Here is a 144,179-nt window from a genome sequence, read left to right on the forward strand (position 1 = left end):
ATAGCAAAAGAATAAAAAAATACACAAATGGCCTGATTATAAAATAGGCAAAGAACTTGAATAGACATTTCTGCAAAGAAGATAGACAAATGGCCAACATGGATACGAAAAGATGTTCAACATCACTAATAATCAAGGAAATGCAAATCAAAACCACAATTAGATATCACCTCACACCTGTTAGGATAGCCATTACCAAAAAGAAATAATAAAAAATACCAAGTATTGACAAATATATGCAGAAGTTGGAATCCTTCTGCACTGTTTGTGGGAATGTAAAATGGTGTGTCTACTGTTGAAAACAGTAAGGAAATTCCCCCCAAAATTAAATATTGAATTACGATATGGTGCAGCAATTACTACTCTAGGTATCCATCCGGAAGAACTGAAATCACTGTCTCAAAGAGATATCTGCAGTCCTATGTTCTTTGCAGCATTATTTACAATAGCTAAAGTGTGGAGGCAACCTAAATGTCCATTGACAGAGGAATGGATAAAGAAAATGTGGGGTATACAAACAATGGAATATTATTCAACATAAAAAAAGAAGAAAACTTGTCACATTCTACAACGTGGAAGAAACTTGAGGACACTATGCTAAGGGAAATAAACCAGTCTTAGAAGGAAAAGTACTGCATGATTCCACTTATATAAGGTGTCTTAAGGAATCAAACTCCTAGAAGCAGAAGGTAGAGTGATGGATGCCAGGAGCAGGAGGGAGGATACAATCGAAGTTGCTATTCAAGAAGTATGAAGTTTCAGTTATGCAACATGAACAAGTTCTAGAGATCTCTTGTACAACATTGACTTATAGTTAACAATACTGTATAGTGCACTTAAAAATCTTTTTTTTCCACAATTTAAAAAAAAAAAAAAAAAAGGAAAATCTAAGTATACCTACTATGCCTGTAGCAGATAGCAGTGTTAAGTAAACTTTTGACAAACTCCAAAGAAACAATCCCAGGATTTTGGAGAAAACTATAACCTATTTTCCTGACATCTCTTCCCTTTAAAAAAAACAGCCCCTGGGTTGTTATTGAACTCTGGTTGAGAGTGAATACCTGACCATGGGCACCAAGTGCTATGCTATTTCTGATGTCTGTCATGTTGTGATAACAAAAATATAACTGAACATTAACAACAACATTCTATAATTAAATAGATATAGTGTATATTAGAGCAGGTCAGAGCAGGTGCAGAAAAATAAGTACATAAATTGTCTTTGCAGGTGGCTTAGACTCTCGTGGAACCTACTAATGTTTGTATATAAATCTCAGTCAATCCCCACCTTCAGACTCATGGTGAAATTCCCAATTGAAAGCAGGAAAAAAATTCTCAGGGCCGATTTATGTATGAGTATGCAAGATATTTTTGCAGCACCATGAAGTAGCCATTGTTGAAGCCTCACTCAAAGGTGTTTCTGAAAGATGGTGAAACAAAACCTTCTCAGTGGGTACAACATCAAGCAGTATATCTGGATAACTCCTTTTTATGGGGGAAATAATAGCCTGCTTTACAGATCTACAGATTCATGTGCAGTAACTAACAGATTGATTGGTTGGTCAAAGACTTGTGAAGAATCAGAGGGAAAATTAAAGGCAAGAAGATCTGAGGTAGAATTATGTGGATGTAACTCTTGGAATTTGCATAGATTTTGAAGATACTCATATTCCATGGGAATTCCCTCCAGAATTGAAGTGCTGCTGACAACTGTCTCAATAATAAGGTGTTCTGCATTAGCAATCCTGTAAATGTCTGCGTCTTTTTCCAGACCCTACAGAGTTTTATCTTAAAGCTTATATACAGAGGAGCAATAGGGAATGGGATGAAAACTATACATAAATGTACAGCATAGACTTCACCTTACCAAGGCTATCTGGCTACTCCAGTTGTTATATGGTCAATCTGTTAATAGAGGATATCTCCCCACCTGCTTCCCAATATGGTACCACTCCCTAGGATTTTAGCCAGGCAAAAGGCAGAAGATTGCATTGGTTACCTTCTATCCTAGAGGATGCGTTCATTTTCCTTCATAGAAGTAATTCTAATTTCCAAATAACAGATTTCCTCCTGCCACCCTCTCTGTACTATTTCTGTCAGCATCACAAACCAAGGACATGAAGTCTTAGTAAAAATCACAGTATTGATAACATTGTGTATGACCAGGAAACATATTTACAGCTAAGGAAGTGCAACAAAGTCTAACATCCACGGAATTTCCTGATTTTACCAAACTCATCATTAGCTATTGAAAGCTTTTTAGGGTTTTAGCTGGGAGATAATACCCTCCGTATTTTAAGTGCTGTCTTAAAAGATGCAGTATATGTTTAAAATCATGGCCTAATATATGATGCCTTCTATATTTTAGTTTGAATATACGGGTTCAGATCCCAAGGAATTTAAAGTATGAATGGGTCCTCTAACAAGTATGTTTCACTATTTCCCTTAGACAAGTTTGTTTTTCATTATTACAACTTGGAGTCAAGCAGTTTGGAGGTTGTATTTCTCAAGAGAAGAATATTTCCACCCAGGGATATGGCCATAATTTACTTATATTGGAAGCTGTGCACGCTTCTTGATTATTTTGAGCTCCTCTGCTTCAACATTCAGTCAGTGAATGTGTTACTCTCCTGGCTGTGATAAATAGTCCAAAATACCAAAAATAACCTATGTTACTGACACATGATAAGTATAGGCAAAATTATGTCTAGTATCTAGTAGATTATCAGGACTCATCTTAATACTCTAACGTCAAACAGTAAAAGTCAGTGGAAAGCTGTGACAAATCATTCAGACAGGACATATTATCACATTGATTTGAAGTGGGTGAAGATTTGATCATTCTACCAGGTAAAGAACCATGACCAGAGGAGATGCTGCCAAAGGATAAGGGGCACATGGAATGTTTATAAACAAAATAGGTAAAAGTGTTAAGGTCAGCCTCCTGAGCGTCTCTAAGGTCTGAGAATGTAAGACCTGTGCAAAAATACTCTGGCTGATGGGACTTGATTTCTGCTTTTTAGGGATGAGAGTTTCCTCATCTGAACTGTTCTATGAATAACTGCTAAGGAAAGTCCATTGTCAGCCTATTTTTTTTAAATCTAAGTATGTGTTGCAGTTACACTAACTAATTCTGTCGATATCATCCAGAAATTTTTGCCAGCTGGCTTCTGATTATATTCAGGCAAAGGAAGAAACCTGTAGAAAATCAGAGAGCAGTAAGGGAGAAATCAGGTGAACAGTGGCTATTAAGCAGAAGCAAGTCTAGTAGGAAAAGGGTGTCCAGTTTCAGAACCTAAATGGCTGCTGGAACGTAGGTAAGTAGTGTTCTGTGCCAGGGATGGCCAGCCCACCTCTCATCAGATCTTCGCCATTTGCTGCATTCTAATTGTAGAAACTGGGCATAGAGCAAACATAAATGACTCTTCCCAAAACAAAATAAAATAATAAAAGCCAGAATACATCAATATGAATCACATTTTAAAAATGTTAACATTTAACAAATACATTTTCAGCCTTCACAAAAAAATTTGTAGAATTTATTTGCATTTTCAGTAATATACATAGTCAAAGAAAATACTTATGTGCTCCCATTATACAGTTAAATTGGAAGTAATTTTCAATATATCATAGTGAAACGAACAAGAATTTCAAAATTTTCAGTAAACCAATGGATGTCATTTATTGCCTCAATTATATATCAAATACTGAAATTAAAACTTTAGTTAGACATATTAAGTTTGTAAATAATAAAGTACAATCTTTAATCTATTTTTAATTAGTTAAATTAATACAAAGCTGATTCATATATGAACATTTGCCTTTAATTATTGGTTTGCATTGATAAATACTTACTATCGTATATCCTTGGTTGAGCAGGTCTGCTAATATCTTATATCATTACCATAACAATTAATAGATGAATTTAAATTTGTAGAAGATAGAAACTGAAAAATAATATAATGATCTTATATTTCAAGTAAATATTTGTTTGTTGACAGAAAACTACATATTTGATTTTAAATAGTGATCATGGATTATGAGCATTAATGATTTTTAAATATAATGAATTGATATTTAAATTTAAGATTATCAATTGTACTGTTAACTAAAAATTTCATAAAATTACTAAAAAAATTTTCTATATTTTTTCTTATTTTTATTTCCTCTAAAAATGACCTCTTCACCTTTAATATAATGCTGACATTCTCTTTTCCTGAGAAAAAACTATGACTCAATCAATCTCTTTTGTTTGAAGGCAGGGCCTAGACTCTTGTACTACAGGGCACACAAAAATACTCGTTGACTAAAGGCAGGAATGTAGGTCACGATTATATATGAGTTCAATGGAAATTTGGAAACCTTTCCTAGTGTAATGTGCCATCACAACTATTATCAATTCATGCTCTGACCCCAGTAACATTAGGCAAGCAGGAGGGCCTATTTTTACGAAAAATGACGTCATTACTCTTATAACATACTAGTCTCCTATGATGGTTTCGTGATTTATATGTTCTAGGGGAACTTGTGAATTTTATTCTTCTGTGTTCCCTACATCCATCAACCTCAGCTCATATTTTGTGTGTTCCCCAAGATTCAGCATATCATCAGTCAGCATATCACTTAAAACTGAAAGAAAAAATTGATATTATGAATAGAATGTACATGAAATTTTTAGTGTACCTGTGTCAGGAAAGTTTGAGGAAGAGGGTAAAGCCACCTGGGAAACAAGAAAGGAAGAAAAGAATGTGCTCTCTAGTTAATGACATTGTTGAATTCTCAGCTTATCTCTAGGCTAAGGTAGAGGAATGGGAATTTTGAAAACAGGATGGAGATGACGTGTTTTCGTTCAGGTTTCATTAAGGCAGTTACAATGAATAGAATTGTCCACTCAAGGCATTGCCAAACTTGAAAATATCTATTCACTCTTTTTCTTATTTCCTGTTTTACCTAATTTTCGAAAAGAAAACAAAAAGCATTTTGTGACCAAGAATATAACAGTTGCTGCACAGGCCAGCAGAAACCCAATCACATCCAAAGAGTGGTACTGGAACCAGGTGAGGTCATGGGCAGCTGGCCGCAGGTGTTTTGCTCCTTTATGGCGCATGACAAACTCGATCCAGAAGACTGCTCGGTCCAGGGGCTTTACAGGTTGATCGTGGTGAATTCTTGATAACCTCATAGCATTCTCTTTATAACTGGTTGACAAAAGCATAGACAGAAATTAGAGCTTTTGTTTTCATTGAAGGTTAAGTATGTGATACACATTAAAGGTTACATAAGCCAAAGTCCACAGATATGTTGAGGAAAAATTTAATTCTTGTTGTGACATGAACTTAGCTGGTTGCACAGCATTTTGAGAGATGTAAAGAGGAGTATATGGAAGAAATATATTCTTAACAGAATGTGGTCAAATGCAAACCAAAAAAAAATTAAATAAGCCTAATTTTTCCAAGAAGAAATTTTGATATTGTGTGAAGTATAATTTCCAGGATTGTTCCAACATCAAGATTGTGACTTACCCAATGTTGTGCGAAAATATCCATTAAAAAGTCCATAAGCATGGACTCTAATGTCTGGCTAGTTAATGATAACGGGCAAGGGAAAATGGTAGCCAACATTGGCGAGTCATTTTTGCAGTGTTTGAGATCTTGGCACTGTGATAATTCCTCCACTGCACACACTTGTACGTTTGTGATGTAAAAGACATTGTCTGTATTGGCAATGTCAAACTCAGTTGGAGATACTAGGGTAATTTTAGAAATGGCAAGGAGATAAACTTTGAGTTTTTAAGGTAAATGGAAATAACTTGATAGAAGTAGAGTCCCTAATCAATGTGCCATCATAGTAGCAATAGTTAGAGAGTTAATAGCTCTAATGGTCTCTCAAACAACAATGAGTACAGGTACGTATTTGAAATGTTATGTCTTCACTTGACATTTTTGATGGCTGAACCAGAATTAGTATGTTTCCCTTTGGTTCTGTGTTAAATAAAATTTCCAACCTGGAAATACGAAGATGACAGAAGGTAAGTGGTTTGTGAAGAGATGTTCTAGTGTGAGCAGGACATTGTTGGAATTAGGAAAGGAGAAATGTGGCCATGATTCACCAGTGAATGTGGTACACGAGATCGAACAGGAGGGAGTAATTTACTTGTGTTCTTTTTTGTACACAGGGTAAAAGAATAATCATATACTCTTTAAATTTGATTAAAATATAGGTAAAGTCAAAACAGTAATTTCACCTGATTAATCCTACTACATTTTAGGCAAACTACAGTGGTGATAAAAGCCTACCTCTGCAAATCACATTTTTGTTCAAGGTTTCCTCCATTTATAGAGATTTAAAATTTGAAATACATATATACTTGATAGATAAACTTATTCATGTGAATCCAAATAAAAATAAAGTATACTTTCCTATAGATGAGATAGGAAAAGAAAGGGCTATGTTCAAATTTAAAATGATTATTTAATATTTTATTCTATACTAATATTTTATGACTATCTTAAAATATTATGAATAATTGAAATTACTATGGTTTATGTATTTGACTGTAATTTTTTGTGTTCTTTAGTTCCTTTAAGAAATAAGAAAATGGAATACAAGTACATCCACAAGTACAATCTACACTAGACTCCTTTGTTTCTGGACTATTTCAGAGTTAGTGTTAGGATTAGGGTTAATGTTAAGGTATCTTAAAACAAATAATTTTAGGTATTTTCCTGGAAAATTCTGAGTATTTATGATTCTGTCTTTTGGGTCAATAGTTTTCAAATCAACAATAAAATTTAATGAGCATTCTATGAAGTAGAGTTATAAAAAAATTACAGAACTTAACTATTCTGATATTTAGTAAAATGAAGCAAACCAGCAGCAAATAACAACCTGATAATAATCTAATAGATTAGACATCAAAGCCATTATGTATGAGAAACAAGATCATAGTAAGCCTTGCTGAGTCCTAACCCCTTACCCAGATCCTGAATTAATGATATTTATAATCTGAAAATTATGACAAACAGGCATATTAATAAAATTGGTTTGGGATGTGGATGGGAAGGAAAAATAGACAACCAGAGCTGACTTTTTAGGATGGATTCAAGACAAATATTGAATGTCTCCCTTCCGGAATTTGATACACTGACCCCTTTGTCTGGAAAACCCTAGTACTAGGGCTTTGAACAGATGGTTTTACATAGACTAGTTCCACTAAAAAAAGCTGCACAAAATTCCATCTGAGTTTACCTTCTCCCCTACCTCCTAAATTTCAGATTTCAGTACTACAAATGGAATGTTATAACTAGCCTTCAAGTTTTGCCTCTGAATGAAAATAATTGAGTCTGAGATAACCTGGAAGCAAGTTTCAATATCAGGCACATATACAGATTCAGAGCAAATACTGAGAGCAAGATGAAGAACATGCCTTGATTAAAACTTACATAATACTGGGGAAAAACAACATAAAATGATTAACTTAGACTGTAATTAGGCATAGTACATAATTAAAAAAAGGAGAGATTTAAGTATAATAAGAATGTGAGGATTATGAATAAAATAACAAATCAGGTTATAAAACAAGAAAAGATGATAAAAGATAAAGGTGAGCTGTTGAAATAAATTGCTAAAAATAGCACTTTAAAGGATTAATAAAAGAATTAGAAACAGCAAGCAACGTTCATGGCAAAAAAGTGAATTTACTAATTTATGAACTATTTGAGGCAATCTCAGTGAATTAAGAAAAGTAAAAATTGATTAGAACAATTAGAAAATAATAGAAAAGGAAAACAAATGAAAGTATTTTGACAGACAGAACGTTGAAATCTGATGTCCCTGAAATAGAGAAAAAAAATGGCACTAAGAGACAAAAAATTAATTTCTGAAAAGAAAAATAGAATAATTTTTATCCTAGATTAACAGTGTTTAAAGGATACACTATAACCCAGGGATAATGTAGGAAATGATTTCTAAAGATACATCATAGTTAAGTTTCTGAATTAAAAAAAAGTAATAATTTTTTTCCAAACTGCAAAAGAAACACTTGAAAAAATGATCAGATAGCCCTCAAAATCCTACAGCAGCATTTATTTTATTTTATTATTTTTTTTAATTTAATTTTATTTATTTTTTCCCCCAAAGCCCCAGTAGATAGTTGTATGTCATAGCTGCACATCCTTCTGGTTGTACAGCAGCATTTAAAGCTAGAAGACCATGAGTAGTATTTACATAGTTCTGAAGAGAAGAAAGTGAGAGCTAAGTATATTATGTTCAGATAGGTATCATTCTCTTATCAGGGCAATGAGCAAATATTGTTAAACATGATCTCAGGGAATTCAATATCCATGAGTCTTTATTGAAAGAAAATTCCATATTATATATTCAGTTGTGAATGAATCTAAAGTATTTTGGAATAAAAAACCTCTGATTCAATGGTGATTATTGATTCTCTTAAAATATAGCAAAAAGTCTAAATAAATGTGAGGAAAGTAAGTGCCATAAATAGTGACAAATTAAAATTTTAAGTAATACATCTTGGAGATCAGATTATTCCCATAGCATGAGTTCAACTGTTAGTGACTGAAATTAAAACACAACACATAGTTAAAAATAAACACTCCAAACTATATATACATATTTTGTATTAATTCTTAACCTTGGTGAGATCTTTCAGAGATAACAATTAAGACATAATAATATATAGTATCTAAAGTTCAATGTAGTTTATAAATTCATTTCAATTTATCTTAAGCTAAATCAAATGAAATTTAGTCTAAATATCCACACATAGTACCAATCTATATTTATAAAATTATTAACTATTCCAATGTGTCTTCCCTGTATATATGCATATACTGATGTATGGTATACACTCAGCTTTAACGATGGTTATTTTTGAAAGATTAATATTGGGCAAGTTATCCTTTCCATTTTTGTACTTACTGAGTGGTTATAATATTTAAATAAGTGTGTGTGTGTGTGTGTGTGTGTATACATATATATTTATAAAAACAAGCAGATTATCCAGAAGAAGATCTGAAAATTTATGTAATCATTAACATTATTTATTTTGAAAAACAATGATAGAATATTTGAAATCCTAGAGATCTATTCCAATTTTAGCAAATCACTTCAGCAATTTGGGAAACAAAATAATAAAGTAGTTTTTGTATTGGCCATATTATGGTTGTTATTTGAAAACACACCAATTACAAATGCATGAAACCTTGGACATTTTCAACTATGATAGGTAACATAATCAATGGTAAACCTTTAAAAGTAGTAGTACTTACGAAGGATCATTAATGACTGTTCTCAAGGCGTTGAGCAAATCTGCGCTTGTCATTGTGTTTATGTTCACCTCCACAGCTGTTCCTTTGGCCTTCATGTGAGCAATGTTATCAGGCTGGTCAGCAAACATGGGAACTCCCACCAGAGGGACTCCATGATAAATAGCTTCATAGATCCCATTGGTTCCACCATGAGTGATAAAAGCTTTTGCTTTGGGGTGACCTAGTTTGGGGATTGGGTGAGAAGTGGGTAAGGATATCATTATAATACATTAAAAGAATTTCGGAGAGAGATTGGGCAAAAACTACGGGATAACTCAAAGAAGACAGTGTTTTCTACAGAAGCTGAGCACATTCGGTATCGCTATCTCAGAAAACTGTGATCCCAGGAAAAGGCAGAATTACTTCTCTCTGCATTGTCTGGAAAAACTTTACTGAGGAGGTCATATCTGAACTGAGATTGAAACTTGGAGAGTGATGACAGTCTTAACTGGAGATACTCTTTTGTCAACCAGAGGAAGCGTGAATCTATAAAATTAACGGCCAGTTCTTAAATTATATCTGCTTTAAAACTAGAAGTAAAATGTGAAAATTTTAAATTATTAAATATTTATTAAATTTATTTGCTGTTAAACAGTTACTCAACTTATCCATCATTCAACTATACAGATTTTTTTCCTGTCAGTCTTACCAAGAAGATCATTCTGGGGTAACCAATCATAGAGCCGAGTATTGGCTCCTAATGTGGCTGGTTTCTTTCCATTGTATCTCCATAAAACCTGTGGAAGACAGTGCTTTAATATTGCAAGTAAAAACACACAATTAAGGCATTTTAAGGCTTTAGAGTTATTCAGAAATCATGTCACCCACTCTACTTTATTTGATAATTGAGAAGAATATAAAAAAGGAGTAGTTTGCAATCATTGAAAGACATAGTAGGACTATTTACATCCACTTTTTTTGAAATAATTTGTACTAATAGTCTACTGAATATAGGATTATCACTTAAAAGCAATATTTATCACTTAAAAGCTTTGGGGAGTGAGATTGTAAGTGAAGAAATAGAAAATAAACAGGACTAGTTTAGTCAATCAGAGTAGGGGAGTTAAAAAGCATTAAAACAAAAATGAATACTGTATAAATTTTTCATGAGGCCATCCTAGCTCTCAAGTTTCAAATGTAATGTTTTCCAGAAATATAATTAGCTTTAGCTTTTTATCACCTAGTTTTTAGATAATTGATTGTCTTTATTTTCTCCTACCCTCCCTCCTTTCTCTCTCTCTCTCTCTTTCTTTATTTTTTTGTAGTTTCTGGGGGGGATGAGATAAGAAGTTTGCTTATGTTCCATTATTTAATGAAGTATCTTGTTAGGATGTTAACCTTTTGTTACATACTTTTTTCTTTTGGGGAACTCTACAAAACAAATTTCACATTAAATACTGATAAGTGGCAAAACCTGTAACAGAAAAGTTTAGAAATGAAAGTCCAAAGTTTTAACAGGCCTAATTAGTACACTTGCCATTACAGACTTTTATGTACTTTAACTAATATACAAATATAGAATCCTAGGATATTTCATGAATAGGAGTATATAAAGAGTAGAAATCTAGAATTGAAATGATAACAAAATTAATTTAGTATCATAAATTAGAAAATATACACTGTTTGACAATAATAGGATTTTTAATTGTTTTTAACTGTAGAAAACTCAACTAAGAAAGGTTAGGCTTCTACTTCTAAACCAGCTACACTTTGATAGAGTTCTAATAAAACCTAGAGATCTGAAGTATATTCTTGAGCACGATTCCTCTCTACTTTAAGTGTAACCTCTCTCTTTACCTGGACTAGGGAAGTAACACACTTGAGAAGTTTTGGGAGTAGTCAGCAAAGGTCATCAGATTTTGAATAGTAAAAAGTTATTAGGATCTTAACATTTTCATCTCTATTTCATTGAAAATAAATGATTTCATAAAAAGATGTATTTTCACAGTAATGCAAAGGCTCAGCAGGCAAATGGTAAAGATGCCCAAATACAACATTTTAATGTTTTGAGCAACTTTTACTTAAAGTGGTGCCAGTTAGCTCAGCGTATAATGAGTTTTAACTTTCATCTGGAAAGAGTACTATTAGTCCCACTCTCTCTCCAATTGACAAAGTGGCTACTCATTAGGATTGGAGGTTGTACTGACCTTCTGTGGAATCTGGGCGAGGGCTGAGGCAATGAGATTGGCTTTTTCTTCTGTGAGATTTTTGACCATTGACCCCAGAGAAAACACCACAACACCATCTTCACCTGAACTTTGGACAAATTCTTCCATTTCCTTCAGAGATAAAATTCTTTCTATTAAAAATGTTCAGGGGGAAAAAATGCACCTACGCTTCTAAATAAGCAAAGTCAAGAGAAGTCTCAGAGACACTGTTAGACTGGTTCTGCTTTTTGCCACATAGAATCATCTAGAATCATCTAGAATCTCTTTAACAGGAAATATGTTTCTAAAAACTATGGCTTAAGTATATAATGAGTGATTACAAATTAAGTCATGGAACCAAACTAATATACAAAATGAATAAGTGATAGAGGCAGCTCTTCTCATCGTACATGGAACTATTACTCCCAAGGCTTAATTTTATGAGCCCACGAGTTGTTTTATGAGTTTGCAAACTCATAAAAATATTCCTTGGAAGGAAGCCCCAAAATGGTCCTGAACTAGGCTTTTAAAATTTTTGGCATGCCAATTTACAGCCAATAAATTATTAATAAATTGACCTAAATTCCTGTTAGGCATTCAAGATATTTTTCTCATGTTTACTCTTTTCCTGATTAATAGAGCTAAAAAGGAATTTTTTTAGAAATGAGATATATAATAATATGTTTAAAAGGTGATAACACAAACTCCTGCTATAATCATGATAATGATTAAGAGACAGTGCTTCTCTTCCTTCTCACGCTAGTTGGATGCCCTTAATTTGAGCCTTAGTGCAGATGTAAAACATAAATTTCTCTGCAAATAAAATTCTCTTGCTCATCAATAACAGTTATACAAGTTGGGCGCTGCAAAGTTTGGGACTGGGGTCTTTCACATCATAATCAATGTGAAGGTCACCCTCTAGAGATGTGTCAGGCATTCACTTTGTAACTATTTGTGGTTGCCCTGCAAATCACTGTTTCTTAATTTAAGTCTAGTAAAATTACTAGGGGAAGGATGATGCTATAAATAAAAGTAGATTTCTATTTTTAGCTTAGTTAATGTTAGGAGATTGTCTCTGAAGTCCTAGGAATTGCTGTTTTACGATTTTAATTCATTTCCCTAAACAGATGGTTATTGAATAAAAAATATATATATATACCTACACATATGCACACACACACACACACACATATATATTAAGACTTACACACCTACCTGTTTGATTTAGATTCTTGATTTGACTGTTTCTCATTGTTTTTTTATTCTACGTATCCAGTGACTGGCATAATTCTCTCATCAGAGATATAAGCCCTTATTGGTATCCATATTTCCCAAATGTCTATATTAAAATTTGAGTTTGAAATGGCATAATTTTATCCCTCTTGTAAAACATGTCTGAGTCATTTTTGTGAAACTGTGTATGTGTGAAAAGTGGGGGTGGGAGAATAAACATAGTGTGGCAAGATATTATCTAGTGAGCCATGAAATGTGCCATGTCTCTTTCTGTACCTTTGTTTAGATATTGGTTTATCGTCTCCTGTAATAGCACTCAATAGAGCCTGCCTGAAGCAATAACTTTACTGGTATAAAAAAGTATATTCAGAATCCTGAAACGAAATTTTAAACTTAAATATGCATCTTACCCTAAACAGAAATCAAGAACTCTCCTGGGAATGCCATTTAACCTGCAATCTTCTACAGCGATTATGCTCGTTTACCTAAAACCCAAACAAATGAGCAACTGTCTCCTCACTCCTTGTTAATAAGATAGTTAAATACAGTATCCTTACTATGTTTACCCATTGTTCTTTTTTGCTTCTCAATATTGTTTTCTTCCAACATTTCTAGTGGTCCACATTTGTTCTTTTTTAACTTTAGAATGTGACATACAATTTTCTTTTTCATTCCAAAAAAAAAACTAACATCATAGTTGTAAAAAACATTTCAACATTTGAGTCTCTCAATTCTATGACTTCTACTTTACGTTGATTCCCAATCCATTTCTGATGGTCTCTGCTGAGACTGTGACTTTGTATTACCCAAATCATTCCTAGAAATCTCCACCTAAAAAATTCCTTTGGCTGAATTTAAACTTGAACTCATCTTCCTATCTCAGTAAAGATCACTGCTATCCAAGAAGCCCTATCTGATTCTATGTCTTCAGTCAACACTTACTTCTTTTTACTGACCAAAGCCTGTGGAATCTACCCCTGAGTTCTCATGAAAGCATCTTTTTCTCTCAAACAATTATAGTAAGTGTCCTTGTTCATAACTCCATCGTGCTTCTTAGGAAGACTACAGCAGTCTCTTTAGTGATTTTCAAGGTAAGGTTCTAACTTCCTGTCCCTGCAATCAAGTACTCACACTATAGGCACAATGATATTTTTAACATGCCACTTAAATCACTTAATTCTTCAGCTTGAATATCAAAGTAAAGTCCAAAATAAAGTAATATCACTCATAAGAGACCCCTATGACTTGGAAGACAGATTTGGAGCAGCAAACTGAAGATATCCAGCAGCACATCTCTGTCATTGAGGCTGTAAATTTTAAAGGAAAATCAGGATTTTATTATAAGGTATAAAAGCATCCTCTACTGTATTAGACCTACCTTAGGTAATGGTTTGGCAGGTTTACAATGCAATCCTCCTACAAACTCAAAATTAGGTAAGTATGGACGAGGAAATTCAAAGTCCCAATATGTCCGTATTAGCCAAATTTCTGCTTTCCCCATAGTCTCACATAACGTAGTGGATCTTCCTAGAGAAAGAGAATCAAGTTGGGTGGAGGTTATTAGCATATATGTTTGCTGGGGAAAAAATGTACCAATAATATTCTGATGTGCTATTAAGGAAAAAATAAATCTAGGTCCTCTAGATTACTTATCATGTCTAAGTTTAAAAGAAATGAGGAATTTAAAGGAAGGAATTTAAGGAAGGAAGGAGGGAGATAAGGAAAAAATGAAGGTAGGATGGAAGAAAAGGAGGAAAAAAGAGAGGTGGGAAGGAGGGAGGGAGAGAGAATGGGTCTGAAAGGACGGTAATGTGTAAAACAAAAATAAATTCAATAAAATAAATTCAATAAAAATAAATTCGCAAAAATATATTCTTTCAACAAATAAATTCTTTCACAAAAATTCAATGAATAATTTAACCACAATCCCAAGTACTGATGAATTTCATACTCATTGTTTCTCTCCAATTAAATGGCAGATGGTAGATTAGCCCCACCATATTAGCACCAAATCACATCTCAATGGTTTTCTAATTTCCATTCTGGAATGTATTTCTACCTTCCAGCTTGTTACAGTTTCTGGTTCACTCATATTGTTGAACCCCACCAATATCAGTTTTCTTATCTTCCTAAGTTAAATCCCATCAATTCAATTGATTTGCCCCTATTTTCTTGGTAGGAATTCCCTGAGTAATTCATACCCAATACAACCCCCTTTGGAAGATGAAGTACACATATACACCTTGCAAATATCACACACTTATTTTAGTATTACTTTTAAATGATGTTTTTTGGAAGGGACAAATTCTAAGTATTAATATTAGGAGACTTGTAGAGAAGAACAAGCATTTGCAAATGACCAAGTCAACTATTTTTACATGCAGAGAACATGTTTTACATCAAAGTAAAATAAAACTCAGATGAGAATCCTCCTTTCTTAAGGATTCTAATCAAAATTGGTGATCATATATACCCCAAGTTGGATAGCCTCTTTTTAGAGTCATTACAATGTAGGATTTGAGTATGTGTCTGAGGTTATATAGTCAAATGCATTAATTTGATAATGAAGAAACATTTCCTAAGGACACTCAGCTTGAAGTTGCCAGAGATTGGATGAGAACATCACCTCACAGCTTCTATGCCAGTACGTTTACATCCTTTAGATGTCTTGTTCCATGCGTGTGACTTCCTGCCTTGATTACCAATTCGCTAGATGAAATTATTGTTCATAACCTGTAGACCATGTTTTAAGAAAGATCTAGCTTAAAGTATTCACTAAAATTCTATATTTGAAGCAGTGATGCATAGTATCAAATATAAAGCCAATCAAAAGTGAAGAGAATGAAATTGAGCAAAAGTTACTTATCAATAATTTCATAAGACATTTTAAATCTTATACTGAGGAATTATGAAATAAAAATATGGAATTAAAATTTACCACCAACCTTTTTCCTGTAATTGTATTATCACACAATATGTCATGAACACAGTTGATAAATAATATGTAATTAATAAATAGGCTATTAAATTTGAGCTTCCATGTACATATTGTTATTGTTTAGATCTATTATTTTAATCCTACATGATAAGTCTACTAAGATGGCTTTTAATTTCAAAGATTTCTTAGAGGTAGCCTGAATTTACAGCAAAATGCCTTAATGTAAGTGAGATAGACAGGAAGGAATTTCAGTGGGGAACGTTACCAATCTCTCAGAAGTAAGTCTTGTTAGCTGGTTTGATAACTAGAGACAACTTTTGTAGGGTCCCTAGCTTATTAATTTCTTTCCCAAAGCATGTGGGAAACTAATATGTACAATTTCTGAGTCATTTTTAAAAAATTAATACTTTAATTTTTTAGAGCAACTTTTAGATCACAACAAAGTTGTTGGGGAGGTGGAGATATTTCCCATGTACCCTTGTTCTCACACACATATAGACTCCCCTGTTATCAACATCCCCCCATAGAGTGGTACATTTGTTACAAGTGATGAGCCTACATTGAAACATCATAATCACCCGAAGTCCATAGTTTACATTATAATTAATTCATGGTATTGTAAATTCTGTGGGTTTGGTATAAAGACATGTATCCATCATTATCATATCATAAAGAATATTTTTGATGACCTAAAAATCCTCTGTGCTCTGCCTATTCATCCCTCCCCCCACCCCACTCTGGCAACCACTGATTTTTTGTTGTCTCCATAGTTTTGCCTTTTCCAGAATTTCATATAGTCAATGTCGTACAGTATGTAGCCTTTTCAGATTGAATTCTTTCACTTAGTAATATGCATTTAAGGTTCTTTTATGTCTTTTCATGGCTTCATAACTCATTTCTTTTTAGCACTAAATAATATTCCTTTGTCTGGATGTACCACAGTTTATCTATTCCCCTCCTGAAGGGCATCTTGGCTGCTTACAAGTTTTGGCAATTATGAATAAAGCTGCTATAAACATCCATGTGCAAGTTTTTGTGTGAACATAGCTATTTAACTCCTTTGAGTAAATACTGAGGAGTCCAATAGTATGGTAAGAGTATGTTTAGTTTTGTAAGAAACCACCAGTGTCTTCCAAAGTGGCTGTACCATTTTGCATTCCCACTAGCAATAAATGAGAATTCCTGTTCCACAGCTCACCAGCATTTGTCATTATCAGTGTTCCACATTTTGGCCATTCTAGTAGATGTGTAGTGGCATCTCATTGTTGTAATTTGTATTTCCCTCTCGACAGATGATGTGGAGCATCTTTTTGTATGCTTATTTGCCATCTGTATATCTTCTTTGGTGAGGTGTCTGTTAATATCTTTGGCCCATTTTTTAATCAGGTTTCATATTTTCTTATTGTTGACTTTTAAGAGTTCTTTAAATATTTTGGATAACAGGCCTTTATCAGACATGTCTTTTGCAAATATTGTCTCCCATTCTGTGTCTTGTCTTTTTATTCTCTTGACATTGTCTTTCACAGAGCAGAAGTTTCTAATTTTAACAAAGTCCAGCCTATCCATCACGTCTTTCATGGATTGTGCCTTTGGTATTTTATCTAAAAGTCATTGTCATACCCAAGGTCATCTAGGTTTTCTCCTATGTTATCTTCTAGGAGTTTTATAGTTTTGCATTTAGATCAATGATACATTTTGAGTTAAATTTTGTGAAGGGTGTAAGGTCTGGTCTAGATTCACTTTTTGGCATGTGGATGTTCAGTTGTTCCAGCACCATCTGTTGGAAAGACTATCTTATCCATTGTCTTGCCTTTGTTTCTTTGTCAAAGATTAGTTAACTATATTGTGTGAGTCTATTTATGGGCTCTCTATTCTGTTCCATTGACCTACGTGTCTATTCTTTTGCTAATACCACACTGTGTTGATTACTGTAGCTTCATAGTATGTATATCTTGAAGTCAGATAGTGTCAGTCCTCCAACTCTGTTCTTCTCCTTAAATATTGTGCTGGCTATTTTGAATTTTTTGCCTCTCCATGTAAAGTTTAGAACCAGTTTGTCAGTATCCATCTTGCAGTCCAGCTTGTGGGGATTTTGATTGGGATTGCACTGAATCTTGGATCAAATTGGGAAGAACTGACATCTTGACTATATTGACTCTTCCTATCCATGTACATGGAATATTTGTCCATTTATTTAGTTCTTTGATTTTGCTTATCAGAGTTTTGTAGTTTTCCTTATACAGAGTTTTTATTTATTTTGTTAGATTTATACCTAAGTATTTCATGTTTGGGGGTGCTAATATAAAGGATATTTTGTTTTTATTTTCAAATTCCACTTGTTCATTACTGGTATATAGGAAAGTGATTGACTTTTCTATACTATTCTTATATATTGTAATCTTGTTATGATTGCTTATTAGTTCCAGGAGGGTTTTTTTGTTGATTCTTTTAGATTTTCTACATCAATGATCATGTCATCTGCAAAGACTGTTTTATTTCTTCTTTTCCAATATGTACACATTTTATTTCCTTTCCCTATCTTATTCCATTAGCTAGAACTTTCAGTACAATGAAGAAAAGATCTGATGAGAGAGGGCATTGTTGCCTTATACCTGATCTTAGAGGGAAAGCTTTGAGTTCTGCACTATTGAAGATGATATTAGCTGTAGGGTTTTTGTAGATATTCTATATCTAGTTGAGGAAGTTCCCTTCTATTCATAGTTTACTGAGAGATTTTAACATGAATAGGAGTTGGATTTTGTCAAATGCTTTTTCTGTATCTATTGATATGAACGTGATTTTTCTTTTTTAGCCTCCTGATATGATGGATTACATTAATTGATTTTTGAATATTGAATCAACTAGGATAAATTCTACTTGTTTGAGGTGCATAATACCTTTTATACATTGCTGTATTCAATTTTCTAAAATTTTGTTGAGGATTTTTGCATTTATGTTTATGAGAAATATTGATGTGTAGCTTTCTTTGCTTGTAATCTCTTTGTCTGGTTTTGATATCTGGGTAGTGCTGGCCTCATAGAATGAATTAGGAAATATTCTCTCGGCTTCTATCCTTTCTTAGGCTTTCATCTCTTTGCTTACACAGCCCATCTGTCCTTGCATGCTGCCTACTTTATCCATCAGAGCCCTTAGCATATTAATCGGAGTTGTTTTAAACTCTTGGTTTGATAATTCCAACATCTTTGCCATCTCTGGTTCTGATGATTGTTCTGTCTCTTCAAATTGTGTTTTTGCCTTTTGGTATGCTTGTAATTTTTTCTTGATAGCCAGACATGATGCACGGGGTAAAAGGATCTATTGTAAATGTGGCTCATTAGTGTGGTGGTGAGTTATGGGGGGAAGGGAAGAATTCTACAGTCTTAGTAGTCGGTCTTAGTATTTTATTTAGTTATGCCTCTGGCCTGTGAACTTCACAACTGTTTCTCAGTTTCTTTCTTCCCCACCTTACACAGGGCATGATGGTCTGGAGTCGGGTATATCCCTTTGCCCATGCGGTAGTCTAGAGGGGGCTGGAGTTGGGTATTTCCCTTCCCCCAGGTCAGTTAGGCTCTGATCATACCCTAGCACGTTATGCTCTGGTTAACTAGTTTCCCCTGAGGGCTGACCTTGTTAAGAAGAACAGAGTGCCCTGGTGTATTTTAAAATTTCTTTTCCCCGTCCCCAGCTGGAAGCAGGGGATTTTTCTTTGATATTTACTGTGGAAAATTGATCAAGCTCCTGGAATTAAAACATTAGTAAAATATTATGGGGACACCCCTATGACTGGGTCCTCCTGGAGTTTTTAACTCGCAGACTTGTCCACGCTGAACTTCCAGCAATTAGTCAATTGCAATTCAGATTTTCTTACCCAGTCACTGGTTCTTGCAGCAATTTCCACTTCTGAGTCTCTGCTCCTGAGTGTCTGCCCAGGTAAGCTGAGACTCCCTGTATATTCATCATTAGAATGAATATGAGAGTTTAATAATTTTGATAGCCAAAAAACAATATAACTAGCAACTGCAATTTCTGGGCATAAACAAAAGAAAATATAATTAAAATGTATGCTTCAACTTAAAAATTTTTGAATAATTTTATGAGTTGTATAAACTATTTATGATTAGAATCATAAAATATTATTGAAATCCATTATAGAAAAATAAATAGAGCTATTATATTCATGAATAGGAAGATGAAAATTCATAAAGATGTCCATTCTCCCCAAATCAATCTATGGATTCATTGTAATTCTTACTAAAATCTCAAAATCCCAAGTTTCATGACACTCAGCAATTTTTGTAGAATTTTACATGTGATTTTAAAATCTATATAGAAGAGCAAAGAGCTAAGAATAATTAAGGTACTCTAGAAGAAGAGATACAAAGAGAGAGGTTATTATCCTTCCAGATATCAAGAACTAATCATTAGCAAGGTGACCTAATAAGATGTCCCTTGTATTCCCCCTTAACAACAATAATTTGACATCTTCCATAGACAAATGCGCCTGTGTGGGAGCTTTAGGATCAAGGTAGGAGGTTGTGAAACCCTGGTGCAGTCCAAGACTATGAAGGCAGGCTTGCGACCAGGTAGTTGACTCACAGACTGTGGCCTGGCTACAGACTTGGAAACAGATCTAAGAACTCACATACAGCCCTTTTCACTTTGGTTCCATCACCAGCACCACACACAAAGGGACCCAGGAGGAGTTGTATCCACCTGTGTGTCTGCTATAGACATACAGACCTTGGTCCTGACTATGAACCCTGAAGTGGCCAATGAACTGGCTCCAGCCCGTCTTAGCCAGGTCTGAGAGCCCTCAAAAGCAGGCCTGCCAAACTCAGTCAGACTGTAGATTCTGAAAGGGCCCTACACCTGGGCTCTAGCCCGTCTCAGCCACAGTCCTTAAGCAGGTGTGCTGGTACAGAGATGAGGCAGGAGACACTCTTGACTGCACCCCAGGAGATCTTGAAAGATCCCTGTACATAGCTCCAAGCCCATCACAGCTACAGTCTTCCAGCAGACCTGCCTGCCCGGAGACCAAGTAGGAGACGCTCCTGTCTATGCTGTCTGAGATCCTAAAAGGGCCCTATATTCAGCTCCTGCCCCTCCTAGCTACAGTCCGTGAGTAGTACTTCTGGAGAAATGGGTAAAACACACAGCCACACACACATATGTATACATACACGTATACAATGGAATATTATTATTCAACCACATGAAAAAAGGAAATCTTGCCACTTGCAATGTAATGAATGAATCTTGAGTGACTTGTACTAAGTGAAATAAGTCAGACAGAGAAAAACAAATATTGTATTATCTCATTGGTACGTAGAATCTAAATAAAAGACAAACTCATAGAAACAGAGAGTAGAATGTTGGTTACCAGTGTCTGGGGGTGGGGGAAATAGGAAGATGATGGTCAAAGGGTACAAACTTCCAGTTAAAAGATGAATAAGTTCTGGGGATTTAATGGAAAGCATGGATACTGTAGTTAACAATATTGTATTACATACTTGAAAGCTGTTAATGTAGTAGATATTAAATATTCTAACCACAGAAAAAAAGTAATTATGTGAGGTGACTGCTGTATTAACTAACGTTATTGTGGCAACCACTTCACTATATATATATGTGTGTATCAAGTCACCCTGTTGCACACTTTAAACTTACACAATGTTACATGTCAATTATTTCTCAATAAAGCTAGAAAAAAAGAACCAATATAGAAGAAAACAAGTAAGGTAAGGAATAGAAGCAAAACTACTTAGGTAATAAAATTTCTGAATGGCAAAGCAAACGTTGCAGATCTGTAGAGAAAAGAAGGCACCTTGAATAAATGGTGATGGTACAACTCCTTATCACTGTCCAAGAGTAGGAAGAAAGAAAGGAGAAGAGAGAATAGAGAGAGAAGGAGGCAAGGAAGAAGGAGGAATAGTAAAAGAAGAAAAGTAAAAAGAAAACTAATTGACCCCAATCTACAAAACACACAAAAATAAAATACTAAGTAGATTAAAACCTTCAAGGGAAAAGCAAAACCACAGCTCTTTGAAGACAATATAAAAGAAAACCTTTATGCTTTCATAGTAAGAAAGGATTTCCTCAGGTGCATAAAGGAAATGGTTAATTAACTCCATTACATTTAAAACATGAAAGTCATCATATGATATTTAAGAGAATGAGAAACATATTATAAACTGCTAGAAGATATCTGTAATACATAAAACGGACAAAGGCTGATCTAGAATATATAAAGAATTTATTGAGTCAATAATGAAAACAAAAGCAAACTCATTAGAAAAAAATGAACAAAAGCCATGAGCAGGATATTCACTGAAAAAGAAATGGAAATGGCCCTTAAAATATGAAAAGTTACTCAATCTCGGTGATAATCAAAGAAATCTAAATGAAACATAAGATATAATTTCAGACCAATCAGATTGACAAAACAAAAATATCATTCATTTCTTTTTGGGATTATAAAATTAGAACATGGTCACAGTTGCAGATATTTGTAAATATGCTTCATGTTGTACACTTAAAATGTGTGAATTTTATCGTATGTTAATTTAATCTCAACGCAACCGTTAATGAAAGTCATTCAATGATACACTGAGTAAGGATGTGGAGCAACGGGGGCTAAAATGCCCTGTTGGTTAAAGTTTAAATTTGTATATCTTGGTTAAGTATAAATTTTTGAGAAAAGTCTGAAATTACCTAGTAGGGGAAAAAATATAAGTAGTTTATACTTTATTGATACTATTGCTCTTACACAATAGGACACATACACAAGAAGGTTCATACATTATACAAAAAACTGTTAACAGCCAGTTGTCCATCCGCATAATGTCATGGTGTAGTCACACAATGGAATGCTACCTATAGAGCTTAAAAAAAAAGAAAATACATGATTGCATCTCCAAAAGAGTATTGAGCATAAGTAACAAATCTATGCTTTTATTTGTATAATATTCACAAAAGTAAACAATAAAGTGATGAGGGAATCATATATAGATGGCAGACATAAAATTTCTAAGACAATGTTCACCAAAGTCAGGCCTGTGGTTTCCATTGAAAGAAGGGCATTTATAAGATACCGGCAACAATCTATTTCTTAATTTGGTTATAGGGCATACAGAAGTTTGTTTTTTTTTTCTTTCAACTGTACACTTACATTTTATACACTTTTTTATTGGTAAGATATTTTCTAAAATTTGAAAGTACATGCATAATATTTTAAAATATATAAAAAGAGGCAGACCCTGTGGCCTAAAGGTTAAGTTTGGCACACTCTTCTTTGGCAGCCCGGGTTTGGTTCCCCAGCATGGACCTATACCACTTGTCAGTGGCCATGCTGTAATGGTGACCCACATACAAAATAGAGGAAGACTGCACAGATGTTAGCTCAGGGTGATTCTTCCTCAGCAATAAGTAGATAAATAAAATATTTAAAAAATATTTTTATATCCATATAAATTAGTTTAAAATCCTTAAGTCAATTGAAGGGCTTAAAAATATATTTGTGAAGCATATTATAGAAAAAAAGCTTAAATTCCCTAAAATGCCAGAACAGTTATAGGTCAATAAGATACAGAGCCCAAATGAAAATGGAATAATTGCTACCTACCTTAGAAAATGTCTGAGGATAAAGGCTACATGGTTCAACAATTTTAGAGGATATTTTGGCATAGATATAAGTACAATAAGTTTAGGGCAAAGTTTTTTGTAATACCAGAACTGGAACAACCCAAGTAGCTCTTAGCACAAGATTAGTTCAATGATTTGTTACCTCCATTCAAATGAATATTGTTAAGTCAATATAAAGAATAATATAGATTTTAAAATGTTGTGTGGAAATATGTAAAATCTACATTAGGTGGAAAAAAAAGGCAAAAATGAATATTTAGTAATTGCTCCTATTGGTAAAAAGAGAAAAAATATATATATGAATACTCATGTTTGATAATGCATAGACAGTATATTGATGTAAAGACAAGTAAAATTAATAGTGTTTACATAAGAGAACTATGAAATCAATTATCATTCATTATATATACATTTGTTCCATCTAAATTTTTTAACCATTTGCTTTAGTTATTTTTATTATGACATCAAAAATGAAATTATAGAGATTTAGGTGACATCAGCAACATGGCGGAGTGAGCTCTTCCCTTTGTCTCTCTGCCTTTAGAACTACAATTAAATAGACATTTATTGACCAACAGAAGAAGCCTACACAGCACAACAGGATGCCTGAGAGACACATGCAGCTATACATCTGAGGGTGGATGGACTGACCAACTGGAAAGTGGTGGAGATAGGTGAGTACTTCCTACCCCCACCCCACAGCCCTGTGGACACACAGTACTGCTTTCCAGCCTGGTGCAAGTGCCCCAAAAGTGGGAATGGAATATGTCCCGGAGAGACTTTAGAAAGAGACAGTGGCAGCCCTTAGCCCACTGGTGATTGCTTTGCTGGAAGGGGTGGAGAGCCCACCGTGTACCTGTGGCCCCAAAGAGTGGGCCTGGCTGGGTCACCACAAGATGCCCCACCCACAAAGCAAAGTCTGCACAAGTAATTGAATGCTCTTCAGGCCAGTGCAAGTGCCCACAGTACCCACACAACTTCCAGCAGACAGAGTGGGACCAAAAATTCTGCTCCTGTTCCCCTTAGAAGTAGCAGGTGGAATCTGTGACCTAATACTACCACAAATGCCCTGACAAAAGATTAGTTCGTAAAACACCATGAGAAACTGCAGTAACAGTTCAGACCAGAAGGAAAATGGCAATTCACCAGAAACTAACCCTGAAGGCACAGAAATTTACAATCTAGATGACAGAGAATTCAAAATAGCTGTCATAAAGAAACTCAACAAGTTACAAGAGAACACAGAAAAACAGTGCAGTAGGCTCAGGAATAAAATGAACTTTTTCAACCAAGAGACTGAAACTATAAAAAAAAAAAAAACAAGCATAAATTTGGGATACAAAAAACGTAATCAATGAAAAAACAATCTAGAACCCTTAAAGAATAGAACTGATGTTATGGAGGAAAGAATTAGTGATTTAGAGGAACAAAGTATAGAAAAGATGCTACAGTGGATGAGACAGAAATAAGATTTAAAAAAAATAAAGGAATTCTTTGAAAAATATCCAACTCAACTAGGAAAAACAACATAAGGATTATAGATATTCCAGAGGGAGAAGAGAGGGTGAAAGGAGCAGAGAGCTTGTTCAAAGAAATAATAGCCGAGAACTTCCAAAACCGGGAGAAGGAACCAGATTTACAAATACACAAAGCCAATAAAATGCCTAATTACATTAACGCTAAAAGACCTTCCCCAAGGCATATAATAGTAAAAGTGGCAAAAGTCAATGACAAAGAAAAAATATTAAGGTCAGCTAGACAAAAGAAAATAACATACAAATGAACTCCAGCAGGCTTTCAGTGGATTTCTCTGCAGAAACTCTACAGGCTAGGAGAGAATGGAACCATATATTCAAAATACTAAAAGACAAAACCTTTCAGCCAAGAATACTCTATCCAGCAAAACTTTCATTCAGATACAATGGAGAAATAAAAGGTTTCCCAGATAAACAAAAGCTGAGGGAGTTCATTGCCACTAGACCTCTCCCATGAGAAATAATTAAAGATCTGCTCACACCACAAACAAAAAAGCAAAAGCCTACAAAGCTTTGAGCAAGGAGATAATTAGACAGACAAAATCAGAAAACTGCTGTTCCCTATCAGGACAGGGAAACAAATACTCAGTTATAACCTAAAGACAAAATGAAGGAAAGCATCAAAAATAACTATAAACACTTCAACTTAGTCACAAACTCACAGCATTAAAAACAGAATAATTTGTAACAATAATTCAGAAGGGGAAGAGGTAGCGGATGGAACCAGCTTAGGCTAATGGGGATAACAGGCTATGAGAAAATGGACTATTTCATCTATAAGATATTTCATACAAACTTCACCATAACCACTAAACAAAAAATCAGAGCAGAGCCACAGTTCACAAAAAGAGAGCAAACTGAGAAAACCTCCTCGGAAAACTACCAAAATGAAATGGCAGTCAGAAATACAAAGGTAGAGGAACAATGGAAACATAGATCAACCAGAAAACAAGAGATAAAATGGAAGTATTAAGCCCTCATATATCAATAATCACTCTAAATGTAAATGAATTGAATTCTCCAATCAACAGGCACAGAGTAGCTGGATGGATTAAGAAACAAGATCCAAAGATCCAACAATATGCTGCATCCAGGAAGCACATCTCAGCTCTAAAGACAGACACAGGCTCAGAGTGAAGGGATGGAAGATGATTCTCCAAGCTAATGGCAAACAAAAGAAAGCAAGTGTTGCTATACTTATATCAGACAAAACAGATTTCAAGTTAAAAAAGACAATGAGAGACCAAGAGGGGCAGTATATAGTGATAGAAGGGACATTCCACCAAGAGGACATAACACATTAATATATATGTACCTAACACAGGGGCACCAAAATACATAAAGCAACTATTAACAGAACTAAAGAGAGAAATTAACAACAACACAATAATAGCAGGGGACCTCAACACCCCACTTACGTCAATAGATCATCCAGACAAAAAATCAACAAGGAAATAGTGTATTTAAATGAATCATTTGATCAGATCGATTTAATAGATATATACAGAACATTCCATCCAAAAACAGCAGAATACACATTATTCTCAAGTGCACATGCATCATTCTCAAAGATAGACGATATGTTGGGAAACAAGGCAAACCTCAATACATTTAAGAAGATTGAAATCATCCAAGCCTCTTTTCTGACTACAGTGCTATGAAACTAGAAACTAATTATAAGAAAAAAACTGGGAAATTCAGAAATATGCAGAGACTAAACAACATGCTACTGAATAACCATTGGATCAATGAAGAAATCAAAGGAGAAATTAAAGAATACCTAGAGACAAACAAAAAATGAAAATATAACATAGCAACTCCTATGGGATAAAGCAAAAGTGGTCTCAAGAGGGAAATTCATAGCAATACAGGCCCACCTCAACAAACAAGAAAAATCTCAAATAAGTAACCTTAAACTATGCCTAACAGAACTAGAAAAAGAAGAACAAAGAAAGCCTGAAGTCAGCAGAAGGAGGGAAATAATAAAAATCAGGGGGAAATAAATGAAATAGAGACTAAAAAAACAGTAGAAAGGATTAATGAAAATAAAAGCTTGTTCTTTGAGAAGATAAACAAAATTGACAAGCCCTTAGCTAGACCCACCAAGAAAAGAAGAGAGAAGGCTCAAATAAATAAAATTAGAAATGAAAGAGGAGAAATTACAACACATTCTGCAGAAATACAAATGATTATAAGACAATGAAAAATTATACACCAACAAATTGGATAACCTAGAAGAAATGGATAAATTCTTAGACTTAGACAACCTCCCAAAACTGAATCAAGAAAAAGTAGAGAATATGAACAGACCAATCACAAGTAAAGAGATTGAAATAGTAATCAAAAAGCTCCCAAAAAACATGTGTCCGGGACCAGATGGCTTCTCTGGAGAATTTTATCAAACATTCATAGATTTAATACCTATCCTTCTCAAACTATTCCAAAAAATCAAAGAAGATGGAGCACTTCCTAACTCATTCTATGAGGCCAACATTATCCTGATACCAAAACCAGACAAGGACAATACAAGGAAAATTACAAGCCAATATCACTAATGAACATAGTTGTTAAAATCTTCAGCAAAATATTGGCCAACTGAATACAGAAATTCATTAAAAGGATCATACACCATGGTCAAGTGGGATTTATCCTGGGGGTGCAGGGATGGTTCAACATTCATAAATGAATCAATCTGATACACCACATTAACAAAATGATGAATAAGAACCACATGATCATCTCTATAGATGTAGAGAAAGCATTTGACAAGATCCAACATCCAATTATGATAAAATCTGTCAATAAAATGCCTATAGAAGGTAAGTACCACAATATAATAAAGGCCATACGTGAGAAACCCACAGCCAACATCACACTTAATGGTGAAAAACTGAAAACCATCCCTTTGAGAATAGGAAAAAGACAAGGGTGTCCATTCTCACCACTCCTATTCAACATAGTATTGGAGGTTTTGGTCAGAGCAATTAGGGAAGAAAAAGAAATAAAAAGAATCCAAATTGGAAAGGAAGAAATGAAACTCTCACTGTTTGTAGGTGACATGATCCTATATATAGAAAAATCCTAAATAATCCATCAGAAACTATTAGAAATAATCAACGACTACAGGGAAGTTGCAGGGTACAAAATCAACTTACAAAAATCAGTTGCATTTCTATACACTAACAATGAACTAGCAGAAAGAGAAATCAAGGGTACAGTCCCATTTACAATTGCAACAAAAAGAATAAAGTATTTAGGAATAAACTTAACCAAAGAGATGAAAGACCTATACATGGAAAACTATAAGACATTATTGAAAGAAACTGAAGAAGACACAAATAAATGGAAAAATATTCCATGCTCATGGGTCAGAAGAATCAACATAGTTAAAGTGTCCATACTACCTAGAGCAATCTGCACATCCCAATTAGAATCCCAATGACACTCGTCACAGAAATTGAACAAAGAATCCTAAAATTTATGTGGAACAACAAAAGACCCAAAATAGCCAAAGGAATCCTGAGAAAAAGAACAAAGCTGCAGGCATCACAATCTCTGACTTCAAAATATACTACAAAGCTATAGTCAACATGCCAGCTTGTATATATAGTGCCAGCTTGGCACTGGCACAAAAACAGACTCACAATTCAATGAAAAAGAATTGAAATCCCAGAAATAAAACCACACATCTATGGACAGTTAATCTTTGACAAAGGAGTGAAGAACATATAATGGAGAAAGGACAATCTCTTCAATAAATGGTGCTCAGTAAACTGGGCAGCCGCATGTGAAAGAATGAAATTAGACCATTACCTTATACCATACACAAAAATTAACTCAAAATGTACTAAAGACTTGAATGTAAGACCTGAAACTATAAAACTCCTTGAAGACAATATAGTCAGTACACTATTTGACATTGATCTTAGCAGCATCTTTTCAAATAACATGTCTGATAGGGCAAGGGAAACGAAAAAATTAACAAATGGGACTACATCACGCTAAAAAGCTTCTGCAAAGCAAAGGAAACCATGAACAAAACAAAAAGAGAACCCACCAGCTGGGAGAAAATATTTGCAAGTCACCTATCCTACAAGGGGTTGATCTCCAAAATATATAAAGAACTCATTCAACTCAACAACAAAAAATCAAACAACCCAATCAAAAAATAGGCAGAGGATATGAACAAGCACTTTTTCCAAAGAAGATAGACAGATGGCCAACAGACACATGAAACGATGTTCAACATCACTAATTAATGGGGAAATGCAAATCAAAACAACCATGAGATATCACCTTACACTGGTCAGAATGGCTATAATTACAAAATAAAAAAACAACAAATATTGGAGAGGATGTGGAGAAAAGGGAACACTCATACACTGCCAGTGGGAATGCAAACTGGTACAGCCACTATGGAAAACAGTATGGAGATTTCTCAAAAAATTAAAAATAGAAGTACCATATGATCCAGCTATCTCACTAGTGGGTATGTATCCAAAGAACTTCAAATCAACAATTCGAAGAGACTTATGCACTCCTATGTTCATTTCAGCATTATTCACTAAAGCCAAGACATGGAAGCAACCCAAGTGCCCATCAACTGATGACTGGATAAAGAAGATGTGGTGTATATACACAATGGAATACTATTCAGCCACAAAAAAAGACAAAATCGTCCCATTTGCAACAACATGGAGCTTGAGTGTATGCTGTTAGGTGAAATAAGCCAGGCAGAGAAAGACAAACACGGCATGATTTCACTCATATGTGGAATATAACAAATGCATGGATAAAGAAAACAGATTTTCTTTATCCACGACGAAGTCTACTCAGAAATTGATAAACAATAATATACACCCAGAATTTCACAATGTTATTAGCCATTATGATCTCAATAAAGTTACTGGAATAAAAATGAAATTATACTCATAGTGCATTCAAAATTACCTAAGGAACATGAGAGAATACAAGAACATATGTAAATGAAGGTACAGCTAAAGAAAAGTCTGTTAAAGATGATAGAGTTAAAAATTTGCCATTGTTTCTAAGGACTCCATTTATTCCACAATATTTACACATAAAGAATTCTATACCTTTTCTCTATTTATGCATAATATGACAAATGTCTGAGAAAGTTATTGATTGAAACCAGGGAAACATCCCTAATTATCAAAATATATTTAGAGTTCTATGTCTTGCATTTATTTCTGAGAGTAGTATTGAGGCTAAGACCCTGGTCTTATTTACTTTAAATCTATAAAGCCTAACACACTGGCTACATCCAGGTAGTGCTTACAGGTTGTTAAATTATTTACTGTGAAATCAATTCAGTATAAATTCAAAGTGTGTATAACATTAAGGATTTTTAAAGTGCATTCCTTTGAACATTAGTTCTGTGAAACAATATCTATTGGAAAATCAGTGCTATAGACTAAATTGTGTTTGTCTCACATTCATATGTTGAAGTCTGACTGTATTTGGAGATAGGGCCCTTAAAGAAGTAGTTAAGGTTAAATGAGGTCATAAGCATGGGCCCTCATTCAATATGACTGGCCTCCTTATAAGAAGAGGAAGAGACACTAGATATGTGCATACACAGAGGAAAGACCATGAGAGGACATAGTGAGAAGATGGATAACTACAAGCTAGGGAGACAGGCCTCAAGAGAAACCAGCCTTGATGACACCTTTCTCTTCAACTTCAAGCTTCCAGAACTGTGAGAAAATAAATTTCTGTTGTTTATGCCACCCAGTCTGTGGTATTTAGTTATGGCAGATCTAGCAAACTAATATAATCAGGGATTTAAATTAGTTAATATTTCTAATACCCAATATGATCTTTTGTTTGGTAGTTCATGTTTCTTAATGATTCTCAGATATAGTTGAAGTAAAAGCTGCCTCAGTTGATGAAATCAGATGAGACCTATATATGTGAAACTTGCAAAGTAAAATAATTTCTTATTAGAAAAAGCAATTAAAAATAGAGTATATAAGAGATGGTGTCAAGATAGTGGTGTAGAAGGACTCTGAACTCACCTCCTCACATGACACAACAAATTTACAACTACTCTTTAATAATTACCCATGAGAGAGAACTGAAAAGTGGATAAAAAGAACACCTGCAATAAGGGACAATGCTGACTGAGGTGGAAGAGGCAGAAATTCCTCTCTGGAGAGAAAAAAAGCCACCCTGGTGAGCCACAGCACTTCACGGCTGGCTGGAAACAATCCTAAGGTATGAACAAGGTCATCCCTGGAGGAGTGGGGGATCTGAGAAGGGGAACTTTACCACAATAAGCAGCTTTTGGACTCAGCACAACAAAGATGAGTGTCATAATATCACAACAAAGATGAATGTCATAATATCTGGCTTTGCTGGCTATTAACAACAACAGGGAATACCCCTAGAAAAGCTATCTGAAATAAGAGGAAAAAACGCTGCTCTTCAAGGGCCCATGCACAAATTCACCTGTTTCATAAAGCAACCTAAAATCACCAGAAAGAAAGGTGCACAGACTTTTGGTGAAGAGAGACTCACTTTCTAGGTTCTGGGTGCATCTCGGTGAGGGGTGAGACCTCTCCAGGGACTGACACATTGGCAGCAGTCATTATTGTGCCTAGTACAGGCACACTGACATAGACACTGGCAGATGACATTGGAGTTCTTCCCCTGGCCTGTAAGCATAGGGGTCTGACCCACCTACTAGAGCACTGATTTAATCCAGCTCAGCCAGGGCAGGCAGACCACCCTAGGGACTGGTCCCACCCAACAGCAAGCCCTCAGACAACTTGTGGGTCCACATATGTGGGGTGCCTGGAACCACTACAGTTGGGTGAGTGGGTCTGCCTCTCTGGGGCATGGCATGCACTAGGAGCAGGTGGAGTGTGTGGGGCATTGGTAGGAGTGTGTGGGAACTCAACAGTGGGGCGACTGGGTCTGCTTCAGTGGGTCAGTGTGCACACATGCAACACTGTGTTGAAGGGGTATGTGGCCCTGTGGGAAGTGGGGCTTGTCAGCTGCAGCAGACTTGTGCTTCTCAAACAGCCAAATAGGGGATCAGCCCCACCTTCCAAAGCCTCAAACCATTGGGTGCTCCCATACCTTGAGCCAGCTCCACTCGGATGCAATCCCAAGAGGGCTGACAACAGCCTTGCAAGCAGGAAGCCTACAGCAATTGTAAGCCTCTGAACCTAGCAACCAACCATGCTAGGGGCTGTCTTGACATGAGTACAGCCATGTTTGGCCGCTCCATTGACCTATAGCCACCAGCACACAAAGAAATGCAAAGCTTCTTTCTGTGTGGTGGGAACTGGCCTTTCTCCCACAGAGGAAGTTGCAAGTTGTAACAGTTCAAGGCTCTTGGAGCGTCGTAGCACGGGATGGACTGGCCATCTGTGCCAGGCTAAGACGATAACCAAAAAAAACAATGCACGTACACAACCACTGGGCTGGGACGTTAGCCAAGGGGCTCAGTGCACGTACGCCACTGATAACTGTTTTGTGCATGGGAACACTAGATGCTTGCTCTGTAAACTCTGTAACTGCTTATATAAACTGCTGGAAGCTGAGACCTGGTGAGAGTTCCACCTGTGGAAGGGACACCTTGCCCAGGATGTGTGATCCTTGCCCAGCCGCGTCGATTGACAGGGCTCTCCCGGCAGTGGGGCGTGGATGTTGTGAGTAATTGATTTACTGTGAAGTAACTGATTTGATGTGTTCTCTTTTCGGTCAACCTGGTGTTTCTCTTTCCGGTGATTTGTGTCATTTCCCTGCAGTCGATCTTTCCGATCGATCTGATATTTTTCCCTCTTATTATATGACCTATTCGGATCTGTTGCTATCTCAGCCGATGTGGATGTTTTCCCTTTCCAGTCGAGCTGGTGTTTTTTCCCTCTTATTATTTGACCTATTCGGATCTGTTTGCGGACTATCGCCTTTACTATCCTCTATATAATAAAATATACCTTCAGTCCATTTGTTTGGAGTGGAAAGTGTCTTTTACACCTCCGATCGAATCCCCAAACCTCTCATAACAGGGGCCTACTCACTTAACAGAAAAACTGCAATAGGAACACGCTATCAGACCTTGCAACCAACTGTGCTGGGGCTCACCAGGCCTGATACACTGACAGAAGGGTCCATAGCAGCCACACACAGCTGAGCATTACAACCAGCCAGCTACGGAGACAGCTTAGCCTCTCTGGGCACCTGCAACAAGAGCAAACCTGTCAAAAGAGAAAGACACACATAGCTCACATGAGGGACACTTTTGGAACATTTGGAACTGGTGACTAGAGAGAAGCACAGTGTTGGGCCTCATAAGGCATCACTTACATAAGGCCACCTCTCCAAGATCAGGAGGTGTAGCTGACCTACCTAATACATAGATCTAAGCACAGAGAAAGAGGCAAAGGGAGGAGACAAAGGACTACGTTCCAAGTAAGAAAACAGGACAAAACCTCAGAAAAAGAACTAAATTGAACAGAAATAATCTATCTGATAAAGAGTTCAAACAAAAAGTCATAAGGATGCTCACTGATCTTGGTAGAAGAATGTATGAACCCAGTGAAAACTTCAATCAAAAAATTGGAAACTATAAAAAAGAACCAATCAAATGAAGAATAAAATACTGGAAATGAAAAATTCACTAGAGGGACTCAATGGCAGAGCAGATGACACAGAAGAACAGATCAACAAGGTGGATGAAGGACTAGAGGAAATCACCCAAGCTGAACAGATAAAAGAAAAAAGAATTAAAAAGAATGACGACAGTCTTTGGGAGCTCAGGGACAATATCAAGTGCACTAACATCCATATCATAGGTGTCCCAGAAGGAGAAGAGAGAGACAAAGGTGCAAAGAATATCTTTGAAGAAATAATAGCTGAAAACTTTCCTAACCTAAGGAAGGAAACAGACATCCAGGTACAGAAAGCAGAGAGCACCAAACAAGATACACCCAAAGAGGCCCACATCAAGACATGTTATAATTAAAATGTCAAGAATCAAAGATAAAGAGATAAACCTAAAAGCCGTAAGAGAAAGGCAACAAGTTATATACAAGGAAACCCCATAAGGCTATCAGCTGACTTCTCAGCAGAAACCTGACAGGATAGAAAGGAGTGGTATGATATATTTAATATGCTGAAAGGAAAAGACCTACAGCCAAGAATATTCTACCTGGTAAAGTTATCATTCAGAATTGAAGGAGACATAAAGAATTTCCCAGACAAGCAAAAACTAAATGAGCTTATCACCAAGAAACTAGCATTACGAGATACGCTAATGGGACTTATTTAAGTGGGAAACAAAAGACACAAATAGGAATAAGAAAATTATCAAAAAAAAAAGCAATAAAATCATTGATAAAAGGCAAATAAACAGTAATGGTAGCAGACCAACCACCTATGAAGCTAATATGAAGGTCAGAAGACAAAAGTAGTAAAATTATCTATTTACAGGACATGGGGGTAATGGACACATACACAGAAAAGAAGATGTTAGAAATGATATCAAAAACATAAAATGTGGGAGGATGGGAGTAAAAGTGTAAAGCCATTAGCAAGAGGTCAAACTAAAGAGATCATCAACTTAATACAGATTGCTATATACAAAGGTCATTATATATTAACTTCATGGTAATCACAAACCAGAAACCTATAATAAATAAACATAAAATTAAGAGGATGGAACCCAAACATAATACTAAAGAAAGCCATCAAACCACAAGGAAAGAGAAGAAAGGAACAGAGAAGAACTACTAAAACACCCGGAAGAAAAGTAACAAAATGGCAATAAGTGCATACTTATAATTACATACTTTAAATGTCAATGGACTAAACGCTCCAATAAAAATACACAGAGTGGCTGATTGGATGAAAAAACAAGAACCATATATATGCTGCATATAAGATACACAGTTCACACCTAAAAACACTCACAAACTGAAAGTGAAGGGATGGAAAAAGATACTCCATGCAAATGGCAATGAAAAGAAAGCTGGAGTAGCAATGCTTATACCAAACAAAATAGACTTTAAAATAAAAACTGTAATAAGAGACAAAGAAGGGTACTACATAATGATCAAGGGAACAATCCAACAAGAGGACATAATATTTGTAAATATTTATGCATCCAACACAGGAACACCTAAATATATAAAGTAATTGTCAACAGACATAAAAGGAGAAATAGACAGTAAAACAATAATAGTAGGAGACTTTGACACTCCACTTACACCAATGGATAGACCATCCAAACAGAAGATGAATAAGGAAACGTTGGCCTTAAATAACACATTACACCAGATGGATTTAGTAGATATATACAGAACATTCCACCCAGAAACTTCTGAGTACACATTCTTTTCAAATGCACATGGAACATTCTCTGGGATAGATCACATGTTAGGCTATAAAACAAGTCTCGATAAATTTAAGAATATTGAAATAATACGAAGCATCTTTTCTGAACACAGTGGTGTGAAACTAGAAATCAACAATGGGAATAAAATCAGAAAAGCCACTTATACATGGAGCTTAAACAAAATGGTGCTGAATAATGACTGGGTCAACAAAGAAATCAAGGAGAAAACAAAAAATCCATGGAGACAAAGAAAAGTGAAAATACAACATGCCAAAATTTATGGGATACAGCAAAAGTGGTTCTAAGAGGGAAGTTTACAGCAATACAGGTATACCTCAACAAACAAGAAAAATCTCAAATGAACAATCTAATAGTGCACCTAAAGGAACTGGAAAGAGAACAAACAAAGCCAAAGTCAGTAGAAGGAAAGAAATAATATAAATCAGATCAGAAACAAATGAAATAGAGACTAAAAAGACAATAGAAAAGGGGCCGGCCCAGTGGCGCAAATGGTTAAGTGAGCACACTCTGCTGTGGCAGCCTGGGGTTCGCCGGTTCGGATCCCAGGTACGCACAGAGGCAGTGCTTGTCAAGCCATGCTGTGGCGGCGTCCCATATAAAGTGGAGGAAGAAAGGCATGGATGTTAGCCCAAGGCCAGTCTTCCTCAGCAAAAAGAAGAGAATTGGCAGATGTTAGCTCAGGGCCAATCGTCCAAAAAAAAGAAAAAATAAAAAAAATCAATGAAATGAAGAGCTAGTTCTTTGAAAAGATAAACAAAATCAACAAACCTTTAGCTAGACTCACCAACAAAAAGACAGAGGGCTCAAGTAAATAAAGCCAGAAGTGAAAGAAGAAATTACAACAGGCACCTTAGAAATACAAAAGATTATGACAGAATATTACAAAAAGCTATATGCCAACAAATTGGATAATCTAGATAAATGGATAAATTCTTAGAACCATACAATCTTCTAAAACTGAATTAAGAAGAAATAGAGAATTTTAATAGACCAATAATCAGTAAAGAAATTGAAACAGCAATCAAAGACTACCCAAAAAATAAAAGTCCAGGACCAGATGGCTTCCCTGGTGAATTATACCAAATATTCAAAGAAGACTTAATGGCTATCCTTTTCAAACGCTTCCAAAAAATTGAATAGGAGGGGAAGCTTCCTAACTCATTCGAGGAAGCTAAAATTACCCTGATACCAAAACCAGACAAGGGCAACACAGAAAAAGAAAATTATAGGTCAATATCACTGATGAATATTTATGAAAAAATCCTCAACAAAATACTAGCAAATCGAAACAACAGCGCATTAAAAAGATCATACACCATGATCAAGTGGGATTTACTCTTGGGGATCCAGGATGGTTCAACATCTGCAAATCAATCAACATGATACACCACATTAAGAAAATGAAGAAAAAAATATCACATGATAATATCAATAGAGGCATAGAAACTATTTGACAAGCCACAGGATCCATTTATGATAAAAATCTCTGAATAAAATGGGTAAAGAAGGAAAGTACCTCAACATAATAAAGGCCATAACTGACAAAGCCACAGCTAATATCATCCTCAATGGAGAAAAACTGAAAGCCATCCTTCTAAGAACAGGAACGAGAAAAGAATGCCCACTTTCACCACTCTTATTTAACATAGTATTGGAAGTCCCAGCCAGAGCAATCAGGCAAGAAAAAGAAAGAAAAGTGATCCAAATTGAGAAGGAAGAGTGAAACTGTCACTATGTCCATATAACATGATTTTATAGAAAGAAAACTCTAAAGAATCCACCAAAAAAACTTTTAGAAATAATAAATGAATATGGCAAAGTTGCAGGATACAAAATCAATACACAAAAATCAGTTGACTTTCTATACGCTAATAATGCAGTAGCAGAAAGAGAAATTAAGAATACAATGCAATTTACAAATACAATGCAACAAAAAGAATAAAATACCCAGAAATAAACTTAACCACAGAGGTGAAAAATCTGTACACTGAAAACTGTAAAACATTACTGAAAGAAATTGAAGACGACGCAAAGCATTGGAAAGATATTCCATGCTCTTGGATTGGAAGAATTAAATGTCCATACTTCCTAAAGCAATCTACAGATTCAATACAATCCCTATCAAAGTTCCAACAAAATTTTTCACAGAAATAGAACAAAGAATCCTAAAATTTATATGGAACCACAAAAGACCCTGAATAGCAAAAGAAATCCTGAGAAAAAAGAACAAAGCTGGATGTATCACATTCTCTGATTTAAAAATATACTCCACTGTTGGGTATTTATCCAAAGAACTTGAAAACACCAATTTGCAAAGGTACATGCACCCCTGTGTTCATTGCAGCCTTATTCACAATAGCCAAGACTTGGAAGCAACCTAAGTGCCCATCAAGGGACGAATGGATAAAAAAGCTGTGGTATATATACACAATGGAATACTACTCAGCCATAAGAAACGATGAAATCCAGCCATTTGTGACAACATGGATGGACATTGAGGGCATGATGCAAAGTGAAATAAGTCAGAGGGAGAAGGTCAAATACAGTATGATCTCACTCATTAAGTAGTAGATAATAACAACAACAACAAACACATAGAGACAGAGATTGGATTGGTGGTTACCAGAGGGGAAGGGGGGAGGGAGGAGGGTGAAGGGGATAATTGGGTACATGTGTGTGGTGATGGGTTGTAATTGGTATTTTGGTGGTGAACATGATGTAATCTATGCAGAAATAGAAGTACAATGATGTACACCTGAAATTTTTACAATGTTATAAACCAATGTTACTGCAATAAACAAAAAATTAAAAAAAAAAAAAAATATATACTACAAAGCTACAGTAATCAAAACAGCATGGTACTGGCACAAAAACAGACACACAGATCAATGGAACAGAATGGAGGGCACAGAAATAAACCCACACACATATGGTCCACTAATTTCAACAAGGGAGCCAGGAACATACAACGGAGAAAGGAAAGTCTCTTCAATAAATGGTGCTGGGAAAACTGGAAAGCCACATGCAAAAGAATGAAAGTAGACCATTGTCTTACATCATGCACAAAAATTAACTCAAAATGGATCAAAGACTTGAAGGTAAGACTTGAAGCTGTGAAACTCCTAGAATAAAACATAGGCAGTACGCTCTTTGACCTGAGTCTTAGCAGCATATTTTCAAGTACCATGTCTGTCCAGGAAAGGGAAACAATAGAAGAAATACACAAATGGGACTACATCAAAAAACTTCGGCACAGCAAGGAAACCATCAACAAAATGAAAAGACAATCTAGCAATTGGGAGAAGATATTTGCAAACCATATATCTGATAAGGGGTTAATATCCAAAATATATAAAGAACTGATACATCTCAACAACAACAAAATCACAACCCAATTAAAAAATGAACAAAATATCTGAACAGACATTTTTCCAAAGAAGATATACAGATGGCCAACAGGTACCTGAAATGATTCTCAACATCACTAACTATCAGGGAAACACAAATCAAAACTACAATGAGTTATCACCTTCCTCCTGTCAGAATGGCAATAATTAAGAATACAGGAAACAACAAGTTTTGGAGAGGGTGTGGAGGGCTGGGAACTTTCATATACTGCTGGTGGGAGTGCAAAGTGGTGCAGGCACTACGGAAAATAGAATGGAGATTTGTCATTAAATTAAGAGTAGAACTACCGTACGTTCCAGCTATTCCACTGCTGGGCATCCAAAGAACATGAAAACACGAATATGTAAAGATATATGCGCCCCTATGTTCATTGTGGCATTATTCACAATAGCCAAAACTTGGAAGTAACCTAGGTTACTGCCAATCAAGGGATGAATGGATAAAGAAGATGTGGTATATATACACAACAGAATACTTCTCAGCCATAAAAAACAATGAAATCTGGCCATTTGTGACAACATGGATGGACCTTGACAGTATTATGCTCAGCGAAATAAGTCAGAGGGAGAAAGTCAAATACCATATGATCTCAATCATAAACAGAAGATAAAAACAACAATAAACAATCACATAGAGACATAGATTGGATTAGTGGTCACCAGAGGGGAAGGGTAGAAGGAGCCGGGGGGAAGCGGTGATTAGCTACATGTGTTTGGTGAGGTATTGTAATTAGTCTTTGGGTGGTGAACATGATGTAGTCTACACAGAAATTGAAAGATAATGATGTACACCTGAAATTTATATAATGTTATAAACCAATGTTACTGAAATAAAAAAATATAGTATATCTAATTAGTGAAGTAAAAAAAAATATGCTATCTTTCAAGACTCCAAGCTATAAACCTTTCTAGGGTTTTCTATTTAATTTTTCGGGTTTCTGTATAATGCTGCAAGTATAATGCATCCTAGGAAACTTCTAAGTATGACCAGCCCTGATGAAATAGTTCACATAGGACTTACTGAGGTTTGATTCCAATTTTATGAGAGAGATAAGAATGGCAGGTACTCTGGTCCAACAGGAGAATGGTATAAATTTGGAATGTAATAATCCATGATTCTGCAAATTTGTGGAGCGAAATTCAGACAAAAGTAAATTATATACCAAATTTAACCCCTTGTTAATATAGCTCAGGTTTCAGTTTATTCGTGGAATCAGGCGAGGAGATTATCTTATTCTTACAACAAACATTACATTCTCTCTATCAATAAGAAGTCAAACCTCCTTCACTATGAAAAGTCCGTGTACTAGACTCGTTTGTGATATTCTATGTCTGACAAAAAATATATCTTACATTAGGTCAACATTTATTAGTGTGTTTTATGTTTCGATAACAATTTATTAAGTATCAAGATATCTTACAAAATGGTTAGATGACCCTAAAGGAAGAGTAAATATGACAAGATATTTCTTGCCTCGCCTTCCCACTTAATGATAACAGTTCATTGCTATCGCTTGTAGAGTTTTATGTGGATGTGGAAGTTTTAAACATATTTTCCTAAACTTTTCTTAAGCTTCCTAAGTTTGTTTTAAAAACTACTTTAGAATAAAAAGCAGAGTCTCTTACCTAACGCTTCACTGTATAACTGGTCCCAAAGCTGAAAGTCATATTGCTGGAGCCAGAAGTCAAAGAAAATAGAAAGCATTAAATTTTTTACCCTTTCCAGAAAGGTCATTTTGTCTGCTAGTTCTGCCATGGCAACAGGCACGTAAGAAGGTGGAGCTGGAAGTTTCCCACAATATTTCTCAATAATGCCACCTATAGAGTTCCTTAGCGTGTACACGAAAGGAACTTCTAGCAACTCAACAATCAGCTCTCCACAGGGCATCACAGGATCTATAACCATTACATCGTAGTTGGTTTCCTGGAGTTTCTTCATCATTATTTGGTTGTAGACTACACTCTCACACAGAAGTTTTAAAATTTCAGTTATTTGATGGAAGAATTCTTGCAGTTGTATTGCAGACTGCCAGGGTGACAGTGTTGGCATGACATTAACGGCCATGTCTAAAAAGCCATTTAGCGCATTTGCAGCACTATTTCTGTCAGGTGGCATAGGAATCACCTCGAAGTTCAGTGTGGAAGGCTTGCTGTAGTCAATAGTGAAAGTCTGTGGAGAAACCAACACAGTCACCTCGTGGCCCCTTTCGGTGAGTTTCTCCAGAATAGCCTTCATATTGAGCCAATGGCTCACATCACAGGGCCACACCAGGACCTTCCCACAGAATGCACAGCCAGTGAAGCAGACATGCAGCAGCAGAACTGACAAAATCCATTTCTCAGAAGTCATGACAGCAGCTCCCTCATACACTGCTTGGCAGAGGTTGAATACTTGCTGGGCACAGAAATGAAGTGGAAATTTAGACATAGATCAAGTTAAAAATTAATTTTTCCAGTTAAGGGATGACACACATGCAAAGAACATTGTCAATGTTGTTGCTTAGTGCAGTACTATATGATAGTTTTTTCAGGAGTAGATATGAAATATTTAAATATTTTGGAGGAAATGGTTGCAGCATTCTAGAAGTTTGGATGAAATATTTTAAAATAAAAACATATTTTTAATTGACAATTTTTAAATATGACAGAAAAATCCATTTAAATAAGTCTAGTAAATAATATGATGTATCTTATGGAGCACGGTGATTGATAATTTGGGGAAACATGAAAATGTAGGTCTTGTCATAAGACTGGTTTCATGTTAATATGTGGATACGACACATATATCACATAATAACAGGAGGAGTATACTGAATATTATACAAAGGTACAACATTTCAGGGACCCAGAAGATGCCACTCACTCTGTAGTGAAGAAAATCAAACGAAGCTTCAGGATAGAGAAGGCATTTCAGCTGAGCCCAGAAACAAAGCTGACAGAAGGAAAATTCTCAAGGTGAATGGAAGAAATAGAGAAAAAGAAGGATGATATGGAAATCATGGCCATTTAAGTATGCAGTTATCAGTTCATATTATGTACAGAGCAGAGGCTAACACAGAATAGTGCAGAAAAGGAAAATATTCCTTAAAAGAGGACATTTTGGAGAGCCTTAATCTCCATAAAAAGATGTCTACTCAAATTTTCAAATCAGGGTCAGAAAATGGTCATATGTGTCCTTTAATGAGTCAGAGGGAGAAGGTCAAATACCATATGATCTCACTCATTAAGTAGTAGATAATAACAACAACAAGCAAACACATAGAGACAGAGATTGGATTGGTGATTATCAGAGGGGAAGGGAGGAGGGAGGAGGGCAAAAGGGATAATTAGGCACATGTGTGTGGTGATGGGTTGTAATTAGTATTTGGGTGGTGAACATAATGTAATCTATGCAGAAATAGAAGTATAATGTAGTACACCTGAAATTTATGCAATGTTATAAACCAATGTTACTGCAATAAACAAAAAAACAAAACAAAACAAAACAAAAAACCTGTTCTGGCATCTAACAATATTACCTCAATGCTATGAATAACTGGCATCTGCTCTCTATATAGGATGCCTCCCCTCTCTAGATATAGATGAACATTGAAATAACTTTCTCTACTGTTCCCTTTCGAAAGAATATATTGGTATTTTCCTGTTCTGAAAAAGAAAATCAGTGTTACCTGATTCAATATCAAATGATTTTTTGTCTTCCCATTGAATTCTTTTTGTAAAAACCGGGAGCTAAGGCTTGAGTTAATCCTAGAACCACAGGGATCTTTATAAAGTTATTTAGTGAAATTAGTAGAGTGGACCTTAGAGTTAAATAGACCTACATTCATATATTGCACAAAATGGTGTTTGTGAATTGGAAAGTTACTTAATTTTTCTCAACTTTTTTTTCATTGGCCATAAAAATGGAGTTAATGATAAGACTTTGTTAGTATGTTGTGAAAAATCATAATAATAATCCAAATGTTTAGAAAAATGCTTTAGTGGAGAGTTAAGTCACCATAGATCTTCATACTTAACTGAAGGTTGTGCCACAAGAAAGTAAGCCATCCACAGATTAATCACATAGACATCAATATTGAGAAATAAGTTAGTGACATTTCCACATTCCAAAATACAACAGAATTTATAATATTATCTTGAACAATAGTATTAATATAATCTTAAGATCAACAAAAACTGATAGACAAGAAAAATATAATGCTTAGTATAGAAAATTGAAATTAAGAATAAAAGTCAAATGTTGATTTTTATTTAGCTGGCTGAGTTTGGAAAGATGTTTAGTAAATATCCAGAGGAATACACAAAGAAGTGAAGTTTAAAAGGTGCAATAAATATAAGATGATTTTTTTAAATGAAAATTCTCTTTATTCCATGAGTGTCTGAGGTTGTACTGGATGAAGTGAAGCTAGAGAGAATAGGCATTGTAAAAAGACAAGTGGTTTTTGAATCAGAAAGGTATATTTTCAAAAAATATGCAAGAAATAAGGGCGAAACAGTTTTCTGTGAATAAGAATAATGCTTTGTTTCTTATAGGGTAGTTTAAAAGAATAAAATTGATTATGATAATACATGTTGAATATACATGATGGCACCAGGCAGTTAGAAGAGACACAAGATATTGTGTAAAGAGACTGATTGAGAGAGATTTAGAAAACAAGACTCTCATTACAAAACCATGAAGGTGTTACAAGGCATGAGTAAAAGCTTCCTAGGAAATCCAGAGAATTTTATGAGGTGAAGGGCCATAACACAAAATTAGTCACTTTGGTGTGTGTTCCAACCCAACAAACATGGGAAGGAAAAGGGTCTGAATGTGGGCTGGATATGGATATTGATTGATGCCCACTAATTCTCCCAGGTGGCCATACTGAAGGTATTACATATTGAGGACTTGTAAAGAAGGGTAACTGTAGCCATTGCCCCAGGAAGTTTGGAGGGGTTTAAAGAGTGTTGACGTACTATGAGGCTTATACTGCTGCTGGGATAAAAGTAGTGGATGAAACAATAATTGAATCCAAATGAAGATTTGTTAAATTCAATTCCTAATCCAAGATAAGAATATCATTCCCATTTTTAAAAAGGCTTTGTTGTTTCAAAGCAATTTTAAGTTCATAGCATTGAGAGGAAGGTAAAGAGATTTCTCATACACCCCCTGCCTCCACACATACATAGCCTCCCCAATTAGCAACATCTTCCACCAGAGTGCTACATTTGTTACAGCTGATGAACCTACATTGCACACCATAATCACTGAAAGTCCGGAGTTTATCTTAGGGTTTACTCTTGATGTTGTACATTCTATGAGTTTGGACAAATGTATCCGTCATTATAGTATCATACAGGGTATTTTCACTGCTCTAATAACTATCTATGCTCCATCTATTGATTCATTCACCCACTTCCAACTCCTGGCAGCCACTGATCTTTTTACTGTTTCCATAGTTTTGCATGTTCCATAACGTCTTATAATTGAATCATACCGTATGTAAACTTTTCAGATTGGATTCTTTCACTTAATAATATGCATTTAAAGTTCCTCCACATCTTTTCACAGTTTGGTAGCTCATTTCTTTTTGGCACTGAATAACATTCCACTGTCTGGATCTGCCACAGTGTATCTATCCATTCACTTACTGAAGGGCATCTTGGTTGCTTCCAAGTTTTGGCAATTACTCATAAAGTTGCTATAAACATCCATATGCAGGTTTTTGTGGGGATGTACGTTTTAAACTCCCTTGGGGAAATACCAAGGAGTACAATTGCTGGATCATATGGTAAGAGTATGTTTAGTTTTGTAAGAAACTGCCTAAGTGTCTTCCAAAGTGGCTGTACCATTTTGGATTCCCACTGACCTGTTGCTCCATATCTTCACGAGGATTTGGTGTTGTCAGTGTTCCAGATTTTGGCCATTCTAATATGTGTGTAGTAGTGTCTCATTGTTGTATTAATTTGCATTTCCCTGACAACAAATGATGTAGACCATCTTTTCATATGCTTATTTGCCATCATTGTATCGTCTTTGGTTAAGGTATCTGTTAATGTCTTTGGCCCGTATTTTAATTTGGTTGTATATTTTCTAATTGTTGAGTTTCAAGAGTTCTTTTTATATTTTGGATAACGGTCCTTTATTAAACATGTCTTTTGCAAATATTTTCTCTCAGTCAGTGGCTTGTCTTCTCATTCTGATCACATTGTCTTTCACAGAGCTGAAGTTTTTAACTTTAATGAAGTCCAACTTAAAAATTATTTCTTTCGTGGATGGTGTCCAAAAGAGAAGAGATAGCATAATTTTACAAAGTTGAAAAAAACTAAGTTTGTCTGTTTAATGAAGCATGTTCATTTAATGTATAGTAACATTTTTTCCAGAACTGGAAGAAATTCCTTTCTAATCTATAAACAGCATCATTCTAATGGTGCACCATTAAATTAACATGTGGATCAAAATATGTTTTTAAATTTCTGTTTGGAATATTACTTTTATGAAATACAGAGCATGGCCAAGTATCTAACTTCTATTATCTTTACTTAGCATTAGAAACATATGAAGCATCATGGATCCAGTATTTCTTTAGAGGCCCTATTGTCAAATGTTAATAAAAAGCATGCTAGCCTTCATGTTCCCCATTTTTGATGGTGTCCAAATGGTCTGCATTTTCAGGTTTAGTGTCCATGGACATTATCAGTGAAATATATAAGCAGCAAAAGGCATGTGGCATGCAGAACCGTTGTTCTGATTCAAAAAACTAAATCCTAAAGGGAATTACTAATCTTTAAACAAAAGAAATTAAGAATATTAGATGAGATAAACAATGGTCACTTCTCTTCCTATAGATATCCAGTGCATTGTAGACATTTTATCTAAATTTCAAATATTGTGTTGCAGCGTTCAAGATCCGTCAATTGTTGAAGTAGTTCTTTTTGTGTGTGTGTGAGGAAGATCAGCCCTGAGCTAACATCTGATGCCAATCCTCCTCTTTTTGCTGAGGAAGATTGTCCCTGGGCTAACATCTGTGCCTATCTTCCTCTACTTTATATGGGAGGCCACCACAGCTTGGCTTGACAAGCCATGCATCGGTGTGCACCTGGGAACCGAACCTGTGAACCCCGGGCCGCCGCAGTGGAGTGCGCACACTTAAACACTACACCACCGGGCCAGCCCCGTTGAAGTAGTTCTTTATTGAAGTGTTGTTACATTACATATTTTTTCCTAGAAGGTAATCTTTTAAAAAGCATTTTGGAAGATGTTGAGAAAGAATAGATATTCTACCCATTTTGTCTTTCAGAAATATTACAAAATCAACAATTTTCCTGAAGAGTGAAAAGTGATGTATAATGAAAATGTATACATTCATAATATACATGTGGAGATAGAGAATGCTGTAACTATAAAAATGAATGACAGAGGAAGGCATTTATTATTCTCCAAGATTTCTTATGAGGAATACCTTTGTCTAAGAAAAAGAAGTTTCTGCATTGCTAAGCAAAGAATTTTTATATGCTTTGTATTTGTTATATGAAAAAAATGTTTAGGCCTACTATCTATAGGCCCAGATATTAGACTTCAGCAAGTATCGGGGAGAACAACATTATTCTGTACAATAAAACTTGTGTTCATGGACTTTGGGCATATAAATGAATCAAGGCTAGTGTCACAAATGGACCTGCCAGAAGTTATATGGACCTAGCTATCACAGGCTCATAAGAGTTAATTGTTAACGTTTAGGAGTTTTTCCAAGCTTGTTGTTATATTACCAGTAAGTTGCACTTAGTCAAGGTGGGAGGATTTACACCACAGCTACTGGTAAATGATACAAACATGTTTTTTTCTTTTTTCTTTTCTTTTACCACAGAAAGCCAGTTGTTAAACATTTATAGAATATCATTGGACATTGAACTGCAGAAAAGAGAGTGCATATGTAGAGTGAAAACAAAATAGAGTTCTAGGATTTAACAAATAGAACAATGCAAAGGTAGAAGACTTTTTATTAGTTTTCCATTATTAGATGACAAACTATCCAAAGCTTTAGTGTCTTACAACAGTAACTTTCTATTTAGCTCAGGAATCTGATCACAATTCTGATCTAGGCTAGGCAAAGCTGTTCTGGGTTGGTCTTGTTGATGCTTATGTGAATATGGGTTAGCAGAGGCTAACTGATCCTAGAGGCCTTCACTTGCATGTTTTGCAGTTGTCTGGCTTATATCTTTGTAGGTCAATATCCTGGGGCTATGTGTCCCTCATCATTCAGCATGCTAGATAGGTTAAATCACAACATAAGAGGTTCACAGAGCAGTGAGAGCAAGTTTGAATTTTATGAGGCCACTTGTATTACACTCATTAAAGTTACAGTGGCAGGGCCAGCCCCGTGGCTTAGCAGTTAAGTGCGCACGCTCCGCTATTGGCGGCCCGGGTTCGTATCCCGGGCGCGCACCGACGTACCGCTTCTCCGGCCACGCTGAGGCCGCGTCCCACATACAGCAGCTAGAAGGATGTGCAACTGTGACATACAACTATCTACTGGGGCTTTGGGGGAAAAAAAGGAGGAGGATTGGCAATAGATGTTAGCTCAGAGCTGGTCTTCCTCAGCAAAAAGAGGAAGATTAGTATGGATGTTAGCTCAGGGCTGATCTTCCTTACAAAAATAAAATAAAATAAAATAAAGTTACCATGGCAAAATAAACAGCTAAAACTAACGTCAGTGTGGAAGATGACTGCATATGGAAATGGATATAGGGGAAGCAGAAAAATTCATAATAAATGGGAATTTTAAAAAATGTAAAGAGAGTGAATATTAAGAAGACACTTAAAAAACTAGTTCCAAAAATTCTAAGAAAATACATTTGACAACTTAGATAAAGATAAATAAAATCGTATAGCCTATCTATCTATCTATCTATCTATCTATCTATCTATCTATCTGTCTATCTATTCTATCTAATATTAACCAAAATTGATGCAAAAGAAAGCTTGTAAATTTTAGGAAGTTTAGAGAACGCTAAAGACTCCTCTGCAATGATGTCCCCAGCCCAAGATGTTTTATAGAAAATTATGCCAACTAATTTTACCAGTTAACATCATACTCAATGGTGAAAGGTTGAAAGCTTTCCCTGTAAGATCAGGAAAAACAAAAGAGTGCCCATTCTCACCACTGCTATCCAACATAGTACTGGAAGTCCTAGTCAGAGCAATCAGGCAAGAAAAAGAAATAAAAGGTAATCTGAATCAGAAAGGAAGAAGTGACATTGTCTCTGCAGGTGACATGATCTTATATGTGGAAAATCCTAAAGACTCTCCCCAAAAACTGATAGAACAAGTAAGTGAATTTTGTAAAGTTGCAGGATACAAAATCAAATAAAAATATCAGTTGCATTTCTATACTCTAAAAATGAAACAGCTGATGGGCCAGCCCCGTGGTTTAGCGGTTAAGTGCGCACACTCCACTACTGGTGGCCCGGGTTTGGATCCCGGGCGCGCACCAATGCACCGCTTCTCCGGCCATGCTGAGGCCGCATCCCACAGACAGCAACTAGAAGGATGTGCTACTGGGGCTTTGGGGAAAAAAAGGGAGGAGGATTGGTAATAGATGTTAGCTCAGAGCCGGTCTTCCTCAGCAAAAAGAGGAGGATTAGCATGGATGTTAGCTCATGTCTGATCTTCCTCACAAAAAAAAAAAAAAAAAGAAACAGCTGAAAATAAATTTTGAAAATTTATTTATTCTTCCATTTACAATAGTACCAAAAGAGATAAAATACTTAGGAATACATTTAAGCAAAGAAGTGAAAGATTTGTAATTTGTACATGGAAAACCTTAAAATATTGATGAAAGAAATTGAAGAAGACACAAATAAATGGAAAGCTATCCTGTGTTCATGGATCATAAGAATTAATATTGTTAAAGTGTTCATACTCCCCAAAGCAATCTATAGCCTCAACGCAATCCTTATCAAGATTCCAACGGCACTTTTTACAAAAATAGAAACAACAACCCTAAAATTTGTATGGAACCACAAACCCTGAATAACCCAAGCAATCCTGAGAAAGAAGATCAAAACTGGAGACATCATATTTCTTGATTTCAAGCTATATTACAAAGCTGTAGTAATCAAAAATATGATACCGGCATACAAACAGACAGATAGAACCAATGGGACAGGATTGAGATCCCAGAAAGAAACCCATCCGTCTATGATCAACTAATATTAGACGACAGTGCCAAAAATACACAATAAAGAAAAGAGAATGTCTTCAATAAATGGTGCTGGGAAAACAGGATATTCACATGCAAAAGAATGAAATCAGACTCCTATCCAACACTACTCACAAAAATTAACTTGAAAAGTAGGTCAAGATGGCAGCATAGGCAGACTCTGAACTCATCTCCTCACAAGGACACAACAAATTTACAACTACTCTTGAACAATTACCCATGAGAGAGAACTGAAAACTGGGTAAAAAGAACCCCCAAAACAAGGGACAGTGTTGATTGAGATGAAAGAGGCAGAACTTCCTTTCCAGAGAGAAAAAAGCCACCTTCTAGCTACAGCATTTCATGGCTGGCTGGGAGAAATCTGAAGGTACAAAGTCTTCCCTGGAAGAGTGGGGGATCTGAGTAGGGGAGCATTACCACAATAAACAGCTTTTGGACTCAGCACAACCAAGAAAAGTGTCATAATGTCTTTCTCTGCTGGCTAGTAACAACAATGGAGGACACCCCCAGAAAAACTATCAGACATAAGGGGAAAAAAATGCCTGTTCTTAAAGGGCCCATGCAGAAATTCACTCATTTCTGAAAGCAATCTAAAATCACCAGAAAGAAAGGTTGTACAGTCCTTTTGTGAAAAGAGGCTCACTTGATAGTCTCATGGTGTATCTTGGAGAGAAGTGAGATGTCCCCAGGCTGGGACCACCTCCCCGGGGACTGACATTGGTGGCAGGAATTATTGTGATGTAGTACAGGAGTGCTGACATAGATGATGGCAGATGCCGTTGAAGTTATTCCCCTGCCCAGTTAGCCTACGGTCTGACCCACCACTAGATCATGGATTTAATCCAGCTCAGACAGGGAAGTCAGCCCACACTAGTCACCAGCCCCACCCAACAGCATATCCTCAGAAAACTTGTGGGCCAGCATAGGCAGGGTGCTGGAAACCTCTGCAGCCTGACGAGTTGGCCTGCCTCTGTGGCGCAAAGGGTTGGCGAAGGGTGGGCCTGCGTTAGTGGAGTGTTTGGGGCCTCTGCAGTGGGGTGACTGGGTCTGCTTCAGTGGGTTGTGGTCTGTACATGGAGCAGAACTGTGTTGACTGAGTGTGTGGCCCTGTGGGTTGTGGGGCTTTTCAGCTGCAGCAGACTTGTGCTTCTCAAACAGCTACATAGGGGATCGACCCCACCTTCCAAAGCCTGAAACAATTGGGTGCTCTCACGCCTGGGGCCGACCTCACTCAGCAGCAATCCTCAGAGAGCTGATAACAGCCTTGCAGACCAGAGGCCTAGAGCAACTGTAAGCCCCTGAGCCTAGCAACTACACATGCCAGGGGCCTACTCACTTAACAGAAAAACTGTAATAGGAACATGCTATTACACCCTGCAGCCAACTGTGCTGGGACCCCCACACCCAATAAAGTGACTGAAGGGACCATAGTAGCCACATGCAGCTGGGCATTACAACCAGCCAGCTAGGGGGACAGCCTAGACTCCATGGGCACCTGTAGCAAGAGCAACCATGCCAGAAAAGAGGAACACATGTAGCCCACACAGGGGTCACTCCTGGAACATTTGGAACTGGTGCCTAGAGAGAAGTACATTGCTGGGCCTCCTAAGGCATCTCTTATGTAAGGCCACCTCTCCAACATCAGGAGACGTAGCTGACCTACCTAGTACGTAGATATAAGCACAGAGAAAAAGGCAAAAGGAGGAGACAAAGGGTTATGTTCCAAGTAGGAAAGCAGGACAAAACTTAAGAAAAAGAAATAAATGAAAGAGAGACAAACAGTCTACCCAACAAAGAGTATAAACTTGGAGGCTTAAGGATGCTCACAGATCTTGGGAGAAGAATGGATGAACTCAGTGATAACTTCAATCAAAGAATTGGAAAATATAGAAAAGAACCAATCAAATGAAGATTACAATACTGAAAATGAAAAATTCACTAGAAGGACTCAATAGCAGAGTAGATGATACAGAAGAATGGATCAGTGAGCTAGGATGAAAGACTAGAGGAAATCACCCAAGCTGAACAGATAAAAGAAAAAATAATTAAAAAGAACAAGGACAGTCTAAGGGACCTTTGGGACAACATCAAGCACATTAACATCTACATTATTGGTGTCCCAAGGGGAAGAGACAGACAAAGGGGCAGAGAATCTATTTGAAGAAATAATAACTGAAAACATTCCTAACCTAAAGAAGGAAACAGACATCCAGATATAGGAAGTACAGAGAGCAGCAAATAAGATAAACCCAAAGAGGCCCACATCAGGACACATTATAATTAAAATGTCAAGAATTAAAGATAAAGAGAGAATCCTAAAAGCTGCAAGAGAAAGGCAACAAGTTACATACAAAGTAAACCCCATAAGGCTATCAGCTGACTTCTCAGCAGAAACCTTACAGGTTAGAAGGGAGTGAAACAATATATTTAAAGTGCAGAAAGGAAAAAACCTACAGCCATGAATACTCTACCCTGCAAGGATATCATTCAGAATGGAAGGAGAGAGAGGGTTTCCCAGATAGGCAAAAACTTAAGTTTATCACCAAGAAACTAGCCTTACAAGAAAAGCTAAAACAATTTATTGAAGTCTAAAAGAGAAGACCACAAATAGGAATAAGAAAGTTATCAAAATAAAAAGCAATAAAATCACTGGCAAAGGCAAATAAACATTAAAGGTAGCAGATCAACCACCTACGAAGGTAACATGATGGTCAAAAGACAAAAGTACTAAAACTATCTATTTCCGTGATAAGAAGGTAATGGATAAACATGAACAAAAAAAGAGGTTTGATATAATATCAAAAACATAAAATATGGGGGCAGGGGAGTAAAAAAGTAGAGCTTTTAGCAAGAGGTCAAACTAAAGAGCCCATCAACATAATACAGATTGCTATATACGTAGGTTATTACACATGAACCTCTTGGTAATCACAAACTAGAAACCTATATCAAATGTACAAAAAATCAAAAGAAAGGAACCCAAATGTAATATTAAAAAAAGCCAACAAACCACAAGGGAAGAGAGCAAATAAGAAGACAGAAACAGAGAAAAACTGCTAAAACACCCAGAAAAAAGTAACAAAATGGCAATAACTGCATTCTTATCAATAGTTACTTTAAATGTCAATGAACTAAATGCTCCGGTCAAAAGGCATGGGGTGGCTGATTGGATAAAAAAACATGACCTATTTATATGTTGCGTACAACAGACCCATTTCAGACCTAAAGACACTCACAAATGGAAAGTGAAGGGATGGAAAAAGATACTCCATGCAAATGGCAATGAAAAGAATGCTGGGGTAACAATACTTATATCAGACAAAATAGACTTTAAAACAAGAACTGTTACACGAGACAAAGAAAGGCATTGCATAATAATAAAGCGGAAAATCCCACAAGAGGATATAACACTTGCAAATATCTATGCACCCAACATATGAACACCTAAAAATATAAAGCAATTATTAACAGACATAAAAGGAGACTTACACAGCAACACAATAATAATAGGGGATTTTAACACTCTACTTACACTAATGGATATGTCATCCAAACAAAAGATCAATACAGAAGCATTGGCTTAAATGACACATTATACCAGATCGACTTAGTAGATATATACAGAACATTCCATCCAAAAATTTCTGAATACATATTCCTTTCAAATGCACATGGAATATTCTCCAGGATAGATCATATATTAGGCCATAAAATATGTCTCCATAAATTTCAGAATATTGAAATAATACCAAGCATGTTTTGTCACCAAAATGGTATGAAACTGGAAATCAACTGCGGGAAGATAATCAGAAAAGTCACAAATATGTGGAAATTAAACAAAATGCTACCAAACAACCATTGAGTCAAAGAAGAAATCAAAGATAACAAATACGCAGAGAAAAAAGAAAATAAAAATACAACATGCCAAAACTTATGGGATACAGCAAAGGTGGTTATAAGAGGGAAATTTATACAATACAGGCCAAACTCAACAAAAGAGAAAAATCTCAAATAAACAACCTAACAGTACACCTAAAAGAACTGGAAAAAGAAGAACAAAGCCCAAAATTAGTAGAAGGAAGGAAAAAATAAAAATCAGAGCAGAAACAAATGAAATAGAGACTAAAAAAAATAGAAAAAATCAATGAAATGAAGAGCTTGTTCTTTGAAAAGATAAACAAAATTGACAAACATTTAGCTAGACTCACAAAAAAGAAAAGAGAGAATGTTCAAGTAAATAATATCAGAAACGAAAGGGAAGAAATTACAACAGACACTTCAGAAGTACAAAAGATTATAAGTGAATACTACGAAGAGCTATCTGCCAAAAAATTGGATCATCTAGATAAATGGATAAATTCTTAGAATCATACAGCCTTCCAAAACTGAATCAAGTAGAAATAGAGAATTGGAATAGACTAACCATCAGTAAGGAAATCGAAACAGTAATCAAAAACGTCCCAAAAAATAAAAGTCTAGGACCAAACCGCCTCTCTGGTGAATTATACCAAACACTCAAAGAAGACTTAATGCCTATCCTTCTCAAACTCTTCCAAAATATTGAAGAAAAGGGGAAGCTTCCTAGCTCATTCTAGGAAGCAAACATTACCCTGATACCAAAACCAGACAAGGACAACATAAAAAAAGAAAATTACAAGCCAACTTCACTGATGAACATCTATGCAAAAATCCTCAAAGAAATACTAGCAAATCAACTACACCATGATCAAGTGGGATTAATTCCAAGGATGCAGGGATGGTTCAACATCTGCAAATCAATCAGTGTGTTACAACACATTAACAAAATGAAGAAAAAAAATCACATACTTATATTAATAGATGCAGAGAAAGCATTTGACAAGATACGGCATCCATTTATGATAAAAACTATGAATAAAATGGGTATACAAGGAAAGTACCTCAACATAATAAAGGCCATGTATGACAAACCCACAACTAATATCATCCTCAATAGAGAAAAACTGAAAGCTATCCCTCTAAGAACAGGAACCAGAGAAAGATGCCCACTTTAACCACTTCTACTTAACATAGTATTGGAAGTCCTAGCCAGGCAATCAGGCAAGCAAAAGAAATAAAAGAGATCCAAATCGGAAAGGAAGAAGTGAAACTGTCACTATTTGCAGATGACATGATTTTATAGATACAAGACCCTAAAGAATCCACCAAAAAATCTTTTAGAAATAATAAATGAATATGGCATAGTTGCAGGATACAAAATCAACATACAAAAATCAGTTGTGTTTCTATACACTAACAATGAAGTACTAGAAAGAGAAATTAAGAATACAATGCAATTTACAATTGCAACAAAGAGAATAAAATACCTAGGAATAAACTTAACCAAAGAGGTGAAAGTCCTGTACAATGAAAACTATAAAACATTGTTGAAAGAAATCGAAGAAGACACAAAGAAATGGAAAGATATTCCATGCTCTTAGATTGGAAGAATTAACACAGTTAAGATGTCCATACTTCCTAAAGCCCTCTACAGATTCAATGCAATCCCTAACAATGTTCCAACAACATTTTTCACAGAAATAGAACAAAGAATCCTAAAATTTACATGGAACAACAAAAGACCACGAACAGACAAAAGAATCCTGAGAAAAAAGAACAAAGCTGGACATATCACACTCCCTGATTTCAAAATACACTACAAAGCTATAGTAATCAAACAGCATGGTACTGGCACAAAAACAAACACATAGATCAGTGGAACAGAATCGAGAGCCCAGAAATAAACCCCACATATATGGTCAGCTAATTTTCAACAAGGGAGCCAGGAACATACAATGGAGAAAGGAAAGTCTCTTCAACAAATGGTGTGGGAAAAACTGGACAGCCACATGCAAAAGAATGAAAGTAGACCATTATCTTGCACCATACACAGCAATTAACTCAAAATGGCTTAAAGATTTGAATCTAAGACTTGAAACCGTGAAACTTCTAGAATAAAACAGAGGCAGTACGCTCTTCAATATCCGTCTTAGCGGCATATTTTCAAGTACCATGTTTGACTAGGCAAGGGAAACACTAGAAAAAATAAATAGGAATACATCAAACTAAAAAGCTTCTTCACTGCAAAGGAAACCATCAACAAAATGAAAAGACAACCCAACAATTGGGAGAAGATATTTTCACACCATATATCTAATAAGGGGTTAATATCCAAAATATATAAGTAACTCATGCATATCAACAACAAAAAGAATCACAACCCAATTAAAAAACGGGCAAAAGATCTGAACAAAGATTCCTCAAAGAAGATATACAGATGACCAACAGGCACATGAAAAAATGTTCAACATCACTAATTATCAGGGAAATGCAAATCAAAACTACAATGAGATATCATCTCACACCTGTTATAATGGCTATAATTAAGAAGACAGGAAACAAGTGTTGGAGAGGATGTGGAAAAAAGGGAACTCTCATACAGTGCTGGTGACAGTGCACACTGGTGCAGCCATTATGATAAACAGTATGGAGATTCCTCAAAAAATTAAGAATAGAACTACCATACCATCCAACTATTCCACTGCTGAGTATTTATCCAAAGAATATGAAACCACAAAGTGTAAAGATATATGCAGCCCTATGTTCATTGCAATAGCCAAGACTTGGAAGCAACCTAGGTGCCCATCAAAGGAAGAATGGATAAACAAGTTGTGATACACACACACACACACACACACACACAATGGAATACTACTCAGCTGTAAAAAAAGGATGAAATCTTGCCATTTGTGATGACATGGATGGGCCTTAACGCTATTATGTTAAGTGAAATAAGTCAGAGGGAGAAAGTTAAATACCTTATAATCTCACTCATAAATAGAAGATAAAAAACAACAACAGACAAACACATAGAGAGAGAGATTGGATTGCTGGTTACCTGAGGGGAAGAGGGGAGGGAGAAGTGTGAAAGGGGTGACTGGCACATGTGTATGATGATTGTAATCAGTCTTTGGGTGGTGAACATGATGTAATCTACACAGAAATTAAAATATAATGAAGTACACTTGAAATTTATATAATGCTATAAATCATTGTTACTGCAATAAAAAAAATTAACTCAAAATAGATTGAAGACAAATATAAGACCTGAAATTATAAAACTAGAAGAAAACATGGGGAAAAACTCCTCAATATTGGTCTTGGCAATGATTTTATGGATATGACACCTAAAGCACAAACAACAAAAGCAAAAATAAATATGTGGGACCAAATCAAACTGAAAAGCTTCCACACAGCAAAAGAAATAACTAGCAAAAGGAAAAGGCAACGTACCAATGGGAGAAAATATTTCAAAACCACATATCTAAGTGGTCAATATTCAAAATGCATAAAGAACTCATATAACTCTATAGCCAAAAACAAATAATCCTATTAAAAAATGGGCAGAGAACCTGAATAGATATTTTTCCAAAAAAGATACACCGATGGCCAACAGGTACATGAAAAGGTGCTCAGCATCACTAATCATCAAGGAAATTGCAAATCAAAACCACAATGAGATATCACCTCACATCTATTAGAATAGTTATTATTAAAAAGACAAGATAAAAATGTTGGCAAGAATGTGGAGAAAAGGGAACCCTTGTACACTGTTGGTAGTAATGTAAATTGGTGCAGTCACTATGGAAAAAAGTATGGTGTTTCCTCAAAAAATTAAAAGTACAACTAACAGATGATCTAGCAATCTTACTCCTGAGTATATATCCAAAGGGTGAAATCACCATCTCAAAGAGATATCTGCACTTCCATGTTCATTGGAGCAGTATTCATAGTAGCCAAGACATGGAAACAACCTAAGTGTCCACTGACAGATGAATGCATAAAGAAGATGTGATGTACACACACACACACACACACACACACACACAATGGGATATAAATCAGCCATGAAAAAGAAGGAAAATCTGCCATTTGCAACCACATACATGAAACTTGAGGGCATTATGCTAAGTGAAATAAGTGAAAGAGAGAAAGACAAATAATGTAGGATCTCACTTATATGTTGAATCTAAAAAAAGGCCAAACTCATAGAAACAAAGAGTAGAATGGTGGTTGCCAGGGGCTGGAGGGGGGAATAGGGAGATGCTGGTCAAAGAGTACAAGCTTCCAGTTATAAAATGAATAAGTTTGGGAGATCTAATATTCAGCATGGTGACTGTGGTTAACAATACTGTACAGTATATTTAAAAGGTGCTAAAAGAATAGTTTTGAAATGTCCTCACCACATACAGACACACTAAATTATAACTACATGGGATGATAGATGTATAACTAACTTTATTGTGGTAATCATTTCACTATGTATTCATATATTAATTCATTACTTTGTATATCTTAAACTTGCACAATATTATATGTCCACTATATCTCAATAAATCTGGAGAAAAAAAGAAAATTATACTAAACCTTAAAATATCAGATAATAACAAAGCTTTAAAAGTGTTACATGCATGGGAAAAGAAGGAAAACAAAGATTATTTTCATGAAGCGTCTATGATGTGGTTCCAGAAACCTTAAAGAGATTGCACAAAAGGGAAATTTTTTTTCTATTTCTATCTAATCCGTCATCCATCAATACAAATATATTCAGTAAAATATTTGCAATATATACAAAAATGATTGTAAAATCATTCCAGGAATAATTTAGTAATGGGAAATCCATTTATATAATTCATCTATTAACTTAACTAGAAAATTATATAACTCTTTCTATAGATGGAAAAAGAAAGTGACAAAATGTGACACAATTCTGATTTACAAAAGAAAACGTTAAATAGGAATGAATTGATATTTTCTTAACAGGACTCATAAATAAGCAAGTTAATTAATGAGTAAAATTTAGAGTCATTTCAACTAAATTTAAAAATAAAATATAAAGGCAACTCTCATTATTAAATAAGTCTTTGAATTTATCAGAAATAAAATTAGACAAGAGAAGTGACAAGAATTAGAAAAAGAGATGCAATCTATTTCTAGTAGCAGTTTATATGAATATGTGTCTGGAGAACTACTGCAAAGCACAAGAAAATATAGATAAATGTCAGGATATGAAATTAAAATTAAGTAATAATTAGGATTTATGTGTTACAAACGATGACCGGCAAAAGAGAAGATGAAGAGAAAACCCATTTATAATGCCAAAAACAACAAAATAAGTTAAATAATTTGGCTAAAATTTAACAACAAATATGCAAAATGTGAAAGAGAAACATGGGAAAACACTCTAGAAGACACAAAAGATGATTTTTAAAAGTTAAAAGAAATAATATATTCTTGAAATGGAGACAATAAAAATGTTACTTTAAACCTAATAATTGCACTTGTTTTAAATTTCAGTTTAAACTAAATATTTGCACTTAACGGTAGTAAAAGTAACAATAGTTCTTTTCCTCCTCAGGAGCTAGTTAAGAGTATTTCTAAATTCCTATGGCAATGTTAACAAGCAAGAGAGGCCAAGGGCACTGGGGCCTTGCATGCTCTTCCCCGAGAATGCAGCCTTGTACAAGGCAGAGCGAAGTTCTGCAAACTCAGAACCATACACTCCTCTACGACAGCACAGAGAGTTTGTACCAAAATATTCAAAAGGTTTTTAACTTGCAAAAAAACTGTGTCAAGTTAAACGGATGTCATAGCAGTGTCTTCAGGTAAGTTGGATGAGAGAATGCTCATAGGAAACACCAAATCACCAAGCAAAGAGTGGGAGGGAGTTGGGCTGACTTGTCTTTCTCTTCCCTATATGTGACTTCTAAAATTAAAATTCTGAAGTTATGGAGTGGTTTATTCCTGGGAACCATGCATTCATTTATATAGTAGATTAAACAGACTTAGGATCTTATCTGGTTCAGTTACATATTTTGTGAACTTAGCAAAGCTACTTAATCTCTCTCAGTCTTGATGCCTCATGTGTAAAAGATAATGATCATTCTTGCCTGGCTTTTTTTGTGTGTGGATTAGCAATAATTTCTGCAATGCACCTATCAAATCTCTCGGTACCAAGTAGGTGTTTAATAAGAGTAGCTATTTATTTAGTTAATGATAAAGATGGTACAGTTAGCAAAGGCATTAGCTACAGAATCACTGAGTAGAGAACCAGACCAGAGATGCTTGATGCACCGCAAATTGAACATGAGTGACAACATAATCATGGTACTTTTATGGTTAAAATGATTAGAAGATGCATTAAAAGGCCCATAAAAGAAAAATGGAAGTGAATCGGGAAGAAGAATGAAAACTAAGTGATAGGATTTACTAACTCTAAGCATCTGAAAAGATCTTGGAGAGCAGCTTTGTTAGAAAGAGATCCCAGAGACTGATTGATGTGTTGGTTACAAAGGTATATACATTTCACAAAACAAACCACACTGTATATTTCATGTATTTTTTGTACCACATATAAATTAGCCCTTAAAAATATATATAATGGAATAACAGTACACATCAACAGCATTGTTACAATTTAAAAAAAAAGTGTTGGTAAGCATGGAGAACAATTAGAATCCTAGTAAATGGCTGATGGGATTATTAATGGGCACAAGCACTTGAGAAACTAGATTTTAGCAGTATCTACTGAAGCTAAACATATGCATACCCTATGACCTAACAATTCCAAACTTATGTATATACCCAACAGTACAGCACACGTATATTCACCAATAGACATGCACAAGAATATTCATAGCAATGTTTATCATAAATAACCCAAATCAAGATAGTCTGCATGTCCATCAACAGCAGAATGGATAAGTAATATGCGGTTAATTGATTCTTTTTTTTTTTTTAATTTTTTGTTTATTGCAGTAACGTTGGTTTATAACATTGTAAAAATTTCAGGTGTACATCATTGTACTTCTATTTCTGCATAGATTACATCATGTTCACCACCAAAATACTAATTACAACCCATCACCACACACATGTACCAAATTATCCCTTTCACCCTCCTCCCTCCCCCCTTCCCCTCTGGTAACCACCAATCCAATCTCTGTCCCTATGTGTTTGTTTATTGTTGTTATTATCTACTACTTAATGAAGGAAATCATACGGTATTTGACCTTCTCCCTCTGACTTATTTCACTTTGCATTATACCCTCAATGTCCACCCATGTTGTCACAAATGGCTGGATTTCATCGTTTCTTATGGCTGAGTAGTATTCCATTGTGTATATATACCACATCTTCTTTATCCATTCGTCCCTTGATGGGCACTTAGGTTGCTTCCAAGTCTTGGCTATTGTGAATAATGCTGCAATGAACACAGGGGTGCATGTACCTTTACAAATTGATTCTATAGAATCTATATAGCTACAAGAATGAACAAACTACATCTACATACAACAACTCGGATGAATATAAAAAAAAAATGTTAAGAAAAGCAGCAAAATACAAAAGAGTACATAATGTGTGGTTCATGTATACAAAGTTTAAAATCAGCCAAAATTAACCTATGGCATTGGAAGCCAAGAAAGTGGTTACCCTTAGATGGGAGTTGCAGGGATTGATATGGGAAAGGAGGAGGAGTTACTGGTATAACAATGTTTGTTTCTTGATTTGGGTGCTGGTTGCGTGGGTGGGATTACATTGTGAACCTTCGATGAACTGTGAAATTTACGGTTTACGTTTTACTTCAAAGGAAAGGTTGCACAGAATTTTAAAAACCCCACAACACTGACAATAGGAAAGCCGCATGTGAGAAGGAACTAGAAGGCTTATATGAAGGAAGATTAACAGAGAGATCCAGGTTTTCCAGGGAAAGGATGGGAGGTTGGCAATGAGGATTAGAATCGGAATGGGATACAAAAAAACAAACAAACAGAACACTGGGCTCAGAAAGGGACCCAGAGATTAAATATACAAAATGTTGTGATTATCTAGCCCAGTTCCAGGCAAGTAGGGTAGAAGTGAAATGCTGAGGCTTGTTTGTTTTTTTTCAAGGGGTGGGGAGAGGTAGCATTAGTTCTAGGGAGTCCATCTAAAATTTAGCAGCAGGAAAAGAGGGACCAATATGGAACCTACATGGTACTGACAGGTAAAAGCAGGCTACACCGGCCAAGTGGTGTATAGATTAGTACTGAGCTGTCTGCTCTCTTGATTTGCAGTGCACTTGGAAAGATGGAGGCAGAACAGGAAACCAAAAGACACAGACAAAATGGGAACACCCAGTTGCCTTACTTGTTTAACTATTTTCACTATAGAATTCAAGCCCTCAGCCTTCTCAAAGCTGCATCAAAGACTAGTCCCAAATCCTACCCACATGAAAACTACCTATGTGCTGTACAACAGATCTCTCAGAGGTTAGGAGACAGATCAGTTTAAGTGCAATTTCAAGGTGTTCTGCAGAACACTTGGCCTGGGCAAGATTTGTTAATAGATTCACTCCTGGATGTGAATAGCAATGATTGTCATATTCCCAGATATATCTGTTCCATTAAGTGTGTGGATTAGCAATAATTAAAATTTAAAATTGAAGCATATTTAAAATTGAATTGATACTCATTTTTATTTGCTTAATCCATAAGATTTAAGATCTCCATACTGATAAATAAAACAGGAGTTTTAATCAATGCAGTTAGATATTTCCTTGTTACTTATTTCTATTTCCTTCAATATAGATATATCAGGGGTTTTTTTACCACAGTTAAACATGCTGTTTTTCTAGTTTATTTTTCCCACAGAACTGAAGAACAGCCATTGAAATGGACACTTCACAGAAACTTGACATATTATTAAATCTCCTGTGTTCTCCTGTGTTTGATAATATCATATATGAGGTACCTGCCCTAGTTCAGTATCAGTTTACAGTTATCAGGTATCCTTAAGACTTTAAGAATGTAATTGCAAACAAAGACAAATTAGATTTTACCAATTCTTCTTGACAGTGTACTTCAATTTGAAACAAAATATTCAAGGTAGTTATTTGTTGTTTAAATATGTTTAGTAACATGAGGAGCATAAAGTTTTTGGGTAAACAAGACATCCAATTTTTCAAAATGTCGGATTTCTGAAACTAGATTATCCTGTGAAAATGAGAAGTCAAGAATGTTCTATTTTACAAAGACTTTTTCATACATTAAACAATTTGTCATGGCTTCCTTTGAGAAGGAAGATTTAGTCACCCCAGAGGCCATTTGTTTTCTTCAGAGGTTTATTGCATATGTATAGAACCCTATGGTCGTGTAATTAGGGCTTTGTCATTACAGAGTTCTTGTGTAGTTGGTGTAAGTAATATTCAACATAAGCATAATTCTTTATAATTGACATAGCATATCCAAACATATGGTGTCATATGATCATCCTCAAGAGTACAGTGAAATAATTACTTCATTTTAAAGAGGAGGAAGCACTGTCACTCAGAGTTTAAGTTACTTTCCTGAGATCACACAGTCAGCAACTGGATTTGAACCCAGAACCTCATGTGTTTTCCAAGACCCTTAACCATCTTACTTTTTCAATCCCCTTATTTAAGGACTGTAGACTCTCTTATTCAAAACCTGCAGTAGTCAGTATGTGAAACACATCTGGGCAGAGAGTGTTATAGAATGCGTTTCAAATATCCTGGGAAATAATCACATAAATAATATCTAAATTTAAAGCAAAATATATGTTTGAGGCATATGAAATTTGGAATCCAGAGAAAAAGGAAACATGGTTAAGTCGCATTACAACGAATATAAAAACACAGAATTTTACTTTCAAAATTCTACTTACCATATCTTCAAAAGTATACACAAATTTTAATTACCTTGTATATATTTTATTTATATGTGTGATATGTTCAATACCTTCTCTCTAGACCAATTTTATAAAGAAGTTCAAAAGTTTAAGTGATGGAAAATTAAATGAAGAATATTCCAAAATTCAGGAAAAAAATTATACAAATTCTACTTGCGAAAGGTAGGATTAATGTCAAGTTATAGAAAGATATCGCTGCATCTATGACTTGCCACAGATCTTTGCACTTGTTCTTATCTATGCCTGAAATGCTTTGCCTCCAGGGGTCCTATTGGCTTTCACCCTCACTCCCCTGCCACCCTATTTAAAAGTGTAACCCTACTCCCAGAATTATCTATTCTTCTTATGTAACTATATAGCATATATCGCAGTCTGACATCCTATATATTTTACTTATTGTCTGTGTCCTCTTACTAGAATGTAAGCTTCAAAGGAGTAGGATAGATTATGATCTGTTTTGCTAACTGTTGTATTCCTAGTACCTAGAAAAGTGGCAGGTACTGGATTGGTGTTCAACAGTTTATTACACAAAGAAAGCAAGAAATAAGAAAGGAATGAAGGATGAAAGGAAGGATGGAAGGGAGGGAGGAAGGAAAATAAATGAAAGGAGGAAGAGAGGAAGGCTGAAAGATGTGTAAAAAGACTATTTTGCATATTACCTTTGTAAGAAAGTAGTTAATTAGTTAATTAGTTCTACTGATAGATCTAAAGAAAAAACATTCCGGAGAGAAGAAAATAGACAAAGAAATGAAGGAGGGCTCATGAAGGTCAGAAAGAAAAGTAATATAACCAACCACCCAGAAGTGGCCTTGACAGTTTGCATTATTGTGTTTGATCCTCATAAGGAATCTGCAAGGCAAGGAAACTTGAGGATTGCCAAAGGATACTGAGAAATTAAGACGGAGACAGTGCTAGCCCAAACACCCAGAAAACCCTAAGGATGGAGACATAGTGAGAGGCACAGGAGAGTATAAAGTCAGGTTTCTGATTCCCAATCCTAGGATTTGGGAAGTTTTCTGCAGACAAAGAAAAGAATGAGGAATGCAGGAGGGAAAGTAAATCCTGTATCACTTCAAAATGTTTGCCAGGGTATTTTTTGGCAGTGTTGTAATTTATTCTTGTAAAGGTACTTTCATTTATCTTTGAAGATTTATTTACACATTGATAAGCTATTACCTAAATAGACACAAGAGTATTTGCATTGAAACAATAGCATACATAGTAATATTGCCATTTCATTTTTTAGGAATTTTTCCAAAGAGAATGATCAAGGACTTTATGAAGTGTATTTACTTCAGCTTGGCATATGCAGTGGGATGGAAACCTTTTGCTATATTACCAATACGAATAAATAAGATATCTGGAGTTATTAATAAGAGATTATTTTAGTGACTTACCTAGAACTTCGCTGTAGTACGAATTCCATTCTCCCCAGTAGGATTGAAATATATAGTCTTGCAGAGAATAAGATATGGTATTTTTAACCCTTTCACCAAAGGTCATCTGATCTGTGAGCTCTGACAAGGCTGCAGGTACATAGGAGGCAGGAGCTGGGATTTTCCCACAGTGTCTCTCCACTGTAGAGGCTGGAGAGAACCTCAACGTGTACATAAACGGAATTCCTAATTTCAGAGCAACCAGGTCCCCACAGATTGTTACTGGATCTGCTACCAACACATCATAACCACCTTTCTGAAGTCTTGCCATTAACTTGGGGTTGTTTAATACTCCATCACAGATTTGTATATTAATTCGAAAAAAAGTATCTAGCAGTTTTCCTAGTTCTTTGTAGAAAGTCCAGAGTGTGAGAGGAGTTGGTCTATGGTCTATCCACAGCATTATCATATGTTCAATTAAGGAATCTATATTGCTCTTCTTGTAGGAAACAGGTATCACCTCAAAATGCACAGGAGAATCAGGATTGGATTTGATGAATAGAGTTGCTGATGAAGCCAGTACAGTCACATCGTGATTTCTTTGAATCAACTCTTCTAGAATGATCTTAATATTTAACCAATGACTGCCATCTGTTGGCCAAATTAGCACATTCCCACTTAGAACAATTTCAGTCAGCGTGAAATTAAAAACCAGCAGCTGGACAAACTTCTTAGGCATGGTGATATCCTTTATGGAAACCATCCTATTGTAGATCTTTTAAGATGAAAAGAAACTTTCAAAGTATATTTAGGTAGATTTTTCTCAAATGAAATAATATTTAATATGATGGCTACACATTCCTAGGTCAATTGATCTATCGATTAAAAAGAAAACAATGTAATTCAAATTTATATATGCATTAATACGATTATTCTAACAACAAAAATGAAATCTGGTCCTATTTTAAAGAATAAGAAGCAAGTAGGTTATAAGCTTGGTATCCAGGTACTCTGTGATAATAATTAAGATGAATAAAATGTGTCTTCAATTTAATATATCTTTCCCAAAATTAAGTTAAGAAAACAATAGTTCTTATTGCTAAAGCCACTTTCTCAAAACTTATAGTAACTTCAAGTTGGATATCTTTATTCTAATGCATTTTTACATGCATTGTCTAATTCAGTCTTCTTCACAATCTTGTGTGGCAGACGTTATTTACTCCAGTGCATGGATGATGAACTTAATGTTGAGTCGCAAACCCAAAAACAAATGACAATGTAGTACAATTGGAAATACAATCACGACATTTTTTGATTCATTGCTGGGTTTTTACAGATTTATGCCTCAACTTTGTTAGCTTTAGGAACTTTGGCAATGCACAAAGACCAGCATTATTATCACTTTCCCAACTATATAATGCTGCTATTTTAAAAGTTAAAATAATTTGAGGTTGCCATTAAAAAGAGAAAATAAGAATAAATAAAGAGATTAAAAGGATAGAAATCAGGAAATGAGAATGGAATTAAATGGTGGGTTGTTTTATTTTTTTTCACATTCTGTTGCCTTTGAATTGTGTAACTTCAGGCCCTCAAGTAACAAAAGGACCAGGAAGGCAGAGAAAGGAAAAAACTGGAGAGAAGCTTTTACACTAATTGTATCTGTGTCCTTTTAAGAGTCAGCCTCAATTTGGATCTAGTGGCAGTACCTTTAAAATTAATTAGATTTTGAAACTAAACAACAAGAGGATGAATAATCTTGATGGCAATTAAAACTAGTGAAAAGAATTTGAAATATCTTCATAAAGAAATCTGTTGTTGTCATGGCCTTCCCCTAAAAAGGAGACAAAACACAATAATATACAAGGCATAACCAAAAGTCTATCTATAAAATACTAAGATTTGTCCATTTATTGAGGTCCATTTAAGTAGACTATAATAATTAATTAGCAACTACACACTAGTGATAGCTAGGATAGCACTTAAAAGCTTATTGAAATATATCCTAGAATCTCAAATACATGTGAACAATCCTAAACTACCCTGAATAAAAGCAAAATTGAAGAGTTTGTCAAAATTGACCATAGTGGAGCCGTTTTAAAATGGAGTCAGAGCTGCCTTTCTGGAGAAACTATCTTGCTGTCTTGAACTTTGGACTGGGCCGAACCTTTGGACTAAGCCAAAACAGCAGTCGTTTTACGCAATTGTTTGAGAAGTTCACAAAAGAATGGCCATCCTCATCACAAAGACTGGTGATTGTGGATTTTCTGAAGCTAGAATCAATAATCAATCAATGTTTAGCCAAGATTAGCTCTCTGCCTCCAACTCCAATTAAAATTTTTTGTAATACAACCTCCCTTCTTTGCCTTTAAAAGCCCCTGACTTTTACTCCCTAGTGGGACACTTTTTGGGTTTCTACCTGAATCTGCGCTCCCTGAATTGCAGTTCTTGGATCCCAAATAAACACTTTGCCTCTTAAACTGATTTCAGTTTTGGCAGATTGATAAATTCAAGGAGTCAAGTTGCCACTGTTAGGTGGTTTCTTCAGGACAATAAAATAATTGTCTAATTTAGTGAAGAACGATAAGAGACAATAGAATTAATAGCTGATATAGATTTTTTTTGTTTTAAAATTATACTTAGATTTTGAAGTGTTTAGTCTCACTGGCATCAATGAAAGTGTCTGTTATATTTTTTCTCTGGTTTCTTGTATGCCTAACATATTTCATAATTGCAAATTCAAAAAATTATAAAAAGATAAAAAATAAATTATGTTTGGGAATATATGTAAATATAACCTTAGATTTAAATTTGTGTCAATGGAAAAAGTAATAACTCTTACCAAATATGCCTGATTTCATGACAAAACTGAATTTCAGTAATTTAAAATGATCACATTTTATTTTATTTTATGAGTTTGCTTTATGGGTTCATTTACAGCTATTCTGAATAAAGGTTGAATAACAGTATAGTCAGATTGTCATTCTGGAGATAACATGGGCTCAGCTTGTTCAATTCCATCATTTCATAAGTAAGAAAATAGATCAAAGGAAGTTTAAATAATCGCAAAGTTACAATGCTAGTAAGCAGCAGATTAGACAAATGCATAAGTACTCTGGTTCCCAGTCCCATATTCTCTCTTTTATATTCTACTTTTTAAATATAATAGTTGAGATACATTTTAAAACACGAAAAGTTGGAAAAAATTTACGTTTCACAATTGTGAATATTTTATAATATAACATCTTAAACATAACTAAAGAGCCCAGAAAATAATATTAAAAAATGCCTATGAAACATCAATAAATGACTACCACGAATGAAAAATGTCAACCATAGATTTGCACCAATTAGAATATTTATGTTGAGATACTTTCTTTCTATACCCATTTTATTGAGAATTTTTAATCATAAATGGATGCTGAATCTTGTCAAATGCTTTCATTGCATCTATTTAGATGATCATGTGATTTTTATTCTTCATTTTGTTAATGTGGTATATTACATTGATTGATATGTGGATATTGAACCATTCGTTCACCCCTGGAACAATCCCACTTGATTATGGTGTATGATCCCTTTAATGTATTGTTGTATTTAATTTGCAATATTTGATTGAGGATTTTTGCATCTATGTGCATCAGCGATATTGGTCTGTAATTATCCTTTTCTGTGTATGTTGTCCTTGTCTAGTTTTGGTATTAAGGTAATGTTGGCCTTATAAAATGAGTTAGGAACTGAAAACTCTAAAGAATCCACCAAAAAATGATTAGAAATAATTAACAAATACAGTAAAGTTGCAGGGAAAAAAAATCAGCCATACAAAAATCAGTTGTGATCCTGTACACTAACAACAAACTAGCAGAAAGAGAAATCAAGAATATAATCCCATTTACAATCACAACAAAAAAGATAAAATACCTAGGAATAAATTTAGCCAAGGAGGTGAAGGACCTATACACTGAAAACTGTAAGATGTTGAAAAAAATTGAAGAAGACATAAAGTAATAGAAAAATATTTCATGTTCATGTATTAGAAGAACTAACATAGTTAAAATGTCCATATTACTCAAAGCAATCTACAAATTCAATGCAACCCTTATCAGAATCTCAATGACATTTTTCATGGAAATAGAACAAAGAATCCTAAAATTTATATGGAACGACAAAATACCCCAAATATCCAAGGGAATCCTGAGAAAAAAGAACGAAACTGGAGGTATCACACTCCCTGATTTCAGCATGGTACTGGCAGAAAAACAGACACGCAGATCAACGGAACCCAACTGAGAGCCCAGAAATAAAACCACACATCTATGGACACCTGATTTTCAACAAAGGAGCCAAAACACACAATGGAGAAAGAAAAGTCTCTTCAATAAATAGTGTTGGGAAAACTAGACAGCCACATGCAAAACAATGAAAGTAGACCATCATCTTACACCATACAGAAAAATTAACTCAAAATAGGTTAAAGACTTGAATGTAAGTCTCTTAGAAGAAAACATAGGCAGTACACTCTTTGCCATCTTACACCTTAGCTGTAAGTATCTTTTGAATATGTCTCCTCAGGCAAGGGAAACAAAATAAAAAATAAACAAATGAGACTACATCAAACTGAAAAAGCTTCTGCATGGCAAAAGAAACCATCAACAAAATGAAAAAACAACCTACCAATTAGGAGAAGATAATTGCAAACCATAGATCTCATAAGATATTAATATCCAAAATATATAAAGAACACATACAACTCAACAACAAGAAAACAAACAACCCAATTAAAAACCAGGCAAAGGATCTGAACAGACATTTCTCCAAAGAAGATATACAGATGGCCAACAGGTGCATGAAAAGATGTTCACCATCTTTTTTGTTAGGGAAAGGCAAATCAAAACTACAATGAGATATTACCTTACCCTTGTCTGAATGGCTATTATTTAAAAGACAAGAAATAAGTGTTGGAGAGGATGTGGAGTAAAGGGAACCCTCATACCCTGCCGGTGAGAATGTAAATTGGTGCAACCAATATAGGAAACAGTATGGAGATTCCTCCAAAACTTAAAAATAGAAATACCATATGATCCAGGTATTCTACTTTTGGGTATTTATCCAAAGAGCAGAAAAACACTAATTCAAAAAGAAATGCACCTCTGTGTTCAATGCAGCATTATTCACAATATTTAAGACTTGGAAGCAACCTAAATGCCCATCAACAGATGAATGGATAAGGATGTGGTACATGTGTACAATGGAATACTACTCAGCCATAAAAAGAGATGAAATTTTGCCGTTTCCGACAACACGGATGGACCTTGAGAGTATTATGCTAAGCAAAATAAGTCAGAAAGAGAAAGACAATTACCACATGATTTCAGTCATATGTGGAAGATAAACAAACAAACAAACACATAGATACAGAGATTAGATTGGTGGTTACCAGTGGGGAAAGTAGTGAAGGGAGGGCAAAAGGGGTAAAGGGGTACATGTGTGTGGTGACTGATGGCAACTATACTTTTGGTGGTGAACACAATGTAGTCTATACAGAAGTCAAAATATAATGATATACATCTGAAATTTATATAATGTTATAAACCAAAGTTACCTGGAAACAATAGGGGAGAATAGTGGTGCCTATTTCCTATAGTTGTGAGGACTGAATGAAAAAAAATGCATGTAAGTAATTCATAACAGCATCTGTGCTTTTTTTATTGTAGGGGGAGAATCTTACTTTAAAAATGACCAGTGTAACCAGATCTCATCACCTAGACCCACCTCCTCTCTTCCGCTCCTCAAACAATGGCCATCTGGGGCATCTGAGCTTTGGCACAGATGTCCGCAAACACTGCAAGTCCCTTCACACGTGTCAGTCATGTTCAGTCTTGAGGCACATCACAAATGATCTGCTATTAACAATGTGTTCAGTACCGAAGTTCATAAATGACTTATGAAATACACAGATCTAAAACTCAAGATTATACCCATAAAAATTATAACTTTCATTCTCTTTCATTGAATAGGAGCAAAAAAGAGTGATAGCTCTCTGTGAATTGTGCATGCCCCACAACAAATTCTGTCTCCGATGTCATGCCTATGGCTATCATTTGGCTCATGGGTCATTGTGGAAAAGGGAATGCTACCAGAGGTCATTTGAAAGATTCTAATCAATTAAGATTAATTTATACTAAAAAAAATAGAGGAAGAAAGGAAGGAAGGAGAGAGTGAAGCAATAGAAAGACTAGGAAGAACGAGCAAAAAAGAAAAAAACAAAACCCAAATTTAAGTATTACCCTTCAGGGAAAGGACTCCAATACATTTTTTTCTTCTATACAAAGACTACTGGAAATTAAACACTATGAAGATATACATAGATATATATATATTCAAAATTGTTTCATTTCTAGCTCTTTATTTTACATTTATTATCTGTGCTCTGTGAATAACTAGTTCATGTAAAGATATGAATATTATAGTCATAATTTTCTTTGAAGATGTGTTGTTTTTCCTGTTTAATTTACATGTAAGATAGTCTATTGTTATTATAGATGGCATTAGTTATTAGAGATTATTCACCTAATTATTCATATATAATAATAGTATTATATATTTATGTAAATCTAATGTATAAAGATTATTCACCCACACAAAAAAGCTATTTGTTTTTATAGTGGCCGAAGGGTAAAACTGTTGGTAGCAATACGTAATGTTTATGGATTATAAATACTTTTACTGACATTAAAATGCTATCTTATTCTTTTCTTAAATGTTTTCCCAATTTTGGTGCCTTTTCTGCTGTTAATATGAACAGAAAAATAAAATTTACCTGGTTCAACTTTTAACAAATATATTTGAAATCTGCAGAAGGCTTTTCTTTCAAGCAAGTTAAGGGTTGCTTATGAAGCTCTTAGGACTGGAAAGCTATCCTCAAGCATATCATCCCAGGCAACAGTCACATGAAGACCTATGCCTAAAGGAATAGCAAGTTACCTAGTGATAACATGGCCCAATTAAACTCCATTCAGCAAATTAAAAATAGGTGAGAAATATAATAGATTTCAAAAGTTAAATCGATTGGAAGAAAGAAAAAAAGTTTAAAATATTCTGAATAATTGATGGATTTGCAACTGAAATCTTAAAGGGGAAACATTGTTCTAGAAGCTTTGGTGTCAGAAAGACTTTAGTTTGAAAACTACTTTCCCAAACTATTAACTATATGATTTCATTTTAACATGCTTGATATTTCCAAGCCTCAGTATTCTCATCTGTGATGGATTTTCTTCACAAATTCATTGCAAGGATTAAGAGATATAATACACGAGAAGCACTTATCACAGGGTCTAGTGCATAAGAAGAGATAAACAAATGTTAACTGGTATTACTATAATGGTATCCATGAATTTGAACCAAATACCCATGACCTGAAATAAAAAGAAGTCATTTTGACGTTATAATATCCAATTCCTGGCAATTAACAGAGATTAAGGACTCACTTTGAGATTCTTGGCGCATTCCACTACAGACAAGTAATCTTACAGAAAGTTGTCCTATTTATTTACTCAGTTGTAACAATTTGAGACTTGAACAGATACGGATTCATTGCAGTGACTTAAGAGCACTCACGCTAAAGTAAAAGATACATTGAAATTACACATTGGAAAGAAGTTATTTTTACAAGTCAGTTCAGTCTATCATTCTCATTTATCATTGAACACATATAAAATCTTGCACAAAAATGAATTACTCTCTCACGTCAGTACTTCAACTTCTTACCTGGTTTTTTGAATATTAGTGTTCGTGTCCCTGGACATCAATAAGAATATCACATTTTAGTAAAAACAAACATAAATAGTCATTGTAAGTCAGAAGAGTGTAATTTGATTAGAAATATGATATTATCAAAAAGGAGGGTAAAAACGTTTTTAGAAATCTTCATTACATTCTCATGAATAAATTGTTAAGAAAGATTAGTCTCATGTTTTAAGACCAGGAGAATAGTGTGGTTTTGGTATCAGCATTAACTTACAAGCAAAATACAATGGAGCTTGTGATTCTGAGACTGCCAGCATGAGAAAGTTTATCCGGGGATAATCTCACCAACACGAATAAGGAGCATCATAATCATCATAATTATTATTCCAAGGTTGAGAATGAGTAGGTGATAAAAACATAAGTGATAAGATAAAAATGCAAACATATATTGTGACCAAGGAACTCTCCATGTGTATCCCTCTATTGCATAACCGAGATGCACATATTTAGTGTCACTATTAGTTTACTACATGCATGAGGAGATTAATGAGTTTTTGCAGATCTTGATAGCCTCATCGCCTCATAAAATTGCCATTTCTTTATCCTCTTTCTTCATTTTGAAGATCCACTTTTTGCCCTGCAATGTTGACCATTCACTTCTGTCTTCATGGGATAGTTTATAATCATCGCAGTAGCTATGCTTATTCTCTCTGAATGACAGAACAACTAAGTCTTTGTTTACATTTGAGAAGATAAACATCTATTTTTGAATTTGGAAGCAGGTATTTAACATACCCAGAGGAGACGATGATTTTGCTGATTATCAGTGTTAGTCATAATTGGCTCACCAGCTTTTGGTCATACTCATCCATGTTTAGTAACTCACTCTCATCCTACACTAACCTATGCATAGCCATTTTGATTGCTATAGATCAATTTTACAACTATTTTAGAATAGAGGTTTGTAGAAAAGAAGTCAGTGTGTCAATAGCTATCACTACAGAGGAACCTCAGATTTTCCCTTTTCATGCAACCCACTGTTTTTCACATTGGACTTTGTCATCTTTAAACAATTTTAATACCCTTTAGGATTTTCATTCATCAGCTGGTAAACATCTCTAGACCTCACAAATTCTGCTTAGCAGACAACATTGCAATTTCTGCAATATATGCACAACAATGTTCAATTCTTTGAATGTTCTTTGAATTATGGCTTTATTATTATGCTAAAAAAGTGAAAGCATAAAAATTAATTTGTTGATGTTAATGATGAGAAGTTAAAGCCTCAACACTTAATAACAATCAGAGAAATACAGGTTGTCAAAACTGGGAAACATTCTACCTCTATCTGAGTACCATTAGGGTTAAATGCTTGTGAGGTTTATCATAAAAGCAAAGTAAAATATTGAATATTTAACATCTAAGTACAAAATATGAGTGTAATTATGTATTGTGAAATGATTTTAGCTTCCTGGGAAGATAATAATATTTACAACCTGTTAAGTCCATTGCCTAATTTTAAATCATTTGATTTTTTACAGTTTTAGAAATATGTTATGTATGAATGTCCCGCATGTAAGAGGAAAGCAGAGAATGTGGAAATGAGGTTAATGTCAGAGAGACAAAATTATATACATACCATCTTTATGTAGATGACACTTAAATCTCTAACCCATGATACTCCCTCTAAGATCTCATCTCATATATCCTACTGCTTACTGGACTTCACCAGATATTCCCCAAAGCACCTCATACACAACATTTATTCCAACTCCCAAATCTGCTTTCTCCCATGTTCACTATCTCAGTTTACTGTGCCATTTATCATTTACTGAAGTCAGAAATCTTGAAACCATTTTAATCTCTTTTCACCCCCCTTAACATTCCTCACCAATAAACCCCAGCATATATGGTCAATTAATTTACAGCAAGGAACCAAGAACATGCAATGGAGAAAGGACAGTATCTTCAATAAATGGTGTTGGGAAAACTGGACAGCCACATGCAAAAGAACGAAACTGGACCCCTATCTTACACCATACACAAAAGTTAACTTAAAATGGATTAAAGACTTGAACGTAAGACCTGAAGCCATAGAACTCATAGAAGAAAACATAGGCAGTAAGTTCCTTGACATCTCTCTTGGCCATGATTTTTTGGATTTGACACCAAAACCAAAGGCAACAAAGTAAAAATAAACAAGCAGGACTACATCAAAATGAAATGATTCTGCACAGCAAAGGAAACCATCAACAAAATGAAAAGGCAACCTACAGAATGAGAGAAAATATTTGCACATCACATGCCTAAGTGGTTAATATCCAAAATATACAAAGAACTCAGCAATTCAATATCAAAAAAAACAATTCATTTTTTAATTTTTATTTTTCATAATACCACTCTCTCCTGTCACATTCATACTGCCTATTTTCTTTATGACATCTCTGTACTTTATACATATTCCCATTACTCACATCATTCATATTACAAGTTCCATTTTATGTCTGACTTCTTTGCTTGTCTGTGAAATCCTTAAAGCCAGGAACTTCATCTTAGTTTTTATTGTAACCTCTCTATCTAAGGGAGTGCCCAATAAACAATAGGAAATCTATGAGCAATGATCAAAGATTATCCATTTACATAATGTTTCTAAACATACACATACAAATGTCTGTATTAATGATGAGCTGCTAGAAAGCTTAATCTCTCTCAGCTTTCCCCACAAACCACTAAAGTTTCTAGGCAATTTCTATTTCAAAGCAATATCTAAATGAGAATCCAGCCCTAGTTTTAAACTAAGGTATTTGTCACTATATCTTGTCCATAAAAAAACTTAATTGGTATCTTCAAATCTATAAAATTAGAAAACAACACATTGTAGTTCCAAAGCATATTGTCTTTTATCTTCTTTCCTACTCTCATATGATAGTAATAGATCGTGATCAATATGTAGAACTGAAAAAGAATAACCATAGGGAAATAAACAAGAGGTGATACAAAGCTCTGTTTTTTTAATTTCAAATAATAATAAAAAATTTGTTACATACCCAAAGCTTTACTATAGTAGGAATCCCATGATTTCCAAAGAGTATCAAACATGTAGTCTTGTAGATGGTAAGAGATGAAATTTCTTATTCTGTCAATGAAAGACATCTGGTCCGTGAGTTCTGATAAAATAGCAGGAACATAGGAAGGAGGGTATGGTACCTTCCCACAATGCTTTTCTACTGTTGAGGCTGGAGAAAACCTCAAAGAGTACACAAATGGAATTCCCAGTTTTAAAGCTATTATATCACCGCAAGGAATTACTGGATCTGATACCAAGACCTCAAATTTGCTTTTCCTTAGCTTTTCCATCAGCTTTTGGTTTTTGAGAACACCATCACAGATTTCTTGACACACCATGTGGAAGTCCTTGAGCACTTTGGCTATCTCTTGATAGAATCTCCAAATGGTTGAAGGAGATGGTCTATTTTCCATCCATGTCAAAATAAAATCCTTGATCACTCTTTCTATTACTTCTTTGCCAAAGGCCACCTTATACACTTCAAATGTTAGAGATGAGTTTGAGGTTGGCATGATGAAAAGTGCACCAGAGGCAACTAGGATAGTCACATTATGCTCTTTTTTAATCAGCTCATCAATAATTACTTTAGCATTTAGCCAATGACTGCCTTCCATTGGCCAAATCAGAACATTCCCACCAAGAGTGGTTCCTAGGAAACTTATCTGAAGAGACAACAGCAGAATGTTCTTGTTTAACATGATGTAGCTTGATGTAGAAGACTTGATGAGATGTGCCACAAATGAATTTCTCTGCTTTTCAAGTAAAAAGGAAAGATAAATTATTTCTCAATTTAGTTTCAAACCATTGATACCCTTAAGAGCCTTCTCTTTACCAAAGGACATAAGTCATGATAGCTCCATATTTTATCATAATTATAGAGTTAGGGGTTTTCCTGTGTTTTACCTCTCAACCTGTTGCTTAATCTTTGGTTATAATTCTTGCTCTCTTATACTTTTCTTGAACTTGATCTTTCAACTCTTTCTTTGCATCTCATAATTGTTAAATTCTTATTATTAAATTGCTTGAAGCCACTGCATATCTCAACTCTAAACTCAGACCTGGATACTGAAACCTCAGATAGGATCAGAACTCACTCAGAAATGTAGATATGCTAATACTATAGGTTTTCCAATACGTAACACATTTTATATAACATCATTAGCAACAATTAAACATTATTATACTAGTTGCTAATTGTTAATAGATAAGATTATCGCAAAGAATACTTACAAAAAATGAAGTACAAACAAATAGAGCAAACATAATATTTACTACTACTTTAAGAATATGTTTAGGAAAATACTTTATGTTAATGAATCACTGAGAAAAAATTACAAGTAAATGAATAAACTATGTACAAGTAATATATGCAAGAAATTGCAGATAATGTTACTAGAATAGGAGCTATTTGAAGAGAATTGCTAATTTAAGCATGCTTCTATGGAAAGTGCTGCTCAAAATCTAGCTAGCCTGTGGGAATAAGGACTACTTTACGTCTAGACTCAGCCTTTAATAATTGCTAGCCCTTATTAAGTACTTGCTATGTGTCAGACATTGTGCAAAGTGTTTTACATATGTTAATCTCATTTGTTTCTCACTAAAATAAGATCCAGTGAGGTAGGTACTATAATTATTCCTACATCAAAGAAAGGAATTGTCAAGTTCATAGCACAAAATAAGAAAGGAACTGGTGGTTACAGCCTTAATGTTCTTTGGTTCCCAGAGTCTATTGTTATTTACCATTAGGATACATTGCTCTCTCAGTGCATCACATCCCCTTATCAACTAAAAGGTACCATTTACATGAGCCATAAACTTCTCAAAACATGCTGACACCATATAAAATGCACCATATAAATTTGTGTAACACATATGATAAAGTAGGATTCAGTCATCCAAGTAAAATGGCCTCTAAGAAAAATGTGCATGTGTGTGCATGTGTCTGTGAATAAGCTGAGATGACTCTTTTTGTGTTAATAACTGTTGAAATTAGAAATGCTCTACTTTTTAATAATGTCTCCTCTGAGCTCCCCATTACCAAAGATGACGCTGTGAAATATTGACTGCTTCATTAAAACTAACTTTTACAAAGTACTAGTCAAAGCTTAGCAGAGGAATCATGAGGTTAGTTCACAAGGTGGATTTCAATTCAAAGCTCTGTATAGTAAGATCTTATGGCATGCGCAAAATTTCTGCCTGCTGGTGTCAGCCTGGTCCGTAGTTACTTGCCAGGAGACTTTAAAATAGCAGTCATGATCCACTAGAATGAACAACTGGTCACAGTTCACTGTCATTTTGGTCATTTTATTTACTAGTAGGGAATCAGATCCAGTTTTAAACAATTAAAACATAGTTTATTCAGTTTATATCTGTTTATTGGGCAACTGTTAGGCACAAAACTCCCTACTAGGTGAAAGATGAATCAAAGAGATACTTCTCATATCTGTTTTACAGTCTATCAATGGAAGACAAGAAAATTTCGTGTATAACTGTAGCAAAAATCAGCATAGTATATTAGAGTCAGCATGATGTTATGAAAAGAATTTATATTTTAGAACCATTTAGGCCAAAGAATCCTAGATTAACTTTATACTTAACATTTCTGAGATTCAGTTTTCTCATCTGTGAAATGGAAATTAAAAACAATTTAAGAGGCTTATTTTTTATTTTATGTCTGCCTAATGAAGGAACAAACAAAGGCTCCAGTAATAGGAACTAGAGGGAAGAGATGAACTTTTAAAGCAGACAATGAGCTGACACTTAAATAAAACTCTCAGTTTACTGCTTTATAATACAGTTCTCTCAATATCTATAAAATTATTCTGAAACGTAAAATCTGGGGGAAAAGAAACCCAAATTATTTCAAAATAGAACTGAAAACTTTTTCAAAGGGAAATAATGAAACACACCAAATGTAAAATAAGTCCAAATGTACATTATACATTGCTTATATATTGCTTGTTATGAGGTTTTTAAATTTCTTACCTGAAGTTTCTAGCTGGAACTTTAATAGTGCTCATTTGCCATTAAGAGGTTGAACTTAAATAAATCCCAGTTAGGTAAGTGTAATATGATGAGAAACATGATCTAACATGGAGAAAAGATTACATAGATTTGTTCACTCTTGGCATTCCCTACTCATTACATTACTAAGCAGATTAACCTCTTGTTAAAAGTTTATCCTTCTATTGGTTCCCTAGCAACTATTTGCACTGAATATTGCCTTTCCTATCATGGTCTTCACTGCCCCCACCACCTGTGAACAAAGTATGTCTGGACATATTCTTAGCAGAGTCAGCTCTACTCAATCTGTCTGAAGTATCCAGTCAAGAGAGGAAAATAAAATTTCACACTGTCCCCTCCTTTCCAAATCCAGACCTGTTTGTTATTGACCCTTTGCCACCCAGGAACAGCAGATACCTTCTTATTTGTCTTGTTTTGTGTCCTGAGAACTTGGCTTGGCTTTCTGCCTGCCTGGGGCAGGAAGGTTATGGTTTCCTGTGTATACAGGCAGCTCAATCATCAGGTTGTGGGTGCAAAAATATGACCAAGCAGAAATGTGGGCTGCACCCCATTTGTGGCTAGATAAGGCTGGACAGAAATATGGGTTGCACACCATTTACAGCTGGTGTCTTACCATTTGCCAGCTGTCAGGGCAATTATCTAAGTCCTCCTTTTTTTTGGCTATCTTTTGGCAGTGGTTCTAGATCTTGGGAGGGTGGTATCATTTGGGGATGCCTCTTTCATCTGTTGAATAAATGACAAGCAATAGGGTATATTGGAGTATATGAGGAAGCCATTTGGGTTAAAACTAATTTGGCCTGACCTTGTTTTTCCAAAAAGACCTGATGTGGCCTGTTGAGAATGCATTATATATCTGTTTGAGACATATACTATGCCCCAAAGATAAGAATGATGCCCCTAAAGATAGAGATGTAGCCTTCCCCACATCAGCATTTCCTTTAGGATAAGTATCTCTCCCTAAAAACTAAGGATTAATTACTGACCTACCATGCTTACCTTGTGACCACTCACCTTGTGACCACTGACCTGCTGACCACTGATTTGCTGTGCCATCTCATTACAATTATAGAAGGGACATTCTTATCATATGTGATGTATGCTCTTTGTTAAAAGACAGTATACAACTACTCTATACACCCATTTCTTTGTGTCTTTCCTTCCTTGGGGAAGGAAGGCCCCAGGCTAGTCCTCAGATCTGGCTCACAGTAAACTCATTCTAATTTTGATTTATAGATTGATTATGGATTATTTGCATTGACATTTCTTGGTGTAGTTGTGGCAGGATTTCAGAGAAACCCACTGGAGAGCACCTGGAATCTATACTGAACTGGTGTTCAGTATCAACAGGGGACCACTGAGCACCCGCCACCCTAGGTCACTGCATTCTTCAGGTGACCCCAATGGTCAGAGTTTATAAGGGCTGTTTCAAGCCTTAAGACTAGATGTCTTAAGGGGTTACTGGTACATATCCTAGGTAAGAGAAACCTAGGGGAATTTCCTAGGCCAGAGGAGCCTAAGGGGAAATTTAGAGTGAATGGGGCAGGCTGACCTTTTTAATTTGCCTTTAAATTGGAAAGAATTGTGTTTATAAAGTCTGAATGAACTGCTTGATAGAGAAATGAGAGTCTGAACTCATTCAGCTCCGAAGAAAATGGAAACCAGCTCCTTCCAGCCATAAGGCATTCTCAGGTGACTGAGGACTTAGCGGGAGTGTTTGAGGTTGGGCCTCGAGAGGCATAGTAGTCCCATAGGGAATTCCATCATGATCTTTCACTTTAAATAATTGACAACTTGTCTAAGGACCCACATATGAGGATTGGTCGCTCACTTGCTCCAAGCCCCCAAGGTAGTTTTAGACTGCCAGTATGAGAAACTGAGGCATGTAAGAGAGTGTTTATGACCTTTTTCTAGGGAATAATACTCACAAGCAGTACATTTTTGACCCACTACACTGTCCCTAGAAATTGTTCAGACTTTATTGTAAAATAAAACTAAAAGAACAAGGAGAAATTGAGCTTCCAAATGCCAACCAGTTCCTGAATGGGAAGCCCCCCTCAGAACTCCAGCTGGCTTCATGCTGAAACTTGCAAGTGCTTAACAAAATGGGGGTAGCTGTAAACAGCTGGTAAGATAACCTGGGATAATCTAAAATTACAGTGGCCACTGTGGGGCTCCTTGTTAAGAGCCAGGTAATAGAGAAATATTTAAAGAGGTGGGCTCACCAATTTCCAGCACAATTGCTCAAACTAAAGGTCTGGAAGCTGTAAATATTTACAAGAAAAAGCAAAAATAAATCTCACCAAGCTTATTTCACACCCTGAGGGCTTGGCTTAATAATCATTAGGTTGGGGGCCCAAAATATGGTCAGACAAAAATGTGGTTGCACCTCATTTTGTGGTCAGAGATAGTCAGACAGAAATGTAGGTTGCACTCCATTCACAGCTAGGAGCCTATCAAACTGCTACCAGCCTTAGGGGAATTACATTGGCCTTCAGAAGGAACATTCCCATTAGATAAGATCACTTAAGAAGTGCACTTAAAAGCAAAGACTTCAAAATTCCAAGATAACCTTATTGAAACTTTTGTTGGAAAAATCTAATAAAAATTAAATTGCAAGAAGTAACTGAATGAAAATATATTAAGCTATAGCTTTACAGACACCCCCAGTAATCTACTCCCAGAGTTAATGAGACTCTGAGAGATTTTCTAGGAAACTGCTATGTTAAAGATTACGAGAATTGTTCAATACCACCAGGTAGTTACTGTTTTCCAGCTGAAACCTGAAAAAATATTTGAAAGGATTTAGCAACTTACCATCAGAAATTCAGCCAAACTAGAAGCTGGTATTCAGAGTTTGTTAAGAATTTTTTAGGCCTTCTTCCCTAAGTTAAAATAAAACTAAGAACCCAGGGGGAAAGAAGCAAGTTAGGAATGATGTAGTTGGACAGGTAGATCAACCTATAGTATCATTTAAGTTACAACACAAATTTCCGAGAGCAACTATCTTCAACTTACAAACCCTTGCAAAATGGAAAAACAGTTCTAGAGGCAGTTCGGAAACAATCCCTCTCCTTTATCTCAAAAAAGCTTATCATCTCACCTCTCTGGGAACTGTAATCTAGCCCATAACCAATTTCCAAGACTGAAGAAAAAAAAAGGAAAAAAGGTAAGAAAAACAGCCATAAGAGTGCCCTCACCAAAAATCTAGCATCTTGAGTGTCTTCTCCACAACGTGTCATCAGAATTATCAGCATTGGATATGTTACAGACATCCAGCCTTTATTCTACGCTCATTGGTCAAATAAGCTGATATCTCTATTACAAAACTTGTTAACAAAAATAATAACATAAAATGATAGCTAATTTTTGACTAATATCTCATGAAGTTTTATAGGCAATCTAAATAATTATCAGGAATGAGTAAACTAAACGTGAAAAAGATAAAAGTGTTGGTTGATCTTTTAAAAATAATTATGTGTTATGGCATGTATATTTAAGATAACTTCTAAAATCTCTCTGGTGACTTGAAACTTCGAAGTTTTGCTAGGTGAAATTAAATGACAAAAAATTCACTGATTATCTGGGTCATTTTCAAATAAAATAAAATACTGAAATATTATCACTAAACATGTATAAGTTTGTCAACATCTGGCTTCTTATTACAAAGAAACTGTAATTCCAAGATGGTACATGTGCAATCATTCAAACTGAATGCTGTGTTTTTATACCTGATGAATTTTCCAGTGTGTTATCTCTACTAAAGCAAATAAAAAAAATAGGTGAATGCCTTAAGCGATTCTCCACACTGTCTTGATTTGTTTGGTTGGCCCCCTTCAGATATTGGTTCCCTTATTTGATATGCAAAGAACTCACTTTAAAATTAATCTTTTCAAACACTGAATTGTCATCATTGTTACTGTACCCATTCTATAATTGCAAACAATGTGAGCATGGAAAAGCACATATACAATGTTTGTGCAACTACCTGAAATTAATTGAAAAATTTTATAACCTATGAAATGCTTCCTCTGTTAATATATACCTCTATGCTTGTCCTACTATTTCCCCCCAATGTGAATAACTGGGCAAATAAATGATATAAAAGCCTAGCATGGAGGGACATGATGGACCCAGGGCAGGCAGCAGCCACCCTTGTGCTGAGGGACAGTATTTTGTTTGCAATGAAGATCAGCCCTGAGCTAGCATCTGTCATCAATCCTCCTCTTTTTGCTGAGGAAGACTGGCCTGGGCTAACATCCATGACCATCTTCCTCTACTTTATAAGGGACACCGCCACAGCACGGCTCGACAAGCGGTACATCGGTGTGTGCCCTGGATCCGAACCCCAGGAAGCCAAAGCAGAGTGTGCGCACTTAATTGCTACATGACCAGGCTGGCCCCTGAGGGAAAATATTTTGATCATCAATGATATATCTATCAAAAGATTATAGATAAAAAGTGGGAAAATGATGAATAAATGACAAGCACTCACCTTGTGATCACTGACCTGCTGACCACTGATTTGCTCTGCCAGCTAAGCATCTTATGACAATTGTAAAAGGGACACTCCTATCATATTTGTTGTATGCTCTTGGTTCCAAGGTGGTATATAACCACTCTGTACACCCCACTTCTTTGGTACCCTTCCTTTCTTGGGGAAGGAGGGCCCTGGGCTAGTCCTCAGATCTGGCTCATAATAAACTCACCCCAATTTTGATTTATACATTGATTATGGATTATTTGCATTGACACATCCAAAGGGGCATTTTTCAACACTTCCAGGAATATTTACTGTTTGTTGTGCATGAAACTTGACAAAATATTTGAAAGGATTTTTTTCAAATTAGCTCTGTTGTTAGAAGTTGGAAGTCAAATTGGAAGCTGCTATTCAGAGCCTGATAGGAACTTTTTTTAGGTCTTCTCCTCTAAGGTAAACATACATAGAGGGTAAGAAAAACATTCCAAAGACAAAGTTCTAAATCTAGAATGTAGATATCTTTTGATTTCCATCTTAGTTGAAGATCTTCTCCCTGATCTAAAGAAGCAAATTGAAGATATAGGGGAGAAAAAATTTTTCTTCTACCCTTCTAGTTTTCTTTGCCAGGTCTATTAGTTAAATTGACTATAAGATAGATTACCAGGATTTAAAAAAATTTAATTTTATATGTGTGGGAGCCTTACATAGATATGAAATGTTTAAAGACAGCCAGGCAATTGAGGCTTATATACCATACTGAGCTAAGGAGAAGGAGGTAGGTGTCTGAGACTCCAAAGGGAAAGAAGACATTCCATAGGAAGATGGGAAGAGCAAATGTATAATAAATAAATGTTTGTCATGCCGTGCAGAGACAATGGGACACAGAGAGTAATTTGAACAAACAGACCTTGTTAAGCTCCCCCCAGTTTACCACACGTAGTCCGTAGTATTTGTAGTTATGTCTGGTGACAGCTCTCTTCCTTGACCATGCCTTTTGTTTGATTCTTTTAGGCAGTTAAAGGGGTCGGTAAAAAGCTCTTCCTGAGTCTTTTGGGCCTTTATGGTCTTCAGCTCAAAATAACCTGCATGCCAAAGTGGTACATTCTGAGGACACTTGTTTTAAACCCCTTGAGTTCCCTCATCTGAAACTTACCTGGAGGTTCCACATATTAAAGGCTGAGCTGGTGTCTACAGAGAGAAGAATCGGGTTAGTAGCTGCGTAGTAAGCGATCCGCAAAGGCAGAAAAGAATACAGATTAGAATGAGGATGAACAAACAGAAAAGAACAAGAAGTCAAAACACATTTCCCTACAACCTATTAAACCAGTCTCCCTATCCTGGGAATAGATCAGCTCAGTGAAATGGTTGTGCTTCATTTAGCTGATGGAAAGTCTTAGTCTTCTCTCTTAATAGACGTAAGTTAAACACTTTTTCTCCTGTTTGCTTTACATAGAATTAACATTTTTTACCAATGATTGCACAAACTTCTCCTTACTGGGCATTCAGTGTATATAGAGTACAACGATTTTGGAGTACAACAGATGCTAAGCTGTCAACTTTTGACAGGAGTATTTCCAAAGTTTGAAAAGTAGTGTTGAACTCTTGTTCTATTACCACAGAAAGATTTAAGATCACCTTTTCCAATTCATAAGTTCCAAAACTTGAGAATAAGTTCCTCAACACTGAAAAGAACTTGGAGTGACGATACACAAGCAGATTTTCTGTGACTTCTTATCCAATACATTTATGTAACATTACTTTATGAACAAAGCAGCCCAAGTTTGTAATTTGGCTGGCATTTAAGGTGGGGCATGTATTGACAGAATGAGCCAGCTATTCGGGTTCACATAATCCTGAGCATTTAAGTGGGAACCCTTTGTATACCTTGTCAACACTTAAGACAAAAACTCCTGTGTGATTCAAAGATAAAGTCAAAGCGCAATGTATAATTTCCTAGATCTAGGACATTCCGTGATCTTTGCTACTAGTACTGTTAACGTCTGTACATCTCTACTTTCCATGTAATCCTGTTAGTGTGTAAGAGCAAAACAGATTGCAAAATATCTGATATAGGAGGCCTGCAGTCTAGTTTTGCAGCTATGAAGCTTGGTTTTGACACCTGGTCAAGTTAGTACAGATTTTTGGTCCACCAATACATAGTTTGGGGTACTGGGCAGTTTAATTAGAGGAACAGCTGAGATACCTCAAGTCATACAAGAATAGCCTGTGAACCATACAAAATTTTTGGTGATTTCGCAAACATCTGTGCCATAGAAGGTACTGCTAGAGTCACTTTTTCCCTTGACAGGTTTGAAGATGACATTTATGGAATCCAACCACAAAGTTTGATTGCAATATTGTCCTGGTATATCACCCAGGAAACATCTAGTAGCATGTCTGTTTTCAATACAAAGAGAAAAATTTTTACCTATTGTTTTTATCTGGGCAAAGGACAGTCCTTGAGCTTCTGTAGAGGTTTTCCTGGACCCAAATAATCTACCAGAAGAAGAGGCAGAGTAATATTTTTCTAGTCATGGTTACCATACCCAGTCATTCCTCCATCTTTCATACTTAGTCCACCAGATATTCACATTGGCGGGAATGAAAACTAGTTCAGGTTCTTTTGTACTATCTACATGTCTATATAACCAATAGTCAGATTGATTAGTTAACATGGTCAAGGTTTGGAAAACCGGCATAGAGAGGTGTTTGGTCTATGTTCAACTTGTTGAAAAAGTAGAAGATAATAAGAGCAAGACACAGATTGAAAGAGAGCCCATAGTGGAAACTCTCAGCGGGAAAGTAGGGTAGATAGAGACCAGCACTCTCCAGTCAATCTTCCAATAAGTGATTAATAAATGGGGGAGAAAATATTCATTAATAGGAGAAGGTGTTTTTTCTAGTTTTGTTTTTTGTTTGTGTGTATGTGTGTGTATGTATAGGGTGTCTTAAAAAGGGGAGAGTGGGATAGGTGAAAGTGAGGTTTCTTGATCCATGATCTTGGAAATGCTGTCTGCTTCATGATACCAGCTACTTCTGGGGCCTGGGATTGTCCCTGGGAATGCTTAATTTAAGGTCATCTATAGGAATTGTCTCCCAATTGTCTTGAGAGTGATGCTCTGGGTCTATTTTGGCATGGCTTGCTTGAATCCAGGAGGATTTTTCTTTTATTTTGATGACAATGTAGGTGACTGACTAGAAGTACTATATAAGGTCCTTCCCATTGAGATGACAGTGCATGCTTTCTTCTAAAGACCTTGATGTACACCCAGTCTCCTGGTCAAAAAGGATAGCAAGGCTTGTTAGTGGGTGGAGGCCACACCTCTTTTACCTGTTGGTGATATGCTTCAAATATGCTAGTCAGTCTTTGTATATAATTAGTCATAGCATCAAACTGTTCACTTAAGTTCTCTTAATGCTCACTTAACCCAAGAATGGAAGGTTTAGAGATGCCAGTAGGCATTGGATGACCAAACACTATTTCAAAAGGGGTCAATCTGTGTCTCCTATTTGGAGTATTCTGAATCTTTGTAAGCCAAGGATAATGCTTCTGGTCATTTAAGTCCAGTTTATTGACAGATATTGCCTAAAGTCCTTTTCATGTCTAGATTTTTATGTCTCACTTGCCTTGTTGATGGAGGATGATATGCAGTATAAAATTTTATTGAGTATCCCAGAGTTTTTCAAGCAAGTGGTTTATCTCTGCTGTAAAATGAGTTCCTTGCTCTGATTCAATCCATAAAGGAATGCCAAAACAAGGAATAATCTCAGTTATTAATTTATTTGTTTTGTGTGTGTGTGTATATATATATTTTTTTTTTTTTTGATGAGGAAGATTGGCCGTCGGCTAACATCTGTTACCAATCTTCCTCTTTTTGTTTTTGTCCTTGAGCTAATATCCATGCCAATCTTCCTCTATTTTGTATGTGAGATGCCTCCACAGCATGGTTTGATGAGCGGTGTGTAGGTCCATGCCCAGAATTCGAACCCATGAACCCCAGGCTGCTGAAGCGGAGCGCGCAAACTCAACTACTATGCCACTGGCCTGGCCCCATCAGTTATTAATTTCTTTACCACTGTTGTAGCCCATCTAATAAAAAAGCATTTTGTCCATCCACTAAACATGCAGGCAATAACCAAACAGTGAGAATAGCCTAAAATTGGGGGTAAATCTATAAAATCCATTTGGAGTGCCATAAAGGGCAATATAGGCCTAGGAGGACTTCCTAAGATATACTGATTTCTTTCTGAAATTTGGTAAGATTTATAAGTGATACACTGGGAAATAATTTGGTCAGAAATTTTCTTGATGCCTGGGAAAAATCAATTGTCTTTTAGTTCCTTAACTACCCCCATCTGCACATTTGTCCCATTTGGTAGGAGATAATGCAAGCCAAAAGATCAAAAGAAAACTGGCTATAGGAAGTCTATTTGGCCCAATGTATGATCCGTCTGAAAATTGTTTGGCATACTTTTGTATCTATTTGTCTTTTTCAGATTGTGGTGCATTTGCATGATAATTAATAGTATCAATAAGGGATAAAGGCATGTTTAGAAATTGGGTGGAGAAAGAACAAAGGGGTCCATTTGGGGTTGCATACTTAGCAGCCTTGTCAGCCCTATCATTTTCGAAAGATATGGTATCTGTCTTAGTATGGTCTGAACAGTGGACCATGGCGATTTTAGAATGGAAGTGAATAGCTTGTAATAGGGCAGAAATTATATGCCTATTAACAATAGGGGTACTCACAGAAGTCAATAATCCACAGGATTTCCAAATTGTGCCAGCACCGCAGACTTCACAATTATATCTGGAGTCTGTGTAAATAGTGGCAGTTTTCCCTTCCACCAATGTGCAAGCTCTAGTAAGAGCTATGAGTTCAGCAGCTTGGGGCTGATTTTACAGTGGACAAAGAATGTGCCTTGAGTGTTTCATGTGAAGAAACTATGGCATAATCAGTTATTACATCTCCCCAGGTATTTGTTTTACAGAAGCCATCACAAAATAGAAGTAAGTCTGGGTTGTCCAAAGTGGTGGGTAAGAGATTCTCTTGTGCCTTTGAAACCATTTCTATAGTTGTAAGGCAATCATGTGGAATGCAGTGGGGTTCTCCATTATCAAGGAGAAGTAGTCAAGTAGCTGACCTTAAAGTGTTACAATGATATAAGGTGATGGAAGGGTTAGTCAAAAGAGCCTGTTCATAAGTTGTCTGTCATCGTGTAGAGAGGTGCTTTGTCTTATGAACTTGTAAGAGAGCAAACACAGCATGAGGAACATAGAGGTGAATGGGGGAGACCAAGGTAGGAGTACTGGCTTTGTCAATCAAGGTGGCAGATGCAGCTACTGCATGCAAGCATAGGGGCATATCTGATTCCACAAAGTCTAACTGGCATGAGAAAAATAGGATGTATTTGAGATGCAAAAGATTGTCCTAGACTACCTGCAGCAATCCCATTATTTTCATGCCAGTATAGATGAAAAGCCTTGCCAAAATTAGGTAAACTCAGAGGTGGGGGTGCGGACAATGTGAATTTTAAGACTTCAAAGGAGGTTAATGCCTGTGAAAGCCAGGAAATGGGCTCTGAGGTGGTATCTTGGAGGAAGGCATACAGAGGTTTAGCAAGGGCAGCAAAATAAACACTCCATTAGTGGCAGTAGCCAGCTGCCTTCTAGAAATTTACATAACTGTGTTTTCGTTTGGGGGAGAGAGGTGGACAAAATTGACTCAAGGCATTTTGCAGTGAGCTTTTGAATACCTTGAGATATCTGATGCCCTAAGTAGGTTGCAGTTGTTTGCACCCACTGAGGTTTAATTCTGGAGGCTTTATGGCCTCATTCAACTAGTGCCTTTAAGAAGATGAGGGAGTCTATAAGAGCTCACTGCTTAGTTTGATTACAAAGTAAAAGATAACACAGTGAACAAGAGGGAGCTTTAAGTAAAGGCTATAGAATCCAAGTTGACTTTAAGGACTTGGGAGAATACTGAAAGAGACAATATCTCTAAGGGATGCAAGTCTGTGTTAACTGTCTCCCTCTAAATATAAATGCAAAAAGAAGTTGTGAGTTGGGATGCAATGGGATTCAAAAGAAAGCTGAGTAGAAGTCAATTACTGTAAACCAGGCTGCATCAGCAGGAATTGAGGTAAGAATAGTAGCTGGATTAGGGATACAGGGTGACAAGAAATTACAAAAGAGTTTATGGCTCTTAGGTCTTGTACAAATTGATAGATTTGGTTTCCATCTGAGTCAAATTTACCTTCTTTCTTTACTGGCAAGATGGACAGTTACACGGTGAGGAAGTAAAGACAAGTACACCCTGCCACAAAAGAGAGTTTATTATAAGTTCAGTTCCTCACTCTGCATCTCTGGAAAGAGGGTATTGGGCTATTGATAAAAATGGTTTATTCTTTTTCCAAATAATGATCCACAGGCCCTGCATTCAGTAACAATCCAACTTTATTTGCACGCGTAGCCTTGATACTAGTTGGGACATCTTTTAAAGACTCATCCTCTTCAGAGGAATGTAAATCAAGATGAGTTTCCGGTAAGGAAAGTAGGAAATTTGGGGTTTGATCTGAGGGCAGGGAAATAAAAATGCCTTTCTTGTTACATTTTATAGTGGCATTAAATCTAAATAACAAATCTCTACCAAAAAGGTTCTCTGGTAAGGAGTTGGAAACTAGAAAGGCATGATGAGACAGGGGCAATGAAATAGGTTGCCCAGAGTGTAACAGAGGAGAAACTAAAAAGTCTTGTAACTTCTTCCTTGATGCCAACCCTGATATCAGTTCCCCTACATTGAACCCAGCATATATGGGGTTAAAACCAAAAGCACTCACTCCCTCTCCCAGCTCCTCTAAGTTACATTCACATGTAATTATCAGTTTTTTTAACCTTTGTATCCCTAAATTTTACAAGGTAAATGGAGGTTACAAATTGTTAAAGCCCAGGTGGCCTCACACTGGGGCTCACACTGAAGTTTGACTAATTACAGGTCCTTTGAAGTTTTGTTACAGGGAAAGTGATATCCAGAGAATATCAAGAAGCTGAAGCTCCCCCAACTCCTTGACTTCCTGGCACTGAAATCCACCATTCATCACAGAGACAGACAACCAAAGATACCCACATGCAGATTCCCTTATATCAGCCAAATGGCGGCGGCAAACGGCGGTGGCTGGCGGCGGCTGGTGGGAGGGCACCAACCTGCAAAGCCACAACTCCCCCTCCCCTACCTAAAACCTTGGAAACTTTGTAATCATTAATTGGTGGCAGTTTCCTTCTTCTTCCCAAGGCCCAATTTTGAATGGCACGGGAAGATTGATCAATGGAGTGCTGGACCTTCAGCTGTAGATACAGATAACAGCTGGCTCAGTGCCAGAATATCTGGCACCCTCATATAATCACCCACCAGATGTTTGAAGACATATCCTCTCCCACGGATTCCCCTTTTAAAAACCCTGGATACTAACACTTCAGGAGGACAGTGAGTTTTGAGGCACTGGCCTATCACGTCTTCATTTTGCTAGCAATATTAAAAATTACTCTTTCTTTTCCTCAATCCCTTGTCCTTGTGTTCATTGATTTGGCTATGGTGACAAGGTCCCAATTTTTCAGCAACAAGAGTCTCCAAGAGCTTGAATAGAATCACAGGTGACAGGTAGAGATAAATCCTCCAAGCAGGAAAGTTGCACTAGTGTCAATTTAGAAATCCAGTTCACAATCCTCTATTTGAAGTTTAATGGTGGACTCTGGGGTGTGACTGAAGATCAGATGACCCCATCATTTGAGGAGGAATTGTCCCACAGGAAGAGAAAAAGAAACCATCTGGGGGTGACAGGGTTTAGAAAGATCGTTTCTTAAACTTTCCTTTCTCTTAAGTACAGGACAATTTTTTGCCAATGTCCTGATCTTTTACAATATCTGTAATTGTCTGGAGGCAAATAAAGAGGGTTCCGAGCGCCGTTTAAGTTAGTCTCAGAGTCATGCTTTTGCTTTTCTAAAGGTTCAAGTTGCAAAGCAAGAATTGCTGCTTTTAACTCTTTTTTCCTGTATTTTTATAAGCAAGTGTTAAAGAATTAAGTGACTGAATCCATTATGATGATCAGAGGTTGCCTGGACCACCCAACCACACTGTTTTGAATTAGTTTTTTTATATCAGAGAGAAAATTTCCCACGAAAGCATAAATTAAAAGATTTCTATGGGGCCAGCCCCATGGCTTAGCAGTTGGGTGCGCGCGCTCCGCTGCTGGCAGCCCCGGTTCGGATCCCCGGGATCCCGGGTGCGCACCGACGCACCGCTTCTCCGGCCATGCTGAGGCTGCGTCCTACATACAGCAACTAGAAGGATGTGAAGCTATGACATACAACTATCTACTCGGGCTTTGGGGGAGAAATAAATAAATAAATAAAATTATTTTAAAAAGATTTCTATGTTCTGGATCTTCTGGGTTCAGTGCAGTATGCTTTTGGAAAGTCTGTATAAAGGACTCAACAAAGATCTTTGAATGGTCTCCTTCTTTCTGAGCACATAATTCAACCTTAGACCAATTCACTTTAGGAGAGAAAGCCTCTAACATTACTCCTACCAAGCCTTGAATATCAGACTCCAGCTGAGCCATTTCCTGGTCATTTGTAGGAGGGTCTGGGAGGGATTCCGGCCATCTGTTTCTTCTGTGAAGGGGCTTTTCCCCAGGGGGCTGTCTGGCCTGTCTGATAACTACAGTGTAATCATGGTGGGAAGAACACCCTTAGCAACCCATCTAGCTCCCTGTGAGTGGGGTTGTGAATGGTCACTAATCTTTCCAACCCTTCTGCAAATTTGGTAGGATCTTCCAAAAGTGGAGATAAAAGGGCTTTATAATTTAAAAGATCTGCTGCTGCCCAAGGAACATAAATTTTTTGCGAGGGGGGGTCCAGGACATATCCACAAAGGACATTTCATGGGAATGCCTGAAGCGGGCAGAGACTGATTACATAACCCTGGAAAGTAGGAGGGGTTATAAGGACAGAAAAGTGACCTCTAACATCCCTTTTGGGTGCTTCTGCTAAATTCACTTCCCAGGGGCCCGCCCTGTGGCTTAGTGGTTAAGTGCGCGCGCTCCGCTGCTGGCGGCTCTGGGTCGGATCCCGGGTGCGCATCGCCGCGCTGCTTCTACAGCCACGCTGAGGCCGCGTCCCACGTACAGCGACTGGAAGGATGTGCAGCTATGACATACAACTATCTACTGGGGCTTTGGGGAAAAAAATAAATAAATAAAATTATTTAAAAAAATAAAAACAGCGGCCGGCCCAGTGGCGCAAGCGGTGAAGTGCGCGCGCTCCGCTGCGGCGGCCTGGGGTTCGCTGGTTCGGATCCCGGGCGTGCACCGACGCACTGCTTTGGCAAGCCATGCTGTGGCGGCGTCCCATATAAAGTGGGGGAGGATAGGCACGGATGTTAGCCCAGGGCCCTCTTCCTCGGCAAAAAAAGAGGAGGATTGGCGGATGTTAGCACAGGGCTGATCTCCTCACAAAAAAATAAATAAATAAATAAAAATAAAAATAAAAAAATAAATAAATTCACTTCCCAGTTTTTGGTATTTACATGAGTAACCTGTATACCCCAGACTTGGAGATCAGGCCAGAGTTCTCTACGTAAATCTTGTAAAGAAAGAGAAGTCAAAACAGGCAGCTGGGTGTTTAAAGGATTTTCTGGGGATGTTGGAGGAGTTTTAGGATATAAGGGAATTGGCTGAAAAGATGGAGCTGGGTTTTGAGTGGAGGGGTTTAGACTAGGGATACAGAGATCCAAAAGATCTTCTGGAAAGTCAGGAACAGGGAGTTGGGTATAAAGGGTTATATAAGAGGGAGGAGAAGGGGAATTTACATTAGATGTGGTTTTAATTATTCTGCTAAGTCCAATTTCTGTTCTTTCATCTTGTTAAAGGAATCCCTAAGGCTAGCCATTATACTTCCTTATGTCCTCTTTTCAATTTGATCTTCCCGTAGGTACCAATAAGACAGCTGTTTAGGATGAGAGCTCTCTAAAAATTTTCTTTTAATATGGAAGTATTTACAATTCAAAGGATCCATCATCTGGCCATTTATGAGTAGAATCTTCAGTTTATTTATTCCAATAATGACTCAATTAAATAAGCTTTTTCATAGAAAGACCTGGAGGTAACTTTACAGGTTTAGAATAAATCTTTACCATGGACGCAAGAGGCATTGCTTGAGTGGGTGCAGAAGATGCAGCACCCATGATCCAAATGTTCACTCCCAAAGAGAGTCTAAGAATGTAATCCTCTTCATTGTTACAGGTGGCAAGAATGATGTAGTGAAAATGGTATCTCCAGTTTCTCATGAGAATGTGAGATGCCTCCAGTCATAGACCTACTAATTTGTGACACTGAGCATGTTGTACTGGAATGGGACTTTTGCAGCACTAACAAAACAATAAAAGTTGAGACACACAAAAGTCCTTTATGGACTGAGACCCCTCATGATAAACTCCCTTGAGAGTTGTCACAGTCAGACAAAGAGAGTACTGCTTGTGACTCTGTGTCTCAAAACCCCAACCAATTGACTGGCCCCCAAGATACACACTAGTATGTACACCTTCTGGCTGGCAGAGAACAGAAAGAATATTCTCGCTGGTCACAAAGCTGAGCTCTTGAGACACAAAAATGACAAAAGGAAAACCTATCTCATTTTTCTTATATGCACATTAACAGTTTTAGCTAAGCCTTGCATCTCTCAGGGCCAGCTAATACCTAAAAGGGATGTGTTGCTGGGTTGGGGATCATAAGGTGTTTTATAAAGTACTTTGCTGCACGGAAATTTTCTTGAAGCCATTGGGTAACCTAGTGTCAATCTAATGCATTACATGACCAAGTCATTCTAACACAAGGAGCAAGTGATCCTCACCCACCAAGTGAGTCAGGTGGCTAGTGCTGTAACAGCTTTCAAGTGCTCAGCCCACGCCCATCAATTTTGTGACTTTAGCTTCCAAGATGTCCCCTAGAAACAGCCCTTACCATGTGTGAACATTAACCAATAATAAAGTTGGTCTAACCAGATGCTGGTCTGGTGAAAACTGTGAACTTGCCAGTCTGTGAGGCTGGCTCAAACAGCAAGGTTATAGAGCCTAGGCCTGCATTCTACCCTATGGTTTTCCTCCTTATCACAAGTGACACAACAGACAGAGACAAAGAAAAAGAGTGACCATCTCTGGGAGGAAAAGGATGAATAAAAACCAAAAGTACTCATAATAAATCTTTACCAGAGTCAGTACACCGAAGGAACTAATTCCACAAATATTTTTCCTTCCACTCTATATTTAGAACAACAACAACAAAAAGGACTCACACCACTCTCACTTCCATTGAACCCTACAGGCAGAGATTGTTATCTTGGGAAATAAATTTTATGTGTGGTCAAGGTGGCTAAGATTGGAATGAATTTACTTAAGTTTTTTAAAAAATACATTTTTATATCAAAAATACACTGGTGCAAAATTAGACTTCAGTTTTCTTTCTGTTAAAAAGACAAAGTTTCCTTGGACTTTTCATCTGCTTTTGATAACAGATCATGAAAGGTTTTTTTTTTTTACCTTTTTAGTAATTACCCTTCAAGTAATCTTCTTTTGAGTAATATACATAGACAGCAAAGATTTCGCATCATTCCAAAATAACTGATTGTGATTTACGTTGTCTTTTTCAGGTCTTTGATTACTTTAGTAAACCTAGTCTTCTTGACATTAAAAGAGCTAAGTTTTGCTCACAACTATGTAACCTTCTGTATTTGCCTTTAACATTGTCTATTGTCGCTTTGGTTAAATAGATATTTTAGACAAACTTTCCAAAAATCAAATTCCAAATGAAGTCTTTTTAACCTCAAAGTAACTTTGGGATTTTCCAGAGGTTCCCTGGAACATCTCAAAATATTTATTCTCTCTCCCTATGAAAAGGAAGATGTAAAAATAATTAGGGTTATTTGATATGTTAAATTACATGGAAAGCATCATCAAATAAGAAGTAATACTAAGCCTTCTTTATGTTGTACTTGTATAGGTTTATACAAGCTCCAGAAATTGCATAAAATTCCTAAAGTCTAATATGTCCTGGTATAATGTTATCAGACATAATTCCAGTTATTATCTTAAAATGTTGTATGTTACAGAAAGCAAACTTTCTTGTCAATTCCACTACAATGAACTCTCATAAGATCTTTAACAATGGGCATTTTTAAGTCTTTTGTCATTTACAGACAATTATTGTTTTGCTCTGATGCTCTTGCAAAAGTGAGACTCAGGGAAAGGATCCTATCAAGAACTCTTGATTACTGACACTGCTGCCCAATTACAAGGTGTCAAAACTTGGGTGAGTATTTCACAACCAAATAAGGCTCCATCTGACATATAGTCCTGTGCAAATGCTGGAAACCTCAAAATCAAATTGACTAGGAAGATAAGTAGCTGATTTCAAGGTAGGCTGCTTCCTCCCAAGATGTTGGATCAAAAACATTTCTTTCCATTTTCTCCTTTCCTCTCTGACAATATTTTTCCTAATTCCTACATCGCAAAGGTCTTTATGATTCTTTTGTCCACCTTTTGACTTGCTGTGGTCTGGAATCATATTACCATTGTTCACATATCTCAGGCCGTTGTAAAGGGGGATAATCCAACCTCCAGACGACTGTTGAGTTTGCCATGATACTGATGATTCTGTAGTTCTGCCTGTCACAGACTTCTTCCTGATTTCCAACGCTTCGGTATCTCTGGGACAAATTCAGCCCCCTTTCTATTGTATCAGACTTCCTAACCCTGAGGGTCCATTTCTTTGTCTCTGGTTAACAACCCAAAATCCAGGGAACCTTGAGTCTGGGCTCTGTACACAGAAAAGGACACAAGGCAAGGGTAACCAGAATAAAATCACCCATTCAGTCTACAGACTCCTAAATTTTACTGGTCTCTGTGGCTCTAAACTTTCTAGTTCTGAAAATAGGCTCAAATGGGAATTTCAAGAAGGCCTTCATAATTCAAAATTAGCTTCCTTTGGTATATCACTGATCCCTTGGCTAGGAGTAAGTGCAAATGAAGCTGTGATCAGCAACATTTCCTTAACTCTTGAAGACACTGCAGAATCCATTGCCAAAGCAATAGCTGCCCAAGAAAAATTCCTAGAAACTCTGACCAAAGTTGTTCTTTATAATAGGATAGCCCTTGATTATCTTTAAGCTAAGCAAGGAAGTGTTTGTGCTATGGCGAACACCACTTGCTGCACTTGCATTGACGCTTCTGGAGAAGTTGAAACTCAGCTATATGAGATCACTAAAAAAGTCACTTGGTTTAAGAAAGCAACTCCTTCAATGGGGCCTTTCTTTGACTTATTTGATTTTGACTGGTTTGGGTCTTGAGGATCATGGTTCTGAAGTACATTCTAGACACGGAGATTTATCCTGTTTTGAATAACCATAATAGTCTCCCTGGTGCACAGTATTCTCTCAAAAGTTTTAAATGCATATTCAAAGCAGCTAACCATCAAGCAAATAGCCTCCCTAAAACTAGAATGTCAGAAGAGGAACAAAGAGAATGATTGACTTAAAACATGCGAACCCAGGGGCCGGCCCAGTGGGCTAGCGGTTAAGTTCAGCATGCTCTGCTCCAGTGGCCCAGGTTCGGTTCCTGAGCATGGACCTACACCACTCATCAGCAGCCATGCTGTGGTGGTGACTCACATACAAAAGAGAGGAAGATTGGCAACAGATGTTAGCTCAGGGTGAATCTTCCTCAGTAAAAAAAAAAAAAAAAAAAAAAAATATGAACCCAATCTCATGACCTGTGAATATCAAAACATCCTTGGGAATGAAAATTACCATTATATTTCTTTGTGCAACCATTTTCGAGGAGAAAAAATAAATTAATTTCATATGTCTTTTTCCATACATCCCAAATATGTCATATTTAGTAATAATTAAGTACTGGAATAGAATATAACCTTCATTGTTTTAATTGATAAACTAATATGGCAATGAATTTCATCCAGATTGTAAGTAGTAATTAGTCCCTCAAAAATGCACTTTAGGGGCTGGCTCAGTGGCATAGTGGTTAAGATCGCTTGCTCCTCTTCAGTGGCCTGGGGTGTTCACAGGTTCAGATTCCAGGCATGGACGTACACACCATTTGTCAAGCCATGCTGTGGTAGTGTCCCATTTAAAGTAGAGGCAGATGGGCATGGATGTTAGCCCAGGCCGATCTTTCTCAGGAAAAAGAGGATTGGCAATGGATGTTAGCTCAGGGCTAATCTTCCTCACACACACACACAAAAATGCTCTCTATGTGATGGTAATGGGAAAAAACAATGGAGAACATTGGAGACAACACAGCCCTTCAAGTTCAAGTCCACTTAGACTGCATACACCTGACTACAAATATTCTGTATGAATTCATGGACTTTGGGTTTAATTTGGATAAAAGAAAATCAACACATGTTCCATAGAGTAATTTCTCCATCTTTGAGTTGTTAATATAATTAACCTATCAGCTAAATAGAATAAGTCTTTAAGTAAATATTTCAAGACTAGCCCTTAGATAAAAACTTTTCTGAGTCTTTGTATAGCTAGTAATATATCTTTCACCTTCACACCTAGATGACAGCATGGGTGATAACTGATTTCTTTGATCCCTACATTTTTCACTAAATATCAGTTAGATCATACTTTATTGTCTTTTTCCAATTCTGGTTACAAAAGACAACATTAAAGTTCACATGTTTTTTTCTGTCAAAAAGACAATGTGTGTGGTTGTTAGTGTGTGTGTGTGATTTACATTATTCCTATAAATTTTTTTTGTCATAATGTGTCTAGGTAATGAATTCATCCAATATATGTGTATTGTTTTTAACTCAAAAATTTTTCCTTGATAACTTTGATTAAAAAAATGCTTTCTTGTTCTGGTTAGATCTTAGTACTGTAAAATTGATATCAAGCATTTTCTAATATGACTTATTTTGTTCCTATGTGTGTCACTCATGTATTGCTATGAAAAAACTTAACCCAAAATTTGGTAGCTTTAATAAAATCATTTTATTTGCTACCAGTTTTTTGGGTCAGCAGTTTGTGCTGCTGGGCAGTTCTGCCAATCATGCCAGATATCCTTCATTCTGTTAAAGTCATCTAGTGGCTCTAGGTAATAGTTAACTTTATGTGTCAGCCTTACTAGGCCACAGTTCTCACATATTTGATCAAATATTATTCTGGACGTTTCTGTGAAGGTGTTTTTTGGATAAGGTCAACATTTAAATTGGTGAACTTTGAGTAAAGCAGATTACCCTCCACAATGTAAGTTGGCCTCATCCAATCAGTTGAAGGCTTTAATAGAACAAAGGCTGACCTTTCTCAAGCAAGAAGGAGCTCTGCCAGCAGACTGCCTTTGGACTTGAACTGCAACTCTTCTCTGGGTGTCCAGCCTACTGGCCTACCCTAAAGATTTTGAACTTATCAAGCTATCACAATTGCATGAAATAATTCCTTAAAATAAATCTCTTTCTTTCTCTCTTTCTCTTTCTTTCTCCACACAGCCTGTTGATTTTGTTCCTATGGAAAACTCTGACAAATACACTCTACTTAGCTAGATTATTTAAGATAGTCTCACATACATGCTCGTGGTTGGTGCTGGCTGTTTGCTGATTTTTTCCAGAGTCCAGCTATATGGAGCCTCCACACATGACAGTTTCAGAGTACTATTCCAAGAGAGTGAGGGCAATATCTGCAAGGTCCCTTGAGGCCTATGCTATGAAGTCACATTTTACTTCAGCAGAGCTCTGCACAAGGTCAAAGTTATCTGGCCAAACCTAGAGTCAGAGTGGGAGTGGAATTATGGTGTCCATATTACAAACTGTTTACTACACAATGCATTCTCAAAACACTTCTCAAATTTAATATCCTCATGAATAATTCTCTTTTTCTGTGATCAATTTTACACTTTATTAATTTCTATATGAATTTCAATTTCTCATTGCATTTTCAATAATTTTACACTTATTGAGCATTTATAATGTGCCATGTGCTATTTTAAGTATTTTATGTACATTACCTCATTTAATTCTTACAACAACCTTTTGAGGTAGGTAATGTTATTATCTCTATTTTCAGATGAAAAATCCAAGCCATAGAAAAGTATGTAACTTGCTCAGTGTCACTTAGAGACTTAATGACACAGTCAGGATTTGAATGTAGGCTATCTGACTACAGAGACTGAATGCTTAACCATAATGTGATTAAAAGGTAATTTTTAAAAGGTATCATCCTTGTTATGTCCTGTGAATTTTGAACACTACAGTAAATATAGTTCTCATTGCCAGAATGAGATGAGATCTATCTAGACTCTGTGGTTGATAAATAATAAAAGTGTGAATTGTGTGTGCCGTTTTCCTCTTAATTCTTGGTAAATTCCTTTCACCCCTTTTTCCTATACCAATAAAAATATCTTAAGTAAAATGTTAGTAATATATTCCAAAAACATTGTAAAAAAATACATCTCAGTTAAGTGGGGTACATTACGAAAATAATTCACTAAAAGGAAATCCATTAATATAATTTATTAGTAGAACTAAGGAGAAAATTATACAATTACTTCTATATAAAAAAAGCAGCTGATGAAATGTGACGCTTAATTCTGACTTTCTGACTGACAAAGAATACATTCGATTAAAGAGAAACTAATTAATATTTTCTTAACATGATTCATAAACCAGCCGCTTAGGTTATGAGGGAACTTTAGTCATTTCTACTAAATTTAAAAATAAGATATGAAGGCCAACATCTTCACGACTATAAAAAATATGTTTGGAGATATAGACAACAAAATTAGGCAAGAGAGGTAACCAGTTATATAAAAATTGGAAAGAAAGAGGTAATCTACCTTTAGTTACAGTTCATATGAGTGTATATTTGGAAAACTATTACAATTATAGAGAGTATACGAAAAGAGTAAGATATAAAATTTAAATTAAAATATAACTTCATATATACAAACAATAGCCAGTAGAAGAAACAATAAAATATTTAATGAACATTTGAAATGAATGAAACGATAAAATGAATGTTATTCATAATAACAATAAAGACAAACAGGTAAAATTAGTAATTTTAGGCATAATTTAACAAGAAATATACAAAACCTGTATGAAAAACAATTGTAAACACTCCAAAACACACAACAGCAGCCACATTTCATTATATTAAATTAGGGCTTTTTCCTCACATCCTCTTCAAATTTTTTCCTCCAATTCTCATTGTTTTTTTTAACAGCTTTATTGAAGTATAATTGATATACAAATAACTGCACATATTTAAGGTGTACAATTGGATGAGTTTGCACACATGCAAACACCTGTGATGCTATGACCACAATCAAGGTAATAGACATATCCAACATTTCCCAGTTTCCTTGTGTTTTTTTGTGGAAAGAACACTTAACACATTAACACATGAGGTGTACCCTCCTAACAAATTCTGAAGAGCACAATACCATATTGTTAACTATGGGGACTATGTTGTACAGTATATCTCTCAAACTTATCATCTAACATAAGTGAAAGTTTACACACTTTGAACAGCTCTCCATTTCCCCCACTCCCCAGCCCTTGGCAACTATTACTGTATTCTCTGCTTCTCAGAGTTTGACTATTTTAGATTCCTCATGTGAGTGAAATCGTGTAATAATTGTCCTTTTCTGATTGGTTTATTTCATTTATCATACCATCCTTCAGGTTCATCCGTACTGTCACAAATGGCAGGATTTCCTTCTTTTTTAAGGCTGAATAAAATAATATTCTATTGTGTGCATATACTACATTTTTTTATCCATTCATCTGTTGATGGACACGTGTTGTATCCATATCTTGGCTATTATGAATAAAGCTGCAATGAACATGGAAGTGTAGATATCTCTTTGAGATCCTGACTTCAATACTTGTGGATATATACCCAGAAGTGAGACTGCTAAATCATATGGTAATTCTATTTTTAATTTTTTGAGGAACCTCCATACTATTTTCTTTAGCTGCTCTACCATTTTGCACTCCCACCAACAATGTACAAATGTTGCCTTTTCTCCACATTCTCATCAACATTTGTTATCTTTTGTTGTTGTTTTTATTGTAGCCATCTTAACAGGTATGAGGTGATATCTCACTGTAGTTTTGATTTTCATATTCCATCCTCTTCAAATTCTGATTTTCCCTGCTTTTCCATTTTCAGGCTCTGACTCTGAGGACTGGTGTACTCAATATTGAGTAAGAAGAGACTATTGTCAATTTAATAGACTCTATTAATATTGCTTGAGATTTGGAGATTGGGATAATGGAATATGGTAAAGGAAAAAATTAAAGCTAAGAATAATATATATATCTATATTGGTTTCATCACAGCTGGGGGAAATACTTACATTCACCAAGGTGACATTTCTATATTCCCTTTCCCTAATATACAAGGTCCTATAGCTTTGGCAATTCCTATATACTTTCAAATAAGAGAAAAGCTAAACCTTAGTACAACGCTCTACTTCAATCAATCTGCCTTCTGATATGGAAACATAAATACATTTTCTTCCTTTTGTTCTTAGGAAATTTTAATTAATTCGGTAACTAGTAAATTAACCTTTCTTATCCATATATCTTCTAGAAACAACCATTCAGCTACCAACTCATGCAACAACAAAGGAAAATTTAGTATTAAGCTCTCTATTTTTTTCTAAGACACAAAATCATGAATTCTTTCAGATATATTTTGGGGACACATAGGGATTATCTTTCATATTCTGTTGCTTTTGAAACCATTCCTCTGACATTATATATTTATTAATGCCAAGGGGATGCAAAAATACCACAGAGAAACTCAGTTATTTTTTTCTGAATCATCAAAATTATTTTTAAAAACCTTATATTTTTTCTTTATATCTATTGTTCAAATCAAAATTCAGTGTGCATAACCAAAGATGCTGTTAATGTTACTTTCTAATCACAATCATAAAATCTATGAATCTTCAAAATCTTAATATTTCATTAAAGTATCCTAGGTCTTAGATCTCCAGGTACAATGAGTAACAATAGCCAATGTTCTGTTTTAGAAATGAGCATTAGATGTATAAAGCTATATTTAATCTAAAATCTCAACCACCAGTAGCATCTTCTGACATTTTCATTAAAATCATTTTTACTGGATTTAAAATATAGAGTATAGAAAGGATTAATGCCTAGCAGACAAAATTCTTCAATTCACTATTTTAGTTTAGTTTAGTTTAATGAGCAGTGCTTCTTGTTCTTTTAATGTCTTCAGACACCACCTTTAAATCTAAGCCTGTGTATTTGCCAGTACAGTAACATTTACTTTCTTCTCTTTCATGCCATGGAGATATATATGTTTCCTCAGATACATTTTCTGTTAAAAAAAATCTTTGTTTATGTCTAATTTATATAACTCTGGGAAATGACAGACCTACGGAGGAGGTAAGGCAGTGTGTTGGGATGCATAATACTAAACAAGAAATGGATGTTTCACCAGATCGGGATACACAGAGCACTCAAAGGTGTTGAAAATATTAATAAGATAACATTATCAGATCCCAGTAACTCACACTTGAATCAGCTTAAGTTTAAAACATTAATGCCTTGTTAGAATAATTTAACAATTGATGAAAATATAATAAGATCTGTTCTTATCTCTATTGTAGTACTTAAGTACAGAACTACTCTATTCTCTATGACTTCAAATTAAAGGAATTAAACAATGAGAAAGAACTCAAGGAAAACATTGCTAAGAGGTAAAAATAAGAAATGAATGGTGGTAATAAAAAAATATGTAGTATAAAGAGATAAAAATCATAGCACTAAAATATTGAAATAGGACCTTAATCAATAGCTATTAAAATTTGATGAAATACATTTGGAGACATATTTTATAACATATTTGTATTTAGTTAATATATAACTATATATTTATTGTGTAATAAATATATGACTGAATTTTCTTTTACTGTAATTACAGATGTGACAACCTATTAATCTCAGGAAAAAAAAGTACAAAACTGGACAGAGTTATTTTTCCTACCTTAATGGCATCCATGAGTGTGGAAGGAGATCATCTGGCATCTGTTTTCCTGGATACCCGCAGTGGCATAGACAGTGCTACTTGATATAGAGGGGAAAAAAAAATCATAACATAGTCTTTTACTTTCCTATTAAAGTTACACAAATGACTTAGCTGAAAGAGAGAGAGAAAGAGAGAGAGATTCAGTTTGCAAAACTTTTGAAGACACTAAAGCTATGACAGTTATATCCTATGTAATAATATTAAATGTTATTTCAAAGCTATTTACATGCTTTCCATCTGAACATCTGACCAAATAAAAAACAATTAAACTTCAAATAAAAACAAAGCTGTATTAAAAGTTTCTGCAAAGAAAATTAATACAATCAGATAGGGCAATGTAATTTGATAAGCAATATAATCTGATAGGGCACTATAATCTTCTAAAGTAGAGTAGAGATTAGTTATAAAATAGCTCAATTTCTCTCTAGAATTAAAAGATTTTTCCATAAAAAAATAAAATAAATTTATTGCAATTGTTAAAAATTTAAGCAAAAGACTCTTGTGAGTTATGATAAGCGTAACTGATGCTTAATTGACAGGGGTGCTGCATAAAATTATGACAAACAAAATAAATGGGAGTAAACAGAATTACCAGGAACAAATTAAATGTTCAATTAAATTCATTTTTTCTGAGAAATATGAGATATGTTACTTCTGCAAGAGTCTCTTAAAATTAAAAATAATAATAACAATCGGAGTCCCCTCAAGTCTTCGGCTGAACATTGAACTGCACATGCTTGTGAGGGAACTACTGAGACTGGGAAAGGACCATCAGAAACAGTAGGTGGTTTAGGAACAGTTCATATTTTCCCCCGCCAGAGTGGAAAGACCTCCAAACACTCTAGAGTCCTTAAATGTATATTGCCTCAATGGTGGGGTGAAATTCACCCTAAAATAAAATATGTTCTGAATATGGTTTAATCAACTTAATAGCAACCTTCTAATGGATCAAATTCCAAATATCTCTCTACTAGAACAAAAACTCCACATATCTAAAAGAATACCAAAGAATGAAAATAAAAGTCCAGCACCCAACAAGTTAAATTCTCAATGAAAAGTTATGACATTCAACAAAGTATAAATATATGACTTATAATATATGACATCTCATTGAATAAACAAAGTCACAGTAATGACCCAGAGGATAGAATTCGTTGACAAGGACTTTAACACAGCTATTATAAGTAGAATATGGTCAAGAACATACGGATAAGCATAAGGATGTGAGACGAGAAAGAAAAGATCTAAAAAGAGACCCATATTAAACTGCCAGAGATGAAAAATCAATGTCTAAAATTAAAAATACATTGGATAGGATTAATAGAAGATTAGATACAGTATAAAAAAATAATGAAGATATAGTAATAAAAACTACACCAAATGAAACACAGAGAAAATTAACCACTCCCCCTTCAAAAAAAAAAAAAGAGAGAATGAATAGAGCAGGCTATCATAAACGTAATTAGGGTCCCTAAAGGAAAGAGTGGATACAAAAACAAATATTGAAAGAAATAATAGCTAAGCTTTCTTCAAATTTGATAAATCCAGTATACACATTGATTCAAGCAGTTCAATTGACCAATTAAAAAAAGAAAGAGAAAAATCACTGCTAGCACATCATAATCAATACGCTGAATATCAGTGATAAAGAGAAAATCTTAAAAACAGAGAAAAAATTAGAAAATACATTAATTAACAAAAGAACACAGACAAGAATTAAAGCAGACTTCTCATTAAAAGCAATACAAGCTAATAAACAGCGGTGTGGCATCTATAAAGTACTAAAAGAAAATAAAACTCTTCTAATTAATATATATACCCAGTCAATTATACACCTGGCAAATATAATTTTTAAAATAAATACTAATTAAACACTGTTTAAAAAAACAGCTACAAGTGCCAAAAGAATTAATCTTCTATAGACTACCACGCTAAGAAATGTTAAAGGCATAGGTAAAATGATCCCCAAGGAAAATTTGGCTCTATACCAATGAATGGAGAGTACTGGAAATGATAACTATGTGGGTGAATATGAAAGACTTTTTTCTTATTTTATTTAATATCTCTAAAGGTTAGATGACTGTTTAAAACCAAAATATCAACAATGTACTGTGAAGTTTATAACATAGAAATAAAATGTATGGCAAAACAGTGCAAACTTCCTCTGGTACAGGGAGTATACTGTTTAAGGTTATTATGCTAAAGATGGTACTCACCATAAACTTTAGAGTAGCCACTGAAAAACAAAACAAAGAGAAATATCTAAAAGCCAACGAAGTGATAAAACAAAATCATAGAACACAATACTCTATTAATCCAAATGAAAGTAGAGAGGAAGAAAAAAAAAAAAGAGATAGGATAAATAGAAAACAGGATGGTAAATTTAAACTCAAACATATGGATAATCACATTAAATGTAAATGGCTTACCTACCTTAATTAAAAGTTAGATGTTGTCAAATTAGATTTTTTAAAAAAGGAAAACTAAACTGTACACTGTCTACAAGAAAGCTCTACTTTATCTGTAAACAAAAAGCTTAAAAGTTAAATGAGAATACACGTAACATACTAATGCTAATATAATAAACCTGGAGTGGTTATCTTAACACCCAATAAAATACATTTTTAGAGTAAAGAATATTACTGGGGATAAAGAAGGTCATTTTATAATTAAAAGTGTCAATTCATTAAGAAGACATACAATCTTGGATGTATATGTACCTAACATCAGAGTTTCAAAATATATGAAGCAAACTGATGGAAATAAAATGAGAAATACATAGATCCATTATTATTTATATTATTTATATGATTGATTATATTATTTATATTTGGTGATTATATTTGGTGATTACGATAATCCTCTCTCAATAATTGATAGAACGAACAGATAGAAATACAATTAGGAAATAAAGGAGTCTGCATTACTCATGGCAAAATATTTGTGAATATTAGACATTCTTGTTATATTTTACAATATACTACATGACTCTTTAAGGTACTTTATCTGGGCTTTTTTTGCTAGCAGTAATTTCATAAAACCTTTTTCTTTCCTGTTGCCTTCATTTTTTGATACATTTTTGCCCAGGTCTTTATTTTTGTTTAATTTTTTTTTCAGATGAATTTCTTGTAGAAAGCATTAAGTTGAATTGTTTTTTCTTTTTGGTGAGGAAGATTTGCCCTGAGCTAAGATCTGTGCCAGTTTCCTCTATTTTGCATGTGGGATGCCACCACAGCACAGCTTGATGAGCAGTGTGTAGGTCTACGCCAGGGATCTGAAACGGCGAAACCCGGGCCACTGAGGTGGAGAGCCCAAACTTAACCACTACGCCACCAGGTCGGTCTGCAAATTGAATTTTTAACTTTAATTGCAGAGGTGTTATTTAATTTATTTTAATACTATATTATAAATAATATCATAAATAAAGTGAGATAAAATAAATGCTAATTGGATAGCCAGTTGAAGAAATTAAATATTATAAATCATTTCTTTATACCTTGCCTTCTCATTTGCTCCTCAAAACTGTGAATTCTATTCTTTGAATTTTCTTATATTTCTTTGTACTATTATTATATATATATTTAACATTGAATAACATATAGTATTATTTTATGTATTTTCAATCTTTACATAAATATTGTTAATTTTATTATATGTGTGCATATATGCATACATGTATTTTATATGTAGAGCAAAGAAAATGGTTCATACATGGTTAAATCTAACTACTAATTGAATACAACATTGAAAAAAAAAAACCTCAGGAAGTTGAAAAACGTAAAAGAGAAAGAAAGAAATATTTAATAATAATATCATGTAAGTCACAAAGGGTAAGTAGAGTTAAAGTGCCATAGGATAATATATTGTGCAGGAGCAAATTAAAAATATAGTTTAATTTTATGCATTGATAAGTTAAAGTTAAATAAAAAATAGACAGATAAGTTACCAAAACTGATGCAAGAAAAAAGAGTAAATATATTTGTCCCTGTAACCATATAAGAAATCGAGTCAGTGGATAAATAAATTCCTACAAAACACTCCAGGTCCAGACTAGATGGATTGCTAGGCAAGTTTTACCAAAGTTTCAAAGAATAGGTAATTTTAGATTTTCTCCCATGAGGGTAGGTAACCATAATACCAAAACACAATTTGGAAAGTACAAGAAAGAGAAATTACAGGAAAATGACATTGATAAATATAGGGGAAAATAATAAAACAAATATTAGAAAAACTTTTTAAATTATGTATATTAAGCTTCAAGCGCAAGTCAGGATTATTCCAGGAATTCAAGTTTAACATTCCAAAATCAGTAATATAATCCATGATGTTAACAGATTAAAGAAGGAAAAATAATATGATAATTTTAATAGATGTAGAAAAAACTGTTAGTAAAATTCAACGTCTATTCATGATTTTTAAAAACTATAGATTACTAGGATTAAAAGGAACTTCCTTAATCTGATAAAGAGTATGTACAAAAAGCAAACTCCTCTAAAGAATAGCTCCTTACAGATGTAAAACAAACAAAATTAAACTACTTTGTCTAGTGATGAATATATATCTGGTAAAACTGTGAAAAGAAAACAAAAGGATTGATTATCAAAAAGTGAGGATAGTGGTCTCCTCTGACACAAAAGGAGGAAGTGATTGGTGATGATAAGGTCTTCTAAATTGCTAGAAGTGTTTTGTCCTAAAACCAGGGATGGCTACGTGATGTACACACTGTAACTATTACTTAAAATGTTGGAGAAGTTATCTTTTTTAGTCTGTTCTCATGTGACAATACCCTCTGCTTTCCTTTGCAGTGGAATCTCCCATGAGATTAGTTAATTTGAGCTCATAGAGTTTCTGGCACTATTTACTTGCATGCCACCGAAACATTTTCACAAGAACTATAGCCACTCCCATCAAATTCAGTGCATGCCCTGCCAACACACACACACATACACACACTTCCCATTTCTCTATGTAGCTGTCCAGTATGAAAAGAGAATCTTGCCTTTAATTCTGGCTACACCACAATGTAATGGAAAGAACAATATGTTGCAGTCAGTTGATAATTGTTCAAATATTAACTTTACTAAACGTATACACACAGACGCACCTTTGGACAAGGTCTTAATAGGAGAGCTTTAGTTTCCTACCATGTAAAATAACATTTTTCTCATAGAATTGTGAAGATTATATAAGATTTATATTAAATCTATATATAAAAACATTCAATCCAGTTTTTCTGAAATTTGAATCTACTTAGACTCTTAATTGAACAATTTTGAAATGAAAAATTCCTAAGGCCTAGAAAATTTTCTTTCTCATTAAATTGTAAATGTGAATGATTTCCAAAAAACGTATTAAAACACAAAAATAGGATAATGACACCTTCTTTATCATTGTTGTTTTATTATTATTGTTGTTGGTTTTGTTAATTTCTCATGGAATCAGGGAGTGAAATTTTGTTCTTGAGACAAAACTATTTTCCAGCTGTATTCTGAAACCTAGTCATATTTTATTTCCATTGTCTTGGAAATTACATCAGACAATCTTAGATGTTAATTAAATGTAATGGAAGTATTTTTAGAAATGTTAATAGCTAATAATAAATAATAATTGATACCATTTCACTGTTTTAAATTATTTTAAACAACGTATCAATGGGATCTATATGCTGCTAATGAAATCTGCTTAAACTTACAATATACTTATATTATTATTTTAATTTATAAATAGCAATGGCCCCAACCCGAAAGACTTTTCTTGCTAGATATAAAGGATGCTAGTGACTTAAGAATAGCCATGAAATTTCCTGTTAAACATGTTGTGTGTGTTCATATTGGTTTTGTATATCTATGTATACATGTACACACATATAATTTGTTTTATATCATATATTTGTTTCATATTTTATATATTCATATATTTATGTCACATATTTATATAAATACAACAAAATATCTAATAGGTACAAGTACATCTAGATGAACTTTATTTTTACTCCATCAACGAAATTATGAAAATCCTAATAATTTGGACTCATCATACCTAGTCAGCATTATCAGCTACCTTCACGTAGGTGCAGCACATCCTAAAGCCAGATAAACTCCTTGAAGGAAAAGCAGTCATGAGCAAGTTCTGGGTTCTACTGAGGCCTAACATTCATGGCTGTCAAATGATACATTTGTATATTAGAGTTTTAAAAATGCTTTTACAAACAGTTTCTTGTTGAATCTTCACAAATTTCTGTGACTTCTACTTTGTAGCTGAAGAAATCAAGGTCAGAGAAATTGAGAATTTCTCAACAATTGGAAGCCTTGGAATAATATTTCATTTCCATCAATTACATATTTCTCATTCTATTACATTTTGGCTACAAAACATTAGTGATAAAATCATAGTTAGAAACTTCTTTAGATTTTTCTCTACTCTATTGTCACTAATTAGAGATGCCAGTTGTACAGAAAGCAGTTTCCAGAGGAAAATGAGATTTAGAAATCACTATTAAAAAAAAAAAAAAAAAAAACCTTGACACAGCCCTGATGGCCTAGCGGTTAAAGTTCAATGCTCACTGCTTCTGTAGTTCAGGTTCGTTTCCCGGTCACAGAACCACACCATCCATCTGTCAGCTGCTGCTCTGTGGCAGTGGCTCACATAGAAGAACTGGAATGACATACAACTAGGATTTACAACTATGTACTGGGAGCTTTGGGTAGGAAATAAAAACCTTGGTAGAGAAATCCCAAGGTGTCATTGGCTTTTGATTTTTGTTTTGACTGGTATTTACCATCTCAGCTAAATGAAAGAATTCGTAGCTTGCACTATTCCATTCGTTATCTCCCTTAATAAACAGTTTCATGTCCCAGTTAGAAGATAAAAAGATATTTTCTGGCTTCATTTGTCTCCTAAATTCATTGGCATGAACACATCAGCAGTTTTCCAGGAAATGTGATACTGCAGTATCAAACTCTTGAGTCCCTTCTAGTCCTGAGAATTTTCGTCATCTATTGACTAAAAATAGTATTATTCAAGTAAATGGTCCTTCTATTCAGGCCTTCAATTCTACTGAACTATGTATTTTGAGGTTATGTAAAAATTGAGGTAATGACTATTGTCATCACTTCTAAAGAAAAGAAGCCTTAAAATATTCAAATTAATTGTTCTGTTTAGGAATCATCTATACAGAAACAGTTTTCTTACAGAACTCCAGATTTGTAAGATAATTTACAGGTCATTTAACAGAAAATAAGACACTTCTTTCTATAACCTATATACTTACTAGGTCTCACTTCCTATATAATAATGAAATAAATCTCATTTCATATTTCCTATGCATATAATCATAGCTATAGTACTTACCAACTCTTGAACCCAGTTTCTTACATGATCCAGAAAAAAAAATTCCATCTGGGCATAAAATCTGGGGGAATATTTATGAAAAAGAATGACTTTAAAGTTAGTACTTTGAGACTTGCATATCTTAAAAATAGATTTTGGGGGACCAGCCCCATGCCATAGTGGTTAAGTTTGCATGCTTTGCTTCAGTGGCCCAGGTTCGTGGGTTCAGAGCCCAGGTACGGACCTACACCACTCATCAGCCATACTGTAGTGTCGACCCACATACAAAACAGAGGAGTATTGGCACAGATGTTAGCTCAGGGATAATTTTCCTCAAGCAAAAAAATAAAATAAAATAAATAAATAAAAATAGATTTTGGGAGAGTGAGTCATTTCTTTATTCGTTAAATTTCAAGGTGATAGTGATTTCGTTTTCACTTTTAATAATAAATTTCTAGTATTGCTTGATCAGACAATATAGTCTGTGTAATTTCTTAATTTGTATCATATTTACATTTTATTGTATTTTGGGGTTATTGGATAATTAACTTGGTAAATGCTCTATAGATGAATGAAAGGACTGTGCATTCTCTGTGAGAAAGTTTTATATCAATCATTCTTGTCAAACACAATGATATTAATAATATCCTCAATATCGTTGATTTTATCTGTTTGTATATTTCACACCGTAACTTTAAACTCAGTGTCCTATTTATTCCTGACATGTATCTTCTGTCATTAAAAATGCTTATTTTATCTGTTTTTACTAATCTCTTTCTCTTTCTTTCTTTCCCACTTCTCTTATTTTTTAGATTGCTCAAGATTTTTAACATTTTTATTTAGTTAGTTTTTAAAATTACTATTTATTCTTTTAATGCATTTTGTTCCCCAGGTTATTGGTAATTTCTAATATCTTTTCTATTTTTATATTTATATAATACAAAAGTTTTTCAAATTATCAGAGATATATAGTTTCACACATCAAATAAAATATTATCCTCCAGAAGAGAAAATCTTTAGTAGAATTTTACTTCATTTATAGTTTTCTCTTTCACACAGCATGTATACTGAGAACTTTAAGATGATTTTTCCTTCCTATTCTCCCCCTATTCCAACTCCTGGGTTTTATTGGAAAACTTGGGGGCTCCTGGTCCTAGGTTATAATTAAGTTGTTCCTTAGGACTTTAAATTGTTTTTTTTTCTTTTGTCTTCAAATTTTATTAACTTTCCCATTCAGATTTACAGCTATTACACATACATGATCATGGCAACCAGTGAAGGATTTCATAATTATTTAATAAAATAATTGATAATTTTTCCTTCTCCTCTCTTCAAGCTTTTCCTACTTTCCCATTCCCATGGCTAATGTTAATCATTTGTTGTGTATTTTTCCTGATTATTTCCACACTCCTACACATTTCCATAGCCTCTAATATGTATGTGTGTATGGGCATGTATATGTGCATATATACACACAGATATATACAATATATTTATGATTTGCTGATGTTGTTGCTGTTTATGATATGTCCTTATTAAAATGGTATCACATTTTGCACATTAATCTTGAGAAAGAAAAAGGTAGCCTAGACGGTAGCCAGCTATCAGGTGGTAGCTGGCCCAGCATTATCATGTTGGCCATGTTTCCTATTTAACATAACAGATTTCACAGAACACCAATATCAGATGAAATCACTCTGTGACTGGATAGGTGAGAGAAAAACAAGATCATTCTGTAATTATGTCTAAGCTAAAAGAAAAGCAAGAACACTGTGGAACCACAAAAATAATTAAACATCCTTCTTTCAGCTAACATGAGTGATTGATAGTTCTTCACCAATGACAACTTTAGCCTCACTCCATTCCTTCCTCTTCCTAGATAAAATATTAAGATAGTCATCATAGAATTGTTCCTGTTTTCTGACTGTCTCAGCACAGGACAAACCCCAGCTCCCTTGAACCCCTCACCAAATCACTTAAAACAAATCCAAATACTCTCTTGATACAGTAAATAATAAATCTAACTTTCTTGACAAGTGGCCTTTAGCACTCTACAATTTGCGTTTTTAATTTTCTATATATCTTGAGTGTCCTCAAGGTCAATATAATTGACCCTTTCTGTAGTATAGATTTATCACAATTTATTCTACCAAACCCGTATCAGTGGGCAATAAAAATGTATTTTTGTCACCACTACAAACAATGCTACAACAAATACATGGTGTTGCTTCTATTTCTTTAGAAGAGATTTCCCAATAATGAGATTGCTGGCTGAAAAATATAGCATTTTTAATTCTAATAAACATTTTTTATGAAAGCTTATTGCAGTTATATTCCCACAAGCAGCAGTAGATGTTACAATAATTTTTTGTCATTGTAATAGGTCAAATGATATCTTACTATCTTAATAGTCAGGCTCCGTTTAGTGTGTTTGAGCATCTTTTTATGTGTTCATTCATTCATTTAGTGAATGTTATTAAGCACCTGCTACTTACTATTCCACATGCTGAGCATACAGTAGGATACAAGCAGATCAAAGCCCAGCCCTCATGGAGCTTACATTGTTTGGGAACGACAGACTCTAAACAAATAATGAAATTATTATATAATATATTAGATGGTGATACGTGTTATGGAGAAAAATAAAAGATGGTCAAGATGGAATGGATTTGGGAGTGGGCTAGTAGCTTTTATAGAGTGGTCAGAGAAATCCTCTAATAAGATGACCTTTGAAACAACTGAGAGAGTGAGTCATCTAGATCTATAAGGAAAGAGTATTACAAATTCAGGGAAGACCTCTAGCCCTGAGGCAGGATCATGCTTAAAATACCTTAAGAATATTAAGGGGTCAGGCAAGGATCTCCATCCTTGAGATGAGGATCAAGGACGTCACAGAGATAAAAGAAAACAAGATTATATAGAGCCTTGAAGGCCATTGCAGTATTGGTTTAAACCCTGAGTGAGATGGGGTGTTACAGAAGGGTTTTAAGCAGGAAGGTGACATTATTTGATTTATTCCTTTATAGGAGCTTTCTGGCGATTGGGTTGAGAGTGGACTGTAGAGGGCAAGGGCTGAAGCATGGAGACAAGTTAGGAAACTGTTGCAATAATCAAAGCCATTGGTACCAGAAGTTTGGGAAAAGGTATTAGTGGAAGATGTGGTGAGAAGAGGTCGGATTTTAGATATATTTTGAAGGTGGTGTTGCAAATCTCAGAGAAAAAGGAGTTGGGAATGATTCTAAGCTTATATTACTTGAACAACTGGCATGATAGAGTTGACATTTAGTGAAATGAGGAAAAGATGTGGTGGGAGCAGGTATGGAGGTTGGAACTGAGAGTTCAATTTAAGGCACATTATATTTGAAAGCTTTATTAGACAGCCGAATAGTTATACTGCGTACACTTTTGGAGAGAGAAGTTTTGAGTTCAGAGGAAAAGTTCAGAATGGAAACGTAAACCTGGAAGTCATCAGCTTGCAGATGATTTTTAAAGGAGTGAGACTAGATGAGCTCATCCACGGAGTAAGTGCAGATAGAGAGGAGGCTCTAGAACTGAGTCCTGAAAGATTCTAATATTCAGAAGTTGTTCAAGATGAGGGGAAAGCAGCAAGGGAGACTCAGGAGGACTAGCCAGTGCAATAAAAGGAGAACCAATTGGGAGTAATGTTCCAAAAGCCAAATGGCAGATTCCAAGAAGAAAATAATAATTAACTGTGTTCAATGCTGATAATAAGTCAGCTAAGATTTGCCATACAATTTAGCAATGTGAAGGCTTTCGGTGAACTTGGCAAGAGCAGTCTGATGAGGTAGTGGAGATAAAATCCACTGGGTTGGATTCAAGGAGGAAAGAATCTGGAGGTTCTGAATACAGTCAACATTTTCTAAGAGTTTGCTGTAAAGGGAGCAGAGAAATGAAGCGATTGTGGAGGCTAACGTAGGGTAAAGAGATTTTTGCATTTTGTTTTTTTTTAAAGATTTTATTTATTTTTTGCCCCCAAAGCCCCAGTAGATAGTTGTATGTCACAGCTGCACACCCTTCTAGTTGCTGTATGTGGGACTCGGCCTCAGGATGGACAGAGAAGTGGTGCCTCGATGCGCACCCGGGATCCGAACCCGGGCCGCCAGCATCGCAGCGCGCGCACTTAACCACCAAGCCACAGGGCCGGCCCGCATTTTGTTTTTATCATGGAAGAAATAACATTCATGAGATGAGGGAATGATTGTGCAAGAAAAAGGGAAATATTGGTGGAGTGATATTCTTGAAGAGTCAAGAGAGTAAGTAGGCATGGGATCTAACGCAGTTCTGGAAGGGTTGACATTGTATGACATGGGTAGCACATCCACAGAAAAGGGTGGGAAGAACATAACGGATCAGATGCACATAAGCTGGTTGACAAGAGTTTGTGGAAATTCTCTTCTGATGGCCTTTGTCATGAAAGCAAAAGTGGTTTTGTAGGTTGAGAACAGCAGAGAAAGTATGAAATGGTCTTCTAGAAGAGTGGAAAAGTGAATGAAATCAGAATGCTGTATAGTCATGATTATGAATATAAATGTTACTATTCAGCACTATCGTGTGGATTTCTCCAGCCACCCTTTGCTGCCAAGATTGGAACTTGGCCAGACCAATATGAGGAAGGGGTAGAAAAACTAATGAGTGTATGATTGACACAACAGAGTGATTAATAAAATGTACCATAAAATCTCTGGTAGGTAAAGAGGTAAATAAGGATATGAGGGGCCGGCTTGGTGGCGCAAGCGGTTAAGAGCCCGCACTCCGCTGCGGCGGCCCAGGGTTCGCCGGTTCGGATCCTGGGTGCACACTGATGCACCATTTGGCAAGCCATCCTGTGGTGGCATCCCATATAAAGCAGAGGAAGATGGGCACGGATGTTAGCCCAGGGCCCATCTTCCTCAGCAAAAAGAGGAAGATTGGCAGATGTTAGCTCAGGGCCAGTCTTCCTCAGCAAAAAGAGGAAGATTGGCAGGTGTTAGCTCAGGGCCGATCTTCTTCACAAAAAAAAAAAAATAATAAGGATATGAGAGGAAATGAGGGACAGTGACAAGTGGCAAAAATCAATGGATTGTTTATCTTAGTGGGTTGAAAGATGACTGGAAGTGTAATACTAGAAAAGGTGAGTTTAATGACCATTTGGATATCTACTTCTGCAAACTCATCATCTTCATAGAATTTTTTTTTTTTTTTTTTTTTTTTAAAGATTTTATTTATTTATTTTTTCCCTGCAAAGCCCCAGTAGATAGTTGTGTGTCATAGCTGCACATCCTTCTAGTTGCTGTATGTGGGACGCGGCCTCAGCATGGCCAGAGAAGCAGCGCGTCGGTGCGAGCCCGGGATCCGAACCCGGGTCGCCAGCAGTGGAGCGCGCTCACTTAACCACCAAGCCACGGGGCCGGCCCCATCTTCATAGATTTTTAAGAAGACTGTTGTTTTGTCAAATTTTATGTTTTCAGCATTAGTGTCTTATCATTCGTATGTGTTACAGATATTTTTATTAGTACATTATATTTACCTTTCCTATCTTAAGAATCCTTTTCAAGCAGTTTCCAAGCACGTTAATATATGTGGATATTTTACTACTCACTTCATTAGTTTCAATTCAGCACTGTTTTAGACTCATTCATCCTCTCCTATTTTGAGATCTTTATACTGGTTGAGTCATTTTTGGTATAAATACTTCTAATAATTTTCTCAAAAATGTAAATGAATGGAATACTGTTTGAACCATTAAACGTCCTAAAATATTTCACTTTGGTCTTACTACATGGATAATATTTTGACAGGACATAAGATTCCTAGGGCACAAACATTTATTTTTCTAAAAAGTTGTAGAATTTCAGTTTCAGTGTTACAGGTGAGGAATGCAACAGTGGTCTGATTTTCCTCCCTTTGAAATAAAATCAACCAGTTTATTCTATCTGACAGAATATAAACTTTTTTTCTTTTCCAATTCTGAAATCTTTCCAGTGTGAAATCTTTCCAGCCTTTGTTTCTTAAACTCTCCCTTGAATTTCTTGGGCACATTTTATCTGAAATTTCAATTCATTCTTCAGCAGAGTAAAACACTTTTTAAAAATCATTTTTTGATTATTGATTTTGTTTTCCCATTTCTTTCTGTCTTTCTGAATCCTTTGTTGTTCTTTACAGAGCGCTCTTGATCTTTCCTCCATTTCTCTAACACCTAATCTTGTCACTTATATTTTTCATTGTTTGATATTTTTATTTACAGGATAGTTCTTTCATTTAACTTTTAAGTGAACTCAGTTTTCATGAGTATCTATTTCTGTTCCACTATCGAATTTTTTAATTTGGAAAGTATGGTTGTGGGTTTTTTTTTTTTTTTTTTGGTGAGGAAGATCAGCCCTGAGCTAACATCCATGCCAATCTTCTTCTTTTTTTGCTGAGGAAGACTGGAGCTGGGCTAACATCTGTGCCCATCTTCCTCCACTTTATATGGGACGCCGCCACAACATGGCCTGACAAACGGCGCACTGGTGTGCTCTTGGGATCCAAACCCAGGCTGCCAGCAGCAGAGCGTGCGAACTTAACCGCTAAGCCACAGGGCCGGCCCTGGAAAGTATGATTTTGTAATTGCTCTTTGTCACATTTCCAAGCACTTTTTTATTACATTTAAAAATTTCCTGGTTTCTTTGTTTGTTTGTTTTTAATTGTCTGTTTAAATAGGCTTTTCCTGTTCTGTAGGTTCTTGTAGTACTGCCTATATAAGATTTTCCTGTTGGTGTGTTTTCACGTGGCCTTCCTGCCTGAAGAGATTAAATCTCCAAAAGTGTTCCTTCATGACAATTGACTTGCATTGGTCAGGCTGCCCATTTCTTCTACCCCTCTCAATAATCATTGGTTAAATTGTTCCAAAAATATTTTGCTCTATTTTAGTTTTGTACTCTAAGTACTGCTGTATTTCCTATTTTCTATGCTTTTTACAAGAACTGTTTTTCCAACCCGAAAATATTGTACTTATTTATTTATTTTAAAATTTTACACAGTCTTGATTTCATCCTAGCTCTATTTCCTAAAGGTTTTTATGATTATGTTACATTTAATAGCTAAGTGAATGAGCTATGTGATTTAGAGTATTTAATTGCTCAGTCTCACCATTTATAAAATGAAGCTAATAATGGTACCTATTTAAAAGAAAATTTTTAAGATTAAATGAAATGACACAAGGTCAGCCTAGTGCTTGGCACACAGAAAGTAATCCATGCTGGTTATTATTGTTATGTTTATGAATTTTAATAATCATATCCTAGAGACTTTATTCAGTAAACACTTTATGATATTCATTCTAATCGCCCTCTTGTTTACTTACTCAACTTTGTTGCCTCTCTCACCCCTCATCTTACTTGTTTTGCAAAATCCCAACCCTGATTAAATAAAACATTTCCACCTACGTTGTGCCCAAACAAGGCTAAAGAAAAACACACTACCATGGTAACTGGTCTCACTTTAAATTCAAGGCTATGACCATGCTCTCAGTTGTCTTTCCCTATCTGTCGCTCTCCTACTCTTCTAGAAAACCATTTCACGTCTCCTTTGCTGTTTTCCTTCGCTCTACTTTCTATTTTATTTCTTAGACCCCCACTCCTGATCTTCTTTTTTGCTAAAATGTTTTAACCCATGCTATTCTGAGTATGGTGGGTGAAGCGTACTAAACCACGTATTTAATCAACTCAGACACGCAGCAAAAATATTTACACGGCTTTTATGGCAAGCCTACACAGGTTCAGTTTTGTGATGGCTTCATGATAACATAAAATGACTGTACACATGGGGGCTGTTTGTCAGCACTTTGAGTAAGACTTCTTATTCATCAAGGGACAAAAAATACCTTTTAACACACCAGACATATACATTACAGCTAAGGTACTTGCTCATCCTGGTAACAGGTAGAGATGTCCAAGTTAACTCATGATTCTCAGGGGACTGTTCAGGATAACTTATTGTGGCAACCCTCAGATGTTAAGCCCCATTCCTTTGAATAAGCTCCAGAGTACTAAAGAGAATTAATTAAAATAAAATCATTATAAAGGTGAAAATTTACATTATATGCCCTGGGACAACAGTGGAAGTGTATATTTCACCTCATTGCTTTCAATGTAGATGAGGAGAAAGCACTTTCCTTTTCAAGTTAACATTGTCCTGAAAAGTAACTAGCCCAACAGATCAGCAAACTTCCCAGGTATACATATACTATCCTTCTTTCTACATTTTTTATCAATGGCTCTCTGTATTGTATCAACAGACTTTTATTTCTCAAACTTAGCTCTAGCATTTTGCAAGAAGTATATAATTTAGGACGACACAAGTATACGATTTAGGATGATTCTGATTGCCATAGAGGACCTCTGAGGGGCTCAGAGGAATATGGAACCAGACTTAAACTGGCAGGCTTAACCTGAATATCACCGTTTCTTTCTCCATTTCTGTACTCTATTCTTATAAAAAGTTTCTATATATAGATGAATTCAAGTTAAATTGCATTATTTTAATCAGGAGAATTTTAAGGGTAGACTTGTTTTGCTGTTGATTTCAGTGTGATTGACCATTTATAAATCAATTGTAGTTAAGAAATTCATTTGTAAATCACATATTTTGGAACACATTTTCTGGTGTTACCTATTCTGTAGTTCTGAACCAGCCTAAACAAAACTCTTTTCCTAGAAACAGTTACTTCGTGAGGTATTGAACATAAACTGTTAGTATGTCTTGATCATCGTGCAACAATAACCCTCTGGAATGTGTGCTCAGAGTTCCAGCTTGGAGTGCCAAGAGTGATGAGTGCCCCTATTAGGGACTGTACACCCAGTACCTTTTATTCAAACAAATAATAACACACATAAGCTGAAATGCATTAACATTTCCATCTCTACTGACTTATATGTCAGGAAAATAAATTAACATGTTAGTGAGAGGAGAGGATAGGGAGGAAGAGCCATTTTATAATTTACTGTGTTTTTATTTTTACCAAATAAAATCCAGCCTGGAACTGGCCTGCTCCTAACATTGTGAGGTCAGGACAAGAGTACAAATGGAAGCCCTGGCCCAGAGCCCCACTTAGCTCCATTTGCCACCCATAAGGGCCTTATGTAAATGTATTTGGACAAACTAAGCCACAAGTTCAAGCTCTGTCCATATCCCTCCTTCCAAGCAAAAAGCCACCACTAGACCATCCTTCAAGCCTAGGAGTGTACATGCCTGCAGCAGAGGTCTGCTCTGGGGAGGACTGACCTGGGAAGAAACCTTCAAAGATCTGGGAGTGGGCTGAGGCTCTATGGAAAGGAGATTCCAGGATTTTGGACTCCTAAAACATGGTCTAGGAGGAGGGACAGAATCCCCGGCTGCCCAGACTCCTTGCCCCACAGAAAGATGTGCAGCCACAGAAGATCAAAGTATGGCCCTCTAAAGCTTATGAGCAGGTAATAACCAGGAATATATTTCTTCCAACTGAAGTAAGACTAACCAGCAGGATAAAGACTCTAGAGGACTAAACATGAGGAGATGCAAGGTAAAGAACGGTAGCTCCATGAGAGCCCAGTCTGTTAGGGAATGGGGAGGGTGGGCTGAGCAGGGAAGGGTAGTTTCCACTATGTGGCATCCTTTAGCCGTTTAATTTCTTCTTCTTGGTTGGGTTACAAAAGATTTGCCCTTTCGCTCCTGTTTCTACCATGCACACTTAAAGCTTTTAACTAGAACTTTGCTCTTCCTTTATCCACAGCAAAAAAATTAGCTGATTTACAGCTTACCTGCAAATTTCTCTCTCTAAGGAGAGTTCACAGCATAGTTTTTTGTGATTTCAATACCAGATAGAAAACACAGGAGAAGTAATCGATACCCCTTCCTAGAGATCACGTTGTTCTTTTACTTAGACTCAATAGGAAGAAGCAGTAATAACTAAAATCTAATGGTATTTTTTTATTCCAATGAATAAAATAAAGAGCAATCAAGATTTCAGCTGTAATAGGAAATTTTTTTTAAACATTTTTCATTGACACTATTGTGGTGTTTTAAAAAAACATGATGGTAAAATTTTTAATACTGCTTTCAATGAGGGGGTTTTTGTTACTTCCCCTTGAGTATGGGTATGATTGCGACTGCTTTAAGCAAACGAGTACGTCAGAAATGACACTATTTATCTTCTGATGCTAGGTCATAAAATGCTATGTAACTACCATCTTGTTTGCCAGAACACTTGCTCTTGGACCTCTAAGCTGCCATGTAAGAAGTAAACTACACTGAGATCACCATGCTGTGAGGAAGCCCAAACCACAAGGAAAGAACATGCTGCCCCCTGGTCTCCCTTACCAATTGAGTGCAATTTTCAAGTCAATACAGCCCAGGCTCCCAACTTGTGATTGAAAACAGCTCTAGGATATTTCACCACCCCGTCATCTGAGATTTGAGTCTTCCCAGTTGAATCCTTCAACATCATGAAGCAGAAACAAGCCATATTCTTCTAATCTTGTCTGGATCCCTGATCCTTATCATCATTGAGGATAATAATATACTTTTGTTTTGTACCACTACATTTTGGGATGTTACATAAAAATAGATAACCTAAAACACTAACAATTGTCTGTGTGTGTGTGTGTTTATTCTGCATATGTATGAATATATGTCAAATGCGAAATACCAAATATTACAATAAGTAATAAAACTATTTGTAATTTTATTATATAGTCAATTATACGTTCACTCAATTGAACCACTGAATACTTTACTGCAATGGGTCAGGTGTCATGAACCTTTTCTGACTTTCCCAGTCCTTAAGTTCTTTAGTGGTTAGGTCACTTGTACAAATGTGTTAAAATTATTTTATTGCTGTTTGAAAAAATAATTTGAAAAAATTTTTTGTGGCACCTCTAATAGCATTTATTATATAACATACATATTTGTGGGGAGAAGAAACTGAGATTCTTCAAACCCAAGCAGTTTGAAATGAACTGGTATAGAGAACCTTCACAACAAAACTTCCTTTCAAGGGTCTACTAAAAAAATTAGTATTCCGAACAGAATTTACTTAGTAACTCTGATCCTTAGGGGGCTTTCCAAGACTTTAAATTTTCTACCCAGTAGTTCTGATTTAGGTCTTTATGCCTTGGAGTGCTCCTCGTTATACTTTTTCTTTACTTCTTTTTATCTCTTTATCTCCATTTTCTGTTTCTTCCTCACTTCTCATTTGCTGCTGGCCACTGACAATAAATTTTCATAGAGGAAAAGAACCTAAGTAAAGCACACACACTCCCCCCAGTTCTATTCATTTTTCTCTTGCTTTTAGAGTTAGAATTTTTTCAACACCTAATTCTGCGTGCAATTTAATCATGCCAAGCCTCACAAGCTCCTTTTTCATCTCCATGCAAACCATCTGCTTAAATATCTGCAATATCTCCTTCATCTGGAGAGGTTTTGGCTTTTCCCAGCAGGCACCCTTACTTGTAGGAGAATCATATTTGGCAATTTTTAACACTCCTCTCAATGAGAGAGGTGATTTGGTGATTGTGGAGAATCACACTCAGACAAGATGTGATTATTCCCACTGTAAGGAAGAAGAAACTAGGCACAGAAAAATGAAGTGAGTTTTCTATGATCACATAGCTATTTAGGCAGAATTAGAAATTGGGTTTCAGTTCTGAATGCCTCTGCTCTATTCATGCTGCTCATTTTTGTCACTTAGACTTTCTAACTTGACTGTGAACCCAAGAATGTTTTTTTTTTCCCCAATTCTACAAAATGGAAGCACCTAGTAGTATTTTATCTTAAGCTGTTACATTCTGGTTAAAATTCCAAAAGTTAGCCCACTAAAAATGCATTTTTAAAATTTGAATAAGCATTTTTTTTAAGGAAAGAAACTGTTCAACTTATTGCCTGTAAGATTTTCATACATTGATTTTAAATTCAAAATTATCTAGAAATGTGGTCAAGTTATTGGAATTATTTTTAATATATGTGCAGTGAGATGAAAGGGATAAGAATGCATTAATATACATTGTGGGAGAAAGGAAATTTGAGAGGGAAAGAAGAAAGAAGAACCTTGTTTTTCATTTCAGAACTTATAAAAATCTCTTATTGTGCTGTATTATTACTTTGTAAATCATTTTGTACAGTCTTTGAATATTAGGACAAAATGAGAAAATGTCCATGAATTCAGTTTGAAAATCATTCATACCTCTTTAGTTACATTGTGTTTAGCAAGATAATTTTCACTTCGAAGAAAGAATAACCAACCTGTCTTTTTAGCCTTCAGGATCCAAGCTTCTTTTGTCTCTAATAAACAAGCCATGAAACATAAAATTAGACTCTTGTTTATTTCTTTGGGTTTCACTTACTCTTTAGAAGCTCCACATGAGTGTTCAAGCTGCCTTGTATAGCATTACTTTTTCGCAGCTACGTTGCATAGAATCACATTATTACCCGTGTCAGAATGTTCTCACCATCTGGGAAGTTTCACTGGATAAAGGCTCTGAACTAAACACACCTGGGATAGCTGAATGGGGTAGGATTAACACTACAAAACAAGGTGTTGGCTAAGGCAGTTCAAAAATACTTCCCATTTCTAGGCAGGACTGTGTTTGTCCTCTTGTTCTTTCTTTCTTTCTTTTATTTTTCTTTTGAGTGTGTTTTAAGTGTAACTTTACACCACATTAATCACATTTAATTTCATATTCCATGCTATACATATGACAGATGAATTTGATAGAACAATTATTAGGAAATATTGCCTGTATGTTTCTTCCATTAAGATTCATTTTTTTCCTAACTTTTTTTTCAAAATGAATCATCTGGACACAATTTTCTGTTAAGCAGTTTGGAATTTGCACTTATATATTAAATTAAAAAGTTGAAAATACAATTCTGTCCATTAAAATCCAGCAAGAATTTGTTGATGCAAGACACTACAGCAAAACTTCAATAATACATTGTTTTCTAATGTGGTTCTTCCTTCACAGTACAGATTAGTAGCTTGAAGTTTAATAATCCTAGCCTTTCTGCCCATGAGAATCCAATGTATGTGAGTGTTACCCATTCTGCCATGCTTGTTTTTTAGACGCATCGTCTCATGTTTGCTTTTAGACAAAGTTATGTTGCTTTCAGAGTTAAATGTGTTCTAGTCAGGCCAGTGTCTAGAGATAACAGCATATTCATCCTCTGAAATGAAATTCCCTCTGATAAAGAATTCACTGACGAGAAGAGTATTTAGCATTTATTGAGCCCTACTATGTGTGAATCACAGTTATGTGAGCTTGACATAGGTTTACTAATTTCACTGTCATTACAATTCCATGAGTAGGAACTATAGCTATGCTCATTTTTTCAGAGGAGAAAACTGAGGCAGAGAGATTAAGTTACCTGACCAATACCACCCTGCCAGTAAGTGGCATGGCCATGATTTGAACACAGGCACTCTAATTCCAAAGCTTACAATCTTAGTTCTATTATAGAACGTCATTGAATAATTTCAATAATAATACTACTAATATTAGCAATTACCATTTCTTTCATGCTTTTTGTGTACTGCATATGAGATTGTATGTACTGCCTATGAGATTTTGCGTCTGTCATACTTTTCACATTTTATTTTATTCTCAAAATAATGCTATCAAATATTTTTTAGCAATGGTGAAACAGAATCACACATGCTAGCTAACTGGCCAAAGTCATGTAGCTAGTTATTGGAAGCACAGACACTAATCTGAGTTTTCTATCTAAAGACTAAACTCATTTTACTTTTGTACCTTGATGTTTTGTAATTTTTTATTTGTTTTATACTTGTGGGTGTGTGTGTTTAATGATAACAGGAAAGACCTTGGATGGTTTAACAAAAGATAGATTTCAGGTTCAAATAGAAGACTGAATCTGATATCAAATTGTGCAAACAGAAAATATTGCTTTGAGAGGAACCGTATATCTTAGGGAGGAATCTAGATAAGACTTTTTTGGACAAGCAAAACACTAAAATGCTTTTGGGGGATTAGACAAGTCACACAAATGCATAACTCAACAAAAGGCAGCAGTGGGGCTTAGGTTGAACTGGAGACTATATGTCCTAATTAAATATATTCAACTTCTTTTTGTGTGTGTGTGTGTGAAGAAGATTAGCCCTAAGCTAACATCCATTGCCAATCTTCCTCTTTTTTGCTGAGAAAGATTGGCCCTGGGCTGACATCCGTGCCCATCTTCCTCTACTTTATATGGAACGCTGCCACAGCATGGCTAGACAAGCAGTGCTTTGGTCCACACTTGGGATCTGAACCTGCGAACCCTGGGCTGCGGAAGCAGAGTGCGCTAATTTAACCACTACGCCACCGGGCCAGCCCCTGTACATTTTATACATAAAGTCTTCAATGTAGTAACAGAAAAACCAATTTGTTTAAAATAACTTCACATTTTCTATGAACTAGGAAGGATCTGATACTTTGCATGGTATTCACAACCAGTATCCACTTTTATTCAAGTGAAAAGTAATACCATGAAACCTGTAAGTGTAGATTTGCCAATTTTAGGCCACAATAGCATAGGGATAAAGATAGAGTCATACACATATTATAAAAACTATTTTTCTGTTTTCACTTCATCTACTCAGCAATAACTTCAGTTGCCCTTAAATTCCTCCAGGATTTTTTCTGGAAATCATCAGGGGACATCTCACGCCTAGTCCCAGGCTCTCGTGGTAGTCTCTGATTTCCTCTCTCCAGTCTCAACTCATGGAGGCATATCTCCTCTGCTTCCAATGCCCATGCAATAACCACACACTGTATCCATTTAAAAGCCATGATTTCTGAAATTATCAGTACTGGCCAGTCTCCATATTTATATCTGATGAATGAAAGCAAGAAGAAGGAGTTTTCTCAGTTTTATCTGACCTTGTGTTGTGAAACTCTGTGAGTGACAGGCATAGAGGAAAATTTGAATGACAGCTCCCATGCAGTACTAAGAATTATCTCATTCCTTAGATGCTGGTCCACTGTGGACCCAACTTGGTGCTTTGATTCTCTTCCCATCCTGTGGAATATGGACCCACACATGGAAAGGCATTTTTAAATCATTTACTGCCACTACAGACATAACTAGACAACGTACAGATCAGCCTAAATTCACTGTCTATCTATGTAACCATTTATCGGAGGTCCCTTGTAGTAGAAAGATTTTGGGGGAGTATATGTCAGTGTCATCTTTTCTTAAAATCCCTACCAATAAACCCAGGAGATAAAGCTTTCAACTAGTAAGTTATAACGTAACGCATTTATCACCCTCATCAGTGTAAAGTTTGAAAACATTTTTATCCCAAGATTTAACAAAGCAAAAAACGCCAACAGTTGTCTTATATACACAAAATATATTAATAATATTCATAATTATTTCTCCAATTTACATTTATATTCGCCATCCCTTTGGTGAATACTTATTTGTGATTTTATTGTGCTAGGAACTGGGAAAAAACAGAAATAGATTGCATATATTGTCATTTATAGACAATTAAATTAAATTACTTATGTATCAATGCATAATCCAGAGTGGTAAGAAATATGAGCTTAATAAATGTGCTTTGTGTTTCAAAATATAAAAATCACGTTATAAATATAATAAACACATTATATATATGTATACATATATATAAAATTTCATGACTTAAGACTAACTTTTTTTATATTTCCTTCTATTGATCCAGAAATGTGTCTGTATGTGTATGTGACATAAAAAAGGTAGGGTTGTTAAATCAATGAAGAAAAGATGATCTGATTAATAAAATGGTACTGAGAGAACTAGTTAGTTGGCTTCACTGCTCTGACATGAATTTTGTGCATTAGAAATGTGGCCATAAGTTTTACATAGGCAAAGTAGGCAGTAGAGGATGTGGGGATTGTAGTTTAATAGTTATACCTGGCACGATTTGGAAATAAAATATAATTATTGAAACCAGATATTAAGGTCTCTGAATAGAGCCCAATAAAGAGAGCCCCTGGTCTCTACCCAAGTTCTGAGAAAGGACATAAAAGGTAAAGATAGAAGCCAGCATAACTTGATTATTGATTAAAATCGTTAGTGGATTCGATTTTATGTTTATTAGACAAATGGGTTTGTTAATACTGTCCTCAAAATTAGGCAGACCTAGTTGTAGGTAATTCTGAACTGGAGTAGTGCTGTGTGTCCATATAGGGGGAGGCCTACACCTGGAGAAGCAGAACATAATATCTTAGCGGCCAGAGTAGCTGTCAGAAGGTAGAAAAATGCAGCTGAACAGAGATTGCCAGTAATTTTCCCCCAAATATGTGACTACCTCACCAGTGTTAGAGTCAGCAGAAGAAAGACGCTTTGAGTTAACTAACAGAATTCCTTTCTCGGAAAGAAAACACAAAGAGTGAGGAAGAAACATTCCCCACTAATACTCTTTAATATTTATTCTGTTTATTCAGTGGGCTTAACCACTAAACTATGATCAAATAGGGATAAGGTCATTCCCCTTGAGGAATGAGATCAGCAGTTTAATCAGGCCTGTCCTGGTAACCAGCTTTGCAAGATCATTCCTCTAATACCAGTCTATCCTTTGGAACTACTGGTGGGTAGTTAGATTTTGCTCATTGAAACCTATGAAATGACTCAAAATACCACATTAATTAAGTCAACTCAAATACCATTCTATAATTTACTCCCTATTTTATTTCTCAACCAAATTGTGTCCAGCCCTGCTGATTAAATTATCAGAGACTCTGCAATGAAATTAAATGATATACTTAGGATAAAATACAAGGAAATTCTAATCATTAACTACTAAGAGCATAAAGATATCTCAAATTTGATTATGTTCTTGTAGCCAGAAAAACCCAGGACCTTGTCACCCTAGCAGAATCAATGAACACAATGCCAAGGGATCGAGGAAAAGAAAATGGTTTAATTTTGCCAGCAAAATGAGGCTGCGGTGGGCTCATGCCCCAAAACCCACAGTCTTCCCAAGGCATTAGGAGTTGTGGTTTTTAAAGGAAAATCTGTGGGAAAGAATGTACTGTCTATGTGACTGTGACTGTGTGTTGGGGGAAATATTACAGGGGTCCCAGACATTCTGGCACCAGGCCAGCTGTTATCTCTATCTACAGCAGGAGGTTTAGGGCTCCACTGGTCAATCTCCCCACACTGCCCAAAATTGGGCCATGGGGAGAGGAAGGAAACCACCAGCAATTAATCATTACAAAGTTTACAAGGTTCTATTTTTTTTTTAACTTTTATTTATTTATTTTTTTCCCCCAAAGCTCCAGTAGATAGTTGTATGTCATAGTTGCATATCCTTCTAGTTGCTGTATGTGGGACGTGGCCTCAGCATGGCCGGAGAAGCGGTGCGTTGGTGCGCGCCCAGGATCCCAACCCGGGCCGCCAGCAGCAGAGCGTGAGCACTTAACCGCTAAGCCACAGGGCCGGCCCTACAAGGTTTTAGATAGTGGAGGGGGAGCCGTGACTTTGCAGTACAGTGTCCTCCCACCAGCCTGCATTTGGCCTAGACAAGGGAAGCTGCAGGTGTCCTCCATTTGTCTGTCTCCATGACGGAATGGTGGGTTCGGCGCCAGGAAGCCAAGGAGTTGGGGAGCTTCAGCTTCTTGATAGTTTCTGGATATCAGTTTCCCTGTAACAAACCTTAAGAACTGGTAATTAGCCAGAACTTCAGTGTGAAGTCACCTGGGCTTTTAACAATTAGTACGTCCATTTGCCTTGTGGAATTCAGGGATACAAATGTTAAAACAACCAATATCTACATGTGAATGTAGCTAGAGAAGCCAGGAAAGGGAATGAGTGCTTTTTGGTTTTTAACCCCATATATGCTGGCTTCAACGTAGGGGAATCATTCTCACATCCTTTATCAACTTTCTAAGAGCAGTTAAAAGTTAAACGTCAAATCTCATTGCAACTCCAAGTCCAAAGAAATCAAATATCAAAATAAACAGTTTTTGCTTTTGTGAAATACAAGCCCGTAATACAGAGTACTTCTCTCAATTTCTAATTCTCATCAGTCAGTCTGATGGGTTCTTAGTCAGTTAGTGGAGTCAGAGATTCTTTGAGAGGTTGCAGCCTAAATTTTTAGTCGTTCTAACGGACTTAGATCCTTCAGGGTCTCAGAAAATCTAAGGAAAGTTTCTGATGTGCATTACATTTAAAAGTTCAGAGTTAGTAAGGCACACATAAAAAATCACAACCCTGACACCACTTCCACTACATTTAGAAAAGAAACTATTCCCTAAAACAATTATTCTAGGCAACTTGGGCTTCTGAAATTCAACACTTAGTATTCATCATAAGGATAGCAGTAACTCAATAGTATTTGAGGAAAGGAAAAATTATTCCTAGATTTAACCTTTCCAGGGTGCCAATTAGTTGACACCAGTTGTCCAGATACCATGTAAATCCTTCAGGGTTCTCCAGAGAAACAAAACTAATAGGATATGTGTATATATATTATATATTACATATATATATTTATACAGACACACACCTATATATACATATATTTATACACACATGTGTGTAGGTACATATATAGATATATACATATACACATATATGTGGGAGGGGGTACCAGTAAACATGAGCGTGTGTAAAGAGATTTATTTTAAGAAATTTACTCACATGATTTTAGGGGATGGCAAGTCCAAAATCTACGGGACAAGCTGGTAGACCGGAAATTAAGCAAGAGTTGATGTTGCATTCTTGAGTCTGAAGTCTGTATGGCAGCAGGCTGGAAAATCAGGCAAAATTTCTATGTTATAGTCTTTAGGCAGAATTCCTTCTCAGGAAAACCTAGATTTGTTCTTAAAGCTTTCAGCTGATTGGATAAGCCCCATCCACATTATGAAGTTAATCTCCTTTAAGGTCAACTGATTAGAGATCTTAATCACATTTATACAATACCTTCACAGCACCATCTAGACTAGTGTTTAACCAAACAACTGGGCACCATAGCCTAGCCAAGTTGACACATAAAATTAACCATCACACCATGACCTGTAAACTTAAATCAAACACTGAACAAACTCACAGAAAGATGTTAGTTTTGATTCGAGACTTGCTATATTGGAGAGAACGGAGCATATAGAGGAATGCATCTAAGCTTTCTCCGATTGAATAAATCAGTAGCCAATTTAAGGTTATATCATAGGAGGAAGATATCCCTTGAGTTTGTGCTTAACACCAGATGGGTCCAAAGTTAGCCTTTCTACGTTTCCTTCCACGGCCCTAAGCACAGAATAAGACTGGTGTTAGTGGTTCTACTGCTGTCTCAATCCTGCTAAAACCTGGTTTTCTGTAATACACAGGGAACTCAACTCCTTTGCAGTTTAGAAGCAGCCAATATTATTCTGCCTACGAATGATTAAAAAGCCTTAAGGACTCTTTTCCCTGTAGGGAGTGTTTGCTTCTGCTCTTCTAGTTGAGGAAAAGCAGGGCCTTTGAAAGGACCTTAGGCCATACTTTGCTGAGGCCCTGTCTTTGATACTCTGTGTATCTGGGCCTAAAAATTGAATTCTTGACTCTACTAAGACAAAGCAGAAAGTTCTGCTAATGTCTGCAAACCCTATCATGCAGACTCTTATGCATTCCCTGAGGCCACTCATTTAGCTGCCTTTTGTCTTGGGTCTTCTCTTGGCTCTTACCAAGGCCATTCTGATTGACTATGCCACATTTGCTACAACTTTATTTAAAAAAAACCACTCACCTAAGGTTAAATCATACATAAGCTGCAGTTACCTCCATGGCCGTTATACCATGTGATTGATATAAGCCTTTCACCAAGGCTGCAGGAGTCAAGACTGGCCCAGTATAATCCTTATTAAAGCACCAAGGTCAAAAATATCTCCCTATATACTAAAGTTTATGGAACAGAACCAAATGCCCTTCCCATGCCAGAAGCTTCTCCTTATATTTTCTCTAAAAATTTTTACTTATTTCATTTTCAATGTTCTCAATGCTAGCAAAAATGGGTCCTTTAGGGACCCACTAACATTACTTTTCCTGGCCCAGCTACTGTACAATATTAAGAAATTAAAAAAATGGTTAAAGATGGAGCCAAATTATTACCATTATTATTGACAGAGGCCAAGCTGAAAAACATGAATTCAGGTCTCAGCCAAAGAGAGTTATTAAACCCCAGAGTTAGGCAGAATTTATCATTTAAGAAAGAGCACAGGCTCACTCCCAGGAGAAGAAAGAGAGTAGCTATGGGTAGTACATGCCAGCCATTCTCTCAAATTTACACATTGGCTGAGCCACTTCACTTCTCCAGGGGCAGAGTGAGTAAAAGAAGATAGCAAGTCAGAAGTGAGACAACCAAGCTACCTTCACTTTGAGTAAATCTTAGGAGAAGCATCCCCACAACTACTGGGCAATGCTCACCTGTTCCCTTTCCCCCACTCGCAGTCAGTTTTTATCATTTTGAGATTTTGGCCAGGCCTAAAGATGGCAGAGCCTAGCCTGAGAAAATGTTTTCTGGGGCTTAGCTAGAAAGCATCGGAAGCACTGTTGTACTGGGAACCAACAGTAGTTGGGAGGAGTTCCGCAGTTAAAACATTTCTGGGTTCCTAGTATTGCTAAATCCTTGAAAGGATGCTTTTTGTAACCTTTAATCTAATCCTAAATGCAGAGTTAAAGAAAAGTAGACTTTATGAAGAAAAGTATCTGAAGAAAAGGGTATGGTTGATTAGCCCCATTCTTGGAATAAAATAATAGAATAAAAGAATAAAATAAAGGGTCAAACAGGTCTTCTGGGACTGTCTATCAAAAGGGTTCAGATAGACCCCAGGCATAAACTGGAAGAACTATATTCCATTCCTCAAGTTGTTTGTTTTTGTTGTTATTCTTGTGAGCCCATTGTATTAACTATCAATAAAAAGGGCACAGCCAAATTGAGTCTAAGATATCAGTTTGAGAAGAAATTGCAAGTCATTATAACAAAAATAATAAAGTGAGAAAACTTTGGATACAGTCTGCAGCCAGTTATTGGGGACAAATGACAAGGTTTATAACATATGGTGATGGCTTTCAAAAGCTGTTACTAGGTTTCTTTGAAGAAGAATTATTTGCTTTGAAGATGATATTTCTACGTGTCTTCAGACTTTCCTCTAATTCTGAACCCTAAATCAAATTATGAATTATTATTACAAAAAAAGAAGTAGCAAGTGAGGAAATCAAGTCATGAATTTACTGTGGAAGGTGTAGATAGAGGTTTGTTTATTAAATAAGGCATTTTCCTCCTCTCTTCTATATGCAGTCTCTACATTTTCTTCAGAATAGGAGTCATGTTTTTATTGTGAATGTATTAGTTAAGAAAATAACTTCAGGACTCAAATGATCTCCATATATTCTCTGACAGATTAGTTAAGAAAGTAAGTTAAGATTTTAATTAGTTAAGATTTTCACATATCTTTGGCAGATGAAAACAAAGACATAAACTGTCCTGTGCATGAACATATAAATCTGTGTTTAAATATATTAGTTCTTTTCTTTTTTGAATTTAAATATATCTGACATGTAACACTGTGTAAATGTAAGGTGTACAATGTGTTGATTGACACATTTATATGTTGTAAGATGATTGCCATAGTTAGCGATAGTAATGATAGCATTTCTAGCACATCACATTTCTTTTTTTTTATGATAGGAGTAATTAAGATCTAGTCCCTTAGCAAGTTTGATGATTATAATACAATATTGTTGTCTATATTTTCTCTTCATAACAATTCAGAGCTGGATATTGATTCATCCTAATTTCTATAGAAATTAATTTTTAGCCTTGGTGGCTTACGTGATGTCTGAATGAAATTTTATAACTAGCAAAATAGATAAACTGGTGAATTGGTAGATATATTTAGAACAAGGCATACTCCCATTGTACTAATTATCAGACTTTATTATTACCTGGCAGAACATAAGCCAACTGTGGCTGTTTTAAGCTGAAAAGATTTTCTTGAAAATCTTAGTTTTCTCAGGATCGTTTGATGGGGTACTATGTGATGGAGAGCCAGAGAAAAACGCCCTCAAATGTTCCACAGAACTACTCCTGCCAACATCAAATACTGAATGAGGCTGTTGGTTAAGATAATAACAAAGTGTACTAGTTAAAGTTCTCCAAAGAAATAGTACCAATAGAATATATGTAGAGAGAGAGAGAGAGAGAGAGAGATTTATTATAGGAATTGGCTCATGAGATTGTGGAGGCTGAGAAATTCCACAATCTGCTGTCTGCAAGCTAGTGGGACAATTCAGTCCCAGTCCAAAGGCTTGAGAACTAGAGGAGGCAATGGTGCAAGTCCCAGTCTGAGGCCAAAAGCTTGAGAACCAGGAGTGCCAATGTCTGAAGGCAGCAGAAGATGAATGTCCCCGTTCAAATAAAGAACCAATTTGTCCTTTCTCTTCTGTTTTGTTCTCTTCAGGGCCTCAGCGGATTGGTTGATGCCCACTCGAGTTGGTGAAAATGATCATCCTTACTCAGCCTACCAGTTCAAATGCTAATCTCTTCCAGAAATACCCTCACAGACACACCCAGAAATAATGTTTTATCAGCTATCTGGGCATCCTTCAGCCCAGTGAAGTTGACACATAATCATTACACAAAGAAACCCATAAACATAAAAGCTTGAACAAGAAGAGTTTATTTCTTCCTCCCATAATCATTCAGAGCAAGACTTCTACCTATGAAGTTAGACCACTTGATATTTTCCCAGAGGTTTTTGAGGCTCTCTCTATTCCTTTTTATCAGCTTGTGTGTCAGTGTGAATACCTTTAGACTTGAATGCAACTTTACTGATTCTTTCTTCTGTAGTGTCTAATCTACCTTTAAGTCTATCCAATGTATTTTTTTTTAAATTTAATATATTGTGCTTTTCAGATCTGCAACTTTCATTTGGTTCTTTTTTGGTTTGAAACCTTTCCTGAAATTTCACATTTCTTCACCCACCATACTCTTCTTTCTCTGTAAATTCTTTAGCATATTTATTACAGATATCTATAAGCTCTTGTCTGCTAACTAAGGCTGGGGCTACACTGAGGCAAGTGAAGTACTTAGTGCACAATATTTAAGGAGGCATTCATTCTTAACATGCGTAAATTCTAACCATGCACTTGCACAACCTTGAGAGTGATTACCTCCTTAAAGTTTGTACTTTAAGCACATTACTTGTCTCACCCTAATCATAACCCTACTGGTAATTCTAGGAACTGTGGGTCTGTTTAGTGGACTGATTTTCCACTAGATCATGAATCACCTTTTCACACTAATTCAACATCAAGTAATTTTTTATTGATTCTGCAAATTAAGGGTGATACAATGTAAAGATTTTACATTCTGTAATTTCCTCTGCAAAGGTTTGGGTTTTGAAATAATTGGAAGTTAAGTTCCTTGCAGTACCCCCTTGATCCTGTGGAGTTTTGATATTGGTTTTACTATGGGTCTATTTCAATTTTTCCTTTAATTTTATGGCATAGCTCTCAGTCTTAGGAAATTGTCCTTGCTTCTAATGCAATTCATTTTTGATATTTTATTTATTGCTTTCCACTAGGTTTCTTAGAGTCTTGCCATAGTGAGATTTATTTCTTTCAAATGTGGAATGATTGATTTTAAGGAAAATGCCAGAAACATCAAAGGAATAAAACTAGGCAGAATATGGTCTCTGATCACAGTGGAATTAAGTTAGAAATCTAATAAAACATTTCAATGGACCTTAAAATACATTTTTTTTTTTTTTGAGGAAGATCAGCCCTGAGCTAACAACCATGCTAATCCTCCTCTTTTTGCTGAGGAAGACTGGCTCTGAGCTAACATCTATTGCCAATCCTCCTCCTTTTTTTTCCCCCAAAGCCCCAGTAGATAGTTGTATGTCATAGTCGCACATCCTTCTAGTTGCTGTATGTGGGACGCGGTCTCAGCATGGCCGGAGAAGCAGTGCATCGGTGTGCACCTGGGATCTAAACCCGGGCAGCTGGTAGCGGAGCATGTGTACTTAACCGCTATGCCACAGGGTCGGCCCTAAAATACATTTTTGAACTAAATGACAATAAAACATGGCACTTCAAGAGTTGTAGGGTATAGGTAAAAATGTTTTCAAGTGAATTATATTTAAATACAAATATTGGAAAATAAAAAGCTGAAAATTAATGATCAAAGCTTCCATCTTAAGAATCACTTGATGGGAGAAGATGGAGAGTGATGGACTCCCAGAGAACAATGGTTCTGAAAATGGCTTTGATTTTCTTGAAAAGAACAGAAAATCAAACTTAAATAAGGAAGAATAAAAGATTGAAAAAAGACATGAGTGCTCAATTGACTATTTTTATTCAATATTTTATTAGATGTCCTAGACAGCATAGTAAGAATTAAAGAAAAACATGTAAAGCTTGTAAAGGAAGAATTAAAAGCTTTTATTATTCATAGATGACATGATAGTGTATGTAAAAAAACTTGACAGAATCTACAGAGAAATTATTAAAATTAATAAATGAATTCAATAAGGTCACTGCATGTAAAGTTAAAAACAAAAATCAATTGCATTTCTATATACCAGTGACAAAAATTATTAAATAAAATTTAAAGAAATCATTAAAATGACACCAAGATAGAGAAAATATAGAATAAATATCACAAAAATGTGTAAAATCTTTACACTGAAAATAAGAAAAATCTTATTAAGATTAATTAAAGAAACCCCAAATAAATGAGTGTGTGTTGCACACTTGTCACTTCTCCACAAATTGATCAATATGTTAAATATTATCCCAATGCAGATCATAGCAGTTTTTTTAATGGGAATTCACAAGCTAAAATGTATATGGAAATGCAAAAGGCCAATAATTGACAAGGCAATCTTGAGGAAAAATGAAACTGGAGCTGTTATACTACCAGACATTCAGTTATATCATTAAGCTATATTAATTTGATTTGGTACTAATGCAAGAATGCATTATATACCATAATACATGCAGCAGTATGGTACTAATGTGAGAATAGAACAAAAGACCTATGGAATAAAATAGAATCCAGAAACAGACCCACATAACTAAGAACAATTGACTTAAAACAAACCTGGATGCTATATAGTGAGGAAATGATGGTCTTTTTAGTAAATTGTACTTGGCCACCTGGATATCTCTATGGAAGGAAAACATATCTGGAGTCCTACCATACAAATAAATTGTAGATCTATGTGTGAAATTGTCGATCTATGTATAGATCTATGTGTGAAAGCAATAAATATTTTAGAAAAAAAAATCGAAAATTTTAATGACCTGATAATAAGCAAATATTTCTTATATAGGATATAAATGCTTACCATAAAGGAAAAAATGATAAATTGGACTGTATTAAGACTAAGAATAACAAAAAGCACCATTAACAGGCCAAAATTCAAGTCAGAATCAGGGAAGATATTTGAAACACATATAATAAAAAAAGGACTTATAAACAGAATATATATACAGTCATATGCTGCATACCAATGTTTCAGTCGACGATGGACTATGTATACAATGGTGGGCCCATGAGATTATAAAGGAGTTGAAAAATTCCTATAACCTAGTGACATCATAGCCATCATAACATTGAAGTGCAATGCATTACTCCCATGTTTATGGTAATGCTAGTGTAAACAAACCTACTGCACTGCCAGTCATATAAAGGTACTGCACACACAATTATGTATAGTATATAATACTTAATAATGATAACAAGAGACCTTGTTACTGGTTTATGTATTTAATATACTATACTTTCTATTGTTATTTTAGAGTGGTACTCTACTCTTTCTACTTATTTAAAAAAAGTTTATTGTAAAACAGTATGCCATGTTATGCCAGCAGCAGCCTCATGTATCATGTTTACCGCTCTCTTGATTGCATCATTTTCTCTTGTGCTTGATTTAATCTCATGTTGTTTTGTTCATCATGACACCTAAGCATACAAAATCCACTGCTAATGTTACCAGTAAGAGGTCACATTAAGTGGCTGACCTGGAATGAAATTAAAAGTGATTAAGAGGGGGCTAGCCCCATGGCCTAGTGGTTAAGTTCGGCACACTATGCTTTCGTGGCCCCGGTTTGGTTCCCAGGCATGGACCTACACCACTCATTGGCAGCCAAGCTGTAGTGGTGATGCGTAGACAAAACAGGGGAAGATTGGCACCGATTTTAGCTCAGGGAAAATCTTCTTTAGCAAATAGATAAATAAATAAGAAGAATTAAAAAATTTAAAAAAGAAAACGTGGTTAAGAACTATGAAAGTGGAACATCAGTGATGTTTATTGCTTGTCATTCAGGCATGTCTCATTCCACCATAGCTATAATTTTGAAGAAAAAGAACAAAGTGACAGAAGCTATTAAAGAATCTGCTTAATTGAAGGCAATAGACTAACAGAAATTTAAGAGTGGCCTATGTGAGATATGGAGAAACTTCTAATGACCTGGATTGAAGATCGGACACAGAAGCATATCCCTCTCAGCACCATGATGATCACAACCAAAACAAAAAATATGTCTGCAATGTTGAAAGAAAAGACTAGATTGACCACAATGCCAGCTCTGGGTAGTTGAAACAATTCAAAAATCATTACTCATTACATAATGTGAAAGTGAATGGTGAGTCTGTGAGTGCTGATGTGAAGGCAACTGAAGAATTTTTGAAAACTCTAGATAAGCTGAATGTGGAGGAAAATTACTTGCCAGAGCAAATATTCAGTATGGATTAAACTTCCTTATTCTGGAAACAGATGCCTGAAAGTACTTTCATCCGTAAGAATGCCAAGTCAATGTCAGATTTCAAAGTTTTTAAGGACAGGATATCTCATCAGTCTTGCTTGGGGGCAATGTTGCAGGATACAAAATTGAAACCCTTTGTGATCTGGCTCAGTGAAAATCCTAAGGCCTTCAAGCATATCAGTAAGCACACACGGCCAGTGTGCTACAGGAGCAATAAGAAGTCACGAATGACCCAGCTCCTCTTCTAAGATGCCCTCCTGCACTGCTATCCCCGTGAAATGGAGAAGTACTATTTGGAGAATAACCTACCTTTTAAGATTTTGTTTGTTGTTGATAATGCTTCCAGTCATCCTCCTTTCATTGTTGATCTTTATCCTAATATTAAGGTGGTGTTTCTCCCTCCAAACACCACCTCTCTGTTCCAACCAATAGGTCAAGGAGTTATAGCAGCTTTTAAGGCCTGCTACCTGAAGAGGACCTTTGCCCAGGGTATTGCTGCAACTGAAAAAGACACTGAGAAGATACTATGCAATTTTGGAAGGCTTATAAGATCTATGACTGCATCAAGAAACTTACTTGGGCTTGGGGTGATGTCACCAAGGAGTACATGAATAGCATCTGAAAGAAAACACTCAAGAGGTTTGTTCATGACTTCAAAGAATTTGCCAAGGATGAGGAGGTTGCAAAAATCAACAAGGCTGTGGTTGAGATGCCAAGCAACTTTAACCCGGGTGTGGATGAGGATGACATCGAGGAGCTCTTAGAGGTGGTTCCTGAGTAATTGACTAAGGAGGAGTTGTTGGAACTGAAACAGGAATGAATAGCTGAAGAAGAGGCAAGAAAAAAGGAAACTGCGGGAGAAGAAAAAGAAGAACATTCACAGAGAAGGATTTAGCAGAAGCTTTCCCAGATCTCAACAAGCTCCTTAAAACATGGACCCTAACACCAAAAGTTTTTCATTAATAAAGAGGACTGCTCATGGTGCGTTACCTATGAAGAAAAAAGAAACAAACCAAGCAAACCACCATGGACTTATTTCTGAAAAGGGTGACACTTCCTCAAGAAGAGCCCCAGGCAAGTCCCTCAGGAGATATTCCAGAAATCATTGTTATCACAGGAGATGACAGCTCCATGCCTGTTATTGCCCCTGAAGACCTTCCAGCGGGACAAGATGTGGAGGTGGAAGACAGTGATATTGATGACCCTGACTCTGTATAGGCCTAGACTAATGTGTGTTTGTGTCTTAGTTTTTAAGGAAAAAAGTTTAAAAAATAAAAAAATTTAAAAGTAGAAAAAAGCTTATAGAATATGAATATAAAGAAAAAATATATTTTTGCACAGTTATACCATGTGTTTGTGTTTTAAAGTAAGTATTATTACAAAAGAGTCAATAAGTTAAAAAAAATTAAAAAGTTTATAAAGTAAAAAAGTTACAATAAGCTGTTTATTATTGAAGAAAGAATTTTTTTAATAAATCTAATGTAGCCTAATAAGTGTACAGTGTTTATTAAGTCTACAGTGGTGTACAGTGACGTCCTAGGCCTTCACATTCTCTCACCACTCACTCGCTGACTCACCCAGAGCAACTTCGAGTTCCGCAAGCTCCATTCATGGTAAGTGCCCTCTAGAGGGGTACCATTTTTTATCCTTTATACAATTCTTTTGCTATGCCTTTTCTATATTTAAATATGTTTCCATACACAAATATTTACCATTATTTTACAATTGCCTATGATATTCAGTACGGTAACATGCTGTACAGGTTTGTAGCCTGGGAGCAATAGGCTGTACCATATAGTCTAGGTGTGTAGTAGGCTATAGCATCTAGGTTTGTCTAAATCCACTCTATGATGTTCATACAATGACAAAATGTCCTAAAGACACATTTATCAGAACATATCCCTGTCATTAAGTGATGCTTGAGTGTACACCTATATACATATATATACATATGTGTAAACACACACACAGATACACATACACACACCCACATACAAAGACTCACACATATCTTTCAAACTAATTTAAAAAAAAGATCAGTGCACAGAAAAATAAGCAAAATATTTGAACAGGTACTTGACAAAAAAGGATATTAAAATTACCAATTAACATGAAAAGTTACTCAACATCATTAGTCAACAGGAAAATGTAAATTATAACTCACCAAAATGACTCAAGTGAAAATTACATAAAATACTAAATGATGGAGAGAATGTGGGACTTAATCTCTCATGCACTGCCAGTGTAGTTGTAAATCAGTATAACCGCTTTGGAAAATTCTTTGGCAGTATGTCTTAAACCTATGCATATCATATTGCCTAGTAATTTAACTCTTAGGTTGAACTCAAAGAAAATGCACCAAAATCTGTATACCGAAAATATGAACAATAATGTTTCTAACTGTAGTCTTTGTCAAAACCAAACTGGAAACTCTTCCAATGCCCGCCAAGAGCAATAAGTGTTGGTATATTCTCACAATGGAATACTACATAGTAATGAAAATGAAAAAAAGACTACAAATACATGCAACATGGGTAAATCTCCCAATTATAAAGTTGAATGAAAAAAGTTAGAAAGCCAAAGAGCCCATTTGGAACATTTCATTAATATAAATTTCAAAAAAGACAAACCTAATCTTTGGTGTTGGAAATCAGGATTGCGGTTTTCATTGTGGAGAATAGTGACTGTAAGCAAGTACACTGGTATGCTGATATTACACTGTTTCTTGAGATGTGGATCTGGTTACTCAGATATGTTTACTTGGGAAGATTTTTCTGGATATTTAAGATATGTACACTCTTCTGTGTGTATATTATATTTCGAAAAAAGTAAAATTACCCTGACAATGGAAAACTCAGATATTGGGATAGAATTTTTCACCACACAAATACTATGCCTTCACCAGTAGGCTGCTTTGAAAATGTTTTACTTTATATTTATTTACTTTATTATATATTCCTGCCTGTTTCTGGATGACTTTCTTGGTGTTTTGGCTTTACTGCAGAGGCCCAGTGTGCTTAAAGCCTAAGACCCCAAGATACGTCAATGAGAACAATTCAGGCTAAACAATGGGAGAATATAGTTTTTCCACATACTAATCTGTTTAGAAATTTAGCTTTTATCTAATGGAAGGAATAATTACCCAGGGAGTGAGCAAAAATGTTCTCAGTGAAACTGAATCTACACCAATTGTTTAAGCTAACGAATAGTCAATGAACAAACTGTACTGGAAAACTTACCCGTTTCTTTTGTTTTGAAACACAGTGCACATTTGGCTCAAGGCCCAGGATTGAGCTGTATAATTCACTGAACTTCCTTTCAAATTATGTTAAACCACTGGTTTTAAGTTTTATTTGCTTAACTTTTTGCATTTCCAAATAGGAATTTAATCAGTACAAAAGGAATATCTTGATAGCTGTTATATTTATCTATCTATCTGACAGTTACTTGGAAAATAAGAATAGTTAATCTTCATCACTTAGAAATAACAGTAGATGATACGGCCATTAAACCAACTTTGGTGGTGTTTATATGAAATGCATAATCCAGCGCCCCCAACCAGGCTATTTTATCAGAATCTCCAGGGAGAACTGCAAGAATCGTTCTTTCTTTACAAATGCTTCCAATAAGCTGAGGAATTTTGGTACTCCTGCTAACAGGACAAGAGGAAGGAAGCAGATAGAGAGGACACAGTGTGTAAGGAAATATTTTGTTCTTTCTCCTCCTTTGTCTCCCATTTTCAAAGTTGCACTGGAAGTTTCTCCATAAGATTTATGACAGCTTGTTCTCTTCCTCCCTGAATAGAAGAGAACAGGACAGGGTACGGTCAGTCCCACTTGAATGAACAGGCTGCATTACAAAAACTGTCATTTATTTAGACTTCATGCATTTTACCAGAGACATTCCTTTCTAATTAGTAAGTTTTCACATCAACATTCAAAATGTACATTAACCTAGATGAGCTTGAACTATGCTACTGCCATCTTTATTTAAACAATAAACAAGTACCAATTATGAAATAGTTTCTAGAAGAACATTCACAGGTTTGCAGGCAATGTCCCTGCAACAGTAGGGCTCTGAGAGTGGACAGAGCTTGGAACTTTTACATTGTCAGCTTGGGCACCATTACCTAATTATGTTTAAGATAATATTTTGAGAGGTAGTCTAACATGTAATATCTTAAGGAGATTAGAGATTATTTATATATAAGTCTATATAGTGCCATATAGTGGTTAAGAATGACATTGTAGAGTTAAGCAGACTTAGATTTGAATCCTATTTCCAAATTTCAGTTTCCTCTCTTTAAAATGGGTATACTGGGGCTCGCCTGGTGGCGCAAGCAGTTAAGTGCCCACGCTCCGGGGTTCGCCGGTTCGGATCCCGGAAGAGCACCGATGCACCGCTTGGCAAGCCATGCTGTGGCGGTGTCCCATATAAAGTGGAGGAAGATGGGCACGGAGGTTAGCCCAGGGCCAGTCTTCCTCAGTAAATAAGAGGAGGATAGGCAGATGTTAGCACAGGGCTGATCTTCCTCACACACACAAAATAAATAAACAAACAAACAAATAAAATGGGTATACTAATACTTCTACAAGCTTTTCTGACATCTAAGAAATGGTCAATAAAAATGGTAATAAAATATAGAATTGATATATATATATTATTTTATTATCACGTTCTATATTATTAAGAAAATTATTTCTTCTTGTAAACTAATGAAAATAGGCTGTGGTCAACAAGAGATATGACCATCATTCTTAGAGAAGATGGTAAACCAAGTGAGAGGTCCTATTTGTGTTAACCATTTCCCAAATCCTTAGCAAATCCCAAATCCTAAACTTATGAAATCATGGAGCCAAGAAAATTTGCAGTTAAAACTTTCAAACACATGTAGAAATTAGATTCTATGTATTCACTAACATTTTCTGAAAAATGCTAAGTCATGACATTTCCTAATTGCTACCTATTTGATTAGAAAGCATTATTATCAGAATGTGTGCAAGTATACATAATGTCCTAAACACTAAGTTTAACAATATAGACTTTCCCGTGTAATAGAACTCTCACTGAGAAATTTCAATCCACCTATCAGACTGTATCTAACTTTCCATCATATTTTTTTAAAGTCTGGGATTTTTATAACCTATACTGTCATTTGCAGAGTTATTTCAATCTGTATAGCCTTCTTGTGCTTCTCCATGGAATGATGATTATTATCTCCCATTGAAAATGTGGCATACTGGACAGTAATGTCTTACATGGGAGTAGTTGAGACATGGAAAATTCGACTTGATTGTAAACAGCAAAAGAACAATGGTAACAATAATGAAGTCAGAAACCTCTTTGCTGCTCAATAACTTGCAAAATATATGTACATTTTGAAGTCAGTTAACAGTACGGAACAGAAAATGCAATGTCTCATTGCAATTTAGGTAAATAAAATTTTGTCAAGATTTTATTAATGATTTCCTTCATGGCAGCTAATATTAAATGAGCACATTGAGGTATGTTAAGCATCATGGTAATTGTTTTATGTATTATTTCAGTGCCTCCTTGCAAGATGTTACAATTTACAGATAGGGGATTGAAGCAGAGGGAGTTAATTTACTTACTCAACATCTCACGGTTAGGAAGTGACAGAGACCAGATTCCAAAAAGGCTTTACTACTTCAGTCTGTGCTCTTCCCTTCAGTGCTGTGTTACTTGTGAGGCAGTGTTGCTTTCAATCCTCTCCTTATTTAGCTACTTTTCCATGCCCCAAAAAAGCAATATGTATGGTTATTAGCTGGTGAGGCAAAAGTTGAATTTTGATGTTTCATTTTCTAGAGATATTCAATTCCTTATGTTTTGAAGGTAGAAAGTTAATATATCCACAAAAAGCAGATATAAGATGTCAAAATATAAACCAGTTAAGGGGGCTGGCCCGTGGCTTAGCAGTTAAGTTCACGCACTCCACTACTGGCGGCCTGGATTCGGATCCCGGGTGCGCACAGATGCACCGCTTGTCCAGCCATGCTGAGGCCGCATCCCACATACAGCAACTAGAAGGATGTGCAACTATGGCATACAACTGTCTACTGGGGCTTTGGGGAAAAAAAAAAAGGGAGGAGGATTGGCAATAGATGTTAGCTCAGAGCCAGTCTTCCTCAGCAAAAAGAGGAGGATTGGCATGGATGTTAGCTCAGGGCTGATCTTCCTCACAAAAATAATAATAATAATAATAATAATAATAATAATAGTAAACCAGTTAAAACTCTTAATGGAAGATACAAACAGCCACCAAATAGTCACCAATAAATTTACTATAGCAAAATAAAATAAATTATATTATAGTTATTAAGTGGCAGCTAAAAAGGATTACCTTGCTGCTGAAAGTAGCATCTCAATAATGTGGAAATTTTACTTATATATAACATTTCCAATGATCATAAATGATAAATGAGACATCTGTGCATATAGCTTGTTTTAAAAAACCTGTACATGGGTCCATTGACGTCCATCAGCATTTCTCTTTTTCCTTCTGGCCTTTCCCAGTTACTAGAAGATCTCTGAGCAAAATAATTGTGTTTCTATAGCTTTATAATATTAAACATTTTGAATAGACTTTACCACTTTCTTTTCTGCTTATGAAAAGGATTATAAAATATGAAGGAGAGTGCTATGCTGATTAATGGTGAAATGAAACAGCACTCAACCCTCAAAACTTTCAAAAGATTTTATCAGAGAGAAAAAAAGAGCAGTGGGAAAGGGGAGTAAAGGGCATAGATAGACACAAGTTAGCTGCAGAACACATCAGAATAGGGTGGAGTGAGAGGGAATAGATGACATTTCCTACCATGGAATCATCTTCTGGAACTGCCTTAAGTAAAAGAAAGAAACACAAAGTATAATTTGAAATGACTCCTATAAATTTGTGGACTTAAATATGTAAAAGTTTGAATCAACACATGTATCCTCTCCAGAAGTTTAAAAATTGTTTTGGCCTTTGTGCTTGTAGTGATAAGTGTTGCACAGGTTAAGCTGGTGGAATGAGCCAGCGGTCACAGGGGTAACAAACAGTCCTAGTTTTGTTTTTGGTTGGCAACATGGAGAGCACTGGCTGTGCCTGAGTCCTTGAGAGTTTATAAACTACGGAAACCTTTAGAATGTTTGCCTTTTCTCTTACCTCCATGCCCACATTTGAGAAAATATGATAGAAGTTAGCCATTGTTACTCCTGAGGTAGCAACAGATTTAGCATATTTTCACTGGATGTAACATTCAAGTCCAAAAATCTCATGCAAAAGTCTGAGTGTGTTATCTAGATGAAAAACTAAAGACTAACTTTTTTTCAATAAAAAATATCAATGACAAGGATAAAAATTACAGTAGACTTCCCATAAAAACCATGGAAAGAAGAAGAGAGTGAAGTGAAATATTTAGAGTTGAAAGAAAAAACCCATCCACCTAGAATTCTATATCCAGAAAAGCTATCTTTCAAAAATGAAGAAGTACTTTCCAAGACAAAGAAAAACTGACGGAATTCATTTTCAATAGACCTGCTTTGATAAAAACGTTAAAAGACTATCTTCAGATATAAGAAAAATGGTATATGTCAGAAACTTGGGTCTATATAGAGACAGGCAGAGCACCACAAAAAGAATCAGTGAAGGTAAAATAAAATCTTACATTTTTCTTATTGTTAATTGATCTAAAA

At 35.7% G+C, this 144,179-nt stretch overlaps 1 protein-coding gene across 4 annotated transcripts; it reads right to left on the minus strand.

Moving 5' to 3' along the window:
* Window positions 1-4,918: 4,918 nt before the first annotated feature.
* On the minus strand, window positions 4,919-75,473 carry UGT2A1 (UDP glucuronosyltransferase family 2 member A1 complex locus). 4 transcript variants are annotated; one of them, XM_087434398.1, is made up of 7 exons: window positions 74,756-75,473; window positions 63,987-64,616; window positions 14,088-14,236; window positions 11,477-11,608; window positions 9,979-10,066; window positions 9,291-9,510; window positions 4,919-5,198 (listed from the first exon to the last, which is right to left on the minus strand). In XM_087434398.1, exons 1-7 carry the CDS (start codon window positions 75,471-75,473, stop codon window positions 4,919-4,921), a joined length of 2,217 nt encoding a protein of 738 aa, XP_087290524.1. The 4 variants fall into 4 exon arrangements, with proteins under 4 accessions (XP_087290524.1, XP_014643311.2, XP_004419192.2 ...); XM_014787825.2 differs by lacking the exon at window positions 63,987-64,616; XM_004419135.2 differs by lacking the exon at window positions 11,477-11,608.
* Window positions 75,474-144,179: the final 68,706 nt, after the last annotated feature.

Source organism: Ceratotherium simum, chromosome 8 (assembly GCF_057802395.1).
Source record: "Ceratotherium simum simum isolate JZ-2026a chromosome 8, ASM5780239v1, whole genome shotgun sequence".
NCBI lineage: Eukaryota > Metazoa > Chordata > Mammalia > Perissodactyla > Rhinocerotidae > Ceratotherium > Ceratotherium simum.

Excerpts from the sequence above, each read along its gene's own strand:
- UGT2A1 (XM_087434398.1), bottom strand. The coding sequence starts at position 75,473 with ATGTTAAACAAGAACATTCTGCTGTTGTCTCTTCAGATAAGTTTCCTA. Across the intron at positions 9,511-9,978 it reads ACCCCAGAATGATCTTCTTG|GTCACCCCAAAGCAAAAGCT; the intron begins GTAAGACTGACA and ends TCCCCAAACTAG. Across the intron at positions 5,199-9,290 it reads ACAGTCATTAATGATCCTTC|TTATAAAGAGAATGCTATGA; the intron begins GTAAGTACTACT and ends TTTGTCAACCAG.